The 121,896-nt window shown below is 41.8% G+C and overlaps 2 protein-coding genes across 2 annotated transcripts; both read right to left on the bottom strand.

Annotated features, from left to right (window-relative positions):
- Positions 1-24,799: 24,799 nt before the first annotated feature.
- Il22ra2 (interleukin 22 receptor, alpha 2) lies at positions 24,800-37,453 on the bottom strand. Its single transcript, NM_178258.5, has 5 exons — positions 37,384-37,453; positions 34,945-35,080; positions 32,674-32,852; positions 27,698-27,867; positions 24,800-26,712 (listed from the first exon to the last, which is right to left on the bottom strand). Exons 1-5 carry the CDS (start codon positions 37,439-37,441, stop codon positions 26,563-26,565), a joined length of 693 nt encoding a protein of 230 aa, NP_839989.2. The 5' UTR covers positions 37,442-37,453; the 3' UTR covers positions 24,800-26,562.
- Positions 37,454-49,251: 11,798 nt separating this feature from the next.
- Positions 49,252-67,532, bottom strand: Ifngr1 (interferon gamma receptor 1). The gene is made up of 7 exons (NM_010511.3): positions 67,284-67,532; positions 61,951-62,065; positions 57,998-58,161; positions 55,549-55,727; positions 53,061-53,247; positions 52,100-52,224; positions 49,252-50,344 (listed from the first exon to the last, which is right to left on the bottom strand). Exons 1-7 carry the CDS (start codon positions 67,393-67,395, stop codon positions 49,793-49,795), a joined length of 1,434 nt encoding a protein of 477 aa, NP_034641.1. The 5' UTR covers positions 67,396-67,532; the 3' UTR covers positions 49,252-49,792.
- Between the last annotated feature and the right edge of the window lie 54,364 nt (positions 67,533-121,896).

Here is a 121,896-nt window from a genome sequence, read left to right as displayed (position 1 = left end):
TCTGCCAGCATCTACAAAGTGCTGAAAAGCTCACTTGGACGCTTCCAAGTAGATTGAAGATCGCATCGTCTACAGTTCCTGACAACTCTTCTGTCCTTCGGTAAAGCACTGAAAAACACAAAGGCGGAAACCTTCAAATTTATAGATATTTAAAGTAAGAAAATTATGGAAGCTTTCTTAGGAGTGACTGTAAAATGCTACCGGATTCATAAACAGAGTCAGAAAAGAATATGTTAGCTGAACTTAAAAACTCAAGTAATATAAGGGTTTGAAGAGTTATAATTTTTACCAACCTAATTTTAGAATATCTTCACCTTCCTTTCAGTCAAGGAGCCCATAATATTTATATATACTATACTGAAGAAGTTTGAGGCTGAGATTTTGCTGCCATCTATCCTGGAAGGAAATTCTCTTCCTGTTTATGAGACAAATGTATTTGTACTTTGGTAGAAAACTGAACATCTTTGTCCAAAGAGCAACCTTTAAGTTACTTTGTCAGTGAAGCGCTTGTTTTGGAGACTCAGAGGATAAACAACAGCCTTCTGGTTTGCTCTCTGTTTATGCTTCGTGGTTTAGAACTGGGCACATTTGATATTTATTGATTTTGTATTAGAGGATCCTGATCGAATGCATTGAGGGACTGATTTCAGCCGTGGTCTAACTTTAGTTTTAGACAGGTTACTCTGGACGTATATGAAAATTAGAAGGAAGGAGGCAATAGCAGGCCTTGCATGAAACAGGAAGTCCGTGACACACCTTGATGGCAGCCAAGACCCTTTCCTACCTTCGCCAGGAAATAATTAGTCTAATCTGAGAACTACAGCTGGCTTAGACAGCAGAAGGCTGGAAGCCTGTGTGTGAGATTCCGTATACTCCCACGATGTGAGGACTCCATCACGAGTGGATGTGGTTTGTTCTTTCAAGCCATAAAGCAGGAGGAACATTTCACGACTAGATGCAATGCAACCACATCCTTTGGAACTTAGGAAAGCCAAATAAACCCCATCTTGATACTCACACCTTTCATTTTAAAAGGTAAACTAGCTGAGTGTGCATGACTGAGTAACTCTTTTTCTTTCCAGACCTGGATGGTTGTAGGACTGTATGCTACCAGTTGCCATAGGACAGCCTTTTTGGGCAGTTTTCCTGGCTGTAGCCCCTACCCCCGTCCCTTGTCAGAACATGCTCTGGGCCTGCACTTGGCTATGTGCCAAAAGTGCCATTCCTATTTTCAAATAAGCTCCTCTGTAGTATATTCCAGTTCTTTTCTGGTTGATAATTCTGTGGAATAAATGGACTGCAGGACATTTAGGATCCATAAGCAAGGGGGTTTCATTTTGAAAATGTGACCCATTCAGTCTCTTTCCCAGGCATATACTTTTTCCTCAATGTGTTCATGAGTAAGTGCCTACGCAGCAGGGATTGAGTCCTCTGTGGCTCTGATGGTTAATACTGTCAGCTTGTCAGAACCTTCAGTTACCTAGAGACAAAGCTCTGGGCAAGTCATGATAGAGTTTCCAGACTGGATTAACTGAGGTGAGAAAATCCACTCTAATTGTGGGCAACACCATTACGTAGGCTGAGGTCCTGACACGGAATAGAAAGGAGAGAGCAAGCTGGGCACACATATTCATCTCTCTCTGCATCATCATCTCTGCGTCCATGCCTCTACTCCTGCCTCCATCACTGCCCCACCTTGAAGGGCGCGATCTTCAGCCATTCTGTCACTGAAATGAGAAAAGCAATGCAGCATCGTTGACACGGTTGCTTGGGCTTCCTCTCCTGGGGACTGAGCAGTCTTGCGATTCTATCAGTCAATGGTTGTAGCAACGTGTAAACACACTGCATGTTGGCATGCGTTGGAAGGCACAGTAATTTGCCCTCAGGGGCATAGACACATCCATATTTGGTCATAGCTTATCATGCTTCTATGTGGCCAGGACTGTGGGCTTTTTCAATGTTTCATTTGCCTTCCTTCTTGTCTCAACATATAACACTGTTTCTTACAAAAGAACTTAAACTTGACCGACATCAGGTCTACTTGTTCCCATAATTAGAACATCAGAGTGTATATTGCCTGTCACTATAATAAGCTAACAGCTAAAGTTCTGGATTTGAATCTTCTAGTTGTACTTAATTCAGACCCACTGGGAAGGTAACCGGTAGGCATCCTAGGTGACATGCCTTACAAGTCATCAGGTATCAGACTTTGCAGGGAATGGAAACAAAGGAAAATGGGAGCTAATCACTGCAAGGTTTAATTGTAAACCCTCTGGTCAGGTGGTCAGCCTTGTCTCTGAGAGACAAGGTACTGGGGCTCCTCTCCTTGCAATCTCTTACCTTCTCCTTCATTACCATCTCTTTCTGTGCCACTGGGTTTGCATATTCCCAAGTCTACTGAGTAAGAACTATATATGAAAGATAGCAAATAGCCTGCTGCCATGTTATAGTCTACTGTTAGCATGGTGTTTTACCCTTAAACTTCTGTATGTAGGCATAATCCTTGTGTAACAGCAGGCAGTTTACGGAAACAGATTAGTAAAACCAAGGAAGTAAGAAGAAATCCTCTCTTCTATCTATCTTTCCCCAGCTACCTCCCACACAGGTAATTTTATGAGCTGTCCTAATCTCTTGGTAAATCTAAACAATTTTAATTGTATCTTGTGAAGGCAACAGTGTTTGGCAGATGAGACACTTTGTAGCATCCCTTTTCCTGTTAGCGTGCCTATGCTTCCTGTCAGCTATCTAAAACAATGAAGACCCTCACAGCTCTTTTCTGTACCCAGACCTTTAGTCGTACATCATGGTATGCTAGTCTTTTGACAAATTTCTCTTCTTTTTTGAATGGCAGGTGCCTTAAAATCACCTGAAAAAAATCTGAGGTTGTGTAGGAAGACAGCTCTCCTTGCTCAAGGGTTGCTCATTTCGGTGGAGGAGTCTTGTCAGGACCCCAGGAAGCCTATGTGCACCAGTTTGGGCCATGTTATCAGCTGCTCTATCAAGTCCTACCTGCCTCATCCTTCTGGATTTCTATTTTTGCTCTTTCCTGCTTGCGGGCTTGCCATGTCTTGTCTTTGTTCTTTAAAGGAAAAATTTCTACAAAATAGCAAGACAGCTGCTCTATCTCAGCATCCTCATGACTTTCAGTGGCTTCTACTGAGTAGCAGAAGGGGCCTGTGTGTTCTCACTTATTGCTGATGATGCTTTTACCAATGTGACAATAGGGTATAAGACCTGTAGTGTGAAATGCCTGGGTTTCCACCATCATTAACTTCTCATCATCCTGCTTTCATAACACCCTAATAATCAAATGAAGGGAAAGGGGCTTATTTCAGACACAAGTTCAGGTTGCAGAAGGAAGTCAAGATGGCAGAAACTGGAAGCAGCTGGTCCATCCGGTCAAGGGCAGAGAGAGAGAGAGAATGAATGCTCACATGCTTAGACTCAACTCACTTTCTCCTCTTTATGCTGTCCAGGACCTAAATCCAGGGAATGGCAGCACACTTTTAGGTTAGGTCTTTCCACATCAACTAACATAATCAAGGAACCCTGTCTCTTCCAATGTCCACAGGCCAACCTGGTCTAGACAATCTTTCATTAAGACTCTCTTCCTATCATCCCCACTGTACCTTTGCCACACTCTAGAGCATCAGTTCTCAACCTGTGGGTTGTGACCTCTTGAGAGGTCAAATGACCCTTTCACAGGGTTTGCCTAAAACTACTGGAAAATACAGATATTTATTCATATCATCAGCAGACTTACAGTTATGAAATAGTAACAAAAATGATTCTATGGTTGAGGGCCACCACAACATGAGGAACTGTATTAAAGGGTCGCAGCATTAGGAAGGCTGAGAGCCACTGCTCTAGGTTTTGGTTACAATGGTGCCACACTCCCTTTCTGTATTACTTAGGGCAGGTAGTGAGCTATCAAGGGGACACAAGGTCTCTGACTTAAGTCTGGCAGGTATTTATTTCTTAGCAGCACAGAACTAGTCAGTGGGTCCTATTCCATGAAATCATTCAGGACCCACAAGTCAAGACATCTTGATCAGACATTCCCATGGCTTTAGAAACAGAAAAAATCAGTAGTGATTCAAAAGCAACTCTTTCAGAGGATGAACTGGCAGGTATGTGTGCCAATTGCATCCACTCCTGTTTGGTGAGAGCTAAGTATGTAAGTTTGATTAGCTGCAAAGAAGGCTAAAAAATACCTTAGGCAGTCTAGCCTCATCCTGAAAAGGATGAGCATAAATTTTGGGGATGGGAAATAATCAATAATGTCTCACATCAGTATTTTCTAATTCCTGTGCAGTATGTGACAGTAAGTATACTATGATTTTTCAACGCTTTTTATTTTTACATTTTTGGTAGCTTCCAATCTATTGCTGCTTTAAGTCCTCTTTTACATGTGTATTATATATGCATTAAATATGATGTATTACATGCTATATATTATATATCTTATACACAGTAAGCAAGCATTTGTATCTTTTCACTTTATTTATAACTATGAGTATGTGTGTATGAGTGAGTGAGTGAGTGTGTGTGTGTGTGTGTGTGTGTGTGTGTGTGTGTGTGTGATGTATGTAGATATGAGTGCACATGCCTACAAAGGCCAGAGGTGTCATGTTGCAAGATACCTGACATGGGTGATAGGAACCAAGCTCAGGTTCTCTGTAAGAGTAGTACACAGGTAACTGCTGAGCCATCTCTCCAGTCCTTATACCCTATAATTTTATTGATTGCACCTAGCTTGACTTTTGAGGGTATCCTACGGACTAATTCCTCACTCTACACAGGGTGGTATGTGTGCCTGCTTTCTGTTTTCACACATGGAAACACATCTTAGCAAAGCTTTTAGATTTTGCTGAATTTTTCAAAACAAGACACTATCTCATTTGTACTTGGATTTTTCTGTGTTCAAAAACCTCACTTTTCCTTATAAATATTTTTACTTCTTCTTTTAACACTGCCTTGAGAAAGAACCTCTGGTTTTTTAAGTTTGTTAAATTCTGAGAAACATAACATAGTAGCACAATGCAAAGAGATGCAGCTTCTCACGCAGGTCCTTTTCACCTCTTCTGCATTTCTTCCCTCTTCCCCTCCACATCCAGACACCCCAAAACCAAAGCCTTGGGAGAAATATTCAGGGACTTTCCAAGAAAATGTGTCTGGTTATGTAGGCCCAGAAAATTCCTTAAGTGTTAACAGAACTTTATTATAGATAGTACCATCTTTTGAGACAGGTCTCATGTAGCCCAAGTTGCTTTCAAACTGTGGTCAAGGATGAGTTTGAACTCATGATCCTTCTGCTTCCGCATTCCAAGAACTCTAAGTATATACAAGGGTGGATTCATGTGATGCTAAGAATTGAACCCAGGTAAAATCTGTGCATTGTAGGTAAGCTAACTGAGTTACATTCCTCGCTATCCTAAGCCTGTAAGGGTCCCGGACAATGAGGTGTCAACTAGTAGGACAAGGGTGAGACAAAAGAAGACATAAAGAAGACAAGAGCAGTGGTTAGGACCAGAGGTCTTGCATAAGCTTATAACATACAGCAGGAGATTTATTAAGGAATATAGCATCATACTCTTTGCAGGAGTTTGGCAGAGATGACCAAAGTTAGCAGAAAGCTAAGTCAGACAAAGAACGGCAAATAGAACATGGGATACTTCAGACATAGCTGCCTAAGGATTGATAACCACAACTCAGGGGGAAGAGTTAGGTTTCTAGACTTTGTAGCCTTGACTTCTATGAGGCCCTGGTAAAAGCCCTAACTAGCCTTTCCAAGTCTACTCTAGGACAAGGACACAGAACTAAAGTTCCTTTTGTTCTTTTATCAAGGCCTCTGAGAAAGCCTTGGTTTGGTCGGGCTTCCTATACCTAATTGTAAAGAACAAAAATTTTTGATCAAGGGAAGAAACTAGGAAATCTTTTTTTCTGTTACATTGGTGATCTAGAATTTTCTTGTGCATGGATTATGATGGAAAATTACTCCATAACCTGTAAAAACAGAATGGAAGCATACAAGAAAACCAAATCAAACCAAACCAAACCAAACCAAACCAAACCAAACCAAACCCCATGTATAACCGTTCTGTCTTCTCAAGGTGGAAGTCTAGAACTGATGTTTTCTTTTAGGGTCAACGGTCTTAAAGGACTAAATTCCATTTAATAGGTGTATATATTAGGAATAGTGCTTCGCATTATGGAATTAACATATTTTCTAGAAATGTTATCATTATTCAGAAAAGGAAAACACACTCTTTAGATTTCTGAGTTCTGAGCACATAGACCATAGAAGGTGATGGCCTGGCCACTGCCCTTTTTGTCTGAATATCATGGGAACTACATACACAATGTCATTTCTAAAGAACCTTTGACTCATGTGAAGAGATAATTATTCAGGGTACAGCTTGTCTATACAATAGAATAGTTTTCTGCCCCTAAAAAAGAACGTTTGCTTTTAACATGGAGATGAACTTTGAAAACATTACACACACACACACACACACACACACAGAGCCAATCAAAGAAAGACAAATATTGACAAATTCTACTTAAAGTATCTGAATATCTCAAGTAGCTAAACTAAGAAATCTCAGTCATGGTTGCCAAAGTCTTGCCCAAAAGGAGTGAGAAAACTTAAAATTTCATATAGGACCACACACAATTCAGTTAGAGAAGGTGGGAATGATCAGGAGATGGGAAATGACAGAGCAATAGTAGTGTGTGTGTGTGTGTGTGTGTGTGTGTTATAAATAACACATTATATATAATAATGTTTTATATATATATATATATATATATAACATTATATATAATAATGGTTATTATTTTATGTATTTTACCACAATAACAAATTAAAATCTTCCAAATAAGGAATTACAACCACTGGAATCAAAATTTCTACCTACCTTATTTCCTACCCAAATCTGGACTGGACTGTTGGCATAAGCAACTACAGCAGGAAAGAGGTCTGGATTCTGGGCTTGGGATATAACTGGCAATGGAGAGTGCCTGAAAGCCTTGGCTTCCATCTCTAGCACTGTAGAGTTCAGGGCTTAGTGGTATCTGCCTGTAATCCCAGCACTCAGGAGGCAGTGGCAGGAGAGTCAGAAGCTCAGGGACATCCTAGGTTACATAGGGAGTGGGAGGTCATTCACCCTGCCTCAAAAAAGAAAGATACTAGAGAGATGATAGATGATAGATAGATAGATAGATGATAAAAGAAAAAGTCCCATGCTATTTTCTTTTCATTTTCTTTTCCCTCTACCTCCTAGATTTTCTTCTGTCCTTCTGAGCTTCTCTAGGCCAGGTCTTAGACCAGGTATACTGAAGATAAAAGCCTATTTTAGCTGACTTGGTGCTGTTTATACTCTTGTTCGCTGGCATTCTGGTGGGCATCCAAACACTTTGTAAGGCACAATTGATTTCTTTTTGAACTTCAGAAGTTTTCTAGCACACACAGTTCTTTGAGGCAAAGCATGCCTTCTTCAGTTGGTTATCAACATTTATTTACTTGTGTTTCTGAGGATGAAGAATTTAGAATGAATTAGCTCAGTGGTTTGGGACCACAAGCTCTCATGATGTTGAAGTCCAGCTGTTAGGTTACAATCCAGATATCTTAGGTCTTAACTGAGGTTAGAGTATTTAAATAGAAGCCTGGGGTTGATCAAGAAACTATTGAGGGGGTGGGACTCATTTTATTAGCATGTTGCTTTCTGCTTTTTGTGTGATGAGGTATGTTTATGGCATGTTCAGGATACGTGAAAAAGTGAAGGCTGACACGATGCTTTGCCTGTTATGCTAGATTCATTTTCTTCTAGTTCCCTCGGACACTTGGTGGAAGAAGAACTATAGTCCCTGTGAATTCTTGCAAGAAGCAAGTGCTGCCCTCAAAGAACAGATTTGAGAATGGTAACACAGAAAACAGAACTTTAAATATATACACTACCCCTTTATGATTTAGTCTCTATGTGACATACTCTTTCTTCTGCCAAATGATTAGATTTTGCAGTATATGGGCAGTGACTAGGAGAGTGTGGCTACATAGAAGCAAGGATTTGGAGAGAGAACCATCTGGGATCTGGCTAACACACCACAAGTGCCAGTCCATAGGTGATGACTCTGTCTGGAATTGTCTAGTTCCACTAGCCCCAATTTTCCTTCAAGATAGCTGGAACCCAGTCATACCATTGGCCTCATGAGAACACATTTACCCTTGCCATGCTGAATCTTAGAAATAGGGAATTTCCTAGTTCTTTTCACACCATTCTTGCTTCTACCATGGGGCATTTGGACTAGTTTCTGCTGTCATTAATTTTTCATGAGTATCTAGTCATCTGCACGTGTGAGTGCACATGTTCACAAATCCAAGGACAGTGACAATTTCTCACATGGATCTAGAATTCTAGACTCTTCCAAGAGCTCTCACAAGCTGCTTCTCTGTGGTGGTGTGATAGGCTGATGACTTCCAGCCGCTGGAGCAACCCCAGCAGGAAGTGGGACACCTGTGTCCTGCCACATGCATATTGGAATTCCCCTCAGTTAGCTTAGTGGAGGGAGAACTGTAGTGCCTGTGAATTCTTGTAATAAAAGTTTCTTATCTTCATAGAAACTGGCATAATGAGTGGGTGCTGGGATCAAAGGCCTGCCTGGCCCTCCACTTGCCAGGTATGGAGAGAGATGTCTGGCAGAACTTGGCTTCATTCTTTATCCTATAGCAACACTCAATCAACATAAGAGGATGAGAGGAGTCTCATTTCATTTCCTCTAGGGCATATGCTGGGGTGCAGGAGAGTGAGCATTGACATGGAGGATCTCTTGAGGATGCTCTTTGTCTGATGAGTAGACTTGTCAACAAGAAGTGATACAAGTGAACAAGCTAATGAGGCTCGTGTTTCATATGTATGAATGCTAAAAACCTGACAAGTTATTAAGCCAGATGTCTTATTCTGCAACCTTGACAAATGAACTCTTATAACCAAATTTTAAAACAATATAAACCATGCTTTTTATGTAACTTGAAAGTTGGCAGATTGTCACTGACAGAGAAGCATGTAGGATAACTGTAGATCTTAACTATCCCTCTTCTCCTCTGAATCCAACCCCCTGACTCATCTCTGCACTCACCCTCGCCTCTTGCCCCATCTCTAGTGCACCATACAGATCTTCTCCTCTCTTCTGTCTCCCAACTCCACTGCTTTACCCTAATCCCCAACTCCAGCAAGTACTTCCTGGTAACCCACAGTCAGGGAAGCAGGCAGGCCAGGAGATCTTTAGTTCTCTCTCCATTCCTCCAAGTCCAACCCCCCTGTCTCATTCTTGGCTCTGTAATAGACTACCTACTAAGGCCTTTTCTTACTCACTGCCTGAAATACCTAGAAGACTAATCAGATCCATGAGAAACACTTGCTTTACTCTCACCTGTGGACCCCCTTCATTCTCCCCTATTCATAAGTGTTAACTCCCAATACCTAGAAAACATTTTACCTGGAATTCCTAGAGGCCACACCTATCAGGATCAAGAAGAATTTCCTACCAGACAATACACAGACCCCACACTCTCCTAAGAAAAGAGAAGGGGACAAAAACCAAGGAACAAAATAGCCACCTTGAGGACAAGATACTGGCACCTCAAATTATAATTTTCCAAAATTCAGATGCCTCAAAACTAGCCTAAAAACACTACCAATAACAGCCAATATGTCTCCACTAAGCCCAGCAACCCTACCACAGTAGGCCCTGAGTTTTGCAAAATGTGTGATACCTAAGAAAAAAGACCTTAAAATAGCTGTTACAATTTTGAGAGAAGTCCTTAAAGAGGACATGAATAAATCCCTTAAAAATCTATAAAACTTAAACAAACTGTGAAAGAAAATAAAAGAGTTACAAGACCTGAAAGAGAAAATAGAATAAATAAAGAAAACCCAAAATGGAGGAAAATTTGAGAATGAAAAATTTAGGATCTTGAGCAGAAGTTTCAGTGGCAAGCTTCACCAATAGGATACAAGAAATGGAAGAGAGAATCTAAGGCATTGAATATAAAATAGAAAGAAATGGATACCACAGTCAAAGAAAATGTTAAATATTAAAAAAAATTGGTACAAATATTAAAAAAGGGACATTATGAAAAGATCAAATCTAAGAATAACAGAAATAAGAGAAAGAGGAGAATCCTGGGTCAAAGGCACAGAAAATATTTACATTAAAACCATAGAAGAAAACTTTCCTAATTTATGAAAGAGATAGCTATCAATATAAAAGAAGCAAGGTTTCCATCTGTGCCCAGAGCTGATCCTGTGCCCCAGCACTCCATACCCAAATACTGCCGGGAGAGAGCTGGTCTCTCAGGAGTGCCAACAAGCCTGTGAGCACAGGTAAGACCATCACTTCTGCTCAAATTCCTGGCCCAAGAGGGACCCTCCAAGAGCCATTAGGTCACAGGAACTGGGGAGCAGCCTGGAACAGGATCCTTCTGGTTTGCATCTGCACCCTGGAGCTGACCCTATGCTACATCTCTCCATACCCAAATACTGTCAAAAGAGAGATGGTCTCCCAGGAATACTGACACACAGGCTTGCAGGAGGGAGAAGCCACAGTCAGAGACAGCAAGACCAGCTAATACCACAGATAACCAGATGGTGAGAGTCAAGGGCAAGAACATTAGCAACAGAAACAAGGTTACTTGGCATCTTCAGAATCTAGTTCTCCCACTAGAACAAGCCCTAGATACCCTAGAACAAAGAAAAGTAAGACTCTGATTTAAAATCACATCTCATGATGATGATAGAGGACTTTAAGGACACAAATAACCCTTAAAGAAATACAGGAGAACACAGGTAAACAACTAGAAGCCCTTAAAGAAGAAACAACAACAACAAAAAAATCCCTTAAAGAATTACAGGAAAACACAACCAAACAGGTGAAAGATTGAACAAAACCATCCAGGATCTAAAAATGGAAATAGAAACAATAAAGAAACCACAAAGGGAGACAACCATGGAGATAGAAAACCTAGGAAAGAGATCAGGATTCATAGATGCAAGTATCACCAACAAAATACAAGAGATGGAAGAGAGAATCTCAGGTGCAAGAAGATACCATAGAAAACATTAACACAACAGTCAAAGAAAATGCAAAAAGCAAAAAGATCCTAACACAAAACATCCAAGAAATCCAGGACACAATGAGAAGACCAAACTTAAGGATAATAGGTATAAAAGAAAGTGAAGATTCCCAACTTAATGGGCCAGTAAATACCTTTAGCAAAATTATAGAAGAAAAGTTCCCTAAACTAAAGAAAGAGATGCCCATAAACATACAAGCAGCCTACAGAACTCCAAATAGACTGGACCAGAAAAGAAATTCCTCCCTTCACATAATAGTCAAAATACAAAATGCACAAAACAAAGAAAGAATATTTAAAGCAGCAAGGGAAAAATATCAAGTAACATGTAAAGGCAAACCTATCAGAGTTACACCAGACTTCTCACTATGAAAGCTAGAAGATCCTGGGCAGATGTCATTCAGACACTAAGAGAACACAAATGCCAGCCCAGCCTACTATACCCAGCAAAACTCTCAATTACCATAGACAAAGAAACCAAGATATTCCATGACAAAACCAAATTTACACAATATCTTTCCATAAATCCAGCCCTACAAAGGATAATAGATGGAAAACACCAACAAAAGGAGGGAAACTACACCCTAGAAAAAGCAAGAAAGTAATCTTTCAACAAAACCAAAAGAAGATAGTCACACAAACATAATTCCACCTCTAACAACAAAATAACAGGAAGTAACAATCAATTTTCCTTTATACCTCTTAACATCAATGGACTCAATTCACCAAAAAAGACATAGACTAACAGGCTGGATACTTAAACACGACCCAGCATTTTACTGCATATAGGAAACTTATCACAATGACAAAGACAGACACTACCTCAGAGTAAAAGGTTGGAAAACAATTTTTCAAGCAAATGGTCCCAAGAAACCAGCTGAAGTAGCCATTCTAATATCAAATAAAATCAACTTTCAACCCAAAGTTATCAAAAAAGATAAGGAAGGACACTTTATGCTGGTCAAAGGAAAAATCTACCAAGATGAACTCTCAATTTTTAACATCTATGCTTCAAATGCAAGGACATCCACATTCATAAAAGAAAGTTTATTAAAGCTCAAAGCATACATTGCACCCTACACAACAATAGTGGGAGACTTCAATACCCTACTCTCAGCATTGGACAGATCATGGAAACAGAAACTAAACGGAGAGACAGTGAAACTAACAGAAATTATGAACCAAGTTGATCTAACAGATATTCATAGAACATTTCACCCTAAAACAAAAGAATATACCTTCTTCTTAGCACCTCATGGTACCCTCTCCAAAATTGACCAAATAATTGGTCACAAAACAGGCTTCAACAGATACAAGAAGATGGAAATAATCCCATGCATCCAAATAGATCAACAGGGACTAAGGCTGGTCTTCAATAGCAACATAAATAACAGAAAGCCCACATACACATGGAAGCTGAACATGCCCTGCTCAATGATAACTTGGTCAAAGAACAAATAAAGAAATAAATTAAAATTTTTTTTAGAATTTAATGAAAACGAAGGCACAACATACCCAAACTTATGTGACATAATGAAAGCAGTGCTAAGAGAAAAGCTCATAGCTCTGAGTGTCTCCAAAAAGAAACTGGAGAGAGCTTACAATAGCAGCTCGACAGCACACCTGAAAGCTCTAGAACAAAAAGGAGCAAATATACCCAAAAGGAGTAGATAACAGGAAATAATCAAATCTCAGGCCTGAAATCAATCAAGTAGAAACAAAAAGATATACAAAGAATCAACCAAACCAGGAGATGGTTGTTTGAGAAAATCAACAAGATATATAAACCTTAGTCAGACTAAACAGAGGGCACAGAGACAGTATCCTAGTTAACAAAAGCAGAAATGAAAAGGGAGGCATAACAACAGAAATGGAGGGAATAAAAAAAATCATCAGATTCTGCTACAAAAGCCTATACTCAACAAAACTGGAAAATCTGGATGAAATGGACAATTTTGTAGACATATATCAAATACCAAAGTTAAATCAGGATCAGATAAACCATCTAAACAGCCCCATAACCCCTAAAGAAATAGAAGTAGTCATTAAAAGTCTCCCAATCAAAAAAAGCCCAGGATGAGATGGGTTTAGTGCAGAATTCTATCAGGCCTTTAAAGAAAGCCTAATACCAATACTCTTCAAACTATTCCACAAAATAGAAACAGAAGGAACACTACCCTATTCATTCTATGAAGTCACAGTTATGCTGCGTATTTTCCCTCAGAGATGTAACTGTTTCTGTCTACTCACAAACTTGTCACAATTTCCTTTCATATAGGACTTCATAAGATATTTTCTTCTACTTATATCATGATCTTAAAAACTGGTTGAGTCCATATTACCTTTAGCTTCAGAAGATAGCATGTGTACTGGCTAGTTTTGTGTCAACTTGACACAGCTGGAGTTATCACAGATAAAGGAGCTTCAGTTGAGGAAATGCCTCCATGAGATCCAACTGTAAGGCATTTTCTCAATTAGTGATCAAGGGGGAAAGGCCGCTTGTGGGTGGGACCATCTCTGGCTGGTAGTCTCGGTTCTATAAGAGAGCAAGCTGAGCAAGCCAGGGGAAGCAAGCCAGTAAAGAACATCCCTCCATGGCCTCTGCATCAGCTCCTGCTTCCTGACCTGCTTGAGTTCCAGTCCTGACTTCCTTGGTGATGAACAGCAGTATAGAAGTGTAAGCTGAATGAACCCTTTCCTCCCCAACTTGCTTCTTGGTCATGATGTTTGTGCAGGAATAGAAACCCTGACTAAGACAGCATGTATATTTAAGAGGCATTTATCTATTATAAATTATTTTGATGACTTAAAAAAGTCAATACTGAGTTTTTTATTTTAAAATAAATTGTAATAGTTTAATAAAAATAAAAAATAAAGAACATTTGTTCAAGCAGAGAGAGAGAGAGAGAGAGAGAGAGAGAGAGAGAGAGCGAGTGAGACAACATGCTGAGCTGGTTTCTTAGTGAGCACTCCCTGTATCAGGCAGTGTTTCTACTACACCTACACAGCACAGTTCCCCATCCAAAATTCACATTAAAAAGAAAGCTGAGGCGGGGGAAGATATATGTGGAGGAGTTAAAGGTCCAAGACAGGCACAAGAGAGAGTGAATTTAACTTAGCTGAAACAAATCATATGCTGATTTCCAGGAATGAAAGATGATAGGATAGAAGTAAGAAGGGAAGGAGGCAAGAAGAGGAGGAAGATGAGGAGGAAGAGTACTATGCTGGGAAGAATGCTTTCTGCTGGGATGAATGAATTGTCTGCTTACCTGCTTCACAAATGAAGCTCTGTGATTTGGAGAGGAGGCTGAGAAGTAAATGCATGCTGCATTCCAGGTGTGCCATGCCGGGTCTGGCACGGCTGGGTAAGGGGAAGTATGAAACAATTCCTGCCCCTGAGGCATTGTGGGAGGTAAAACCAGGCCCAGAAGTTTGGTAAGGTAGAGCAGACCAAGACCCAGAGACTCGGTGGGCACACACCTGAGGCTTAGGTGAGTCCCTGCCTAACTCTTGACTTGGAACATGTGCCATGCTTCTCACATAAAAGAGAGGTAACTTTTTGTCAGGTAGTCTCAAGACAGAGTTCTCCATGCTAATGAGGTACCTAGGCCTGGAGGGCTTAGCCAGTATGTTTCCCTTCCCAGACATTCCTCCCTGCAAAGGCATTTAATCTCAGGCCCACCTTGAAAAGCGGGGTATGGTTTTATGCATCCATTTTCCATCATGACAATAAACTGTTTGGAACCACAGACTATCTCTTTTCACCAAGATCCTCTGTGGGGAGCCATCAAGACCTTTGCTTACAGACACAGCTTAATCTCCCATAGAAGGCCTCTCTGTGCTCCCAGCTACAACTGCCACCAAGACAAACACCATCAAGCTAAGGACAATCATCCCTGCTGGGACAAGCCTGGGCTCACCACCCCCACCCCCAGCCCCAGAAACCAGGCTAGATGCTGTCCCAGCCTGTAGGTTCCCAACTCCATTCTCTAGACTCCTAGAAGCACCTGGGTGTCCAAGAGTTTGAGAACCTCACGGCCCCAGCCTTGCCTCAGCCCCGGGGCTCCTGGAACTAGCTCCAGCTTTCCCATATCTCAGACTGTGTTTTCCCACTCTCAGAGGGGTGCCTTGGCGCTTCCCTATGGCCCAGCACCTGCCCTCGTGGTGGTGGCAGTGGGTTAAGCACAGTCAAACTCCCTGCATTCTGCCTCCTCAAGCTGCTGTGCCCAGTGGCAGAGGAGACACAGGCCCTCAACCCAACAGAGCATCGCCCTGCTACACCTACCACGTGATCAATTCTACTGCACCTACACCGCACAGTTCCCCATCCAAAATTCACATTAAAAAGAAAGCTGTGGGGAGGTATATGTGGAGGAGTTAAAGGTCCAAGAAAGACACAAGGGAGAAGGCATTTAACTTAGCTGGAAAAAAAAAAAGCATAAACTGATTTCCAGGACTGAAAAAGGACAGGATAGAAGTAAGAGGAGGAGGGGAGAAGCTAACCATGCCACAGTAAATGGAACAGATGTGGTGTTCAGGAATGAGGAATGGAGGTGGTCATGAGGCTGTGGTAAGGATGAGGAACAGGCCTTTAGGGTCATGGGAAAGGATCTAGACCATAGAACCACAACGGCCATAAAAACCTACATGGTCCTTTTAGGAAATGGTTCATTGCCAGACTTGGCCTTGAATGATTTCGGAATCATTGGGAAGTACATGTACCCTCTGGTTCAATGACTGCTGCACTGATCAGCCAGAATGAATTCAGAGATATCGAGGACAGAGAGTTAGAGTGATCTCAGGAAGAAAGGGTATGGATAGAAAAAATAGGAATTGATATATAATTTAGGAATAAATAGTATTAGAATGAGAGTACGTGAGGCCATGGCATTGCTGCGGTAAGAAAATGAAGATTAGAGACTTAAAAGATGATGTAGATGCATATAAAAAGTTAGTGCTCTGTTATTCTAGCTGATTGATGAATTGAAGATATCAATGCCTGGAAAGACATTAGAGAGAGCTAACTGTTGTATTGTTTTACTGTATTACTTACATAAATTCAAAACTTGGTAAGGAATCAATTTCATTTTAGTTGTCTGTCATTTTTCTATTCTTACATGAAAGAAGTTACTAAAAGCTGCTGTCTGCTGTACCAAAAAACTGGAAGAGCTGTGCCCAGCTGCCTGTAAAGAATAGGCTGTGCAAACCTATAAGGAAATGTGGTTTTGCTTTGTGCTTGGTTCTGCTTTAAGGAAAGAGGGAGCTGGGACTATTGATCTGGGACTCATAGAGCTTATGCAAATCTAAGAATTCTTGATAATTATTAACAAGTATCAAAGTCTTGATAATGTAGCTTTAGTAAATAAAAGACTGGGTTCAGGCTCTTTGGCGGGAGAAAGGCAGTGGCATGAGAGGGGAAAGGAATTGAGCTGAAGCTGAAAAATAAAGAGTACCAAGACTCGTCAGGAAACAGAGAGAGTACCTGAACTAGCTGCTTGCATCCACTACTAACTCTGAGTCATTATTGAATCAGCGCCATTCCCATTCCCGCCTTTCTCAGGACCCTCCTCACACTGAGGCAGGACCTCAGCAGGGCCGCAGGCAGAGCAGACATTAACCTTATGGATATAGAAAACCAGGCTGTTTGTAACAGGCTTTTTTTACAGAATGGGGTAGATAGTTAACTGGACACTTAGTGAGAATACAAAGTGATGGGGGAAATTATGGTTGCCCATTTACTTCAAAAAAAGGTCTTAAGATGTATGTGCCTTCTCAAGATCTCACTACAGCTGCGATTACCTCCATAAAATCTGCACAAGTTCAATGCAAAAAGACCAGTCACAATTTTAGTAGGCAGCACTTGTTGAATTAGGAGGTTACAAAAAAAAAAATGTATGTGTGTGGGTGGGGGTGTGATGAGGTGGGAGGGTGACATGTTGAGAAATGTCTGGGGAAAATGGAAGATGGGTTGTGGGTATGGTCAACATATATTGTATATATGCATAAAATTGTCAGAGAATAAAAAAAAATAAAAAGATAATAGAAGCATACAGTCAGGTGATGGTGGCACATACCTTTAATTCCAGCATTTGGGAGGCAGGCAGGTCTCTATGAGTTCAAGGCTAGTCTGGTCTACAGAGCAAGTTCTAGGACAGCCAAGGCAACACAGAAAAACAAACCCTGTCTTGTAAAAACAAAACAAGGAGGAGGAAGAGGAGGAAGAGGAAGAAGAAAAGGAAGAGGCAGCATGAAAAATCAAAACAAGATACTGGGCCAGAAAATGAACTCCCCTTGGTATATAATAATTGAAACAGTAAACACACAGAACATAAAAAGAATGTTAAAAATTGCTATGAAAAAAGACAAAGTAACATAAAGGCAGACCTACTAAAAGAACACCCATCTTCTCATGGAGACTATCAAAACCAGAAGGGCATGGAAAGATCTTGTATAGCCTCTAAGGGACTACAATGCTAGTCCAGTCTGCTATACCCAGCAAAACGTTCAGTCACAATAAATGGAGAAAATAAGACTTTCTATGAAAAAAAAAAAACAAATTTAAGCAACATTCATCTACAAATCTAGCTTACAGACAGTGCTACAAGTAAAATTGCAATCTAAAAAAGTCAATCACAGCTAAGAAAGTGCAAGAAATAAATAATCCCAGACCTGGAATCAACAAATACTACTCATGGATAACTCCTAGCACCAGTGGGCTCAATTACCCAAAAAAAGACACATAATAATAGTATGCAAAACTTTTATATAAGCTGAAAATAACAGGATGTGAAGACAGGCTCTACCCTTCTCCTGTATTCATGAAACACACCTTCACATCAAGGGTAAAGGGATGGAAAAGATATTTCATGCAAATGGACCTAAGGACCAAATCAATGTAGCCGTTACAACATCTGACAAAATAGACTTCAAACTCAAACTAATCAGAAGAGATAGGGAAAGGCACCACATGCTGATGGAAGGAGAAACCCATCAAGAGGGCATTGCCAGTCTTCACACATATCCACCAAACACAGTCACCCAAGTCCATAAAGCAAACAGCTGAAAGCACATATGGACTCTCACACACTGACAGTGAGAGACTTCCATATCCAACAGACATGATAAACCAAATAGACCTAACAATATTTACAGAAATTTCTTCCAAACACAAAAGAATACACGTTTTTCTCAGAACCTCACAGAAATTTCTTCAAAACTGATCACACACTCAGACACAAAGCAAGTCTCAAAAGAGATAACACCCCACAACCTATCTCACCACCACGGATTAAAGCTGGATATCAATACCAGCAGAAAAAACAGAAAGTTTACAAACTCAAGGAAAATTAACAACTCTCTAAATAAGCCCAGACCTGGAACCAACAAATACTAAGAGAGTCAAGACAGAAATCACGAATTTAAAAACTTCCTAGAATTGAATGAAATTGAATATACAACATACCCAAACTCAGGGGGACATAATGAAGGCTGTTCTAAGATACGAGCTAGTGCCTTCATAAAAATTTTTTTCTAACAATCTCATACAAGTGACAGAATATCCGAAAGTTCTAGAGCAAAAAGAGAAAATTACAGCTAAAAGGAATAGGTAGGAGAAAATCATCAAACTTTGGGCTGAAATCAATCAAATACAAACAGACAATACAATACAAAAAAAATCAGTGAAACAAAGAACTGGTTCTTTAAGAAAAAACTGACAAACCCTTAACCAATTAACTAAAAGGCATAACGAGAGAAGATCCAAATGAACAAAGTAGCATAAGTGGGATTTGAGGTTTCAAAAGCTCAAGGTTTTCCCAGTTAACTCTTCCTCTGCCTCTAACTTGCAGATAAGATGTGAGCTCTCAGCTACTGCTCCATTACCATGCCTGCCTGCGGCCATGCTCCCACAATGATGGTCATAGACTCACCCTATAATACTCACCCTTAAGCAAGCCCCTAATTAAATGTTTTCTTTCATAAGTTGCCTTTGTCATGGTGTTTCTTTGCAGCAATAGAACAGTGACTAAGACATTTACTGTTCCCCTGGAAGTAGGAAGCTTATTAGGTCTGGCAAACTCAGTAGCAGAACCGATAATAATTCTATACAGATGTAAAAGTGAATGAGCGTATGTATGTGTTCTCTCTCTGTGTCTCTGTCTCTCTCTGTCTCTGTCTCTCTCCGAGTGTGTGTGTGTGTGTGTGTGTGTGTGTGTGTATTTGCATGCACATGTGGGAGCCATGGGTTGTTGTTAGATGCTTTTCTTTCCATCTTATTTTTTGATATAGAGTTTCCCTTTGACCTTACTGCTGTACCTGGCCTTTTCTATGTGTGCGGGGGGATATAAATTGAGGTCCCCATATTATGTGGCAGAAACTTTACTAACAGTGCTGCCACCCCCATCTTTACTCTACTTTATTTCCACACATTGTATAATATATGAAAGAAATGTTTCCCAAGAGCTGAATGGTCTTGGCCAAGAGATTAGATGTTCCAAGTATGGTTTACATGTGTCAACAATTGGAAATACTACACAAGATATGTTCCATATACCTTTAATGATTCATAATTAGGTCATTAGAATTGGAAATGAGCCTAGTGTTGCTAAGGCCAGGAAGCTCAGGGCAGGCAGTTCACAGATTTAAAGAAAAATGTTTAGGGATCTTTAGTATATAAAGAAAATATGTTTTTAATGGTTACTATTGGTTTGCTGTTCAATTAATAATTATTTTGGTAATAAAATGGTATTCTTTAAAAGGTAGCATTTCCCTAAATAATTACATATTGGCACAGATAATAAAAAAATTCTTATAAACTTAATCCATCTATGTTTTCAAGCATTTAACATTTATTAAAATCTAATAAAAAACACCTCTCAAAATGTAATTAATATAAAATCACAACTCATGAATGCTATAAATCCCATAAGACAAACATAAAATAGAAAATATTTTAAAGTTCACAAAACTAATTAAAGCTGTTAGACCAAAGGATTATAACAAAGATTAAACATTTCTCTTTATTCCTGGTCTTTACATTTCCAGAGTTTCATTTTCTACATCCCTGGGTGGTGCTGATAATCATTGGCTAATACTTGCTTAGGTTTTTTAGCACCATGACTAAACATACAGGAAAATGAAGCTCACCTTGGGCCAACTGGCTTTCCTGGTTCCTGGGTGGAAACCACCAGTCTATATTCCGCACTATCCAATGCACTTGGAACACCACTGTTGACCGCAGGTTTGGCCTGTTGTGTGAAACCAGTCTCACTTGCTTCATCACAGCACTCTCTGATTGCTTGTTTGATAAGGAGTCTTACTGTTTGTAATATGTCCGTCTGCATTAGTATAACCCGACTGTGCCCATTCTAAGTCATAACTGCTGTGATCACCTCTGGGTATTCCTGGTTTGTTTTCGTCAGAGTTTGCTAAAATTGTATTAAGAAATGAAAGCAATGGAGTCATATGTAAAGCTTCATAACTGGATCCTTGTGACATCAGATCCAGGGAGGGAGCTAAGGTCTTTGATATTAGCATGAAGCAAGACAAGTATGTTTTAACTTGGATTAAGTCACTTTTTTTTTCAACCATTATATATGCAGCCTTCTCCTTACACTAGGTGCAGGACTGTGCATGATCTTGCACTAGGTAAAGACCGTGTCTGTCTTAAATATTCATTCAGTAATACCTAGGGTAGATGTCAAATCTGAGAAAAACTCAATGAAAAATTCGAAACTTCTCCTAGAACAAGCAAGGAAATTTTTTTTTCTTCTGCAAATGTAAGCATTCATTCATTCCTTCAGAAAAGATACCCCTATAGGTTGTGGTTTTATTGTCTTGATGCCTTTAATCAAGTCTGAACTTTAATTAATGTTCTTTCTCTTAATGGTTATAGTTATATTATTTTTCTATACCCCTTTGATTGAACTCTGTACTTCTTCTGATTGTCTCTTCAATATATATACTTATATAAACATGTGCATATGGAATATAGAATTCCTACCAGGAATACCCAAATAAAAAGAAGTTAACAATGTTAAACACTTACAAAGATGAAGATTAATTTAATTCTGATACTGCTACTATATTGCTGGTGCAAACAGAAATTGAAACAATCACTTTAGAAGACTATTTGCTGGAACTCATTTAAACTAGCCAACTCAAACTCTATGCTCTATTCCCTGCTGTATAGCAAGCAGAAATCTGTAGTAGAAGTACAGAAAAGCAAATCTACTTATAATAGTTCCCAAATGGGAAACAACTAATTCTCACCTGTACATTACATGAATTCCATTGTAAGTACACAAAAGAAATCAATGCATTAACTTAAAAGTGAACTATTTGTTTGTAAGAAAATGTCAGTGGATTTTATAGACATGGCACTGGATGTAAGCCATCAAATGCTAAAGACTACATAGTGTCAGCAGCAGCAACTGCGATGTCTTTACAAAGAAGAAATTTGTATATTGGAGATATTCTACCTGACAATCTCTCCTCACTATAATTTCACTTTCCCAGCTCTCAATTGCTTGAAGTCGCTGCCCTTTACAAATATTGAATAAAAATCCTCAAATAAACACATTTAAAAATTTAAACTACAGTATGTGTTTTAGCATTTGATACCTTGTGTTGTCCCACTATGTGGGACATGAATTATCTGTCTAACCTCTGCATGGTACTTGTCATGAGGCAGATAAAGAACGAGATCACATTTACATAATTTTATTGTACTGTATCACTATATGCATGTGCTATTATATGTATGTACTATATATGTTTTACTATACACACTCTGAGTGCTCTGTTTTATGTTTATTTCTCATTGTGTCTAATTTATAAGTTAATCTTTATCCTAGATACATGTATGAAAACACATAGTACAATAACTCTGAGAATCAGCATTATTTGTGGTTTCAGGTATCAGTTTGGGCTATGGACAGATAGTGGCTAGTATGTGTTCATGTGAGCAGTGATCATACATGTATGTATTTACACATGTATAATTTAGAGACTTACATTCTTTATACATTTACATTTTCACATATGAGTAGCAAGAGATGTTGGGAAAGACAGCATAGCCCATGATGTTCAAACTGGGCAGATTCCTCAAGCACTGGTGTGAAACTTTGTGTAATACTGATGTTTATAAACAGCAGTAATCCAACAAGTGAGCCTATTCCTGCAGCATGCCCATGCTGCCCCAGCCGCTGTGTTGATGAAGGAAATCCTTGGGGATGATTTCTTACTAGGGTTTTGTTTCCTCATGCAGCTTGAGGAGAGGAAATGAACTTGTGCACATTTGTGGCAAGATTGGGTTCATATCTACTATTTTGTGAGTTATTTTCCATCTGAATCTATGAGGTTTACATACACACACACACACACACACACACACACACACACACACATATATATATATATAGTAAGAGGAATGACTTCTGTAGGGATGATTTTTGATGCTAAGGTCCTGTTCCCCAATTGGTTCCCGATCTGTCAGTCAAGAAAGCCATGGGCCCATTGCTGGGCGGAAGGTACAGAAGGGACTTCTGTGTCCCAGGAGGAAAAGAGAGATCCAAGGAAGGAGAGGAAGAGTTTTTCTGCCATGCTTTGTAGGGAAAAGAACCCAGCAGCCATGTGAGGTCTCAAGAGGAACTGTGGCCTATGGCCAATACTACAGGCGGGTGGTCAGGGATGTTTGACAGGGGCTAGGTGGGACTAGCCACTGAAGTTTAGGGTAGGTGGGAGGTAAGGAGCTAAGAGTATTGATATGGCGTGCTTTTCCAGGCAGGAGATAGTAGTGCCCAGCAATTGTGCCAGGAAGGCAAGTTTAAAATGAACAACTGTGTGTATGTCTTTTATCTGAGGATTCAAGGGAAGCCAGGTGGGGGCTGGTAGCATGGCCACTTCCCAGAGCAAAGGCAGTAGCACAAAACTACATGCAACAGACTTCAGCTATCATTGACTTGAAATATAGAGATTGGTAGCACAGGCCTGAGATCCCAGCTATTTGAAAGTTGAGACAGGAGGCACAAGTTCAAGGCCAATGCAGGATAAAGAGTGTATTAAAGGCTAGGCATCACCATGGCAAACATCTTTAACCCCAGCACTTGAGAAGCAGGGGCAGCAGATCCCAGCCTGGCCTACAGAGTGAGTTCTAGGACAGTCAGAACGACAAAGTGAGACTGTCTCTTAAAACAAAACAAAACAAAACAAAACAAAACAAAACAAAACAAAACAAAACAAAAGATAAAGAAAGGAGAAAAGTGTAACTTAAGAAAAAAACAGAGTTCAAAGTCAGTCTAGACAACTTTTTAAAACAAGAGGAGGAGGAAAATAAAAAATACTACTAATGGAGTCAGGTGCTGGCTTGTGGAGGTCATGGGGTTGATGGTTACGATCTTGCCTCCTCAATTCCCTTCTTACTATTGTTGCAAAATATCGATAACCTCCATTTGGGCCTTAATTTTTGGGAGCAAGAGAGGAAAATAATAGATCAATTTCATGCAAAATGTTGATGTTTATATTGGCCAGGCTTCATACACGAAAGAAAACTTATGCCCTGAGGCTATTATAGAAGTGATTCATAAAAGTTTGTTTACTAACACTGCCCTGGCCATTTCCAGTCTAAATTTGGATTATTGAGAAAAAATTCTTTGAGCTAGGCTTGTTTGCTGGTGCCTGCCATATCAGTCCTTGTGAGGCTGAGAAAGAGGATCATACATTTGAGGCTAAACCTATATAGCAAGACCTCTTGGTTTAAAATTAAAGATATTTTGCTCTTGAAGATTATATTTTTAGAGCTATTGGTCTTTGGTAGAGTATTTATGTAGCCTTTTGACCTCAGGAGAGTATCACACTGGGCCTCAACTGTTCTAATGAGTAGATATGAAATCCCCTTAGTTTTAGAGCCAAGAAAACTGAAAATTAGACCAACTGATATAGCCAAAATGAGAATTTTCTGAAAACACAAATACTTTATTGGAACCATCCCTGTAGAGCCCTGATCAGAATAAACACAAGCTCCTGCAGGGCCTTCCAATGTTTTGGCTATGGCATGAGACCCTTTCCAGCATGTTCTCCTGAAAACATAAAAGTTTAAAGAACAATAAACAAAGACTATTTTGGCTAATGTAGTACATAATCTATACCACACACATTTGTGTTGTCTCATTCAGAGATCTTCTGATTGAACGTGTCGTAAGTTAAGTCTAACTAAAGTAGGAAGAAAAGGCAATTTGTCATTGACTTAGAACCCAATGTGCTGCAATAGGGCTGGTTCTCAGCCCAGCTAGATTATGTTGTTGAAGATCCCTCTGAGAGAATGACTATCAGTAACAGCAAAAGTGAACTGGACTCTGAGGGTGTCATTCAGGAGTCCTGGGCTTCCTGCTAAGATGAGGGATGGGCGTAAAGAGAGGACCAATATCTGAATTAATTAAATAGAGTCAGTTCCAGGATTATCAGCCTTGGGTACAATCTGGTTTCTGATGCAGAACAGAGGACACATCTACTTCAGTTGCACACTGTAACTCTGGCAGGTCATGCTTCATGGGCACCTGGAGGCTTGCTTGTAGGTCTCCATTCTCGCTGTAACCCCCATGAGCCCAACATGACTAAGTAAGAGTCCATCAGACAGACACACATCAAATAACAGCTACTTCAGTGTGTAAAGTACAAAGTAAGATTTATTGAAGTACTTAGACAATATATTCTTAACATGATCCAGAATGTGAAAATCATAATATATTTCAAAGCATCTTATACTTGTGTGAGGGAAAACCCAAGCAAACAAAGTCAAAGCAAAACTCTGATTGCTGACAACACTCATAAACCAACAATTGCCTTTTGTATTATGAGGAATTAGACTACTGAGTCTTACAACCTAAATGCTGGGACCACACATGGTCCTGATTCCCAAAGAGGAGTTATCCTTCTCAAGTCTCACCCTTCCCAAAGTACAAAATAGAAAATAAACAAACAACGAACAAAAAACCCAAAGAATTCCCAAGCAGGTACTAAGCCACAAAAGAAATAAAAATTGAATAATTCAAAAATAAGAATGAAGGCCAGTGTTTTCTGAACACACAGGACAGCCAGGACAATGCTCTTGCTTTTCACATGTCTCTTATGTTCTTAATGGTCTGTGACCATTTACCATTAAAAAACGTAAGAAGACAGACGTACCGACTATACTTTTCAGAGTTATATTTTGGAGCATCTTTCATGAAGATCACAAATGTTCTCTCCTACATGTATTTTCAGTAGCTGATAGTCTAAGCTCAAGAGCTAGAGAAAGGCTTAGAAAAGCTGGTCACTTTTTGAGCCTTAGGCCACCTGATCATTGCTCAGGAGATGCAGTGTAGTCCACAGGGCTGTGAGTTTCCTTATAATCTCAGAAATAATTTAAGCATCCACTGTGTGCCTTTGGCTTCAAGTCAAGGTTCCTGTATGGACTCCAGTGTCTCCAGCCCAACTCTCATTCTGTGGACAGAGAGGCCACTTTGCCTGAATGGCTGAGTTATCACTGTGGCTTATATGTTTCTTCTGTCTTTGCTGCTGAAAAATATATGCTGCATTTAGACAACATAGGTTAAATTCTAAGGCACTATTAAAAGCAAAACCAGAAAGGGTATTCTTACTAAGATTATGTGTTAAGTGATGGGAAATTGCATTATGAAGATTTTCTTCGATATTTACATGCTATTATTGAAAATCTTATTCTAGAGATCAATTCAGAGCCACAAGTTTATTTTTAGAGAGATAGTTCACTAAGTAGAAATACCTTATAAGAAATAAAAAAGACATTAATATAAAATAGAAATGCACAGAAGTATACTCATTCACACAAAATATTAAATCAGTGTATCTCTGGCAAAGTAAAAGGCTTAATAGAGTATAAAATTATTGTTGCAGGATTTTCTATATATAATACTTTAAAACTTATTACAACATTTATTAAATGCCTACTATTAATTGATTCTTATTTGAGGGTTAAACCAGAAAAAAGATTATTGTTAGGGTTGATATATTCAGATAAGCTTCCATTTTTTATAGAACATTTCTATCTTAACATCTTATCATGTTGATGCATGGTCTCATTGTGTGGCCCTGGCTAGCCTGGAACTCTCTATGCAGACCAGGTTGGCCCAAAAGTCAGAGATCTGACTGATTCTGCCTTTCAATGCTGGGATTAAAGATGTGCCTTACCACAAGATCTTTATTCTTTACCTTCTCTTTAAATTCTATTTTTGAATCTGTTCAAATTTACTTTATAACTGAAATAAACAGAAAAGAAAGTACTGACAAAGAAATCCTTGAAAAGTGTGGGTAGACATTGCTCTAAGAAAATCAAAACAGAAGTTTAGTAAGCTGTTCTAGGCAGAAGACATCCCGTTCTCAATATGCTTCCGGTTTTAGCGCCTCAGACCAGTTCATGGAATGTGCACACATCTCTCCTTGCTTCTTGGGCTTCTTCTGTCAAACATGGGCTGGTACATTTCAGCCACTACGCAGTAGCTGGAATGAGGTATCAGACCTTCAATTTCAACAGCTCTCTGAGTTCCTTCATAGGCTTTTTGCTCCTACACAGAAGGAGAAATCAAATGATAAGCGGTTTCCAGTGGGTAATTAAAATCAGTAAGCTCTGTGTGGTAATGGTGAATCTTTAAGGAAACCCTCCTTCACCAAAGCCCCGGGTTGTAACTGGATGAAGCCACGTGTTGAGTGGTCATGCCACAGGATGTCTCCTGGAAGGCTAAGGATGGATGGAACAGTGACCAGAATCTCATTTTCTAGTATTTGAGCTCTGAGTAAGGAAATGCCATGGACTTGTAAGGTCAGTTACTCTGGAGGTGTGAACGTGGCCCCTGAGACACAGTGAAGACAGAGGAATTCTGCAGAACCCCAAGTCTGGCAGCACCTGTGTCCTGTTTCTAGATGTCATAGATGGCTTCTTGTTTCTTGTTGAACTAGCCCTCTTCTTTGTGTTTGAATGTTTGCTCTCATCCTTCCGACTAACGAACCCTGACTTAGATGGAAACATAAAAGGGACATTCTGTTCACCTAGATAAAGGTGTGGGCAATGGATTTTCCAGGATAAGCTACCAGAGCAAGTCTACCAGACAATGTGATTAAAAAGTGACTGAAATAAATAGAGAGAGTAAAGCTAGTATAAATAAGCATTAACGGCAGACAGATGGAATGAAACATTAACACTAGCTTCACGTGTTGAAGTCTAAAGGGAGCAGAGTGAGTACCGGAAAGGGTATGTATGTACTATACACACACACTACACACAGGGATAAAGGGTATGTATGTACTATACACACACACTACACACAGGGATAAAGGGTACATATGTACTATACACACCCAGTACACACAGGGATGCACGCACACATAGATTCTGATAGTGATACAGGCACTTGCTTATCAGTGAAGATGTAAGAACAAAAACCAGGGAAAGATCTGGAGACGTGACAGCAAACAGGCAGGCCAGTCATGTGATACAATTTAACTGTTAGTTAAGTAAACAAAGGAACCAGGAGTCCGTTCATCTGACCTCACCTTCTCTAGTGAATTGTTGATTGTGAAAACTCTGTATACTAAGCCGTAGTAAGTTTCCATGGATGCATTTTTTCCACTTTGGTTTCTATTTGGCAACTCTGGAGGACGGAGAAGCACCCGCAAAGATGCGTTAACTCGGGTTATAGTCACGACCGGAGGATCTAGTTTTGCTGGAGAAAGAATAGGGATTTTGATAAAACATTCAAACAACTAAAAACTATAAATAGACACTGTGCTTCTCCATAAATCACTGTAGTGTTCAGAAACGTGGCAAAAATCATTATGAAGACAGTTTTTCTTCTATTTTTAAAAGACTGATATGATTCTGTATATTTCAATATTGAGTGAGTCTCTACCAATCATTTTGTCAGCATGATGATTTTGTTATAAAATTAAGTATAAAAGTTATTTGAAGGGAGGACTTAGAACAAGGAAGATTTTATTTAGTTCCTTAAAGAAGTAAGATTTCAAAACAGCTTTAAAACCATTCAAAGACTTGTAGCTGTAAAGTTAATTCAAAAGGATTATGTTGTATATTATGGACATTGTCGGACTAAAAGAGAGTATTTGGTTCATGCATACTGTTGTCAATAGCCAGGTTATTATTAATAGAGTAACATTCTTGTTTTAATTGATTCCAGATTCACTAAATTTTCAGTGGAGAATTTTCTTGCTTAATATTCATTATAATTTTCATTTTATAGATTCACATCTTTTATAATTCTTGACATTTATTGTAGATACACATACACACACACATCCTATGCACATAGATACAGATCTCTGTAGGGTTTTTTCCTCCTGAAATTTTGATTCAGTATCTGGTAAACTTTTTTATTGTTTGTCATGTATTTTACTTTCTCTTATTTAAATTTTTTTCTTTATGATAAAATATTGATTTTTTTTCAGACCTGTTTTTTTTCTTTTAATCTATGAGATTAATCCTTTGATGTATCTGATCTGTGTTTGAATTCACAATTTTTACTCCAGAGATTTTATATTTTGTAAGTCCACCATATTTATCATGTTTTCTCTTCAAACTTCTGTTTGGAAGAGGCAACATTTTAATACAGCCCCCCTCCTACCCTGGTACATAATTTAGAACCAAAGTAAATTGGGTTTTCAAACATCTTGAATTTTTATCTGATTGCTTGAAAAAGGAATTTCCCTGTATTTATACTTCACCCCTCCAAGAGATTTGGGATTTAATCTCTGTTGTGCGCGTCATGCTCTAAGTTCTGCTGACCAGAGAGCTCTCTCACCCCCATGGAGAACAGCCCTATTTAGTTTTGTAAGGCATTGTAATATGTGTTTAAGTTTTTCTAGACAAAAAAATGTAACATTATTATCACATTTGACATCGCCACACACCCTTTCTTTTGTGTGACTCCTTGTTTACAGGATCCCATTGTAGACCTTCCTTACCAGAATATAATATTTACAGAGCATTTGCTCCTTGTGGCCCAGCAGTGATCACCGAAGGAGCTTCACAATCATGAGCATTCAGAGCCTGATTTTTAAAAAGTTTCAATTCATCATCTTGGATTTTTATTGTTTAGTGCTCTTCCTAATTTTAGACACCCATGTTTTGACCTTTTGTCAGAGGGTATATACTCAGAATTACCTATGGCATAGCTAAGCCAGCCACTCCCCATCCTCTCCCCTTTCATGTTTTTGCTGTGCAGAGACTTTTATGTTCTACATAGACTAGATCCCCAGACAAGACATCACTCCTGTCCTAGAAACATTGCCTCCCTGTGGTGTTAGTGAATTTAACAGGTTGTCAGTCTCTTCCTGTCTCTTCCTCTATTTGTTACAAATCTTCTAAAATTCTTGCTGCTCGGGTATCTTTTGGTGAAATAGCCTTAATGTCTAGTCTCATAAAATAGTACCTTTCACTCAATACACTCTTTCTATCCAAATTTATCAGTGTCCATGGTAGCATACGCAAACGATGCATAGATTCATGTCTTTAACCGAAGGCATCCTTAGCTCTGAGTACTGGATCTGTGCAGCCATTTTGTGTGGGTAGTTCCACACATCTTCAGTTCAACATAGTAGAAATTGAACTCATATTCTTGATTACCTAGCATGCCTCAAAACTTCTCTTTTCCCATGAAATACCATAAAAAAATTATCTCTGGTCTATGTAGCTGTGCCAGAGACAATGTAGAAACTATCTTTGCCATGTTCTTTTTCCCTTTCTAGTAAACCCAACCTGTCCCCATGTCCACCCAGGGGTACTTTTTCTACAGTGCTTTTGTTGGTCCTAATTGAAACCACAGCCTGTTTTCTGTAGCCTGCTACAGTAGTCCAACTTCCCTTTCCTTCCCCCTGTCACAAATCTGCTAATATAATCTCCTGTGAAGTCTGATGATATGGTCAAAATTTCAATTTATAAGGCTAGGACACTGCTTGGTGTTTTAGTACTTGCTCGTTATATATACACAGTATTGAGTTTAATTCTCAGAAACACACACACACACACACACACACACACACCACCACCACCACCACCACCACCACCACCACCGCTGCAGCCGCCGTCACCACCATCACCACCAGCCTCCACTTTAAAAAACACATTTCTTTTCCTGGAAGGAGTCGTAACTCCTGAGGAGGAAGAGGACACGGTCACAACTGGCTGCCTTTCGGTCTGCCCCACTGCATGCTCTGCTTCTCTCTATCAGCTGCGTTTCAGTCCAGAACACATGTTTTAATTCCTCTTGCAAGAGGGCCTTGGCAAATGCTGTTCCCTTTGCCTAGAATGTTCTTCCCTTCCTTCTGTCTGCTCATACACAATTTTCGTCATAAGAGATCTGCTCAAGTGTGCTTTCCCAGACTCTTTCCCTGAAACCACTGGCCAGGTCCCTCCGTGGTTACAGCCTCATGGAGCTCGCTGTGGTTTTGTAGAATCTATCACAGGTATCACTTTGTGGGCTTGTGGTCATCGTTAATGTGTGTCTTCCCTATTAAACAGAAAGCTCTGGGAAGAAAGAGGCTTGTCTGCTTGCTCTGCTTTCCATATTGGAAAGTATCCTGGACCAGACAAAATTGTAGTAAGTACCTTGGAAATATTTTCCATGTGACCAAAGGAAGTATTAGGCCCAAAGGAAACTCTATTTCTCCAAATTCCAAAAGGCAGAATGGACAAATGGCTTATCTGTGATGCCATTAGCACTCCAAGGTTCAGGCTGGCCTCAGGCTCCTCACGATCAAGTACCTGTTACACACTTTGAGGTTCTTGCTGGCATCCTAGCCCTCCTTGACTCTCTTACCCTAAACTTCTCCAGCTGGCGCTCTTTCTTTCCCCAAGCTACTCATCTATTCGTTCTTCTTTTATCTCTTCTAGTTTTTATATCCTCCGTCTCCCTCCTGCTTCTTCCAGTTTGCTGGCCATGTTCAGTCTACTTTCTCCCTACCTGGTCTGAACTCTTTCAGGTACCTCTGGACATTCTCTTTCTCATATTTGCAATAAAAGGCTTCCCTTAACCATGCCATAGAGTAGTCATGTCATCTGTTTAAGATAAGAGGCAAGTTGATTTTTTATATGACATAGCCTATGCACGAAGTCCATATATACATTTTAAACCCCCCCCCAAAAAAAGAAATCTGGTACATTGAAATCCTACTGCACACAGGATGACACTTCTACATAGAGATTTTTCCTTATCAGTACCTTTGTTTTCTAGATAGAAATCAGAAGTCAGAGCTTAGTGAACTATGACGTGGTGCATCTCAGAGCAGGTCTTGGGAGTGCCAGTGCATACAGGTGGCTCATTAGCTTTCACAGCAGGCCCTAGGAACATACTGTCCTCAGATCATAGAAACATGTTTTTCAAAACATGATGTTTGCGCAACCTCGGGAGCTGGAGAAAAGGGCCAAGTTGGATGGTAGAAATCAGAGTAGTGGGTGGGGCTCCTTCCAAGTGCTCTGAATAGTACCCCAACGTGGCTGTTTAGACACTCTTTTCATCCCTGTGAGGCTCTCCTCTCATACAGTATTGAAAGAACACTCCACAAGGTGTTTTCTTTTCCAGGAAGGGTAATATAGAAACAGCCTAAACTCATGTTAACAGCATTCCATTTAAGTAGGACAGCCAAGTCTCCACCACTCCTCTGAGACAGCGTTTTTGGCCGTTCTTGCCTGATGGGTCTAGTGGATCACACTTTGTTGAATATTTGAACTTAATCCCATTTCTAGGCTAAAATATAACAAATGACTCACAAATACCCTGATTGGTACTAATCAGCTTGGCCATGCAGGCTCCTTTACATCAGTTATAGAATTGTCTATGGAATGTCTTGGACTCAAGTTTCAAGTTGTTCCCAGGGGGTGAGGTGGGGTGAAGCTAGAGAACACAGATGGATTTTTAAATTCTTCTGCTCATTCCCTAACTTAAAAAGTACAAAACTAACTAACTAACTAACTAACTAACTAACTAACTAACCTTTCTTCTGAGTTCCACTGCATCTAGCATTTTGGATATAAGTCACAAAGTTTAAATCTAACTGAACATTGCATCTCTTAGATGAGATAGATGAGTCCCAAAACTCTTCAGACCATGGCAAGGTTTGATAAATGTCTGCTGGACATACAGTATTCGTACTTAGAACTAAGAAATTTTTTTCAAACTTTAGGAAAAAACTACTGTTTATAGTGAGTATAAATAAGAGGGAGAAGTTATGAGAAGTGAGAAAGCTTTTGGGGTAATCGTAGAAATAATTGTTTCTGAGTTTATTGGAGTTAACGGTTTGAAAAGGTTTCATGTAAGCTGGGCCCTGGAGCATTGGCTGAACCTCTGTCCTAGATTTCCAAGGTTGTCAAATAATAAAAGTGAGTTCCTGGTGTAGTCCTGAGGATAGCGTCAAGTAAGATGAGAGCAAGTGTCTCGGCACAGCACCTGACCTGGCCGACCATCCAGAGTTTGTTCAAAGGCAGAAGAGAAAAAGGCCAGGAACTCGCTGGAACTCACTTTCCCACCATGGAGTGAAGCGGGGTGTCCTGGTCCAGGCAGAGTGGCGTCCAGCACAGGCCGTCATCACCCTCCCGTAATACAGCTCGTATGGGTCTAAGGTTTCATTGGTCAGGTCACAGAAGAGCGCCGTGGTCCCCCAGCAGTCAACTTTATCTTCCCATTGGCTCTGTCCATACCTGAGGATGGGAAAACACACAAATATGAGTTTCTTCTCTACCATCTGAGGACTCATTTTTCCACTGAGCTAACTTTCTATAGATTGAAATTTTATGCTATCTACAAGAATATATAAAGTTCCTTCACGCTAACCACGCTGTTAGCTTGCTGGAGGGTGAGATTTACTTTGAAAACTTCTGGCTAACATAAAGGTTTATTTCCTTAATATGCAATAGTGTGTTTCTTCTGGTGTCTGGCCTAGCTTCCAATTCAGGTATTCGCCTTCTATATTCTTAACACTTCTGAGGCCTCAACTCTGTGATTCCCCGCCCTCTGTACTTTTTATCAGGTTGCTGTTGAGTTAGTTATAAGGCGGATTCTGAGAAGTTACTATCACATGCCATCTCAGGTGATGCTTACCGAATGAATATGTGTGGCTCAGCTCTTTCTTGGGAACGGAGTAGAAGTGCTACTGACAGCTCCTTAGGAAGCTCTGGTTTTAAGGACTGGGAGAGGAAACACTGAAAAAACTGGCGGGAAGCAAAAGGCCAACCTGAGCCCATGGGATGATATGACAGTCAACAGGAAGACACACCTTATTGTCCTATCCCTCACAAATCATGGGGCGTGGCAAGAAGAAGACTGGGGAGGAAGGTTCCCTGGTTGAAGGACTTACTTTGTAGCCATATAATGAGCCATATTGCTGGTTCCTGTACGCTAGAGTCTATATAGTAACAGCACCTTCATGGTGTTAGGATTAAAACAGAAGCCACATCAGAAATGCAGCACAAGTTGATAAGTCTGACTCCTTCATCCTTCATCAGTGTCTCATTGTCTCTGCTGGGAAAACACATCTTTTCTGGTGGACTTTCCTTTCCTCTAAGATTTTGTATTTGCTGTATTCAAAATGATGTGGATGGTAACTAACTATGAGCCATACAAACTGGGCACAAACATGTGAAAGTCCTCAAAAAGTTAGAGCTACTCTGAGGTCTGAATTGGAGACAGACTTGGGAACTCTCTTAAAGAATGACAGATTAAAGTTCTACAGAGTCTTCGAGCTTAATCTTAGCTTTGTTGTAGAACAGTTTCAATTCCACTTATTGCTTTGGCCGCAGACAGGCTCATTTTGGACCCATTTATATTGCCTGCAGGTAACAAATGAGTAGAGTACCAGGTTCCATTTCTACACACCACAAACTTCTCCAGCTAGATACCAACCGAGCTTGGAAACAGAGAAATAGCCACTGACAAGAATAATACGTTTTACAGAGGGGATTAAAGAAGAGCAAACTTCTGGGACAGTCTTTTCTAAATGAACTCACAGGGAAATCTGAGCAAGGATTTCCCTTCCCCCACCACATGACTGAAGGGACATAGATGGATTTATGGAGTAAGAGTGTTATTCCGGCTCAAAGCTGTAATCAATCGCTCTTGCTTTTTAGTTAGCCGAGTTCTCAAACTATTTAGTGGAAGAAGAATCTCAAAAACATTATGGGATGCATAAATAGAAAACCTGCCACTTTCCAATCAAGACTGACCATTTCCTGGCCTTGATAAAGGAATGAGTTCATGTCACCCGAGTTTTGGCATTGATCCAATAAAAGGAGTTTGCAGATCTTGTGAGAAGAACATGCAACAGCATGCTCTAATGTGTGTACGCACTTATAGAAGTCATTACTAATTATAAAGAATTTTCTATATAGTGAACCAACCCAAACTATAACTTACCAATTAAAAATATATTTTACATATGTCACTGTTTGCCTCAAGTTTAACCACCAGTGGCCTAGGCTTAGCTGAGTGTTTGCACTGGGCTAAGCAAGTGGCTGCCAGCACTCATTTGACATACTGAGGAGCCCTTGTGCAGTGGAAATGCAGGAAGCTGAAGGTCCCCTTTTTGAGCTCCCTAGACTGCATACAACATCATATCCTTGTGCCATGTCACAGGACAACCTTCTGTTCCCACCTCTGCTTCTCTCAACCCCCCAAAAAAACTTTTCAAACAAACAAACAAACAAAGCAAAATCCAAAGTGTTCAGCTCCTCACACTCCATTGCAACCCAGAACATATTACCCCATGGCCTTTCTCTGCCAACAGAGTCTACTTACATCTTGTACTGCACAAAGTAGATGCTGTTGTTGCTGGGGAGAGAGCTCCCTGCTTGCCAGTGCAAAATATTGTGGAAATTTCTGGACTGAAATCGGACCTTCTGGGGCGTCAGAGATACACGAGCTGGTTGTATTTCTAAGGCAGCAAGAACATCATTGGACATTACTGTGAGCATTGCTTTTTGGGGGGGTTTTGGCATGGTTTTCATGAAGTCTCTGCATTAGGAATCTCTGGGGAAGTCGCTCTAAGTGAAGGCAGTGGTGATAGGGTTAGAAGTCAATACTGTTGACTCTTCAATATGATTATTTTGATGCATGGTCAAAGTCCCCTCCCCTCTCTCCTTAGTTCTAGTGAATCAGCTCAGGGCAAGTTCTCTGACACTGAGCTATACCATAGTCTAAGGTAAAATCATAGAATGATGTGTGCTTCACACCAGGAAAAATTGGTAATGATGCCCGCCTTCAGCACACCCCAATGGGTAGAGGAACTAAAACTCATGGAAAGAATATAGTCTTTAGTTTATTCCCATATAAGAGTGGGGTGATGACTATGATGAAAGACCTGTCTCCTTGCTAAGAGTACCCAAGTGGAGTTATTCAGAGGCACTAACCTATCGCAGTGGGGAATTACCCAAGACCCGATGTGGGCTCTGGTAGGGGTGTGAAATCATAGACAGGTGAAGGAAAGACTTTTTTGGCAGGATTATTTGTGTTTTCTTCTTCAAATCATATGGTATGGGTGGCTTCGCTTTACCTGCACTTCATCTTATGGAGAAAAGAGACCTATAACATTTTATTTCAGAGTCCAAAGTTTCTGACAGGAGAGAAAAGAAGAGTTTCCTTGGGTATTTCTACTTACTGACTTAATGGTGGTGACAATTTTTTTGTATGTATTTTGAAGGCCTCCTACAAGGCATGGATGGTGGTATGGACTTGAGGTATGGACTTGAAAAGAGTCTATTTCCATGTACCCAAACCACACCTGCTTAATCCATCTTAGTACGTAAGTATTTTCAGAAGATGACAGGCACAATTTCTTGAAGATCCACCCAGAGTTGAACTGATAACCTGAAGATGGTTGGCACCTGCTGTCCTTGGGCTCTCCTTCGATTTTTCTGACATCTCCACTGTTACCACTGTCTCCAGCAATGGCCCACAGTGCACCAAGCACTGAGGGACTTTCCCCATCATCTGCTCATCGAATTTGCCCAGCTCCTCCATGATAAAGATTCTGCCACCATCTTCCTCTTATGGTCTAGAGACCAAGCCTTGGATAGGTGAAAGAACCTTCCCAGGAGAAACTGTTAATGCTGATTTTATGCTTAAGCCTACTCAACATCCTGCTTCTTACTACTGAAAGCTGAATCTGAAATCCTGGGTGAGAGGAGTCCAAGTGGAAAGGCATCGACATCATCATCATCATCCAATAACAGTTAGCTTCTGCCTCCTTCATCTATTTCTCTCTTGATATTTATTGATCAGATAGAAATATGTATCAGAAGCTATTATGCTCATTTCTTTTGATTTATCCCCAGACACCGACATAAGAGAGATATTTTTTATCACTGGATTTTCAGGTGTGAATACAGGTCATATCCAAGTTTACAGGAGTGGTAAGGTAAATTTTTGTGTACAAAAGCAGGTTCATTTTGCTAGCCCTTTAATTCCTGCTAAAGAAGTTCTTGTTACCAAGGACAAGAAGTATAGCTTACTCTAGTTCACATATTCCTGTCAGATAGAGGCTGGAGTTGCATTTATGTCGAGTTGTAGAACAACTCTAAAGTTTGGGCATTTACTTAAGCCACTTAAGTGAGAGGTCCCCATATATTGACTTGGGACTCCAGGAGCCTTTCTGAGATGTGAACTTTGATAAAATGTCCTTGAAGAATTTTCTGTAACCATCATTTGTTTATGGTATGTGTTCTGTGTGGGAGGCTGCTCTAAAGCACTCAGCATCTACACTAACTCAGTCCCACAATGACCTACAATCTTCAATCTACAGATGAGAAAATTCTCATATAGGATGTTACATAAAATGCTTGGTTTTCTGGATAGCAAATGGCAGGTGAAACCTAGGCTCTGACTATGTGCCTTAGGGCCTTGTGTCTTGTCCTTATAATCATTTGATGATATCAAGAGAAAGGCGGAAGGGGAGGAGGAAGGACGAGGGAGACTAGGGGGAGGAGAAGATAGATAGATAGATAGATAGATAGATAGATAGATAGATAGATAATATAAATTGTTTTCTGCCATGAAAGTGGCTCCTCGTCCTAAACACTCATTCATGGAACTATTCACTCAGGTTGCAGAGAGCAACTGGCCCCATGTCTGATTAGACCATTTAGTGACCTTACAAAGTCCAGTATGTCATCCAAGCCATTCTAACCCTGTCTTGATCAGACTCAAAACTGGCCAATGAAAAGGAAGTTAAGCACTTACCTGTTGCACTGCTCAAGAGTATGATGAGGAGACCTAGAAGGCAATGCTTAGGCATCATGGTTGCAAGTGTGCTTGTCTGGCAACCAGAGTTCCTTTCACTGAGGAGGCTGCTGAGAAGGGGAACTAAATCCACAAATGGACCGTCACTTCCGTTGGGCTCCACCAATGGCAAATGTTTCCTTAAATTTATCTTATTACATTATTTTACCATTAGAGAATATAGAGAGAGGGGGGAAAGAGAGAGGGGGAGAAAAAGAGAGAGAGGGGGAAGAGAGAGAGAGGGAGGGAGAGAGAGAGAGAGAGAGAGAGAGAGAGAGAGAGAGAGAGAGAGAGAGAGGTGTTTATCTGACAGTGATAGCAAAGCCTCAGGGCAGGGTAGGACAAGGATTATGCAAAGTGAGTGGGTGAATCTTGCTGGAATTTGGCTCTAAGAGGCAGGACTGCTTATGAGGACCTGGAGGACTGCAGAGTAGCATGCTTGACAGTTGGAGTTGCCCCAGCCACACCTGGCAGCTGTTCAAAGAGTTGTAGTCTTTCCAAGTAGTCTTTCTTGTTTGTGTGCCTTGGGCTCCTGAATCCTCCTGACTCCCCATAGAGCTCCCTGCTATGCTGTTGGGTTTTCCTTCTCCCTTCACATTTATTGGGAGGTCCTCTCAAGAAATGTCTCTTCTTTCCCACTTTTGCCCCCAATTTCAAGCAATTGACTCAAGGAAGTTCTTCGAAGTTGCCAAATCAAATGATGCCCGGAGACTGTGACTGGAAGACCTTCAGCCTGACCTGCATCAATTCTTTCATAGCTCCTATGAAACCAGACTAAACCAGCTCATCTGCTCTTTGTCAAAGATTCATTATATTGCTTTACCAAGGAATTTCTCCTGTGTTTTTAGAGGTACTAAAAATTACTCATATAAGCACAACAAAGTCAGAGGGTTTTTGTTTGTTTCTTTGTTTACCTTATTCACCTTACATCCTGATCACTGCCTCCCTCCTAGTCACCTCATCCCACAATCCTTCCCCCATGTTCTCTCTTCTTCTCTGAACTGGTGTGAGCCCCCTGGGTATCGCCCACCTTGGCACTTCAAGTGTCTGTGAGGCTAGGTACTTCCTCTCCACTGAGGCCAGACAAGGCAGCCCAGATAGTAGAACATATCTCGAATACAGGCAACAACTTTTTGGGATAGCCTCCCGACCCTCCATTAGTTCAGGACCCACATGAAGGTCAAAGTGCACATCTGCTACATATGAGCGAGGAGGCCTAGATACAGCCTGTGTATGCTCTTTGGTTGGTGGTTCAGACTCTGAGAACCCCAAGGATCCAGGTTAGTTGACTCTGTTGGTCTTTCTGTGGAGCTCTTATTCCCTTCCAGACCAAAACCCTTCCTCCTATTCTTCTGTATGAGTCCCCAAGCTCCACCCAGTGTTTGGACGTGGGTGTCTGCATCTGTCTGAGAGTCAGCTGCCGAGTGGAGCCTCTCAGTGGACAGTCATGGTAGGCTCTTGTCTGTAATCATAACAGAGTATCATTAGCAGTGTCAAATGGTGCTAGTCTAACTGGATGTCTACATGTAGAAGAATAAAAATAGGACCATATTTATCACCCTGCACAAAACTCAAGTCCAAGTGGATCAAGGACCTCAACATCAAACTGGATACACTAAATCTCATAGAAGAGAAATACCCTTGAACACATTGGTACAGGAGACAGTTTCCTGAACAGAATGGCTCAGGCTCTAAGATCAACAATTGACAAATGGGACCTCATGAAACTGCAAAGCTTCTGTAAGGCTCAGAGAACTGTCAACCGGATAAATTGGCAGCCGACAGATTGAGAAATTATCTTCAACAACTCTACATCTGACAGAGGGTTAATATCCAGAATTTACAAAGAACTCAAGAAGTTAGACACCAACAATCCAAATAACCCAATTGAAAAATGGAATACTGAGCTAAAAAACAAAACAAAACAAAACAAAACAAAAAACCAAAAAAACCAAAAAACAATTCTCAACAGAGGAATCTCAAATGGCTGAGAAGCACTCAAAGAAATGTTCAAAGTCCTTGGTCATCAGGGAAATGCAAATCAAAACAACTCTGAGGTTCCATCTTACACCGATCAGAATGATTAAGATCAAAAACACAAGAGAGAGCGCATGCTGGCGAGGACAAAGGCAGAGTTTTTTGTTTGTTTTGCTTTTCTCTGTTCTGAAGAGGTTCTTGAGGTTAAAAGAGGAAATACACTCCGACTTCTTCTTCACTGTACAGGCCTAATCATTCAAATTCTTAACAGTGCCCCATTGGTAATTGCTGCTGAATAGTGCTAATTAATTAACCCACTCATCCATGGATTCGTCCATTTGTTCTTTCATTTTTGTCAAATATGTATTCCCTACCATAGAGGAGGCATTGTTTTGAGCAGCAAATAAGTCAGAGCCTACCCTGAAGTTTCAGATGCTTAATTGTGGCGGGGTCAGGGATGTAGACAGAGCTGACCCAAGATCAGGTTGTGACTTTCTTCCCATGTCTCCTCTGTCTCTTTCTCTCTATCTTAAATGAGAAAGAAAGCGTTCCATAAGGCAGCTGAAAGGCGTCTTAAGGGTCTTGTCTTACCCTTTGCCACAGTGGATCAGCTAAGATGAGCTGTAGGAAGCCGGGGGAAACCCAACTACAGAACTGCAAGGGCAGCGTGCAGTGCTGATACACAGGACGGTTATTTAAAAACAGCTGTGCTGCACAGTTTATGAACTATGCATTTTACTTAGAATATTTACACCTATACAAGAGTGTATGGAAAATGTGTGATGATAGCTCCATGTTTTTCATCTCCCTGTGCTTGTCAGACTTCTGAATTCAGGCCCTCCCCTTCTCCAAGTGAAGCTGCCCTTAGATAGAACGTTGCCTGTCTGAAGAAGAGTCGCAGCAAATGCAATGTTTCCTTCCCATGATCTTGGTGACCCTTGTCTTCCAATCTTTCCAGCATCCCCCTTCACTTGTTACTGATGTGGCTCCCTGGATTTGAAACTTTGCACCAGCCCTGCTTTTTAAGTGGTAGGTGATCATCTGGATTTGAACACAGGTGATATTCAATATCTTCGACACTGATGAATCTACCTTTGAAGCAATTAAATTATTCCCAGTTCTAGTTCAAGGAGAAAGGGGAAATACTTGAGTTCAGGGTACTGAGCAGCAAAGAATGAGCTTGGGGTTTCTGTTCAGTTACTGACTTCGGGAAACAAATAAGTTAGGAGGTAGGGAAAGAGTTGAAATGTTTTAAGAACTGAATTCTGGCTGGGACTCTAGCTCAGTGCAGAGTATCGCCTATCTGGTTTCAATCCTTAATATCTAAAATGTAGAACAAAATGTATATAAGAACTACATTCTCTCAAGAACCAAAGCTTTGAGTACTTGCCATGTGTGTTCTTTTGGGTCTGGGTTACCTCACTCAGGATAATATTTTCTAGTTCCATTCATTTGCCTGTGAATTTCATGAAGTCATTGTTTTTAATAGCTGAGTAGTACTCCATTGTGTAAATGTACCACATTTTCCGTATCCATTCTTCTTTTGAAGGACATCGGGGTTGTTTCCAGCTTCTGGTTATTACAAATAAGGCTGCTATGAACATAGTGGAACATGTGTTCTTATTACATGTTGGAGCATCTTTTGGGTATATGCCCAGGAGTGGTATAGCTGGGTCCTCGGGTAGAATTATTTCCAATTTTCTGAGGAACCTCTAGATTGATTTTCAAAGTGGTTTTACCAGCTTGCAGTCTCATCAGCAATGGTGGAGTGTTCCTCTTTCTCCACATCCTCACCAGATGGCCTCATCTGACATTAATAGGAGGGGAGGGAGACTTGATACTCCAGTGTAGGGGGATGCTAGAGGGGTGGGGTGGGAGTGAGTGAATGGGTGGAGGAGCACCCTCATAGAGGCAAAGAGGAGGGGGCTAAGGGGGATGGAATGCGGGGTTTATTGAGGGGTAACCAGGAAGAGAAATATCATTTAAAATGTAAACAAACAAAATGATTAATAAAAAAAGAACCCAAGCTTTTATTATGTCACATTTCTAAAACCAAACCAGTACTGTCATCACAAATGAGCTCTTTCAGTAATACTACAACCTGTGTAAAGCCACCGTCTCTAGCAATTCAATGAGTAGACAAAAAGACAAATTACACCTATTTTCACAATAACGTGGCAGCCAAAGAACATGTACAGGGTTGTTGCAAATGAAATGTAAAGTCATCTTGTGTGAATAGAACATTAATCAGTTAGTGGGGGCGTTCTGCTCTCTTCGACTTAGGCAAGAAATGCTAGCTTCAGACACACACTCTGTCGTCTCCTCCCTACCTGCCACCCCTCAGAGGGAGAGCCAGCTTGACTATGACAACACAGCCCTGAGACTGGAGAACTTGCCCAAGCTGCTGACTTGGACAGACTTAAGTCTATTCTTCCTGCTGTAGCTCCCCGAAGACCAACAATTCTTCTAAGGAAAAAACCTTATTTTCCTATGTGACATGGGGTTTATTATTATCTTTGTTCCTTTTCAGAGGGATGTATTGAAGTATTACAGATTAAAATGGCATGATATCTGAGGTATGTTTCAAAATAGTGAGGGTCATGGAAAGGCAATAATAACACATTATAGTTGTTGTCTACTGTTAAGTATTTTCTTGGCATTGTTTTGTTTGAAACTCTCTCTTGGCCCAGGAAGTTGGTATTTTCATCTTGATATTTCACATGAAGAAACTGAGGCATGGAGAGGCTGAGAGAATTTGGTCAGAATTCTGTAGTAATCTGTCACCAAACGAGGAGGGTGTAAAATCAGATCTGGCTGGTTTCACAGTGTGAAGGCAATTATATGATTGCTGTTGTTTCAGTCTTCATTCGGAGTATTCATTCCACAAAGGGCTAGAAAGATGTCAAAGAATGGCCATTTGTCTCTAAGACGTCACTCAAAGAAATGCCTGTTGGGTGTAGGTACTGTCTAGCCATGAAGAAGCAAAAATGAACTAGATATTGGTCCCAGCAATAGTAGAGCCAACATAATTTTCTATATTAAGGCCCTGGAAGCAGACAGCCATGTGCATATGCAGTGTTCTCCCTCTGAGTGGTGGCTAAAGCTGAAGTTTGGGGTGACTCTGCTGGTGTGCATCCTAAGTGGGCCAGGTGGGGTTTGCTCCTTGTTTCTGCTCCGGAACTCCCCCTCCTTTCTGCCACCACTGTTGACAGACATCTGTTGTCTTCACATAAACACTAGACCTGTGGAGACCCACGTCCTATAGTGGCAGGACAGATACTTACTGCATTTTACTATCCATTAGACCCCCACAACTCCCCCAGGGGATGCCTATGACCTTCACACACCTCTGCATTCTGGAAAACTGCTTTGTAATTAAAATTGTTTTCAGAATAGAACTCAGCCAAGAAGGAACTTTGTTACTCTAATACAGGCAATAAATAGGTACAATGTCCAACCTAAGTTTAATTTTGGTCATTTGAATCTTAAAGAGTAAGACATTACAGGTTAGTCCTCCAAACTCTTCCAAAATTTTAAACTTTTGGAGCACTAAGATGATACCACATGTAGATCTTATGTGGTGGAAAGCAAAGGTAGAGGCATTAAAAACAGTCACAGCCCTGTGGGCTATGTATTCAAGTTGAGATACAAATGAAACATGAATGATGTATATGTGTAGACTCTGACTTTATCCCTGAGACATCTTTGCACATGAAAACATTCAAAAATGTAGAAATTTCCTAGAAGCTGAAATTTCCTAACCATTTCAGATGAAGGCCACTCAATTTGTATAACATTTGAAAATCTTCATTCGCAAAACTTAATAAGACTTCATGAAATTAACATTTCCTGCTCTTTCTGTATAATTTTGTTTTGCACAAGAGAGCCTACTGATTTTGTTTTGATCACTTTTTTTTTAAAAGCATGGTGTGCTGCGTGTATGCATATGTGAGTGGATGTGTGCGTGTGTGTGTGTGTGTGTGTGTGTGTGTGTATTAGTGTTCCTAAATACATAAATACAACCTGTTTGGTCTGTTTATTGTGTGTCTATGTTTTCAAAGCTGACTATTTGGTACTGAATAATGAAATTTATGTTCTGCCCATCTCAGCATTTCTCAGTGTTTGGCTAGGGTTGAGGCCTTCTGTACAACCCCTATCTGCATTAGCATGTTCATTGATATCCTTGTTTAGGGCTTGCTTATCCATGTTTCAGTCATGTGTAGGCAGGCTGTTTTGATTGTTCCTAATCAAGGTCATTCACTGATCTTGGAAACCCTATGTGGTCTCATCAAATATTAGATCCTTGCACAAGTAATTCAAGAGCTTGGTGTTGGCCCTGTTGACTGGAATCAGTCTTTCCTCCACCATGATCACGTGGGTCCCTGCTATCATGATGTCTTGGCATGGTAGTAACATGGCTACCTGACTGAACTTCTTGCAACTGCTACTAACCTGTGCATCAACTGGAGTATTCTTCTCAAACAAGAGATTAGAATATTACCCTCAGAATATGCCAGCCTTCCCACCTCATTCAGAATGAGAGCCAAAGTTTCCACAGTGGCTTATTGGACTTTATATACGCTGACTTCATTACTTCTAAATTAATCTCCGGCATATCCTCTTCTTTATCTACAGCTCACCACCTTCATGGCCTTTTTGACATTTTAAAAAAACCATGCCAGGCACAGTCTCTCCACTGTCTTGAATGCTGTTCCTGAGACATAGCCACTCACTGCCTCACCTCTGTCATGTTTGCTTTAAATTGTCTTAACAGTGGCTTCCTGTCTGCTCACCCCAAACACCAGTCCTCCCTAGCAGCTGCCTTTGTTATCCGAGTCACTTACCTTCATTGGATAGGGAATGCTCTACTTTAGTCCAACTATGTGAACTCTTCCCTGTTGGTTCACGCGTTTGACTATTTGGTCCCTGTCAGGTCTAAAGAAAACTCCCCCAAGTTCTGTCAGGTAGAGAAAAAGTCAGCTTTCCTCAGCAACTCCTGAAGCTGGTTCCCCTCCATCAAAGGGGCCATTTATCTCTGGCAGAAGGGGCAAAAGGCAAACTGTGCTGCCTATTAGCATATGGAGGCACATGGTGGCCTCCACGCTCTCCCACTGTCACAAGTACCTGTTGTAGAGTCTATGCTGGCATTCTGGCTCTTCTCAGTTCTTCTGGTTTACCCTGAATCCCAACCTTCTCCCAGCCCTGCACACTGCCAATCTCTCCTTATAATGCTGTTCAATCCTCTTCTCTCTCTTTCTCTTTCTCTTTCTCTCTCTCTCTCTCTCTCTCTCTCTCTCTCTCTCTCTCTCTCTCTCTCTCTCCCTCCCTCCCTCCCTCCCTCCCTCCGTCCCTCCCTCCCTCCCTCCCTCCCTGCTGTGGAGACACCTCTGGCTGTGTTCTCCCTCATGTCTACAATAAAAGCCTGCCCCTTAACCATACCTTGGCTCCATCATACTGAAAGTCCCTGCAGTTCCTGATGGTGTCACTTTGTTTGGGAAGTTGTATAATGTAGGAAGGTGGGGGTTGCTGGAGGAAGTGGGTCACTGGAGGTGGAACTTGAGGTTTTAAATTGCCCCTGACCCTTCTATTAACCTTCCTGCTTCCCAACTATCACTCAGTGTTTGCAGCTCTTCCCACTAAGCTTTCCGTGACGGGGATGTAACCTCTCAACCTGTAGGCCAAGCAAACACTCTCTCCCAAATCCGCTTCTGTCCAGGTACCCTGGTGGTTTGGGGCCAAGGTGTGATACTCAGAGATCATGCCACAGAATAGGCTGAAGGCAAGACATCTGCTGGGAGACAGAGGAGATTGAAAGGGTGTCTCAGAGTGGGGGCATGAACCAGCTAGTCAGACAGACAGACAGACAGACAGACAGACAGACAGACAGTCAGACAGTCAGTCAGATAGGCAGACAGACAGACAGGGAGACAGGCAGGGAGACAGGCAGACAGACAGACAGGAAGATAGGCAGACAGACAGACAGGGAGACAGGCAGGGAGACAGGCAGACAGACAGAAAGTCAGACAGTCAGTCAGACAGGCAGACAGACAGACAGACAGACAGACAGACAGACAGGGAGACAGACAGACAGGAAGATAGGCAGACAGACAGACAGGAAGATAGGCAGGCAGACAGACAGACAGGCAGACAGACAGGGAGACAGACAGGTAGACAGGGAGACAGACAGGGAGACAGACAGACAGACAGACAGACAGACAGACAAATAGGCAGACAGACAGATAGAAAACAGACAGGGAGATGGAGACAGAAACAGATACAGACAGAATGAATAAGCAAGATGCCCACAGAGATCTGGGGTGGCCAGCACACTTTAAAAGGTTCTCCTATTGCATGGTGGAAAGGCACAGCCCCTGACAGTGGTGAGTTACTTAAGTGGCTGTGGCTGAGTTGCCCAAAGTCAGGCTGGCAGAGCGCCTAATCTACAACACAAGTAATTCATGCTTGTCACTAAGTCGGTACTGAGAGTGGTGTTGTTATGAGGGTGTTGGTATGACTGTTATGGTCTTTAGAGCGTCTGTGAGAGGATTATGGAAGAGTTTGAGAATCCAGGCTGAAAACTCCCTTAGAAACTTGTAAACAGCTCAACAGCTGTGGTGGGAGTTTGGAAGACTAGGAGGAGAGACTGGAGGCTGTTGGGGGCTGGCTCATGAGGTTACAATGTGGCATAGAATCTGGCTTCCTCTTGCCCGTTTCCTGAGACCTTGAGACAGGCTGTTTTAAAGTAACAGACTCTGCTCAGTGAAGGAAATTTCAAGGCAAGATAGCAGCCGCTGTTTTGCCACTTTTATGCTGAGTTACCGTGAAAAGGAGCAAGGAGGGAGAGAGATGAAGTGCAGACTGAGTAGACAGGCGTATGGTTACAAGGCAAGGCTGGGTGAAGCAATGGCTTGGCTGTGCTCTGTACTGGAACCCCAGGGGAGCTGCCCTGAGGTAAGAGGACAGCACCCAGCAAAGGCTCTAACCTGTGAAAGCGCAAATACTCACTGGGGAAGCCAGTCAGAAACCATGAAAAGGCTTAGATGACTTGATGTGATAGTATTTCTGTTTAAACATGAAGCCATTCATAAACCTCAATATGAGAGAATATTCCATTTGTCAACACAAAACATAGAACAGCATGCTAAAAATAAACGTAGTAAGAAATACCCTGTGCTTAGGATGTCTAAAGCGAATAAGGGACATAAAAGACTTGTATTGAAGAGCATTTAACTATGGAAAATTAGTCATTATTAGTAAGCATTATAGTGATAGAATGCTGATTCAAATCCCCAAAGAACTTCAAATGGGGGAAGGGGTGGAATCTGGCAAAGAAAAAAAAGTCTGTAAGTCTATAGTTGACCTTAGAAAACAAACAAACAAACAAACAAACAAAGCCCCCCAAAACAGCTAGGGGCTAGAGAGATGGTTCAGTGGTTAAGAGCATTGACTGCTCTTCAGAGGTCCTAAGTTCAATTCCCAGCAGCCGCATGGTGGCTCACAATCATCTGTAATGGGATCTGATGCCCTTTTCTGGTATGTCTGAAAGATAGCCACAATGTACTTGTATACATAGATAATTAAAAAAAAAAACAAAACACAACAAAACAAAAAACAATTATTACAAAAAATCAGTAGAAAGATGCCTAGACTAGTGAAGCGCACTCCTCAGTAGCTGAGGGCTTTCCCACAGATGAACAGAGCCTGGGGCTCAGATCTAACGTCTTAAGCCACTGATGAGTTAGTCTATTGAGTAAACAACACTGGAACTGGAGCGTAGGGGCGACATTGGACGGCATGGGTGTGAACAGTCTATTTTTACTCTGGCCCATCCTGCTATTTTTCTGTTTCCTGGATGTCATGACGTGATTTTGGCATGTCCATTGGTCCTGATGTTTCTGTTTTACCACACACCTAAAAGCAACGGTGACTGCTGACCATGGTGTGAAACTTCCAAAGCCGTGAGCCCAAATACATCTCTTCTCCCATCAGTTGTTTCTCTCAGGCGTCTGTCACAATGCTGAGAGCTCTAATATACACTAGAAGAAAGCTTTAAAGATTAAAACTGTGATACACACACAGAACTGACTAATGAATGAACAGCCATTGTTCAGAGGGATGGCAATCCAACATGATAAATGTTCATGCCTTAGTAAACAGTATCAGAGTAGTTAGTCAGGAGTAAAATGCACTCAGTTGTGATTGCAAAAGGACATGTTCTGAATACTGGAAATAGCTCCTTGGTACAAGATTGCGTCTAGGGTTCCTGCAATCCACTAAGGTCCACTCAAGTCTCTTGTATAGAAGCATCTAATATTTGCACGGAGCCTGCACACTCTCCTGCCCTACCTTAAATCCTCTAGTCAAGGTGCACTCATAATTTGCCTTGGCTCATTTACTAAGTAAAAAACTGAATTAAAAATGTGGCTCATTAATTCATTGGAGCAGGTGAACATTTTAATATTAATGTTTGTTTTTAATGTTTTTGCATGGTATAATCATTCATGTACATGGATTTGCATGTGTGTGTGGGTACGAACACTGGTGCAATCCAGGGCTTAACTTCTGGTGTCTTCCTCAACCGTTCTCTGCTTACCTTAGTCTTCCCTGGACTTGATGCTCAGTTTTCAGCTCAGCGGTTCGGCTTGAGCTAGGAAGCCTCCTTTCTCGGGCTTCTTGGTTTGGGGTTGTAGGCAAGTGCAGCCACATGCAGCTTTTTGTGTGTGCTGAGGATCTAAACTCAGGTCCTCATGCGTGTGCTGCAGCGCACCTACGCAGCAATCTCCAGCCCAGATCTTACATTTCTACTATCTCAGTGATTTCAAGGCCTCCTGTAAAACAGAAACTGTTCCTTCTGGCTAAGCACTCTCTTTTTTTTCTTTTTAATGCATGTATGTATGAATATGAATGTATATATGTATGTTTCATGTATTTATGTAGGGTTTTTGCTTCTGTATCTGGCATATTTCAGATAGCATAATGACCTCAGTCTCTAAACTGATTGCCACAAATGAACAGGTTTCATATTTTCTGTGGTTGAATTATATTGGATTGAGTATATGCACCACATTTTCTTTATTCATTCACGAGTCAGTGGACAGATACTGTTCACTGCTTTGATTAATTACAATGAACATGGATGTGCAGATGTCCCTTTGTCATAGTGTATCTTACTTTTTTTTTGGTCGTGCAAACTTTATATGCCTCAGTACAGGGGAACGCCATGGCCAAGAAGTGGGAGTGGGTGGGTGGGGGAGGGTATGGGGGACTTTTGGGATAGCATTGGAAATGTAAATGAAATAAATACCTAATTAAAAAAAGCACTCTCTTTCTGTACAACACTCTTCTCAAGGCTTTCTCCCTCCGTCTGCAGGAAACGCCTAGACCCTCTACTGTCCAGGGAAATCTGCTTTTCCTTCTCAGCTACTCGGAGCAGGCTTTTATCCACCAGCTATTTATTCTGTACTGAAAAACAGACGTAAGTGCCCTGCCCTATAAGGATTTTGAGATTTTACACATATGAATGCTTCCCCTGTATGTATGTATACATATATATGTATGCCTGTCTAGATCATGGTTGTGAAGCACCATTCGGGTGCTGGAAATGAACCCCAGTCCTCAGAAAGATCAACAAGTGCTGTTAGCCACTGAGATGTCTCTCCACCCCGACCCATTTTAAAAGAGATTATTTTTAGAATTACTCTTAGTCCTAAAATTTAAATATATATATACACACATATATATGCTAAAAATAATCCTAAAGCATTAATATATATCATCAAATAATAGATGAAAATATGCCAAATAACTATGAAAGGTTGCCCGTGTGCTTCAATAAATGAATATCCAAGTGAGTTTTGGTTTCAAAACATTTTACTTAAAAAATCGTAAGTAATGCTCCATAAAAAAGTATGTACAAGCTCCCACCAATGTGTTCTATTGTACAAGCTTCCACCAACATGTTCCATCACATTCTACCATAGACTTACGGCTGGCTTTGAGTAGCTTTCAGTTCAAAGTGAAACATGTAAACATATTATATACATGAACTTACATATACAAAGGTGTGTGAAAAAAAAAAAAAACCCGGTCCACCCTGTCCTGTGAGATGATCAGGGTGGAGGAGCAGTGGCGGCTGTAGGAAGCAAGGCTAGCCGAGGCAAACTCACAGATGCTAGCCCACCTGGGAAGGAGCCAGAAGCGACAATACGTTCCTTTGATAGTCTTGGCATTTGCAGAGTGGACCCAGCAGTGCCCACAGGATCCTTATTCACGTATCTAAGTCTGATATTCTATGTGGTTAGTATTAGCTAATGTATAGCTTCTTTCATGAAATCAATGCAGAAAAACTGCCTAAAAGGTCAGTTTCTTTACCACCAGCAGGCCTCGGGAGACCTTAGGACAGCTCCTGGGCCTCTCCTGTGAGTCTATACCCCATGAGAGACTCCTTCCCCCCAACATCCACAAGCACGTCCACCAACATGTGCGGTTTGTCATAACCGGAGGCCATGGGGGCCTTTCTCACGGGTGGAGGGTCGTGCTCTGCCATCTTTGTTTCTGAGTTGTTGTTTGGGAGAGATTCCAAGTCCGATATGGAGCTGCCCGATCCCACGAGGCCACTGTCAGAGCCGTTTCGGGAGTGATAGGCGGTGAGGCTACAAGGGCCTGACTGGTTACTACTTAACAGGGAAAAGCTGCGTCTTTGTGTCGGAGTTGGAGGGCTGTCTGGGGTCATGGCAGACGTGCTTCCTCCAGCCTCCAGAGCCTTTGTTTCTTTTGAAAGTTCTTCCTGTTCTGCTGCTTCGGGGCTGTCTGGAGCTGTCACTGTGGACAGGGGCTCTTCACAGATCACCGTCTCACTCTCTAGGACAGCTGGCTGGTGCGGTGTGACAAGTGAATACTTCGATTCAGGTTTTGTCTCTAACGTGGCACTTTTTACCACAGAGAGCTAAATAGAATGAAAGTGAATAAAGAGAAAATTACTAAAATTAATGCCTGTCTAAAGTGTGCGGGGGAAAAATAATATATTTCAGAAAACATGATTAAAATAAGCTCATTACATTTCTTTTCTTAATGATTTTGATTTTTGCGGACAGGGTCTCATGTAGCCTAGGCTGGTCTTAAAGTTTCTATGTAGCATTAGAAGACCCTGAACTCCTTGGTGATGTGTGTGTGTGTGTGTGTGTGTGTGTATTTATCTATAGACAAAGTCTTACAATGTAGCTCTTATTGTGCCACCGTGTGTGTGTGTGTGTGTGTGTGTGTGTGTGTGTGTGTGTATTTATCTATAGACAAAGTCTTACAATGTAGCTCTTATTGGCCTGAAATTTGATATGTAAGGCAGGCCATCTCAAACTCAGAGACCTGCCTGTCTGTTTTCTGAGTGCTGGGATTAAAGTTGTGAGCTACCACACCCAGCTTGTCCTTTTTTTAAAAAATAGAATTTATTTAAGGTTAAAAATATAAAGTCGCTGGGCAGTGGTGTTGCATGCCTTTAATCCCAGCACTTGGGAGGCAGAGGCAGGCGGATTTCTGAGTTCAAGGCCAGTCTGGTATACAGAGTGAGTTTCAGGACAGCCAGGGCTACGCAGAGAAACTCTGTCTCAAAAAACCAAAAAAATAAAATTAAAAAAAATAAAGTCATTAACTATCTCATAACTGCACACCACCTTCTGTACCCCATCTTCTAGCTGCCTGTGGAGATGCCACAGCAGTGTAAATTTCTTGTCAGCGAGTGTGCCTTCCTTTACAGTAATGTTTTCTTTAATAGACAAAGAAAACATTGAGGCTTTCACACATTTTTATTTGTGGAATTATCTCCTCAGGATCAGTGTTTGGAAGGGTGATTAAAAGCTGTGCTGTGCCTGCATTTCCTGGCAAGGTGCATACAGTTACATCTGTCTGGCCACTGCTGTGGGTCGGGTCCACACGCCTGCTATAATGGGGATGGGATGGACGGCGTATTACAAGGTAGCCTCCTCCTAGTGAGAAGGGTCACACATGGACTGTCCACTTGCTGTTGATTGTTCATAGCCACCTCAGAGGCAGTTCTGTCACAGCAAATGCCACTGCACCCCTTGAGCATCTTAGACACCATTCTTGTTACGTATGCATCAATGTGTCATCTTTACACTACCTATAAGCATTCTTTAGATCATTTCAAGAGACTGGACTGTGACTACACTTAAATATCAAATGTGACAGTTTCCTTCAGGGCCATCTTTTCTTCCAAACTCCAACTGCAACGACCTATTTGTGCATTGGAAGCTTTGGGGCCATGGGCTGGCTCTCCCTGGCTCTCCCGCATGCTGCTCCTAGGACCAGAGCTTCACTGTGGCCTCCTGGAGAGTCATAGCTAACCCCACGCTTCAGAGTGCAGCAAGGTCTCTGCCGCTGGCTCTGAACCTATTTCTCACACACTTACACTGACTGAGCCATTGTCATCTCTTCCCTGGAGACCGTTAGCTCCTTACTAAACTTGTCAGTTTTCACCCTGAAAATTATACAAAGGTACCCGGTGCACAGCAAGATATGAGGCTTGGGGCGCATGGTGGGTTTTAGCGAAGAGAACTACAATAAAGTTAAATAGAGTGCTATTCGCCAGGGTACATTTCCAATGATACTGAGTGGTGAGGGGACTTGTCAACAAAGGTTGAATTGATACGTTAGCATCTATAATTAAATAAATAGTTAAGTGCATTACCAAGGACTTAGGTAACATTATGCTTTTTCTCTTGAATGAATTCTTCTTAGTATACCAATACGCAAATACCAGGATAACTACTGTAAAGACGGTAAGAGGAGCAACCACCAGAATCCAAATTGAATCTAAAAAGAAAAGGAACAGCCACAAGTTACAAGTCAAGGACACTGCTTTGCACATCAGAAGTCTTACTGCCGCTCTTCAGCAAGTGATCACAGCAAGATCATCAGAACCGCGGTACAAACTGGGCAGTGTGCGTGAGAACTCAGCGTGCCTCGTAGCTAGGTCAGACTCTTCCCAGTGCTGCAGGCCTCCAGAAAGAAAACCCATCAGCAGTCCTGCCAACCATGACATATATGAAACACGGCAGGAACCAGCCAGGTGAGACAGCCACAAAGCTGAAGCCATGGTATTGATATCCTGGGGGTAACTAACAGCTGCTGAACTGGTATGGAACACAGGCTGACAGGAGGGAAGCCACGCCTGGCACTGGAAATCTGGCCAACCACCCGCATCTGATGAGGCCCTGAGAGCCAGAGGGGACCCTGGGACTGCCACTTTCCCAGTGGGACTTCAAACTATTCTAAATGCTCATGCTTCCTACACCCACAGACATTTCCATGGTCCTCTTCTGACTCTTCTCAAGTTAACATATTTCCAAATTATGACTTGGAATAGATATATTTATGTAGATAATTGTATCTATTTGTTGTGTATCTTTTCTTCTTGCGGTCAAGATGCTACCAGCCATCTAGGCGCTTTGTAAGTTGGCTGCTATAGAACACAGTATATGTCAATGCTTGAGAAACCATCTTGTTTTAATTTTGAGCTTCTCCGAGGAAAGGGACTACTAGATATTCTTTTAAAGAAAAGTCACGTGCTTAAGTTATAAATCAACTTTCTTATTTTCAAGTTGCCCCACCTCAGCACTGTCTTCAGTTGGGGAAAGGCAAGAACTTACCCTTTCTGTCATCATGGAAAGGAGGGATACAGACGTCTTTCGATTTTTCTGTTCTAACTTGCCAGAAAGATGAGATTCCGTCTACTGAAATACAATATCTGGAATCCAGTGTGGATACTGAGATGTTTAACTCACACAGAGTCTCATTACACTCTTCTTTTTCGACCGTATGTTTCGTATGTAGGATCTAAATGGGAAAACAACAATATGAAAGTGTATGGCTTCTTTAACCCCAGGGGGGTGGAAACCGTTGCATCTGTCCTAGTTAAACACTGCAGGAAGACATGTAGAGAGTGAATATGAAATTAAAATCAGCTTTGATAGCATATAATCAGTCAACCTGTGACTTCAACACAGTCTGAGAAAGTACATCAGCTGGAAAGCGACGTGTATGGGAACAGGATTGCTTAAAACTTGAAGAATGCAAGTTTTAGCTGGCTGTGGATGAGCCCGTACTTGGTTCTCGTTCCTAGAGTCCTAGAAGCCGCTGAGGAGATCGGAGAAGCATCTCACAGGAAGCAGATGAAGGCAGCTGTGAAGGCCACAGGCTTTCTGTGCAGTAAACACATAACCATGGCTGGTGTAGTACCTTGTACAGTCAGAGCTCAGTCCTGTGCTGGGGCCCGGACACACAAAGACAGTGTTGTAGCTTGGCTAGGTCGCAGGGAAGGGCAGTGTATTAAAGGGCTGGTGTCTGAGGGTGCACCTGGCTGAGGTCTTTAAGAGACAGTCCCTCAGTGGGAAGTTAAGCTTTGAGTGTAAAATGTCCCTTACGGGTCTTCAGTTGGTAGTAATATTTTAGGAGGTTTCAATCTGGTCTAAGTCACTTGAAGTTTACCCCTTGAGGGTGTCTTGTCCTGGCCTCGCCTGCCTCATTCTCTCATTTCCTTTGCCACACACTGCTGCCGCCATGGTGTCCTGCCCAAGGATATGTAGCAAGGTGACCATGGACTGGGCCCTAAGAAACTCAAAGTCAAAATAAATCTTTACTCCGTTATGGTGTTTGTCAGATCTGTGGTCACAGGGATGTGTCAATCATGAACAAGTCCCTTAGGTCATGTGCTTGGATGTATTGAGACCCCTCCCCCACCCCACAAGGATACCTCTCCTGTTTCTGCTCTGGTTTGAGGTGAAATCTCTTGTGAAAAATGGTGTATAATTTGGTGTGCATGCCTTGGCTGCCAGCAGAAGAATGGGAGAAAAAGCAGCCGTGGTTTGTACAAGTCCTGCTGGCTATGATGCCCTGTCTGCTGTCTCCAGAGCTGAGCAGATGCAAACAGCACACTTTGTGTCTCTAAAACTGAGCTAAATAAACGTCCCCTCGTTGTCACCTTGAGTGTTCAGGTGAATTAAGGATGACCGACACCTGTACTCCAGCGTCCATTTAATTTAGTGTCTAACAATCTAGCGCAGACAAGAGGTAAGAAACAGCGTAACAGAAAGTGAGGAGTACTGCACGGGGAATCCTAGGAAAACCAACTGGACCACAGGAAATGAAGTAACCTGCCCAGTGTGGAAAGACTACGAAGAGGAGGTGACAACCCCTGACCCGAAGAACAGACGGAAAACGGTAAAGGGCATTCTGGGGAAGCGCAGGTTGCTTCCAGTGAGTCACGGGCGGGCGAGCAGCACTTCCGGGCGAGCAGCACTTCCGGAGAGAAGAACACTAGTGAAGCTCCCCAATGCCTGCTCTGCCTCCCTCTGCCCCGGCACCTCTCTCCCCAAACCCCTGGCCCTGTGCTGCTGTCCCCTGTATGCCAACTGCACCTCTGTCTTTCCTCGGTCCTAGGCTTCAAATGATGCCCCTCGACATAGCTGCAGGGATCAGCCTCCAACCCTAGCAGGGACCCCGGTTCCCAGCTTTCCTGGAGGGTTCCCATCCCCATAGGCTGCGGCACTGGGATTTTCCCCAGTCTGTCTGTACTGTTCACTTCCGTAGTTCTAGGTACTTAGAAGGCCCATAGTATGGACTTAATAAATACTATACTTACAAAAAGCAATGCACAGAATGGAGGGAGCACAGTTTGAATCAAAGTGTGGACTCCATATTGCTGCCAGAATAATATAGTCGTGGCACTGTAGATGTACTGTCAGCTTATCTTTCAAAAATAACTGAAATCACAGTTGTATATTATTTTACATTCTGCATATTAATTATAAGTAAGGGAAAGGAAAAACCCTAAGATGATATTCATCTTACCAGAAAAGAAATGGGTATACAGAGAGAGTAATGTTCTAGAGAGGGCCCTGAGACCAAACAGGCAAAGAAAAACCGTAAGTGCATTCATCTGGCCAGTGTTGGCAATTAAGTCCATTTTGGGTCACTTCAATAGTACTTATGTTGGTTTTTTTCTTATCAGAATCTATGACACATGAGTCTTATCTGCATCCACATGAATGGCCTGCTTTCACTACAACTTATGAGACTAGCTTGCACAAGCAATAGACCAATTCCTACTTTTAAGGAAGATGGCAGAGACGCACTCACCTCCCCACTCCGGTTATGCTCCACATACACAGTATAGTCGAATGTGTAACAGGTGCTCCCGTCACCAAACATGGTTCCCTGGCTCTCTCCATTCACAACGACTTCAGGGTGAAATACGAGGACGGAGAGCTGTTCTTCCTTCTTCCTCCTGATCTCCAGGCCAGGGGGCCCGACCTTTCCTGGAGAGAAAGGGAGAGTGTAACTCCTCCCAGCACAGCTACAAAGTCTACCCAAATCAATGGGTACATTTAAACAACTGCAAAGATCTCCAAGACATTCTAAGAATACAAAGCTTAGTAAATCTCAGACAAGAAGCTCTTTACCTACACTCTGCCTCGGTGATTGAACTTCACCTCTGACTTTGTCTTTAGGAAAGTATGATTAGTGATAAATGTTGCTTTTTCGAAGATGAAAGGCAGGACTGGTTGTCCAGGATAGAGTAGAAGAGCAGCTGAAAACGGTTCGAAAGCAGCCTAGGCAAATTAGTGTCAGGATCAAAACAGCAGATGGAGATGTTGCTCAATGGTAGAGCACTTGCCAAGTAACGTAAGGTCCAAGATTCATTCCGCAGGACCTGACTACCACATAAACATACAAAATAGACACCCAAGGAAATACCTTCTCCTTTATTTTTGTAGCTTAAGAAACCTGTTTTCTAAAAACTGTTTCTGAAAAGGCCCTCTTCTATCTATCTATCTATCTATCTATCTATCTATCTATGTATCTATCTATCTATGTGTAAGAGTATTTTGCCTTCATGTGTATCTACACACCATGCACGTGCCTGGTGCCTGTGGAGGTCAGAAGAAAGTTTTGGGTTCCCTGGACCTGAAGTTACAGATGGCTGTGAGCTGCCATATAGGTGCTGCTGGGATTTGAACCAGGTCCTCTGGAAGAACAGCCAATGGTCTTAACCACTGAGCCATCTGTACAACTCCTAGAACGATCCTTGGTTATTTTTCTCACTGAAACCCAACGTCTTTAACATCCATGGATGTCTGGTGGGATGGTTCTATAAAAGATTGCTAATGGTTCACTTCTTTGCTCTGAAAACCAGAACTGCAGACTCAAGTAGTCTGGACATATTCTGGGTCTCTGGTGTGTTTGGTTGTTTGGTGAACACTGGTATATGCTTCTCAGATGCACTGCGCACATACACTCTTCCACTCAGGTCTGGTGTTGACGCTTCAGTGTATCCCTAGCATACTCTCCGAGACACAGTAGGTCCTTGATAAATCTGTGGTGGGCAACTCTGACATGATGATGGCACATATCAGATGGATCCAGAGAATAAAAAATACCTAAATTAAGTAAAGGAAGGGCCCACGGAAAAGCCCGGGGTACCCCAAAAGCTGGGGTAGAACCAAGGCAGTGGACCCTACAGGCACGAAACATGGAAGAAGTGAGAGTCATAGAGGGTGAACTAGGAAGGGAAGCTGGAAGGGATGCCATGAGGGCCAGCAGGCTAGGGCATAGCCTGAGCTGGGATGTCCCACCACAGCAGAGATCTGAGACTCAGTATTCTGCAGTTGGAAGTGAGAGCTGAGACCAGTAAATTATAGGGTAGGCTGCTGGGAGTGCAAAGAGCTGAAAGCCTTGGACTCAGACATAAAGAACTCTACACATCTGTTTCTCCTTAGACAGGCTGGCTTCAAACACTTCACAAACTCCTAATGGTCCCCACCTGAGCCTCCTGCCTGCTCCCTTACACAAGTATGGACCACCACAGTCTGCTTAAACTCTAAAAGTGTTCATGTAGTATGTTGGTATTTTTGCTTCCAAGGTCTCCAAGGATTTAAGGAAGGTAGAAGGAATGAGCCCAGTGGCCAAGTCCTCAGTGAAGTAACGTTGAAATGAATTTCACAGTAGATAGGGAGAGAAAGGCAGATGTCCTCCAGCACTGAGCAGCGCTGGTCAGGACCTGAATGAACTGGCTGATAAGCAGTTTTAAAGTGGCAAACTGAAGGCCAGTTCAGTGATGTTTTCTAAGGCCTGGAAGAAAGACATTGGCTCCTTAAATTGTCATATGCTGTTAGACACTTGTTACAACTACCAATAAAAGCAAGCATACAGGGAAGTGTAAGTACTTCAAAATTAAAATGTATCCATGTAGGAGCTAGAGAGAAGGCTTAGTGGTTAAGAGCAATGGCTGCATTTCCAGAGGACCCAGGTTTGGTTAACAGCATCCATATGTCTGTTGGTAACTACCAGTAATGGCAGTGACAGGATTTGGCGCCCTCTTCTGGCCTCTGAAGGTACTGCATGAATGTGGTACACACATGTGGACAAAGCACCAATACACACACACACACACACACACACACACAAGTACTGCATGAATGTGGTACACACATGTGGACAAAGCACCAATACACACACACACACACACACACACACACACACACACACACACTCACTGAAAAGTTACTTATGTGTACAATCTACTTACCCTTTAGGCACATAAGGAACTCTTTTGACCGTGCATAGTCAGATTCTTTTTGTCCAACCTTAGCTTTAACTCTGGCCCAGGCAGATACATCAGGATACATAATTTGTTCATAGATATTACAACAATGATCAGAAATGTTGGTGCAGGAATCAGTCCAGGAACCCCTAAAACAAAAGGGAAGAGATGCATGCTGTCCCATATTATCACACAGACTTTGGCTATCCACCCATGTCTTGATTTCCATCCAGTTAGCTTCTTTGAAGGGCTGGATTAAAACAGGACAAAGACGCCAGATGAAAGGAAGAGACCTTATTCTTCAATTAGAGGTACATTTCCAGCCTCTGAAATTCAAATGGCTCTAAAATCCATGCCTTTTGACCATGTATCTGATGTCACAGGAAATGCTACATCATGAAAAGTTGTTTGTTTCCTGTATGAAATTCGTTATTCAAAATATCACATAGGCTAGGGAAGTAGCTGGATGGTAAATTATGTGGGTCATGTACAAAGCCCTGGGTTTACTGTTTACAAAAAATTCAATTTAAAGAATGGATCAAACAACATAAAAATTACAAGTTACTTTCAGGCTATATGTAGGTACAGTATATATAACCCAACTCCCACTTCTAATATAATATATATATGTGTATATATATATGGGGTGTGGTGTGGGTGTGAGAGAGAGCTTTTCAAGATCTGAAAAAGCCAAGAAATATGAAATATTCCTGTCTTAAGCATTTGAGATAAGGTGTACTTAACCCTTGCTGTAAATTCCTTATAAGAGACAGGATTAATACAGTATATTTCATATTTAAATTTTGAACTCTGCTTAAAAAGCCATGATGGATTCTATTAATAAAGATGTGATTCAATTACAAAATCAAATACATTACAAAGATCACTGTGGTCAGTTTTTGTTTTGTTTTCTTTTTTAAATTATCTTCCTAGTAAATGTTACAGGTATTACAGGAAGACGATAGCTGGGGTGGCAGCTTCGCTTGCCACAGTTAATGCTTTAGAAGTTCCCTGTCCACACAAGAACTTTTCATTATCCCAACTTCATTGTTAATTAATGAAAATATAGATATGGGTTTCTTTCTTATTATTATGTTCTTATTGATATTGCTGCTTACGCTGTCCCATCCTTTGGCCAATACGAGCCTACTTCAAGATGCCTATTGGATCTCTTCAACATGTCCCCAGCATCTGTCAGCCACTTGGGAAACTTTCTAATTAACTTTCTGTCTTTGCAGGCGGGGGCTGTTGCTTGGACACAGAATGCCTATTTATTTGAACAAGTTGGACCTCAGCCCAAAAAAGACAGAACAAAAATCTTTCAAACCAAACAGACCAAATTCTCTGAAATCTCCATTAAAAAAAAATCTTGATTTTGTTCCTTGGCTTAACCCTGAAATCAGGATTTCTCAAAAGAAAACAAGATGTTCTTCCTATCAGTTCCCACAACATTGTTACCCATTTCTTTAGGAAGCTGATCTCATGTGCTGGCTTCGGGGTTTTCATTTCCTGTGCTGTTTACACACTCAGACAACACCAACAGCTCATCTCATTCATTTCTTCCCCAAAGGAATACACTGCATGTGCCTTATGTCTTACAGAACTTAATTTTTACTTCAATTTACAACAAAGCCTGGAAATCACTACATCTAGCTCCCTAGAACACCCCTTCATAGTTTACAAAGCTACTGCGTTAATCCCTTTCTGTAGCAGCTGTGTGCTCACTCTCCTATTCAGTCTCAAGTTGTGTATCTTTCCGGTAAGCTCCTAATATGGAATCAACAGATCCAAAGGCAAACACTGGCTGGAGAGACAGTTCAGCCAATCAAGTGCTTGCTATGGAGAGCATGAGGGCCTGAGTTCAAGCCCCAGAGCCCATGTAAAACAAAAGAACAAAACAAAACCACGCCCCCCTCCAGGTTTGGCATGCTCACAGGGTCCCAGCGCTAATAAAGCAAAGACAGACAGATGCCTGGGGCTTGCTGGACAGCCCACCTAGCCTGTTTGGCAATCTCTGGGGCAAATGGTGCCTCAGGAATCCATTTGAGGTCGTTCCCACCTTCCACATGTATGTGCATACACATACATACACTCCTGCATACATATGAACATACATTCATGCATACAACAAACACAAATGCGACGTGGGAGCTGGGGGTGTGACGCAGAAGTAGACAGCTTGCCTAGTACCTATCAAGCCTTGGGTTTGATATTCAGCACCACAAAAATGTGCCAAGGCAAGCAGATTAAGTTCTGTCAGATACATATTCTTTCCCCATGCAAGGATCTATTTTGCATTCACATTAATTATGTATGAGGGTCTCTGCCTACCTCAGTGTTCAGAGTTTTAATGTTTTCTTAATTCGAGATTGATGGGGGAGGGCCCAGTCCACTGTGGGTGGTGTCATCACTGGGGTGGTCTTGAAGTCTCTAAGAAAGCAGACCGTGAGGAGCAAGGCAGTAAACTGTACCCTCCATGGTCTCTGCATCAGCTCCTGCTTCCTGGTTCCTGCCCTGTTTAAGCTCGTGTCTTGACCTATTCCTCTGATAAACAGTGATTTAGAAGTGTTAAGTCGAACAAACCCTTTCCTTCCCATGATGCTTTGGTCATGATGCTTCATTGCAGCAAGGGTAACTCTGACAGAGCTATAATAACTCTTGAAATATCTGTGGACTTGTGTAGGAACAGGGTATTCACGACCTCATGGAGTTCTGTCCACAGATTATTTACTTAGAAGAAAACGCAATGGACAGATTTGAATGCTAACACCTTTGTCACATGACCAGGCTGCATGACACCAAATCTGGGACAGTCATTGACCATGATCTATATGATAGATATAAAGACTGCCTTTTAGCAACCTCAATTAAATCATGAGAAGACAAATCCACACTGAAGTCTTGTTTTCCATCTGAGTCCACTTGAGCTGTAAGTATTTATTTCTAGTGTTATGGGGTCTGCTTGGGTCTAACACAACTCAAACGCCAGGTCAATGCAGAATAGAAAAGTGTGTTGTGATCAAGGTGCTACTGATCGATCAGGGATGCAGCGCAGACTCGGGAGCTGAACTGAGATCTCGAGAATGCCAGAATGTTTGAGCTTTTAAGCTTGCAAACCACAAACATCTGCACAAGTCAGTCACATATTTTCCACCAGTAAGGATTTAATGATAGGGCACTTTCTCAGAACATTTCTCTGCGGTATGCTTCTCCTCGTCTCATTGGTTGGTTTATTCAACAGTGGCGGGGTGACTTGCCTAACATTCGTGTCTCAACCAGGATGTCAGTTATTCATTTACAGATCTCTCCCTGCCGAGCAGGCGTCAGTTACCCAGGGAGGTCTCAGACACTTAAACTTTATTTGACCCCTATTCAAAATGGAAGCTTTATTCAAAAATGGCTTCAGGTTGGTTCCTTCTTACACAAGACACTGCTAAACTACTGTCAAGTGGTGTCTGCCCTCACTGCCATCACCCGATATACCTATTCCTTGGTAATAAATCTTAGTTCCTTGGGCTGGTGAGATGGCTCAGTGGGTAAGAGCACCCGACTGCTCTTCCAAAGGTCTGGAGTTCAAATCCCAGCAACCACATGATGGCTCACAACCATCTGTAACAAGATCTGACGCCCTCTTCTGGAGTGTCTGAAGACAGCTACAGTGTACTTACATATAATAAAAAAAAAATCTTAGTTCCTTAATAAATCCTAGTTTACTAAGAGACTAGAGAGAAACCTTGGAAGTTAGTCGTGTTTCTCCACTTCACTATTAAACAAACAAACTCCACTTCACTATTAACAGCATCCTTAGCATCTTTGTGACATCTACAGACAGCTGACAAGTTCAGCGAGTGGGAGGAGCGGTCACAGAAGGAAGGATGACGGAATGTGCAAGGATTCAGATGAAAACAGAAGAGAAATAATAAATGAATGATACTTACGAATACACCTTTACCTGTACAGTAAAAATAGGAGTCTGTGACATGTTCTGGTATTCCCAGCATACGACAGGGTTCAAGTTATAAGACTTAATTAGAACATTCGTCGGTACAGGCACTGTAAGAGATTCAGAAACAAAATGGACCACAGTAAGAAACCAACATCAATAACAGAAAACCTGATCAGATGACGTTAGAAAGACAGACATGCGCATAAAAGAGGAAGTCAGTTGCAGCAGGTGATGAATTATTTCAATCAAAGCAAACGTATAGGATGTGTTTTTATGGAAAATGGACAGGAGAGTTCTGATTCTCTTTGGATTATGCAAATGTAGTCATGATATGAGCTGTTAGTTAATCTCTACTGTCCTCTAATATATTTAGAGTCACCCAGGAAAGGCACCTCTGCATGTGTCTGCGAGGGCGCTTTCTGGGACAGTTTATCTGAGGAGGGAAGACCCACCCTGGATGTAGGAGGTGTCACTCCAAGTCAGCAGTTCTCTACCCCTGGGTCGTGACGCCTGTGGTAACCCTCAGTCTCCAAAAATAGTTACACTGTGACTTATAACACTAGCAAAATTACAGTTATGAAGTAGCAAAGAAAACACTCTTATGGCTAGGATCACCACAACATGAGGAACTGTACTACAGGGTTGTAGTGTTAGGAAGATTGAGAGCCACTGCCTTAAGGGGTCCCAGAGTGAACTAAATGAGAAAGGGGAAGAAGGAAGACTGAGCATTCTCCCTGTCTCATGGATCTGACTGTGAGCTCACTGTGGCAACCCGACTCCCACTCTCTGCTGCCATACCCTCTTTACTGTGATAGATTGCACCCCTGAGATTGTGAGACAAAACACGTCTTCCTTGCTTCAGTATTCCTGCTGAGGAGAGCTATCAGAGAGTGGAAACAGCCCAAGAAAGAGAGGTGTGTTACAGCCAACAAAGCTGAGAGGAATTGGAGATGTGAAGAGCACTTTGACGTCAGACATGGAGATGCTGGGTGTGGAGTTCAGCCTGCTGGTTTTCAGTCTCGCTTTGGCCCAGTATTTCCCGCTATGCTCTCTTTTCTCCCATTCGGAATGGGATGCCTCTCCTGTGCCACTGTATGTTGGAGGTATGTGATCTGCTTTTTCAGTCTTATTCACAGGGGATCACAGTTAAGAGACTGCCGACAATATCAGAAGTCTTTGAGCTTTTACACAGGGTTGAGACTGTTACAGACTAGTGGGGACCTCTCAAGTTGGATTGAATGCATTTCTGCATTATGGGGCTCAGGAAGTGAAATGTGGTGGTCAGAATAGGAATGGTCTCCATAGAGGCTTGGGTTTGCATGCTTGCCCCATAAGGAATGACACTATTAGGAGGAGTGGTCTTGTTAGAATAGGTGTGACCTTGATGGAGGAAGTGTGTCACTGTGGGGACAGGTTCTGAGGTTTCAGATACTCAAGCTAGGCCTAATGTGGCATTCACTTCTGCTACCTGTGGATCAAGATGTAGAACTCTCAGCTTCTTCTCCAGCACCATGTCTGCCTGCACATTGTTATGTTTCCCACCATGAAGATAATAGGCTAAACCTCTGACCCTGTAAGCCAGCCCCAGTTTAAGACAAGACAAAACAAGAAAAAAAACCATGTGACTTGTAGAAAAATGAGTGTTTGCTCTTGAATGAATTTTACATTTCTTATATTGATCTAGATAATTTTTCAAAAAGCCAATGCACATCTTCATACATAACTAAAATATTCTAATATTTAAAACTATTTGTTGAAGTAATGATGTGCGTTAAGTGACAGTAATTCATACATAGCAAGCTCCACAGAGCACATCTCAGATGACACCCACATTGAGCACATCCTGGGAATGACATATAGTTACGGGACATATTTTATCAAGGAGAAAACAAAGCTTTAGGGAAGGGAGGTAAAGATGACAGTGTGCAACGTTTTGTTCATTTTAATTAAACAGCATCGCAACTGTTTAATAAAATGAGGGATGTAAGCTCAACATATAAAGTACAAGTGGAAATAACTGTTTTCTGATAATTTCACAAACATCTATCTCATGCAATAATGCTAGATTTTAAGGCTCCATCACAACTGTATACAGTACAAAAACAGAATAATAAATTACAGTAAGAAACATCTGTAACTTGGACAGGAAAAAATGGATACTGTGCATTTTGATTATGAATCCCTGGGACAGCTAAAGTAAAATTCCCCTTTCACAAGAAAATTGCACACAGACTAACTCCTTGCTCTCAAGCAGTTACTTTGTTCTGACCAAAATCTCATTCTCATTATTCGAACAATTATGACAAAGCCATTTATTGCTCATCTAGTTTGTAAAAATTTACACTGTTGCCGTGTGTTGCTAAGTTTTGGATATCAGTTTTTAAAAACTTTTATGTGCTTTCAATCTCTAAGAGGTTTTGTTGATGTTGTTTGTTTTAGAATCAAAATGTCATCTTTCAAAATCTGTAGAGACTGTGAATCAGAAGTTTACACTTTAATCTTCACTTTAAGCAAAAGGAATTGGTGTTCTGGCCTGGGGCTATAATAATCCCAGCACTCAGGGAGCTGCACCAGGGAGCTCAGCTTGAAGCAAGTTTGGGCTACATATGAGATTCCACTTCAAGACAGAATACACAAACAAATAAAAACAGCAGAGGGAACACGACAAAAATCTAAGGAAATGCATTATAAAGTGCTGGGGTACAACACAGAAGGGCATAGGTGTTACCATAGCGGGTGCAAACTATGAGGTCACACAGAGGAGGATCTAAAGTAGAGGGAAGTACCTGGCACTAGGTTTAAGGCTCTGCCCTGGGCCAGGCAGCTGTGTTCCTCTCTCCACCCACACCCAGTCAGAGTCCAACTGACCCCACCTCCTCAATATTCCTGCAAGCTTTCCCCTCTCCTCCATTACACAGCCACTCCTCATGGCATCTCCTGACACTTGAGCTCCCTAATGGACTCTCTCCCTTAAACTACTCAATATGATGATGCCTGGCACTTCTAACTAGCATTCTCTAACCTTGCACACCACTCAGCGACACCAACCATGCTGGGCACATTAGATTCCTGGCTTGGGCCCTGAACTTTGTTCAGGAACAGTGTGCTTCTCCTTCTGAGAATTCCTCCACACCACACCTTTCAACAATGTCCTTCCCACTTGGTTGGCACCCAACCAAGCTAGGGAAATGAGCCTTCCTCTGGGGTTTTTGTTGTGACAGAAGAAGTTGCAAGATTTTAAAACCCAAAGGCTACCAGCACACACCATTCCTGCCAAATAGGGAATCTGTCAATAACCAGGACAACTAGAAATAAAAAATGGTACATGGTAGCTGCTGCCTCCTCTTCCTCCTCCTCTTCCTTCTCTCCTCCTCTTCCTCTTCCTCCTTCCTCCTCCTTTCTTCTTCAGTTTTGTTTGTTTGTTTGAGATGGGGTTTCCCTGTGAAGCCCTGGCTGTCCTGGGACTCACTCTGTAGGCCAGGCTGGCCTCGAACTCAGAGATCCACCACCCCTGCCTCCTAAGTGCTGGTATTAAAGGTGTGCACAACCACTGCTCATCAGTGGTAGCTTTCTTGTGTTCCAACTTCCCGAAGCCAAGCTGGTATCTCATTCTCTGAACCAATAACCTTCTGTTTTGGGTTAAGCCAATTAAAGCCCCATTTCCATTCCTTGATATTAATACACAACAAGAATTCCAGTGGTTTCCTATTTCTCTCCTGCCACACAGTCTGTTAAAACTCTCCCACTAGTTGAACATACCACTTCATATCCCTGCAAGCACATTCTCTCTAAGCCTCTGGTTCTAAGCTACATCTCTCTGAAAAAGTCTTCCCAGAGTCCCCTGAATGAGGTTAGGTACCCAGTCTTGATTTCCAGCAGCCTGAAAGTAAATTCAATCTCTGATCACAGTGTACTTCAATGGACAACAGGGACAGGCGACTCCCCCTGGTAATTGCTGGCAGTGGGATGGTTAAGAATTTGTACTCTACCACCTAGTAAGTGGCTCCTACCACTTGGGCAGCCCCGTGTGCCTCACCATGGATGCAGATACCGGTGGCACTTTTAGTAGAGGTGACTGTAGAAATAGATCTGTTATGTGAAAATAGACAGTGCCCAGCATTCAGTAAGTCATAACTATAATTCATCTACCTAGCCCTTGGTACCATGTCTATCCTAAGGGATGTCTAAGGATTTGTTTGCTTAATTTTTTTCCATACATGCATCCTATATTTAATTTAAAATTTTAAATTATGAAAGCACAAGATTTTAATAAGACATTTTCATACATATTGCATACATACCATTATTGCTTCTGATTCATTCCTTAGTTGCTCCTGGCTCTCTGTTTCTGGTCACCTGCCTCCCCCAAGAGTCCTCTCTTCTACATTAATGTCCCATGAGTTTTATTACCCTGCTTTTGCTTGTTTTAAACTCTTCTTCCTCAAGATCTCTTCCTCCCCTCTCATGATTTCCTACACACACTTCTCTGGGGTTGATTTATCATAAGAAAACATGGTAATTGTCTTTTTTAATCTGGCTGTGTAACACAACTAACACTTTTTCTGATTCCACTGTTCTGCAATTATGATTTCATTTTTCTCTATAGCTCAGTGGAACTTCAGTTTGAACATGCACCTCATTTCCTTCATCTGACATCTAGGTGGTTACATCCTAGCTACTGTGAAAATCAGGTCAAGGCAGGATTGGAATCTGCACGCCTAACTGAAGCTCCTGGAAACCATAGGAGGGGTTCAGAGCTGGAACTCGCCTGAGAGTTAAAGAGGTCTCCCCATGCCTTCCAGCAGCTGGAGATTGGGAACTTCTCAGATACTTACGATTAGGGACTGGAAGGGCATGAAAAGTTTTATTGCTGTCTCTAGAGCTCTAATCATAAAGAGGAACTATTCCCAGCATATATGTCCTGGGAATATATAATCATTTGAAATCAAAGGCTCTGAGGATTTAAGCTACGAGAAGAACCCTTGCATCTCAACACTTAAACGCCAGACTAACAAACAAATCAGAATCTCTTAGTATCCGTTGGCACCCCTTTTCCTTCAGAGGATTCCGACTACAGATTGAAAATAAAGTCTGTAAGTCATACACACAATGCCAAACGCTGCCGTGGAAACTAACTGTAAAACAGACCACAGATTTGTGTTGTGTCGGCAAAGAAGAGGCGAAAGCGGCGTGTAAACCGCGGAGCCCCCGGGGCCCCTTGGGGCTGCCTTGCCCAGGGCGGCGCAGCAGGAACGCAGGGACTTCCCAGCCCGGCGCCTCCGGCCTGGCCTCCCGCCCCAGCCCGCAGCGGCTCGGAGAGATTACCCGAGGGAGGCTCAGGATCCTCAGTGCTCGTCAAAGCTCCACTCCCGACCTTCGCAGACAGCATCAGGACCACCAGCAGAATCATCCTGCCAGCTGCCGCCTGCGGGCCCATTCCTGCGCGAGGGACACCTCTGACAGGGGACCCGCGCTGCCCGTGGCCTGGCCTTGGCGTCACGTCCGCCGCAGACTAGTCGCCAAGTCCGCAAGCGGCCTGCCGGGGAGCTGGGTGGGGCCAAAACCAAAGCTTGAGAGACCAGCCTGGGACTGAGGGGCGTGGCTTAAGTGGGAGGCGGAGCCTCACGGGGCAAAGGGTTAAAAGGCAGCTCTTCAGGGGCGGACTCAGGGCGGGGGTCTAGCCAGAGAGGCGGGACCAATACGCAATCTCTTAGAGTTGATTGGAGGTTGGGAGTAGAGGTGGGATGTGAGGCGGGGTCTATACAAGGAGGCGTGTCTTGGCGGGTCTAAAGTGGACTAGGACATGGTTATAGGCGAGGTCTGGACTGGGGAGCCAGGCAGTGCGCTGCGTGGGCGGAGAAGTTTCACTAAGTTGGAGAAGGGGTGGACTAGCCTGAGGTTTGAAACTGTGGGCTCTTCTCTGTATTCAGGACCTGGACTGTGGATACGTTTGAAACTCTGACCGGAACCTTACCTTCTTCAGCCTGACACTACCTTCCTCAGTTCCTCATTCTGGTTATGTAGTAACCTGGGGTTGGAGATTTTTGCCTCAGTCCACAACCAGACACCATGCTTATCTCATCCCTCAGCATGAGGCGTGTTGGAGCCTGAGGTGTTAGAGAAGTTACAAAAATCCTTCTCCAGTTCCCACCAGTTTTGTCCGCGGAACTTAAACTTCTGGTTTTCAAGACAGTTTGTTCAGACTCCCACAACGCAAATCCAATGTGCTTGGCTAGCACTTTATTCTTAGCAAAAACAAACTACCACCACAAAAAGCACATGCCCATTTTAATGATGAAATGTCAAAGGGCGGATCACTAAGTAGTCTTTCATCAAGAGATCGTCCCTCTTGCCTCTCTGACCGCACCGGTTAGTTTAAATCTCTCTCATTCCCCTAAATTCACTTTAGTGACCTTGCACTTACTATAGACAACACTCTTGTGCTGCCTCACTCGCCTCAGCTCTCTTTTATCACCATGTCTGCAAGGAATTTGAATGCAACCCACTCTCCCCTTCTCTTTACTCCACTTTATTTTTAATAACACATTTGCACCCCCTCCTACAATATGCATATTGATTTGATTTTCTCTGCTTCCTAGAATGCAAGCTCTATACCGTAGAGAGAGATACTGGCATGACATTCTCTGAGTCTTCCAAGCAAAATGTTATGAAGACATTCTGCAGACTTGGAGTTACCAGCTAAGGCTTGTTATTTGTCTTGATTAATTAACGAATTAATTATGCTAATAGCCCAGCATTTCTCAGACTTTGACGTCAGGATAAATCTTGGTGACCTTGTGCAGGTTCAGATTCAGTACATATGATTCAGGTTAGACTTCAGTTTTCTGCATTTCTGAAAAAGGTACACAGCAAATGTCTCACCCTTGGTGCTACAGATGTGAGTACTTGGAATAAGAGTTTGGGTGTGCATCTGATATGCACCTCAAGAAAGGCATTTCTGGTCATTGTATGGCACAAGGATAAATTACTGTACTTTGCTGTTTAGGAATATAGAGTAGGAGAGACCGCACCATGCGGCTTGCAGATTTTGTTGTAGTTGAGACTCCATGTGCCCCAGGCTGGCTTACCAGGAAGCAGATTATGAAGTGATGGAAACAGTCCTTGAGAAGTGCTGCTGGGATAAACCTCTGGGATAAACCTCTGGGATAAAAGAGAGGTAGCTAGATCTGATTGTGAAGACATGTCAACCTCACACATTGCTCCAAAGTGGGGATGGCTTTGTAGAGTGTCCTCCATGGGTATAGGAAGTGAAGCGGCAACTTCCCAGCACTGAATACAAGCCAGAACAGGACATGATTTGTGGCTTCCATGCCTTTAGCATCTCCCACTAGAAGACTGGCAGCTGAGGCTGATTACTAGCTGCGCTCCTGCTGGCTGGGAGGGAATGGCACTGAACCTTCCATTTCTGAGGAAGGATCTGGACAAAGCTTCAGATATCACCTGCAGAGCATCCTTCCTTCCAAGGCACTGCCATAGTCCTCTGGAGGCAGAGGATGCTTGGGAGTTAAGTGTTTCCGAGTGCTTCTGTGGATACCCAAGATATAGCTATGCAGTAAAATATTGCCCCGAGGGAGGCAGACACAGCACCTGCCCCCATGGACCTTGTATCCACTGAGGAAGAGGCACTGTAAGGGCAGTATCGATGTTGTGCCAGTTCTCAAGATGAACAATGAGATTACAGTATCAGACGTGCGTGCGTGCATGCGTGTGCGTGTGGGGGGTGGGGCAGGATTGGCTTAGTCTAGATTTTAATGGAGGAATAAACGGCGTTCGTTCGGTGGTTTTATTTGTTGAGTTAGGAGCTCTTGTATGCCAGTCTGTCTGGCTTCACACTCACTATATAGCCAGGGATGACCTTGAGCTTTGGCTAGTCTTGTCTCCACCCCCAAATGCTAAGATTACAGGCATGCTTGCGGCACCAGGTTCCTCAGTGTTGGGGAGCAATCCCAGAGCTGTGCGCATGCTTCCTAAGTACTTTACCAACCAGGCTATATCTGCAGTCCAAGAGATCTACAATATTGTAGCCTGCTAATCAGACTAATTAGGAGATTAAGGGGGAAGGAATAGGTTCTATAGGCTAATAAAATTAGAAGGAAAATAAATAAAATCTATATATTTTAAAAATCCAATGATAGAAATTTTGTAAAGCCAATACAGAAGAGAATGAATGATCAGTGCTTTGTCTTCTAAAGCCAGACCAGTGGAGATTCTCCAAGTATGTGCTTGTGCCCACTGTACTCTCAGGATGGATTTTAAATTAAAGAAAAAAAAATCTGGGATGAGGGTGGAAAATATAAAGCTAAAATATATGTGGAGTTGCTGCTCAGGATTAGAGATACAGTCTGAAGGCCACACTCAACATGGCTTAGAGGAAATCAATACGGCTAAATAAAAAAAATTACAAGCTTAGAAACAGAGCATGAAAAAAAATAAGAAAGAAAGAAAGAAGAAAGAAAGAAAGAAAGAAAGAAAGAAAGAAAGAAAGAAAGAAAGGAAGGAAGAAAGAGCGAGTGAGCGAGCGAGCATGGCCGAGCTACAACAATGAGTAGCACACACTGTATTTAGGCATTTCCTTCCCCTGTAAAGCAGACGCTTGAGCGTCTGTAGCTACAGCACAGAGTTCTGTATTCTCCCCATCAATCTATAGATTATAGACAATACCCTTTACCCCACATGACTCTCCAGGCCTCTGTCTCCACACAGACCCATATCTAACTTTTTTCTTTGCCATAGTGTTTATCTAGAGAGCTCACTATAAATTATATATACTCAAGGCACATGTTTTATATATACATTATGTTTTTTTGCAAAATGTATATTTATAAGGGGACATGATCTCCACAGATAATTATTGAAATTGTGATTGTAATTACCAAAGAATGCAGCAGGGTTGTAGGAGCACAAAAGGGGACTTAATATGAGATTTAAGAAGTTCATATGTGAATAAATGTGTAACACACACATTCTTTCAGTTGTCTAATTTTACTCCTGGAAGAACAACTGTTTCCCTCACTGGCACATCTCCTACCCCATAGACAAGTGTCTAGCAACCCATTAGTCTTTAGCAAATAAACAAAAGAAGAAAAAAACCCAAGCTTATAGAGAGATATAGGTGAAAGAATATAAAATTTAATTTATGGTTGGCTATAATATAACCAGGTCATCGAAGGGGATTCCGAGTGTTTACATATCAGACTGACACTAAGAAACGCATTATTTGTTTTTGCCTTGCATACCCCTCTCATCTGCCATGCTGATGTGTGATTGTGTCACATTAGCCCCCACCTCACAGTCAGTTATCTGTGAGACAGGAAAGCCACACTGAATGAAAAACCAGGACATGATGGCTCCTGTGTATAACAGGAGAAGGGTTTTAGTGTAGACATGAGGAAGAGATCAGCAAGAGGCACCTGGCAGGGTCTAGACTGAATCAGGCCATGAGAGAAGAGACGGGCAAAGTGAGAGCAGAGGAGAAGAGGGAGAGGAGAGGGCAAGCAGATGAAGAGAGGAGACCCAGAACAAGAGATCAAGAATCCAAAAGGCCAAGAGGGAAGCTAGCCAGGAGCCAAGAGGCCAAGCGAGAGAGAAGAGCCAAGAGAAGACCAAGAGAGCACATGGCCAACATGGCTGTTTTATATAGAAAAGAGAAGCTGGGGAGAGGGAAGTGAAGTCCAGCGTTTGGGCTAGAGAGGTTTAGGTCAGGGGTGGGGTTAGAAGTACTGGGTACTGTGTGTGGCTTGTCCTGGGTTTCTTGGAGACTAGACACCTAACCTACAATTTCTTTTAGAGGACTACGGGGAGAGTTGCTGAGTGCCTCCTGGCATATGTGAGGCATGCCCCCATTAATTCACTTTAAAGAGTTTCTTCCCAATCTCCTATCTCACAGATTTCTTGCTATTGCATCTGTAAAAACTCAATACTGCTTTTCCAACCTTAGGTGTAACTAAGCATAGTAATATGACCTTGTTTTGGCCAAAATTTGCATGTGCACAGCTAGAGAGCTGTCTAAAAGAGCAGATGCAACAAGAAAGCGTGCCTGTCTGCACCCTTTTCTAACTTCCTGCTTTGAATGTGCAGACAGTGATGTCTACGAGGCAGTAGAAAGATGAAATCCCAACACAACGAAATCTCACAGGTTTGAGAAGAAAAAAAAATCAACAGCTAAGAATGGAAGTTCATGCAACTGGGGACCTAGTTCCAGCTTCACAAACATGAAGGCTGGATTCAGATCTGCAGAATTCACATAAAAAGCCAGGTGCAGCAAGGCAACTCTTGAGCACCAGCGCTGGGGTGGGCTGGGGAAGGAGAAAGGCAGATCTTTGAAGCTCTTTGGCTAGTCCGTTTAGCCAAACCCATGAGCTCAAGGTTCAGTGTGAGGCTGTCTCAAAAAACATAGTGGAGAATGACTGCGGAAGTTACTTAAAGTCTACCTCTGGCTTTCCTATGCTAGGGAGCAAGCATGCATGTTCACTTGCATACCTAAATGAGCACATACATACATGCCTATATTCACACACACACTCTTAGGAGAATTTTAATCCAGCAACATAGCTATCTGGCAAGAGATCAGATCTGGCTGGGATGCAGACATACCTTTAATACACACCTTTAATCCCAAACAATGTAGGTAAAGTTAGTTTGTAGAAGGAAACAGCCATGTTTGAAAGTGAGCTCTACTTGAGGGGCAGACAAAGTGATGAATCAGAGAACGATTTGACAGAATGAGTCATAGATAGAATATGCCCAACTCACATGAGAAAAGATAGGAAAGGGAGGTGACTTAAAAGAGCAGTGGAGAGGGAGAGAGAGAGAGAGAGAGAGAGAGAGAGAGAGAGAGAGAGATTACAGTTTTACAGAGACAGGTTGCAGAGAGAATAAACTAGACACAAGTGAAGACAGAATGAGATAGGGAACCAGAAGGAGCCTGATGATTAGAACCAATTGCTGGAATTCGTTGGAGGCCAAGCAGAGCGATTCAGTCAGAAGCTGAGAAGTCAGTTTAAATCAGTCAGCTTGGAGAGGAGTTTTGAGATAGAACAGCTGAGTTGAACTGGACAACCAGAGTTCAGAAAGGACTAGAAGGATGAGCGTATTCACCAGTAAGTCTGAGATGACAATTACATCTAGAAAATAAAAATAACATGTACACACACACACACACACACACACACACCACACAACTGGAAGATTGTGGTACTGCAATCCCAAGTCATGACTGTCAGTACTGAGCTATTGAGCTAGTGAACCAATGTCTACGACTATTTACCTCCGTGTGTTTCCCATGGAGAGAAAAATGGATGCGTATTGGTTGAAACCATTGTCAAGTTGGTTTTCTGTTCATTGTGCTGAATTTTTATCACTCAGTGTCAGGCCATCCTAAGTAAGTTCTCTTTCAGAGAAAGAGTTGGTGTATAAACCACAGCACTGAAGAAAACACAGAAGAAGAGACTATCTCCTAAGCACAGAGGGTAAAATGTTAGCTCAGTGGCATAGATACAGCTAATGCAAACAGTGGCAAGTCATGAGGCGCACCAGCTCCACAAAGACCCTGCAAAACTGACCCACATGATGCAATTGCCATAGTGCCACCTCTTCCTTTTGGTATTGATCTGCACGTGCTGCATACTTAAAACAACTTTCAATATTTGTACAACTCAGGGATATTGAACGATGGGAAATTTCTAATGAATCATTTATTCTGTCTCCCAGGAGTACTGCTTCTAAGCCTCCTGACAAAAGTTTTGAGTCCCTCTTTGAGGGAGTTATCCTTATCTGGCCCTACTTAAAGGTATCCTTACTCCCTGGAGGTTAAGACTTAAAAAAAAAAAATGCCAGAGATTTCCTTATAAGGCTGACTCCAAGATACTTTTGGAACATCTTCCCCATACTTACCCGGGAACAAGATAGACAGAACAAAGTCAACCTAACAGGTAAACAAGATTCAGCTGGCTATTGGACTAGGCAGCAGATTAGATTGAAAGCTTCTTCTAAGCACAGGATCAGGTGATTTAGTGCCATACAAGATTGGGGGCAACATAGGGTATGCCCCTCAAGGAAAAGATACAGCAACAAAGTTAGATTGGTTGTAGTTAATCCCACACTATACAGGGACTTCAGTAGAAGTAGATGGGAAAAGAATGTGTGGAAAAATAATAAGAGAATTAAATATTAAGATCTCCCCTTTATTAGAAAAGTTAGCCCATTCAGGGACAGTGTGCTGTTGTATGACCAAGGAACAAAAGAATACCGAGATTAGAGACATAAATAAATTCTACAAAAATATATAAAATATAAACATTGTATTATGCCAGAAATTGAATAATGACTGCAGCAGCTTTGGACTGAAGACTTTCCTTAGGCCTAACGACAATTAGCACTTTGACCACCAAAAGTTGATAATGCACTGCTTGGGACATGGCAATGGCCCAGGCTGGCCTGAAGATTATCTTTCTGTGCAGTGTGCCCTTGAAACTGCCATAACTGCCAGCCTGATTATGGGTTGTCATATTTTGTCAAAATACACCTCTCAGTTCTTAAAAATTGGGTTATGGGGTTGGTGAGGAAAACAATTGTAAAAGATAACTCTGTTTTGTCATGGTTTATCAATATTGACTAAATTTATGACCAAGAGGAAGTTAATACATGGAGATAAAAATGATATAATTTATGTTTGGAACAACATGAATCTATCCCTGTTTACTGAGTTCTGTATAAATAAAGAAGGACTCTGACTGCCAGTCAGTGAGGATTCAAAACCCCACCCCCACCCCCACCTCCTCACCTTCCCACACACATCCTCCCTACTCCCATCCCACACACCCCACACAACACATTCACTCCTTGACCCACTCCTCATTTCTGCCTCTGTGGGACCTGCTCCCAACAAGCCAAGAAGGTCCCTGGGACTAGCTCACTGGTTACTTTTCTCCTCTGACTTTCTCATATCATCTTTACAATATCTCATGTGGCCTGGAGTATCTGATTTTTGCAGTTACAGGAGCCCACTGTGCATAATTTCCAGCTCTGTATGATGGCCAGTCTTCAAAAAGGACTGCTACCAGGCAAACTGAGAAGTCGGTTCTCAGCATCACTCAAAATACTGGGTTGAAAAGCACAATGTTTCTAAAAAGAACTGAGGGCCCCAAGGAAGCACAGCCTGCCCCCAGGCCCCACTACTTCCTGTTTCAGTGCCTACCCCTCCACCCCCCATTCCAGGCTCCACAGCAGAAAGGGAACTCAGCACTCTTGTGCCCAGTCAGTCCCCTCTCAATGCTGTGAGACAGCCAGCCAGCCTCCTCTTTAGCTAGAGCTGCAAAAGAGTCTTTGAACTGCTCCCAAGTCATGATGGCGCAGTTTTTCAAAAGTGGGGCATACCTTTTCTTAGTTATGTTAGCAGCTTGGTGATTGGTTCAAATGAGAGACATGTTTTGTTTGGTCAAACAGAGTAGGAAGGCATGCATTCTTGCTTAGTTTTTAGTATCTATATTAATACTTACCATTTTATTATCTCTTTTGCTACTATTGTATTGAATGCCAGGTGGTTTTAAAAGGACGTATTTTTTATTTGTAGCAAATAAAAGGCTTTCTTTTGTCCTTTGTTTGTTTGTTAGTTATTGAGACAAAGCCTGCCATAAAATTGGACTAGCCCCAAACTCTTAATCCTCCTTCCTCAGCCTACTAGTGGATACAAATGTGTGCTGCTATTCCCGGCTCATCTTGTCTAAATCATTACCCCAGGTGTCACCCTGAACTTACCGGTACCTGCGGCAGGCCAGAGCACGTTCCAAGGACAGCCTGAGTGTTTATACCTAAGAGGTACCCACTTTCTTTGGGACATTAAGAAAAATCTTCTCTTCCTTAGTATAAACAAATTCTCCTTGGAAATGTGCAGAAAGAAAAGCCTAGCTGCTTAGAGTCAGGAGTCTAAATAAATTCTTCACAAAGACCAGAGCCTCGAGCTTCATATCTATCAGTTTTCTCTGTGGTCCTGAGGGTTCATGCTCATCGACCCTTAACAAAAAATGTAAAACCCTTTGGAGAAGAGGCCAACGGCTCTGAAATTCTAGTCACTCTTATTTTTGAGCCTCACGTCACACATTTCAGAAAACTTTTTCAAAAGTTTTGATTGTGTAGAAATATAAGAACACTTCTCTGTGGCCTGCAATTCTTCAGGGGAGTTCCAGGGTCACCTCGCAGGCATTTCACACACCTCTTGATTTATCTTCCTTCCTTGGTTTTTATTTTAGGCATTTTCCACCGACTGGGTTCAGGACAGGGCCAGTGTGGGCTTCTGGCATTTGAGAAAAGAGGAAACAATAAACAGCAAGTATACTGACTTCCTGCTCTTCTCTTTTGGTGTAGACCATGAGAAATTTCTCTGGCCTGGTGAAGCCACAAGACTCTTCATTCTTAGACTCGAATAGAAGCAGATTTTTGCTGTCTGTTGGAAAAGTCTATCCTCTAATCTGCAGACACATGTACAATGGGCAGAATTTGAACAAACAGACATTGCAAAGACCCTTCTAGTTTATTACTGTTAGAACACACCCTTGTTATCTATACCAGGCTCTCTCTAACCACCCGTATTGCCACCGGACAGCATAAGAACACACAGACTTCAGTTTGCATGGCTTTTACTTTCCTCATAACTTCCTACAGGATCGAAGACTCTACATGCATCAACACATAGACCTCTAAGGCAGCACCACTACATTGAGTTTGTGTGAACATATGATTTCTAATATAACTGTTGACTTGAAATCAGAGGGCAAAAAAGGGGCAGTTGTTGCTAGTCTAAAGTATGCTGAAAGCAGTTTTGTCTGTGTGGACACTTATTATCTGGGAAAACACATTAATATTGTCCTGGCAATTCTGGCTGGAGAAAGAGAGAGAGAGAGAGAGAGAGAGAGAGAGAGAGAGAGAGAGAGAGACAGATTTATAAAGTGGAAGGTTTGCTGCAGCTTTATGAATTACAGGAGAAGCTGGCCACACCTCTGGTAATCGCTACAGTAAACATCACTTCTAACCCAGCAGGCCGGAGTGCTCAGGAAATCCTTTGCACTAGGAAGGAACCTTTGAGCTTAATCTAGAAACCAGTTTCTCCTCTCACCTTGGGTGCCTAGCAACTGCCAAATAGTGTTAGAAAAGAGGCGACTTTAAAACGAAGTGTTTCCTTTAGAGTCAGAAGATAAGCAGGGCGTGGTGGTGCACGCCTTTAATCCCAGCACTCGGGAGGCAGAGGCAGGTGAATTTCTGAGTTCGAGGCCAGCCTGGTCTACAAAGTGAGTTCCAGGACAGCCAGGGCTACACAGAGAAACCCTGTCTCAAAAAAAAAAAAAAAAAAAAAAAAACAAACAACAACAACAAGAAAACAAAAAATAAAAAACAAAACAAAACAAAAAAAGAAGAAATGGGTATTTGAAAGGCTGGCTTACTGTTTAGCATTTCAGCCACTACTTGTGACAAGGAGCTGTCAGGTTACACTTTCTGCTTGTGTCTTTTTCAACCTTTGTATTGCCTATGAACAGAGAACCACCCCTCCACCTAATTTCTCAGAAATTCTATTTAGATTGAAATGCATTCACAGTTTGGTAGACGACTATAAAAATAGTTTAAAAACCAAAATATAAGGAGCCAGGTGTATAGATGCCTACCTGCAGTTTAGCTGTTCAGGAGGCGGAGATAGGAAGACTAGTTTGAGTCCACAATTTCATACTCAGCCCAAACAGCCAAACAAAACCCCTTGTCAAAACAAAACAAAACAAAACAAAACAAAACAAAACAAAACAAAACATGGAGGCTTTTTAAAGCCAAAAACAAAACAAAAAACAAAACCCAACAACAACAAAACCAAACCAAACAACTGATCTAAAGAGCGTGATCCAGGTTAACCAAGACTACACAGAGAAATCTTGTCTAGAAAAAGATAAATAGAGAAAAGAAACAATAACAAATATAACCCTACATGAGAAGAGAAGGATAGGAATGAGTAGGATTTTTTTTAAGTACAAAAATGTAGCATTTGGGGAGGCAAAATTGCCCAGAGTGTCTCTAAAAATGTCTAAGATAAAGTATGCCATTTCCTAATGAAGTATTTCTGCAGTCTCTGCCACAGAATACAAAGATTAACTAATAGTGAGGAAAACATTGTCTGGGTTCCAGTCGAAGCCCCATTTGGTAGCTGTGTAGCCTTGGCTCCACTGTTAACCCTCTGTGGGCCTCATGCTCACCCACTGAGCTCACCTTAGTAGAAAGATATGCGAGTCTGCATAGTGTTCGTGACAACTGTGGAGCCTGGGAGAAAGTTCTCGATAAATCATGGTAACTATATTTGCTGGTTAGAGTTCCTTTTCTGCATGCCTAACTTGAACATTCATTATTTAAGGTAAGGATCTTACTAGTGCTACTGGGCAAAACCATTTGCTTCAGAAAGGAACCTTTGTGATAGTCCAAGATCACCAGCCTGGTAATAGATCACTTCCTACATTTCATAAAAAGATCATGAGATTTAAATAGGCTCTGAGTCATATTAAATCTTCAAATAATCAGCTCTGACTGAACTTGGGACCCAGGAACACAGGGCAGAAACGTGTGTGAGTTACGGCAGGGAGGAGTGAATATCCTCTGAGATCCTCCACATAATCATGGGGGAGCTCACAGTGAGACCAAAGTCTGCAGGGTCACCTACCTGGGTTGAAAAACGGAACTGCCTGTTGTTGAGAGTGAGTGGTTCTGTTTCTGTAGGAAATGGAAACTGCTGATGGCTCTCTGGTAGTCTGCTAACTCAAGGAAGGAAGGAAGGAAGGAAGGAAGGAAGGAAGGAAGGAAGGAAGGAAGGAAGGAAGGAAGGAAGGAGGGAAGGAAGGAAGGGAAAGGAGGGAGGGAAGGAAAGACAGAAGAAAGGAAGGAAGGAAGGAAGGAAGGAAGGAAGGAAGGAAGGAAGGAGGGAGGGAGGGAGGGAGGGAGGGAGGGAAGGGAGGAAGGAAGGAAGGAAGGAAGGAAGGAAGGAAGGAAGGAGGTAAGGGAGGAAGGAAGGAAGGAAGGAAGGAAGGAAGGAAGGAAGGAAGGAAAGAAGGGAAAGGAGGGAGGGAAGGAAAGAGGAAGGAAGGACAGAAGAAAGGAAGGAAGGAAGGACAGAAGGAAGGAAGGACAGAAGGAAGGAAGGAACGAAGGAAGGAACGAAGGAAGGAAGGGGGAAGAAGGAAGGGGAAAAGAGGGGGGAAGGGTGCAGAGGAGCTGGCACAGGTTGGTTGCCGTTTTGCTGTTGCAGTTAGTGGTTCAGATGAGGAAATCTCCATCATTTCTTCTTTCTTCAGTAGGTTACCATCACTCTTTCCCCAAATGTCCTTTTAGCTTTAATCCCTCACAGCCCTGTATCTTAGCACCCAAAATATTGAACTAACAAAGCTGGCTTTAGATGCAGGTAAGAAAACTACAGGTGGTGGGAAAATTACCATTGTCCAAGCCAGTGCTATCTCCATTCTAGTATGCACCTTCCATGTTATCTGTTAGATGTCAGTACAAGGTTAGGTAGGGGTTGAAGGGTATAAGTGGAGGGAGTCTGCTGTCTTTTGTTTGTTTGTTCATTCGTTTGTTTGTTTGTTTGTTTGTTTTGACAGGGCTGGCCACCCTGCTAAGTGCCATTGTATCAGGCAGTGCTGTATTTCTGGAGAGAAAGGAGATGGTGAATGAGCTTGGGCAGACTAAGGTTGCGGGATCAGGAACATTTGCTGCAGAGAAAGAATTCTGTAAAACAGCAGTGCTGAAGTGCCAGGCAGAAGCCACACTGAGGAGAGCCTGTGTTCAGACACCTAACTCCTTGGCATGAGCTTATGACATCAGATGAGCTCTGGTCCAGGGATTTGATATAAGGACTAAGGACTTCCTGGTTCACAGAAATAGATGTCCTTTTTCCATGTCTCTCTTTCCTTGTCTTAAGGCACACTTTCCCCATGGTCACAAGGTAGATTGCAGAATTGTAGATGACTCATGAGATTCCTCCAACCTGCTGACATCGGAATAGATACCCCTATATCCACAGTTCAAACACTATTTTACTGGAGATACAAACTGAGGAAGAGTAGCAACTTAAAAGTGAACTATCATCATTGTTCTGTAATTATGAAAGTTGTAACCTCATGTGCACAACACAGTAAGGGAGGCTAACCAACCTGCTCAGAATGGATTTTTGAGGCTTAGCGAAATATAAATAGTAGCTAAGTCCATTAAATTGCCAAATAAATTTGTCATATATTAAGCATAGTTATATAAATCAGGGGCCTCCAGAGAAGCAGAACCAGTGGGATATATGTATAAATATATGTGGAGAGAAGAGTGGGGGGTGCAGCTCAAGGTTATAGCACTTGCTCAGTGTGTGGGGAGCGGGGAACGGGAGAAAGGGGAAGGGGAGCAGAAAGGAGAACAGAGAAAGGGAGGGGAGGGGAGGGGAGGAGAGGAGAGGAGAGGAGAGGAGAGGAGAGGAGAGGAGAGGAGACTTTATGTAATTAGCTGACATGACCATAGTCTCTAGCAATGCCGAACTCTGCAGGAATTAACAGCAGACTGGAGAACCTGGAGAAGAACGGCACTTCAGTTCAAAACTAAAAGTGTGTAGGCTAGAGACTGTAGGTGAGCTGAGGATATAGATTCAGCCTAGAAGCTGCCTGCTCCAAAATCCTCCTGCTGCAGCATCCTGTTGCAGTTCTGAAGGATCGTGTCTGAGTGAGCTAAGGAAGGCACTGGCACCCAGCCAGGTTTCCAGAGCAGGCTTGGTAGCACGTGTCATACAATCCAGTTACATGGCTCCTGTTGATGATCTTTGGGAGGTAAAATATCATGAAAAGGGTAAATTGGCAGGAAATCTATGTGTAGTGTGTGGCTTTGACATATGTTCTAGGCATATTGCTGCACAAAGATGGGCAGTCTAAGAGGCAAGCCGTGGATTGTTGAAGCTGAGAAAAGGAAAGAAAGTGTGTCGTAGGACATGGGCACCATGTCCGACTGCAAGGAAAAATGTAAATCTGAGCTCTGCAGCCAGTGTTGTCTGTTTACGAAATGATTGTGGTGGTGACGATGGCTACATCAAATTTGAGTTATGAAAATAACGTTTTATTTTAATGTTTTCTCCCTGTCAAACTTTACGGAGGGTTTGAATGCAAGTCTAGAAGTTTAAATACCAACATCAAAGAGTTTCCTTCTTAGAAGGTGTTAAGTTCTAATCATTACTCTTTATTACTTAAAAGGATATGTTTTTCGTCTCTGTGGTTTGAAATGTGTGCGTCAATTTGTCGGGAGGGGGTTAGTGAGCTAAAATTGTGGTTTCCTTGGCACAAACACACACTGTAAATATTGCCTTAGATCAAATTTACAGGAACAGACTCTTCTCTCAGTGCAATATTTTACAACAAAAAGTAGATTGGACGTAGTGACTGTTAGTTTTAATGTCTGCCTGACACCTTCTAGAACTACTTGGGAGGAAAGTCTCCCTGAAGGGTCATCTAGATCAGGTTTGACAGTGGCTGTGTTTGTACATGCAAGGATTAAATGAATCAGTCATGAGCTCTGAGTTAAGCTCAACTGAATATCACAGCTGTGCGTTAGCTTAGGTTCTAAAAGTTGATTAAATGGGAAATCCAAGTCAAGTACAGTTAATGACTATGTTGTCCTCTTAAAACAGTGGTTCTCACCTTCCTGGTGCTGTGACCCTTTATCACAGTTCATCATGTTGTGGTGACCCCAAACCATACAAGTATTCCGTTGCTACTTCGTAGCTGTAATGTTGCTAGTTATAATGTTGCTAGTTATGAGTCATATGTAAGTATATGCTATGCAGGATATCTGATATGTGACCACTGTGAAAGAATCAGCCATCCCCCAAAGGGTTGCAAACTGCTGTCTTAAAAGAAGGTTAAATAAACAGGCTGACTATGCAGTAGGGTAGTAGTCTTAAATCGTCAGTGACCTCAAGGTGTGTTATTAACTCGAGCTAGAGGTCCAGCAAAAGTTACAGACTCTTAGAACATAAGAAATATTTTCATAATATTGTATCACCATAGTTCACTGTGAGTTATACTGATTGCATTAATTGACATGGGAAAAAATCCACTCAGAGTGGGTGGTGTCAGTTCCTCCTTAGGTGTTCCTGAACTGTGTGAGAGTGAGAAAGAATGGACTGAGCAGGTGAGCTTCTTCATTACTTTGTTGCCTTCTGCTCTTGACTGTGGATTTAATGTGGCTAATTCTTTCAAGCTCCTGCTACTATGGTTTCCCTGCTATGATGGACTATAACCTGTAATTAAGAGCTAAAATAAACCCTTTCTTCTTAAGTTGCTTTTATTGAGGTGGCATTTTTCTTTTCACTAGGGCTAACATATTTATCTATTTATTTTTAAATTTTATTATATAATTATATTTATTTTATTATATCTTCATTTATTTTTTTATTCGAGACAAGGTTTCTCTGTATAGCCCTGGCTGTCCCGGAACTCACTCTGTAGACCAGGCTGGCCTCGAACTCAGAAATCTGCCTGCCTCTGCCTTCCGAGTGCTGGGATTAAAGGCGTGCATCACCATGCCTGGCCTTATATATTCATTATTTAAAACAAAATTTAAATTTAAATATATTGATCATATTTATCCTCTCCCCCAAGTGTTCCAGATACACTCCTTCCCCTCACCCAATCAACTTTATACTCTTCCTCAAAACAAAACAAAACAAAACAAAAAAGGAAACAAAACAATAACTAAAACTACCACTGAATTGTAACCAAATAAAAGCACACACACAAAACTGTGGAGTCCATTGTTGCTAATTCTGATCTCCTGGGAGGGGCTGCAAACCAGGAATAAGTCACATACTCACGTGACTTCTTGTGAACAGTCCTCTAATGAATAAAGGAGCTAATCACTGGGCGAGTAGGCGGGGACTTCTGGGTTGGATAGGGAAAGAGAGGAAACAGGAGGGAGGGAGGCCCTTTTTGGATGAGGATAGTGTGAGGACAAGATGTAGCTACTAGTGTCTCCCGGTTTCAATGGTGGATCCGTCAGGTTCCAGAGAGATAGGTATGGGTGCAAAGCATGGGCTTGCCTGAGGTGCACCACAAAGGCTGTGGGAGATTTGAAGCGTAGGGCTGGCATAGTAACGAACCACCAGTGGGAACTTAGCGAGCTGGGTGGAGAGATTTTGGAGCTCTGAGTTAGAGAATCTCCATGAGATAAGAACTGGCCAGTGAGACTGCCCGGGCTGGAGTAGCTGGGTGGAGCGGGAACTTGCTGTTTGTTTTTTAGTATTTCCCACAACACTGGTCAACTGCAGAATATAAGTCTTACCCTGAGGTGTTGGACATACCTCATGTCACTCACTCCATTGGGAAAACTGATTTTCCCTCTTCAAGCATGTATAACAGGAGTTCAGTTGTCAGCTTTTACCCTAGTGGCTAGGTATTCATTCATTCATTCATTCATTCATTCATTCATTCATTCAAAGAAAAATAACAAAATAAAATAAGATAAACAAAACCATGACATCGAAGTTGGACAAGACAAACTTAGCAGAAGGAAAGGAGCCCTAAGAGAAGGCACAAGAACAAGAGATTCATTCACTCACACACTGAAGACTCCCATAAAAACTAGAAACTCTAATGCATGTGCAGAGGACCTGGTGCAGACCCGTGTAGGCTCTGTTGTGTTGCTTCAGTTTCTATGATTCCTATGAGCTTTGATCCTGTTTGCTTAGGTGGTCTTGTTTCCTTGGGGCCCTCTGGCTCTTACACTCTTTCTGCCTCCTCGTATATGGGGTCCTCTGAACTCTGAGGGGACAGATTTGATGGAGACATCCCATTTAGGGCTGAATATTCCAAGGTCTCTGTGTCTGCACATTGTCTGGCTGTGGGTCTCTGTACTTGTTTCTATCTGCTGCAAGAGGAAGTTTTTCTGATGACAGCCAAGCAAGGCACTGATCTATGAGTACAGCAGAATGCCATTAGAAGTTATTTCATCACTCTCTCTATTTTTTCTCTTTTCAGACCAGTTTTGGTTTTACCATAGGTCCCTGAGCTATCTAGTCTCAGGTTCTCGGCTATGCAAAAAGTGTTGGGTGTGGGTTCCATCTTGTAGAGTGGGCCTTAAGTCAAACAAGTTATTAGTTGGTTACTACCACAGCTTTATGCCACCATTACTTCTAGCATATTTTGTAGGAAGTACACCATTGTAGATAAAGGGTGGCTGTTTTATTGAGAAAATTTTACCATAGAAACAGGGAACAAACTTAAAGCAGGAGTTGGCACTGAGAAGTGAGGCCATTGTTTTAAAAAGGACTGCTTGGCTTTAAGGGTTTTTGAACTGGGAGGAACATGGAAGAGATTGCAACTTTGGGCTAGAAAAGCTGTTGGATGCTGAGATCAGAGGATAGTGGGTTATTTTAGTGGGAGCTTTGAAGTCAGTAATGCTGAGAGAAACGTGAACAGTACAGGCCTACCCCATGAGGTTTCAGAGGGGAACAAGGATTTTGTCAGGAGCCAGAATAGGGGCTGTTCATATGGGAGTTGGACCAAGAATCTGCCTTCATTCTGCCAGTGTCCTGTGAAATTTGAGGATAATGGACTAATTAATGGGAGGGGGCAGTCTTGTGCTGAAGAAGTGGCTATAATTGATAAAGAGATTGGTACACCACAGGGAAGTATCCTGTAAAGTATTGCTCTCGGGTCAGTACACAGAAATTGACACAGCTGTCGTCCAAGAAGATCTAGGGTACATCTGACTCTGGCAGCAGAACTGGATACTTTGGAAGTGTTATGCAAATGATACTGGATTTGAAAGCCATATGAGATACAAAATTGGTCACGAACAGTCACAAAGGCCTGGGTTGGCTCTGTAAAGCAAGGTAGGAGTCACAGCAGAGAGGGTCCTGAGAGGCTATTCCATAAATCCATGGAGGTGTTGAATCAGTTGAAGTGGGGACTCCAGGACATTAGAGGACTTTGAGATGTCCACCAAGCCAAGCTGCAGACTAATGGAGAATCTGTGTGTACTGGGGTGGCAGAACTGGACAGGTGAGGCTACCTAAGGCCTTTGAAGCTTAGGTAATCTCATCACAAACACCAGATGATGCACATGTAACCATGGCATTTAGTATTTTCCCAGATGGATTTTTTTTCCTGGGCTTATTTCTTGTTACTGATTCTTCCCTTTGGGTCTAAATAGATATATTCTTGCCATTACATGTTGGAATTATTTAACTTGATTTTGATTTTATAGGAGTTCATAGTTAAGAAATTTGGCCTTATAAAATATTGAAAAATTGAAAGAGTGTGGAGACATGTAAAGTACATCTGAGTTTTACATCATGAGATAAACATGAAACTTTGGAGACACAGTATGGGAGGCTATGGATTAAAGTAATGCACTTGTAGACATTTCACAGTCTAAAGTTACCTGGAAAAGGCATCTCACTAAGGTATAATCTAGACCGGGATTTTCTGTTGTCTTGTCTGTGGATGATTATCTTGATTATATTAATCTAGATGGGAAGTCTCACTCACTGTGGGCGGCATCATCCCCTAGGCAGAGAACCATATAAGAATGGAGAGAGTGAGCTGGGGACAAGAAGACATGCAGTTATTTATTATCTATCGCTCTCCACTCTTGACTACACGTATAAGTGGCCAGTTCTTTCCAGTTTCTGCCACTGTGACTCCCTTGCCACGATCGTCAGTAACCCGGAATTGTGAGCTCAATGAAGCCCTTCCTTTCCCAAGTTTCTTTTGCCAAGATATTTTTATCAAAGCAACTGGAAAATGAAACTAATACATAGATGCAATCTACTTTTAAAAGTCAAAGATTTGGGTTTGAAAACTAATATGTTTTACCAGGCCCATAGCTCAGAATGTAAAAGATGTAATAGTCTAAATTTTCACTTTCTAATATGGTAACTACTCATTACCTAATACCACTGAACAGCATGGCTAACCAAATAGTCATGTGCTATGAATATGAAGGATGTATCTGTATCTATATCACTTTGTACCAAAGAAGAAGGCAAAACCTTTCCATGGTGTTGTGAAATTACATTTCTCTCTGTTTATTTCAATGAAATAGGAGATCAAAATTAACTTCAATTATTTCTTTATTCCTTTTTTATTTATTTTATGTGGCTAATAGAAACTTCCGAAGTGGCCAGATGGTTCAGTCTGTAAAGGCACCTGCTGCCAAACCTGATATCTGAGCCCAAGCCCCTGGACCCATGTGCTATGGTAGAAAATCAACTCCCACAAGTTATCCTCTGACTTCCACAAGTGGGCCATGGCACCTGTGTGTGCATCGGAACACACACATACAGTCACACACACAATAAGCAAATAAATATGCAATATCAATTTTAAAAGAAAATTCAAAATCAATACATAAGTCTCAAATGATGCTATTTGGGCTACAAAATGGTGCCCTCTGTTTCTGCTCTTTTCTCTATGTGTCTGTGGCCATTCTGTTGGTCACAGACTCTCCTGTTGATCACTGGAGGCAGCCTGCCATCTAATACTGTGGCTTTTTGTTTTTGTTTTCTACCTCTAGTCCTTCCTCTGCTCTTCCCAGGAATAACTTCCTTAATCAACCCGTCACTGCTGTGGAAGGGTTAAAATATGGTATTCTAATAGCTTAACTATTATGGTGAAAGACCCTTGCAAAGCAACAGGTGCATAGAAGATTGCTTTGTACTTCTTGATGTTTCTTTTTCCTTTCTCTTTCTTTCCTCCTCCCCCTTCCCCCCTTCCCCCCCTCCCCCGCCTTGGTAGGATCTCGTTCCAGTACCAGTTGACTTCACACCCACGATGATTCTTCTGCCTCATCTTCTGAGTCGGAATTACAGGTGAAAGCCACCTCACCCTGCTCATTTTTTTCCTTATAGGTATAAATGAGTTTCTCACCTCAAAGACACCTTCCCTACACTGGAAAATGGATATCCCATCTTTAAGGACAAGAAGTCATCATGTGGGTGTGGGGGGTCTGAACAGCCTTTGATGAAATAACTTACCTTTTAATTCTCCATATGGTTTGTTGCTTGTTCACAGAGTTCTTTGTTCTGTTTAGCAGACATGTGAGGTGGGAGTGGCTCTAACAACCTGGCATCCTTAGGTGCTCTCGAGAGCTTCTATGTCAGGCATATCTGACAAATGAATGTGTGTGGTTTTTCTTCTGTTAATCTATCCTCATCTCAGTTTATTCTTGGATGAAGTATTTTCTGCCTCTATGCTGTGCTTAGCATTGGCAGTGGCTCTTCTTTGTAAGCATTAAATCCAAACCTCTGCCTGGCTTTTGTCTATGAGGTTTCGAGATTACAATTTTACTTAGTTTTGAATATGGAAGTTATTGGGAGGCTATGGGGCCAATTCAGGGGCTCCTAAGACTGAGCAGAGATGACCTGTAGTGGCTTGTGTTTTCATGCTAATTGTGTTACCCTAAAAATATGTTTGCAGTGTCCCGCACAGAGGCGCACAGAGGCTAAAGGAAGCCTGACTCCAGTTGACTCTGATTGGGAAATAAAGTTGCCAATGACCAATGGCTGGGCAGGGAGACAGAGGCAGGAGTTTTAGATTTCCAGGACAAGGAATGTAGGGAAGAAGGGAGTCACCATGAGAGGGCCTAACACAGACACCACCATGAAGGAGCAGGAGAGTGAAGCGGCCAAAATGTAGGTGCAAGGGGAAAGTGGCCCCATGGGAGGGCTGCCCAGAAGAAAGCAGGGCAGCAAAGATAAATTTATATTTAGAAAATTATTAACTCAGGAATACCGGAGGAGATTGTGTGTTAGCCATGGGGAGGTTTGGAAGTGCCCAGTCATTGAGCTAGTAAGGCATATTAAATATAAAGGTAGCATGTGCTGTGTCTTTCATTCATGAATCCAGAGCTCTTGGGTGGGTGCAGAGCCATGCGCACACCCACTGGGAGCATAGAGCAACTTTTTAATATTTACCATAACAATGACCAACGCTGTGGACTACTAAGGAAAGAAAGTTATCCCACTGTTTGTCTGTTTGCATCCACATAGTTAAAGGGTGTGTATATGGCTTTTATTTGTGTTTATGCTTCATAAGAAAGGTACCTTTCCCAAGCATATTAAACCTAGAAATGTACTCAGCATGAGGCTTTGGTCCAGGACCCATTTCTAATACTGCTGTTGAGTCTGGCCTCGGGCAGCCCTCAAAAGCCACGCTCAGCTACAGCATCACAATAAGCCAATTGAAGAAACAAAGTAAAAAACAGAGAAAACAGATCGATCCATTGTGGCCAAATTGGGAATGAGGAAAAAGAGGTCCTGTGATTCCCCAAATTCATCTTCAGGGTCCTGACATGAGGTTTGGTCCAAACAGGACAAGAGATATAAACAGCTAAGCAGTTCTGGTCTGTATCCCACCCAACATAGTTTCAACTCCAGTCTTCCCTGTAAGGTGGTCTGATAAGAAGTCAGAACTGTCTGTCAACATCTCTTTTAGGGAAACAAGTTCCTCCTCTGGCTGCCAAAAAACCCCTTCCTTCTCCTAATGAGATTTCCTAAGGACACTGACATTTCCGTTTCTTTGGGTGCACTATTTTCAACAGTTTAACAGCAAAGGGAGGGTCACACTTTAGAACAAGACAGTTGCATTTCTCATAATGTTTTGTCCTGCAGCTGCCCTGAGGCTTGGGCCATGTCTGTGTTTGTTTCTGATGTAGCAAGAGTTAAGAGTGTGTATTACAATTTGCTTAGCTGTGTGGGAAGCTCCTACAAGCAGTTTATAGTTCCTACAATGTTAAACTGTAGTTTGCACCAATGTGGATTGTCATTTAGGAGTGCTGGCTTAGACAAGCTGGCCAACTCAAAGAGGGTCCTTCCCACACTCCCAACCAGGTGTCCTGTCCTAGCTGGTTCACGATTGGCCACATGTGACTCAGACATTTCTTGTTCTCACATACTTCCGGCTCATTTTCACCAGATAAAAATTCCCTGGGCTTAGACCCCTGAGCCAAAGCTTGTCTTTTAAAGTCTCTGGTCCATCGTAGAAGCGCTTGCATTGTGGGAAGAGGAAAGTGGCCAGCTATGAAGAATAGATGAGTCACTGCTTCAAGATTGAGGAAGCAAATATTTTTGTCTGGGGACTTTCAGGAGGAGGTGGTTTCTTGACTGCAAAAACAAAGTGAAGGAGAAGGGAAAACAGACACAAGCTTCTCTGTGCTCCCTTTAGACACATTCTACCTACTCTGCATTTCCATTTCTCATGTTTCTTCTATTGTAACGATTTCCATTAAAGATGAGTATGACAGTTACCTAGAGTTGATCACTACTCAGCATACACATGAACCAAGCATCACATTGGGGCCTGGACTAGTCCGTTAATTGCTTGCTGCACAAACATGAGGAGCTGAGTTTGGATTCCCAGGTAGAAAGCCTGCGATGCTGTGGAGCCCGAGGCAAGATTCCTGAGGCTCATTGGTCAGCTCCTCTAGCTGATTTCTGAGCTCCGTGTTCAGAGAGAGGCTCTGTCCAAAAATAAGGTGAGGAAGCAACTGAGAGAAACAGCTGACATTGCCCTCTCACCTCTGCACATGTGCACACATATGATCTCTTCCTTACACACACACACACACACACACACACACACACACACACACACACACACACATGACCTCTTGCCGCCACACAATACAATAAAACATCATATCGTACCTCATAAGTATAATAAAATTCATTGTAATACTTTTGTCTCTTTGCTTCTCAACATTATAGTTTGCTTTATTTACTACGGTCTTCATTCAGCGACTGCTTCTGCCTGGAGCTAGTCTCAGGCCTCGAATTTGTGTTTTGGGGAATCCTTTCCAGTGGACACCCAGGACAGGATTGAACTGGACAAACCCATCATCCTTCCCACCTTTTCTGCTTGCTCATTTTCATTTCCCCTTCTCCACCTCCACCCACTTCGAGGAAGAGTTGTAAGAGGTGTCCTCACCTCTCACAGGAGGAAAAGCCGCTCCTCTTCTCAGCAGTGGGAACACCTAGATGAGTCAGGGCTGTATCTTAATTCTTTTTTGGGCACAGGTTCACTAAGCATTTTGCAGCCAGCCATTCGATGATCAACACTATTGTCCTGCATGAGATTCTGGGAAGCTAGCTTGTATTAAATAGTGAACTTTTATTTATTTTCTTGCTCTATTTTAATTAAGTGGCCTGCGGTGATAGAACAAATTAAGCCCTTTACTAAAAAAAAAAAAAAAAAAAAAAAAAGGTAATTAAATACTGTTGTATCTCTTCAAAAAATATCTAATTTGGCCCCCTTTTTTCTTGGAAAGAAGACTGGAATGCTTGACTTCAAGCAAATTTTAGTTAGTTATGAAATATAGAAACATGTTTTTGTCATAAGTGAACGTAATTATTCATTTTTAAAAGATGAATAATCCTGACTGACCACTCCCCATCTTCCTCACACTCCCTGTTCCCCTCTCTCCTCACGTCTAACAGAGTTTGATTTTGACTTGGCTTTGCACCTTGTGTTATAAGTGGGGTTGAACCCATGTGCTTCTTCTTCTTTTCCCCACATGCTGGCCATTGAACCCAAGGCTGTATTCCTACTACGCTTGCATTTTGCAACTTAGCTATATTCTAGCACATGCTAATGTGTATTATTTTGCAGATTCTTTTGCTAATCAATAGTCTTTAAATGTGACCTATGATATTGTTTTCAATGTATCCCCATGTAAAAAAGAGAGTTATTTAACTAAAGAAAAGCAAAACCCCAGGGAGCCAATAAGCATGCTCGTGTCACTCACAGAGAGCGATTCCTACAGTTTTTGTTTAATTTTTTTCAATCTTTAGAAATATTTTATTATTTTATATATATGAGTGCCTACCTGCATGGAAGTCTGTACACTGTGTTGTCTGGTGCCTGTGGAGGCCAGGAGATGGGGTCAGATCCCCTGAAAATGGAGCTGGAGAGAGTTATAAACAACCACACGGGTGCTGGGAGTTAAACCCCAACCCTCTGGAATTGCAGCTCTTAATTATCTGAACTACTATCCCATCTCTCCAGGCCTCCCAGTCTTTTAAGTGAATTGCTTTGGAATATTTTGTAGTTAAGATATGCCAAGTGCTTGACTTTGAGCCCTGACTTAGTGTTATGTTCTAGTAATTTCTTCTGTATAAATGGTTTTTAAAAAAATATCACTTGAAAATGTTATATATTGTGATTTTACACGTGAATCATGTGCTTGCTTTTGATGCGTTTAAAATGTTTCTCATTCTTTACAAAAAAAAAACACACACACACACACACAGTTCATGACATTGTGCTACCGATTTTCCTATATTCCTAATTAATTACTGGGTGACCATTTGAGTTCACAATGACTTGTCAAATATATGAACATTACAAACAAGCAAGCCAGTGCTGGGAGCCTCCTGGTTTGGAGCGGGTTGAACTGAGACACAGAGTTGGACTCCAGTGTAGCTTTTTTTTTTTTTTTTTTTTTTTTTTTTTGGTTTTTCGAGACAGGGTTTCTCTGTATAGCCCTGGCTGTCCTGGAGCTCACTTTGTAGACCAGGCTGGCCTCAAACTTAGAAATCCGCCTGCCTCTGCCTCCCGAGTGCTGGGATTAAAGGCGTGCGCCACCACGCCCGGTTCCAGTGTAGCTTTTAAGACTGATGATCTCTGGATGTTCTAGCTCTCTAACTATACTGAATCCTGATGATAGCTTCTAAAAGCTTTCTTGCTCATTCTTAGGGTTAAAAGCTGCTGGCTTAGTGATTGACACCTCTAGCCTAACAGCAGGAGATTAAGTTCTGTAGCCTTTGTTCCATCTCTGCAGGAACTGCTGCAGCTCCAACTTTCAGCCTGCTAGTTGAGGTCACAGGAAGAAAAAGGGACACTTTGAAAAGTGAATTTGGGGTTGGTGCAATGGCTCAGCAGTTAAGAGGGCTGACTGCTCTTCTGAAGGTCCTGAGTTCAAATCCTAGCAACCACATGGTAGCTCACAGATCATCTGTAACGAAATCTCTTCTGGAGTGTCTGAAGACAGCTACAGTGTACTTACATATAATAAATAAATCTTTTTTAAAAAGTGAATTTAGTGTTTATTTCATATGAAAATTCTCTAAGACAAAGGGGAAAAGAGGAATGGTCTCTACATCTTCTCTACATCTTCAGCACTTATACATCTTTCAGAATGCATGATCACATGGTAGAAAGTTCATCACAAGTTTACACATAAATTCAAATCTTAAATAGAATTAGTAGTTTACAACAGAGAATGTTTACCTGCATATCCATTAGGAGCATTTATGTATGTGCTTAAATGTTTATCACCTGTCACAGCTCCACAGGCTCATGGAGAATTGAAAACCATAGCTAAGTTATTAGTGAGGTTTTGTATAGATAAACCCTGTCAATATTTTATCTTCTGTCCTGGCACCTATAATAAGTCGTTAGTCCCCTTTTCATGATCTTTGGACAATGGTTTACAACCTGTTGGAATGTGCTCTGAGTGGTAGATGCCTTCTTGCTACCTCAGAAGCAATTAACTCATGACACTAAAGACTGGCAAAGTTCTCATTGCAGTTCTGACTATCAGAAAGGATTTAATAGCAGTGTTATTAAAAGAGCTTAATAATTACTATAGATTTAGGAATTCTTATCCGATCATCAGTAAGGATTAAGAAATCATCTTATGTATATAGCATCACAAGACAGTACATCTTTTAGTCCAAGGTGGACCATCTCAGGAAGATCAGTCACCTGCTAGTTATTAGCTTGTTGGCTCTTGAAAAGCCAGGTAAATAACTCCAAAAATGTTTGCAGTAACAGTTTACACTCCCAACGGTGACATGTGAAGTACTTTGAGTACTCTTACTTGCACTAGGGATTCCTATATCCCAACAAAGCTTGGTGTTGACCGTGACCACTCACATTTCAAATGAGTTTGAATATCTTCATACCTACTTGCTTTTTGTACTCTTGTTTCCTGGTTATATTGTATAGTCATTAGACATGGTTTATATATCGACATTCGTTATTACTGCTTTTTCTCAAAAAGATGGGGTCTGTCTGTGTTTCCACCCAGAGATTAAAAGGGAGGCCTTGCACAAATAAGTAACCTTTGGGGAATGAAGGTGGCTTGATTTAATAGTGACAGACTTGTTGTTGACTTTGCAAGGCTGATAATGACAAGGTATTGGGGGCCTCTTTAGCTTCAGAGACTCCATCTTCTATTTAGTCTCCATTTTGTACTACTCTAAATTCTAAGAAACAACTGAATTCCCAGAAAAGGCTTCTGACTCCATGTACCCCATATGAACTTAGACCACAGCATCCTACCCTATGCTTTGTTGGTTAGCACCCAGTTGGAACTGAAATCCTGTAGCTGCTCTGATTGGCTGGCCTCAATCTAGGCCAAGTTATTAAGATAGCCATCTGAGGTAGTTGATGGGTAGTAACCCACTTAAGATGCCAGGTGTTAAAAATGTTTGGAAACATACAACATGCATACACCTAATTGGTTGCCTCTACTCCACTTAACTTGTGTGGTTTTTTTTTTCTTTTTTAAAGATTGCTTGTCCTCCCCTCACCCCCATGCTGACACAGTTTGAATACTGAAACCAGCTGTCTCCCTGATCAATTTCTGAATAAAGATACTTGTGCTGACTTGAACTTGGTTTTCATAGTGGATTATTCCCCTAATTCCCAGACCCTAAAAGAGTAAGTCTAAAATCAGGCATTTAGAAACCTCAACTGTCCCAGCATTTCATGGAATTTGATTGATATTTTTCATTTTCTTTAAACATTTTGTGTTTGATGAAAGGTTTCCTCTACAAGGATAGCCCTCCCTGGTCTTAGGAGACTCCAATGCTACTTTTGTTTGTTGATAATGTAGAATGCTGAGCTGCTAGCATCTTTGTTTTCAAGCATTTTTTCCTCTCATTAAGTCAGTTGTTCTTGGTTGCAGTTATTATTATTTTTTTTTAAAGTGCACTACTAACTGATGTGTCCTCCATTCATTGTGCTCTGGGACTGAACAGGTCTGAGTTCTCACTTTAACCATGTAGCAGAAGTTTGGCACAAAACACACCAGCAATTTAGAAGAAATTCTCCTTAATATTTAAATTCTTGCTGTTTGAACTCACTAGTGTTCACTTAGCCAGCTCTATATTAAGAGATTTGAATATGCATTTGAGAAGCTCGTTTTAACTTCTAGCTTACATTATTTTGATATGTAAAAGTATGCTTTTCCTATGTCTCCTATGCTTACTCCATACTCCAGATTATAAAAATTAAATCCAAAAGTACAATATTTTATACATTTCAAGTCAAGTGCTTAATAAGCAAATTCTGAAGCTTATATATAGGATGAGCTATAGTCTAGTTCCAGAATTTATCTATTTAAGAATCTTAAAATTTGTCAAACCAGAATTCACAATTAGAATTTTCTTTCTTCTTCCTTTCCTCTCTTTATTTCCCTCTTTCCTTCCCTTTCTTCTTTTACTTTGCTCTTCCCTATCTTTCTTCTTATTAATGATTTTATAATTTTTATTTATAGTTATAGATACTACGAACAAGTCAGTAAATAAAGCATTGCCCTCATAGGACTTCATTTCTAAAATCAGATTCATGAGAATATTGATAAGCAGCCAAATGCACGTCTCCTGTGTGTTGTGACTTTGGCAGTTGATTTAGTCATGGAGTCACCGTGACTATCATTGCAGTGTCCTTTCCATCCTGCTGGAGAGCTCCCTCATTTTCCTTTGTAGTCCTAGACTCCACCCTCCACCAGCCCCTGGCAAGCTCTTGTGTGTGTGTTCTGTCTATGTATGTCAATCTTTTCCTAAGTGCTAGGCAAAGGGAACCATTGGACTTTGTGGCCTTTTATACCCAGCTGCTTTTACTCAGAATGTTGTTTTAAGATTCTACATGTTGCCTATATGCTTGGGCTCAGTTCTTCTTTTTATTTAAGAGGAGAATTCTAGTTACCTCTTCACCATTTCATGGTTGTTTGGATTGCTCCCAGTTTCGGAGATTATGAACAATGCTATTGCTATTATAGACATTTATTTGTAGTTGATTTGTGTATCGGGTTGGGTGGGGAAGTATGTTTGAATCCTGTTGTAGTAAACACTTAAGAGTTAGATCACTGGGTTCTGTGTGAAATGGTTGTTTATAAAAGAAACTGCTCCACAGCTTCCCAAGCCTTCAAGAGCAAATGAGAGTTCCAGTAGCTGGGTGCCCTTGCTAGTATCTGGTAATGTCAGATTTAAAAACTCACTTAACTCTAACCATTTGAGTAACTTATATTTTCTTAGAAAACATCAGTTCTTCTATCTACTTAGTCAGCCCTATTGTGTTTCACTATCTTGAATTTCCTTTTCAATTAACAGAGATTGAGCCCAAATGAGAATGGGGGGTGGGGGGGGGACTCCTGACTCACTCTCTCCTGTGGTTGTACCAGAGGACTCTTCTCTGTGGAATTAAAGAGAATAGTTAGTCCTGGGAAAGAAACAGGGACATGTAGCATGTCAGAAGGACATGGGTGTGCAAGGTAGATCTATTAGTGGCATTTCTTGTGGCTATGAGAGTGTACCTGACAGAAACTTGATGGAAGAATGATCTAATTTGCCTCATGGGTGAGGAAATACAATCCACACCTGCAGGGAATTCATGAAAGAGTGAGCAGCCTGCAGCTGTCTCTGTGGGGGCAGAAGGCACTGACTATATTGCTGCTGCAGTCAGGAAGCAGAGAGATGGCCCTGTCCTGTGACCCAGTCTGCTGGCTGCAGTCTGGGTCCAAAATGTTCTACAACCTCTGCAAATGGCTTTACCAGCTGGAGACCAATTGTTCAAACACATCATCTTGTGTTGGGGACTTTTCCTTTCACAAAAATTAACAGTGAGGAAATGGCTAAGAGAAAATTCTCAGCATGCTGGGAGGAAAGCCAGAGAATCTGGGACCTCTTAAAAAAAATCTTTGTTCCAGAATGACTAATCAGGATGGGTTGTTGGTAGGAACAAACAAGGGAATCTTCGAGCTTACTCAATAACCCAGCCCTAGGGAAACAGAGGCCTGAACTTGGTTATAGTGTTAGTAAGAATGGAGATGGTAAAAAAATTTAAAAGATGAAAGGTTATTTATGTTAATATTTGAATATCAATGAGAAAGTTTACAAAGTCTTGACACAGTTAAATTTCATATTTTGATGAGAAGGACCCCAATATCGCAGTGAAGGATTTTTATTTTATTTATTTATTTATTTATTTATTTATTTATTTATTTATTTATAATGATTTATTTCATTACTTTACTCATATGAACATTTTGTTGGCACATATGTCTGTGTACTGTATGCATGCAGTGCCTGTGGAGGTCAGAAGAAGGCAATGGACTCCCTTGCAAAGGGAGTTGGAGGTGGCTCTGAGGAACCATCTAGGTTCTGGGACTTGAACCCTGGTCATCCTGGTCGTAACCACGGAGCCACATCTCCAGTGCCACAGAAAGGCGTTTTGAAAAATCCCCATCTTACTAAAGTCAGTGGCCAGGCAATTTTCCAGCTGTATTTGACTCCTCCTTGGAAGTGTTGGCATTTGACACACATGGTCACTTGGCACAAACAGAACACCTCTTTTCTTAACCCCAGGCTACCACTTGTAATTTTCTTTCTGCTTCTTACCACTTCCTTTGGTTTCCCTTCTGCTTCCCTTGCATGTCCTCATCTCTAACTGTATTTCTCTAGCCTGAACCCATCCTCAGACTGGCATATCCACTTACTCAACGTTAACGGCTCCACAGACTCTTGGTCTCTGGGTCCCACGCTCACATTTTCTGTGGTTCCACTATTCCAAGTGCTAAGGTCCCAAACCAAAAATAAAGCCTTCCTAGACTTTCCTCTATATCTTACATGTTAGTTCCCATCTGTCACCTGTGTTGTAGTGCCAGGAAGTATAGTGACTACCCCCCAAAACCAGACAGGTGCCAATCTAATGCAACCCACAAGAGGGTCTTTATGCTATTTGAGCTAGCTCAGGTCTCTCCAACCCACCACTGTCACACAGGACGGTTTTGGTGTAGAGGAGCCCCCAAATATCTATTGGGGAAAGGCTTTATAGTAACCAGCAAGCAGGGATGGATATGCGTGCTTCTAATTGGGAAGTTAACATAATTGACTTTAACATAATTGGCTGGTGCTGGGAGTCATATCAAAGCTTAATTTCTGCTCCCCTCTGCATTGGTGGTTGTTAGGCAGGGGGTGAGCTTGTAACTTGGGGGTGCAGGTTTGTTGGGGGAATAACATGGAGATACTGGTCTTGTTGGAGATTCGTCTAGAGACGGGAGCTAGGCTCCAGTTTTGTTGGGGGGACAACTTGGAAACTAATGTTAGGTACGAGTCTTAGTTTACCTGAGTTCAAACGTAGGTCAGGTTCTCTAAAGTAGAGTCTGGACTTAGAAGATGTGGCCTCTCAGTGTCTGTGCATTTGGCTCAGTTCGGACATACTTTTGGCATGCTCTCCTGCTGTCTTATTTGCTTAAGTTGCATGGCTTTCTTTGGGTTTCTTAAATATGCCAAGCACATACTAACCTCACGTTTTGCTTTCTCTACTCTGTTCACTCTTCCTTACAGATCAGCACCATCCATTTCCGTGTTAGCTTCAGGTCTGTGCTGAAATATTCACGGCTGGCACAGGGACTCTGGGAAGGAGCTGAGATATGTCAATGCGGTTCAGTCCCAATGCCAGTTTGGATTTTAGGGATCTAATAAAGGTATTTATGTTCACAATTTCTAAGATAATAGACTTTAGATTCTTCCCCAAACTTGTATAGCTCTTGGTTAGGAGTTGAATATGTGGCATTCAAAACAGAAAACACTCTTACATGGTAAGGGCATGCACAGGAATAGGGTGAGATATATCAGAACTTACCAGTTTGTAATTCTTACAGAAAAAGAGGTGACCTGATTCTAAGACACTCACTGAAGGAATGCTTCTAAGCACAACAATTAATTGAGGGAATCGAGAAGGAGAAGAACAAAAGCCTAGGCCTTTACCACATAGAAATGTTCATGTTTATGGGGATAAAGAAATAAATAATGTAAAATAAAATAAAATAAAATAAAATAAAATAAAATAAAATAAAATAGCATCAATTCTGGTCAGAGGGATGCAGTATTGAATCTTGCCTTGCTAACATATTTCCTATGCATCTGATTCTCTAGGATTTACTTACCTCTCCAGTAAATGGGGAGAACAATGACAACTTTTTTGTGGGATTTTTGTGACCAATAGACAATACCCCAGATAAAGCAACAGGGCTTATTGAGCACAGTGTTAAGTGGGTGCTATTTAGAACTTTTCAGATTTATTTATTTTTGATCTGTGTATTTGTTCTGCTTTTACGTGTGTATGTGTACCACATGGACGCCTGATGTCTGAGGAGCCAGAAGAGGGCAGCAGATCTCTTGGAGCTGGAGGTTGGAAGTCACCACATGGGTGCTGGGAAATGAACCTGGGTCCTCTGCAAGATCAGCAATTGCTCTTAACTGCTGAGCCATCTCATTGGCCCAAATTTTTGTTCAAAGTTTTTATAGCTAAGGGATATTACTTACCAGAAGATAGATACTTAAAGACGACATAAAACAAACAAACAAACAAACAAACAAACACAAATATGTTCTTTTAGGTAGAACGAGTATAAGACACAGGGGTGTGTGTTAGAGAAGAGCAAACAAACAAGGCCCTCTAACTAAACAGGATTGATGCAGATATGAACTCACAGAGACTGGGGTAGCATGCACAGGGCCTGTGTGGGTTTGCACCAGTTGGGGTCCTCATCCCTAACCCAGAAGCTATCTCCAATTGATAACCATCTGCAAATGAAAGTTTAGTTCTCTCCAAAGGAATATCCCTGGGGAAACCATTCACTCTTAAAGGTAGGCCGCACTCCCAGCAGCAGATGTCAACAGAAAACCAACTAAATGACGTGTTTGGAGGTTTCTTGTCTCACAGTGTCATGTCAGGGATTTTCCTTTTTTAAAATTATATTGTTTTTTGGCTTTATTTTATTGATATTTTTTTTCTTTTCCCTTTTCATTCTACAGACACTTTGAATACATATTATGGCTTCCAGTTTGGTGTTTTTGTGGATTTCTGACTCTGTTTCTTGTGTTTTCTCTTTGGGTTCTTTTCCTCTGTTTGTTTGTCTTGTCCTATGCTGATGTGCTAGTTTTTGTCTTATTATATTATATTTTATCTTGTTGATATTCATTAGAAGACTGTAGATTTCTAATGAGAGACAGAGAGGGATGGATCTGGATGGGAGGTGAGGTGAGATGAGGAGGAAGTGGGGATGCAGAGGGAGGAGAATCATAATCAAGATATACGATGTGAGAAAACTGTTTTCAATAGAAGGGAAGACATTTAATGTCCTCTTTATTCATGGCCCCGAGTTTGTATACAATATCCCCAATCACTCGTGGGCTTATTGGGAGGATACAGCTGTTTACGCTATAATTGCCTGTGGTTTCGCTGAGGGGAAGTTACACAACGCAGTTGTTTTATGCTGATCTTTTAAGAAATTTCTCTGTTGTTACAAAGCTACTAAAATTTATGAATGACCTAAGATATCACTTAAAAACTGGATTTTCCTGGTGATTGAGGTAACACGAGTTTCTGAAGTATTTTCTGTCCTTTGTATATATGAAGGAATGGAAGTACTTTGGATTGGCAGCTGTCCAGACTTTAGGACCAGACTGAGAAGGCAGTGTCTTTTCCTCTTGACTTTAATCCAAAAAGTGGCCATGCCTTTGTATAAAACAGGAAGATGACTATTCTCTATTATTTGGTATGGGGATATATTTAGGGAGGAATCTATTTTAAAATATTCATATTTATTAAGAGATAAAGGCTGCAAATGTCCTATCCCAACTCCCTCAGCTTTATCGTGACAGAAGACATGAGGTTTAGATTTTGAGTTGGTCCCATATAATTTGTATGTCTCCACCAAGAAGTCCTTACATACTGTCCCTAAGATGTTGGTTTCTATTCATGAATTTTTACAATAGAGAAAGAATGTTTTTTAATCCAGCTTTCCTCTTGGAATTTTTTCTGGATTATTAAAAGTGTCTAAGAAACATCTGTGTCATAAGCTATGGCAGCTGACAAAGCTGTGGATCTAGCTGTAGATGACTGTCTACCCATCAAGCACCCACTGTACATTAGCCAAAGATTTGAAAGCCTAAGATGGAGAATTATTATGGCTTCCTGGAAGTTCTTTTGTTCATGAGATCTGACTGGCTATGGCAGTTAGTGCCACGCCGTGTTGCAAGATTTACAAGCAATCTTAAGAATATTTTCAGATTAAAAAGACAAGGAGTCAGGATCGATTATGCCTTAGTTCAAAATCCAAAGTACACATCACACTGGCCACTACCAAAACTGAGGTTCAGATGAGAGCTCTGCCATTTTCCAATGTGTTTGTGAGAGAATAAAGCTTAAAGTGCGAGTATTGTTGTTGGTCACTAGGATTGAAAAGTATGATTTAGACAACAAGAAAATAATATTGTTGGTTATTTTCATTAGCAATGGTTAGTTAATATAGCCGTTGTCATTAATAGCTTAATTAGTTGTTTAATAAGTTAATTGTCATTGATTGCCTATTTCACAAATACTGCTTCTCCATTTTTCATTTCATCACTAAAAAAATAAAACCTTACTCTTTTAAATCTCAGTAATTTCATGTCCTCAGTTATCCACAGACTGGTCATATTGACAATTGATACAACTCATGGGGAAAAAATATCTAATTTTCCAACTGCTGGTTGTTAAAACCGCTGCATTTTTTCCAGGTACCCCTCAAGGCTTGAGTCTAAGGTGGTTCTTGGAGGTCCTTGTTCCCTTTTATTCTTCTGGAAGTAAAGGTGACATGTTTGGCTGTAAAAGGCTTTATAGTTGCCTGGGTAGCAGAATGAATATGGTTCAACTTACTGGGAAACACTTCCTTCTTTACCTAAGCTCTAACTACATTCTTACCTAATATATTAGCATATACAATGGGCCCTTCGCAATCATCAGTCTTAGAAGAGAGAACTAGGAAGCACAGCTGTGACAACTCTTTTATTTGCTATAATTATTAATGTTTATATGTGTAGTGGTGAAGGTGGACACACATGTGCCAAACATGTGACCTGCATATTTAACCACAACAACTGCATATTTAACAACATTTAAACACAATGATACACATATCATCACATACACATACACATATATACATACATATGTATGTTTATATCAGAACAATATATACATATATACACATACATACACACATACACACACATATATCAGTAGATATGGAGCAAAGGGAGAGACATGAGGCACATTGTCTAAAAAAATAAGAAAGATTCTGTATCCAAGCATATAAATGTATACATGGAGAGAAGTTATAGGTAGAAAAAATTAAGAATTTTATGGTCTTGACCTAAGAAAAATAAAGTACATGATTTCCCATGATGAAGACAACAAAAATCCAGCTGTAACTAGAAATATGAAAAGATGTCATCTGGATTTCATTTTCCGTTGGCTTCTAGATTTTTGGTTTAAAAATCTGCAGATGAGACCCAGATGGGATAAGGATACTTCTGAGCAGTTTTGGAAGGACAAGGAGAGACTGAGAGTGAAAAATTATCCCATGGTGTGAACTCCACCGGCCCAGTTGAGGATGACATGAGCTAAGACAGAAAAGTCTGTGAACCTCTGTAGCAGGCGACTCATGACCGTTAGAAATGAGCTGTCAAAGCAGACAACCCTGCTTTTAAACAACCCCAGCCTTATGAGTTACCTCCCCACTGTGGACTTCCTAGAGACCCCATGATCATGGATCTAGTTGTCTAGCACCACATTTAGAACAAGGCAGTTATGGTACCCTCTGTTTTGTTCAGTGCTCTGTACGCCCAAACCTGACCAAACCTGCTTAGCTGCTTTGTCTATTCCCCCCCCCCCCCTTAGCTTGATCCAAATCTGTCTGGCTCTGAAAGAACAGGAGTAGTGAAGGAAATAAATGGAGTCTCAACAGCCAGAGAGGAAAGGGAGGGGATTAAATTTAGTGCCATTTAGAAGCAACCATGTCACATACACACAGAAAAACAACCTAAGAAGGAAAGGCTTTGTGCGTATCCCCCATGTCTTGTTCCTTTCCAAGAGAGGGAACTTTAAAGAGGAGGGGGAAGATGACATTTCTTTTTTCCAGGAAGGCAGAGTACCAAAGCCAAGAGTACAGAAAGGCAAAGTCTAGAGAATTAATCCTCCTAAAGGAATCTTAGCCCAAAGGTGCTTATTCGAGCCAAGTGACAGACCATGGCAGCAGAGGAACACCTTGAATGATAACCCCTGTGAGATGCCAAATGTGTCACTTCTAAATAGGATTCCATTTTATTGATCCTTAGTATTATTAGTAAAAGAATTTAAAAAATAAGCTCAGAAGGGAACTTGAGGATTGATTTATAAGAGTTTGAGGGAAGACAACTGTTACCTCATTAACTACTAGGAATGGAATAAGAAGAGAGATAGCCATGTCTTTTGAGGTAGGTCCAAGAAAGCAAGCATGTTCAGGAATGGAGATGGGCAAAGCAGCTACACAGCAGAAGGGGGTGGGGGTCACTCTAAAGAAAGAGAATGCTCACAGTGTTGGCTAAAGCATGCTTAGGGTTTTGGCTGGTACGAAAACAAGAGACAGACCAAGAGAAAGGGAACGTTACACGTGTTTCGTTAGAACTCAGAAAAGAGGACATCTTAGCAGGCTCAGATGAGCTGCAGTAAATACACTCTGGGAAGAGAATCTGAGGACGATGAATTCATCATCTCACTACAGGGAGATTTCTGAGGGAAGGCCTCATAGCAAATTGATTGACAGGCCTGTTTGGATTAACTCTTAAGGGGGAAGTCAATCGTATTTCTTTAAAATTTTTGTGTCATGTCTCCACCTAGGGCCAGAAGTAGAACTCAGATCCCATTGTTTTGAGCAGGAGGAGGCAACTTTTCCTCCCTTACTGGGCTTCAGCAGAGTTGTGATACTTTGCACAAGGTATTTTAAATATTAAGAAGGAGACCCGGAGTTGCTTCACTTGCTAGTGTTATCCCAGAAAGAAGAGGTGGGGTCCAAGGCCACTGGCACATCCTCAGTGGCCTCTAAGTCTGTGACTGACTGTCTAGCTACCTGGCTATATCCAGTGCTTTTGTTTATACATTCCACGCATAGCGGACTCCGGAGCTGCCTCCAGCCCAGGATACTGTAATTAGTAACAGAGGGTAAATTCTTATGCAGCCCCTGAAGTATACGTTTGGATATTCTTCCAGGAAGTCTTTCTGGATATCACATATCACATGGATCTATTAAAATCATTGTTTTAATTGTGATATTTTGTATGTGGGGGTTGCTATAATATTTTCTCAATTCATGCTTATTGCTTCTTAACTCCTTTTATTTACTCATTAGGACTCACCTAATCCCTCCCTTTTAAAAGTGGAAATATTTTATCTTTTGATAGTTGGTTGTCTTAGTTAGGGTTTTACTGCTGGTGAACAGACACCATGACCAAGGCAAGTCTTATAAAAAACAACATTTAATTGGGGCTGGCTTACAGGTTCAGAGGTTCAGTTCATTATCATCAAGGTGGGAGCATGGCAGTATCCAGGCAGGCATGGCACAGGAGGAGCTGAGAGTTCTATGTCTTCATCCAAAGGCTGCTAGTGGAAGACTGACTTCCAGGCAACTAGGGTGAGGATCTTATACCCACACCCACAGTGACACACCCATTCCAACCAGGTCACACCTATTCCAACAAGGCCACACCTTCAGATGGTGCCACTCCCTGGTCCAAGGATATACAAACCATCACATTGGCTTTAATCTGTTTGCATTTGTGGTAGTTACTGTGTTGTTAGAGCCCATTCTCATGATGGTTAGGAAGACAATCTAGCTTTGCTATGTAATGTTAAATATATGTACAATCTGTACCATGGCCTTTCATTTTCTAGCTAAATACACACGAGACTTTCAGCTCCCACATCGATAAACACTCACAAATACATTAAAATGAAGTTAGTTTATGATGACAAAACATCTATAAACAAGCTAAGTGATCATCAGCCAGCTGACAGGTAGGCAGTCAGATAGAACATTTCCCCAGTCGATGATATTTTACATGGGACATGACTACATGCAACATGAATGTATTCTAGGAATAAATGTTGAGTGAATATGTAAAAACCAAGAAGACAATACAAGTTTTCTCCATCAATCTAGTCAGAAGAATGGTGAAATAGCGTAGGTGTTTGCCCTTGTACAGTTATAGTTTATATACACCTATATGAGCCAGAAAAGAAGGAAACCGTGGACATGAAGTTCAGGAAACCTAGTCCTTCCAAGAGAAAATGAAATTAGGGCCTCAGGAAGCAGCAAGCAAGTAGACAGAAAATTTGTCACTCTACTAATTGATGGGCTTGCAGATGTTCATTGCGGATGTTCATATTGATGTGTGTGTATATATATATATATATAAATCTGTACATATATGTTTGTTTAATTAATTGGGCAACTAATATTTTACTATTAATTACATATTATATTTTATCTATCGAGCTTTTATATATAAATTATAGAAAGTACAATTGATCTGGAATGTTGAGACTGTTAAGTGTGCCTAAAAATGTTCTTACAGGGAAATAATAGAGAGGCATTCCTCTCCCAGAGAAGCACTGCTTGCAACCCTGAGTGGAAATGCTCAATATGCCTGTGTGAGAGCCAGCAGGATAAGGGATGTGTATAAAACTAGGGGATGTCAGTGCGTGGCTGGAGGAGGCGGGGAATCCTGGCAGGCCTGAGCATGCATCCAGGGACATTTACCAAAGCTCAGCTATACAAGCCTCATTCTGGGCCTTTGTGATCTTTACAGTGATCACTGTGTTGGGGTCTTTCAGTGAGGGCAAGAGAGCAAGCACAACTCTGAGTCCACATTGGCAAGTGGGAATTTATTTTCAAATAGCAGGATGGGAGTGAGTGGTAGAAATGATGAAGAACCAAGCTGTCTTTATCACAAAGAACCTGGCCTGGGGAAAACAAAATGAGGAAAATAAAGATAAATATTCTCTTTATTTAATAAGAATACTCATTATGTCACAAAAGCTGTGTGAACTTCAACACAGGAAACTTAAGCTATCCAGTAAAAATAAAGAGCATGGCCAATGGGAAGCATAAAACACAGAAAAGAAAGCTGTTACACCATGATAAACATAACAGACTTAAAAGCTCAAACTTACTGATTAAAAAAACCCACACAATTTACTACTAAGACGGAATACAGACCTGCATTCTAGCTGCTTCTTTGAGTTGCAGTTCCATGTGAACACCCTGCTGTTGTTGGGGTACCTCCTCAAAACTCATGTGGAAATTCACGTGCAACTTTGCTGGTTTAAGGAAATGAACCTTAAGAAATATAAAGAAGTCCTCACCCTTAGCAATGCACTTATGCTGCTATTCTGAAAGTGGACTAGTTATTTCTGGAGTTTATTACTCTATAACTTCTGATGAATTTTGTCCTTTCTAGTCCCTTGCCAGACACATGTCATATTCTTGAACTTCTCAGTTTCCAGAAGAATAAGTCAATCAAAACAAACAAACAAACAAACAAACAACCTTCATGATTCTTTTAGTCTGTGGTACTCTGTAACAGCAGTAGAAAATAGATTCAGAGATCTGGGGAGACTTGTAACATGTCAGTTGCATGCCCATGAGGCTCTGATTTGGTCTACAGAATCCACATAAAAAGATGAGCAACACTGGCATATGCTCGCAACCTCAGCAATGGTGGTGGGATGAGCAGGTGCAGGGTCCTTAGCATTCATTAGCCAGTCAGAGAATCAGCAAGTCTCAGATCCCAGTGAGAGAGCCTAGCTCAAGAAGCAAGGTGACATTGGAGCAATGAGAGGAGCTTAGGGTCATTTATGGGTCTTTCAGAGCATACGAGTTTGATTCTTAGAGCTCACATTGGGTGGGTCACAACTGTCATTAACTTCACCTCTAAGAGACCTGGCCCTTCTAAGGATCTAAGGCCCCTCTGACCTCTAATGACACCTACACATAGCATATTTATACATAAATGAGAATAATAAAAATGAATCCCCAGAAAGAAAGCAAGGTGGATGGCTACCTTCAGGAACAACGTCTATCATTGACCTCTGGCTTCCACATGCACAAATGTACACACCCTTGCACACATGAACTTTCCCCCCAACACTCCCCACACCACACATCAGACATACCAGACAAAATGGATTAAGAAATTATGAAGTTTGTTCTCTCCACTCGGCTAATCTTTTGTTTGTTTGTTTGTTTTTATCTATTTAACTTACAAGTTGTTCTCAGCAATGAATCAAAGAGGATGTAGCCAAGACTTTATTTACAACACACAGGAAAAAGGACATTGATCAGGAAAAAGGACATTGATCTAGAGGACACATGAGTGGGTGGCCAGAATATACTTCTCTCATATGAAGTATAGTTGGGTAAGGGCAAGCAAAAGGTAGCATGTTGCAGAAATCTCTGCCTAAAATTAGATATAGATTCACAAAGACAGTCTTCCGTGGGTACCAAGGGAGCCTATATCTACATGTTCTGCTAACCAGCCTTTATATACCATTCAATGCTTGCTTCAACCACTGTGCTGCCCACAGAGACCCAAAGTCCTTTTCCTTTGCCCTGCCACTTCTGTAAAAGTTTCTTGTACTTTGTCAAAGGTGCTATGACAACTGGAATTTAAAGCTGCCTCTTTGAGGGTTACTTATTTCCTGCATTTCATATGTACTTGAAATGTGCACATTAATAAACTTCTGTACTTATTTCCTGCATTTCATGTATATTTGAAATATACATATTAATACAATTCTGTTTATATTTCTCTCCTTACTCTGTCTTTTGTAGTAGGCACCCATTGCAACTACAAACCCAGGACAGTTATTAACGTTCCCCATGCACGTACTTGCTTCAATCCATTCAGTGCTAAGGTTCACAGGGCAACAACGGATGAGCTCAGAAGCACATGAATCAGACTGGTCCTTCTTGTTAACTGTCTAGGCAGCAGGCTTGTTTCCACCAGCTGACTGTGTACTGTGAGACAAAAGCTTAGTGTAGACCTAGTATGTTTATGGAGTGAAGAAGGACTAGTTTCTTAATTGTTGCCAGTACTTATATGAAGTAATGTCTGTTTATTGTGCCTTTAGCTCTGCCTCTCAGAGGTTCTCCTGGGTCAGCTATCTAGCATTGTTCTTTCCCAAAATCTGCTATCCTGGATTGACGCCTTCTGGACCCAAGGGGTGATTTTTAGATAGAACTGGGGAAATAATGATTGGAGGCTGCCAGGCATTACCTGTTGCTACTCTGCATCATGGATGTCCAGTGTTGTTCTATCTCATCTGACATGTGCTCTGGACTCTATGTTATTGGTCCAGCCAATGCACATGAGGTAAGAAGAGTCACCTGGAGGAAGGCTTATACAGTTGTTCCCCTTCTGTGCAGACTCTGGGATGCAGCTCTAGTTATCTTACCTAAGGTTTTTCTGAGTCCTGACTGTCATCCATTTCCTTTCACTGTGACATTTCTAGACTCGGTGATGACCTTGGATATTTCTTTACCACCTTCTGAGAAGTTAGAGCTCCATCTTCCTCTTATGCTCTACGATGCTTAGGCTGTCTGTGAACTAACCCGACTGACTCACTCTCAAGTTCTTTATGAGGAAGCAGGGTGTTCTACTATGAAAAACACTTACATCTGTAAAATGTAAATATAAAAATATAATGTGCCAGGATAAATAAGTATAGTTAATACACAATAAGTACTTAGTCCCTGTCCAGGAAATAAAAAGTCATTGGGTAACCAGTGAGGTTAGGTTATACGACTCTTTTATAGCATTATTTCTTAGTACTACAGATTTAATGTTCCTTTTTTTTTCGAGTCAAGATTTCTCTGTATAGCCCTGGCTGTCCTGGAACTCACTTTGTAGACCAGGCTGGCCTCAAACTCAGAAATCTGCCTGCCTCTGCCTCCCGAGTGCTGGGATTAATTACTGTTCCTTTTCAAAGGAAGAGAAGATTACTGGAGGTCAGTTGTGACCAAATCTTTTAATACGTTTCATTGTTGCTTGAGATTTCTCACTTAAATATTTTAATGTCTTAATTTGGACCAACTGTTTGTGAGTTTTGTAAAGTTGATTGGTTGCAGAAGTTTTGGTTGCGTGACAGAACTTTCTTACCCTGTTTTAACAGAAATTGGTGAGCCTCAGCCAGTGAGGTGACTCAGAGGGTAAGAGTACGTGCTGCCAAGCCCAAAGGCTGGAGTTCAATCCCTAGCATTCACATTTTGGAAACAGAAAACAGACTCCTACAAGCTATCCTACGAACTGCCCCAGACACACGGCAAATGTAAAACGTTCCTTTAGAAAGCATTTCATCCTTTATGTGGATATTCTAGGCAGAAAGGGTGACGGTCTATCTGCAGATAACTCCTGTTTTCCCTCCTTAGAAGGACAGAATACATTTCCTTCAAGCTGGCAAACAACATCTACTGCACGATTTGCAAAGGATAAATAAGCAAGCTTTGTTATATGGGCATTTGGGGCTGCATCCCAGAGTCTGCACAGAAGGGGAACAACTGTATAAGCCTTCCTCCAGGTGACTGTCAGATGAGATAGAACAACACTGGACATCCATGATACAGAGTAGCAACAGGTAATGCCTGGCAGCCTCCAATCATTATTTCCCCAGTTCTATCTAAAAGTGTGTAGTGTCTGTCAACAATAGGGAATATTTGTATTCTGTGAACTCACCAAAAAAGCTAAGTACTTATGGTTTTTTTTTTGTTTGTTTTTGTTTTTGTTTTAAGTTTAAGTAACATACTATCCAAACACTTTTAGTAAGGTTTTGAGCTTTAGCCTTAAAAATCACCAGGCATTAAACAATGTGGTGATAATTAGTGTAATTCTAAAGTTTTCATTACAGAGATCATGAAACAGGTTGTGTAATGGGGCTTTGGTTATTTCTTCTGTAAGATGAGGATTATAATAACATCTCCTTCTAAGGATGGTGTGTTGCTTAGGTCCCCATTACTATGGTAATATACCATGACCAAAAAGAAAGTAAGGGAGACAGAGTTTATTTTGGCTTATGATTCTAAAGGGATTAAGCACCCATCGGGGCAGGACAGCTTGGCATGGCTTTGCTTAGGAGTTCAAGACCACAAGTCCTACAGACTTGATTCAGAGTATAACTAGACAATTTATTAAGGGACAGTTAAAAACCTAATCCTTCTTCACTCCATTTGGTTGAGAAAACCTGATGGGCTGGGAGATGACTCAATGGGTGAAACACACAAGGATGAAGAGAAGCTCCGATCTTGTCATCCACCTTCAACCTGGGTATAGACATGCTTATCTGTAAGCCTGGTTCTGGGGGAGGTGGTAGACAGATGAGGCAGAGAAATGTAGATGCTTGGAGTTACTGGCCAGCTAGTCTAGCTAAATTGGTGAGGTTTTGGTTAAATGATAGAATCTTTATTAAAAAGTTTGATAGAATATGATAGAGGAAGGCACTAGATGCACGCACACAAATGGACACACATATACACATACACAGAGAGACAGACAGATGGACAGATAGACACAAGCACACACGCACACACACACACACACACTGAGGTGGGGGGAGGGAATTTCTTACACTGTGCTTTGGCATTGGGGAAGCAAAGGATACTATCTCCAGCCAGTTTTGCTTTTTGTCTTCAAGTTAAATTGGGCATTTCCCACTTTTTTTGCATAGTGTGGCTCCCTTTTATTATGGCATCAATTTGAAGGTTCCATCTGCTTCCTTTATTGACTTAACCAACCCCACGAAGGGCTGTCCTTTTACCTCTCAAAGAGGCATATGCCAATGTAAACTTTGTGTTAATGATTCCTTATTTTTTCCCCCCGCAGAAAGTCATCTCCCCATAAATGGTTGTTAACTGTATGTGTGTCAAAGTGTACATTCTTTAATCCATCTTTTGACACTTATGAATTTAGAATCTCCCATTCTTCACTTCATGTTTCACTTCCTTGCTTGTTGCTGGTTTGGAAATTTCTCTGTATTTACTAGTTATTTTAGAAGTCTTAGTGTGAAAATTTCAATGAATGAGTCTCAAAGTAAATCAATCATTTACTTTCTCTTTGAACAGAGAACTTTTAGACTGCTTCATCCTGATGGCCTCTTTTCCAATTTAATGCTATTTTTAGCCAACATTTTAGTTCTGTCTTATTTTTATACTGATAGAAAATGGTCATTGTTGGATTTTGATATTTCATGTGATCAGGGTCTTCTTTGGTTTAGCTGCAAGCTTATAGATTTTTTTCTTTCATTTAACATTCCTCTTTCGGGTTTCAGATATTACCTTGGAGACATCTTCCTTCTAGAAGAAAGCACTCTAGTCATTTTTGTGATGTAAATTTTGTTAGTTAGCTTGATTTGATTGGGACATGCCCAGTAGATTAGTAGAGCACACTTCTTGGGTGCATCTTTAAGTTTGGGGCGGCGGTAGTTGGCTAAAGGTGAAAATGAACCCTGAATGTAGACAACACTCTCCAGGAAGTTTGGAGCCTGGATGGAACAGAAAGAGAGAAGGGAGGGGAACCAGCTAACATAAAGTACTGTTTACTGGCTGCCATGAGGCAAGCAACTGCTCCAACACACTCACGCTATTTCCTTCACCAGAGCCTGGGCAAGTAGTGCCTTTCCTTCTTGGAAATTGTGCAAACCTTTGTCACAGTGACAAAAATTCCAAGAGAGGTTTTAAAGCCAACATGTTGCTAGTTGATTCTGATTTTTCTTGCAACGTCTCTATTTTATACCCTGGTTTTACTAAACTTCTTTTTGTACTTTTCTGATACAAGGCCAGTCTTTTGACTTCTCCTCTTGCTTCAGAGAGAGCAGTTGATGGTCTTTAGGGGCGTTTATCTATTTCATTTTTAGACTAATTTTGGATGTTCTGTTTTTGATGCTTTTGTTTGTTTTAATATATTATCTATAGGTATATTTTTCCTTTTTATTTACCTTTATGTAAACTAAAGACTTGACTGTTTCAAGGTATGGTTAAGGGGAAGGTTCTTACTGCAGATTTGAGAGAGAGTACAGCCAGGGGCAACTGGAAGAGTCCAGAGCAGAGAAAGGAAGTAGTAGACTGGACCTGGTCAGCAGATTGGGCGTGGTCATGAGAGGAGAGAGTTCAGGGAAGAGCTAGAGAGGAAGAGAAAGAGAGAAGAGGACCAAGTGAGAGGGGCAAGGAGGGAACATAGCCAAACTATCAGCATTAGAAGGACAATGAGAAACTGGGTGTAGGGAGCCCAGGAGCTGGAGAAGTTTAGGGTAAGGGGCAGGGTGAGAAAAGCCAGGATGCTAGCATGGACTCTGAAATGTGTAACACATAGCTGTGATACTGAGAGAGCATGGAGGCCAGCATGAGCTCTGATATACTAATATTCACCACAGAGAGCTGTTTGTCCCTTCTGCCCCTCAGGTGGATGGGAACCAGCTTCAGGGGTTCCTGAGGAATGCTAGCGGTAGCCTAACCACCAGAGTTTGAGGAAGTGAGGTTTCCTTTGGCCCTGACTATCTTACCTTATATTCCTTGGATTCACTCAAACTGACAGCTGATGTCTTCTGCCAATTTCAAAAATCTCCCAGCCAATTATCTCTAAAACAAAACAAAACAAGACAAAACAAACAAACAAACAAACAAACAAACAAAATCTCGCTGGCTAGAAAGGTAGTTCAGTGGTAGAATGCATACCTGGCATACATGAGACCCTTTGTCCAACCAACCAACCAACCAACCAACCAACCAACCAACCAACCAACCATTCTCATTTCATGTCTCAAAAATTCAACCTATCTTTTCTAATTTTGCCTCATGACCCTTCAGTGTTCATTTAATCTTCCTTTAAAAAAGAAAAAAACAAAAGGATTTGTTTTATGTATATATCTCTATTTTATGTATGCCTGAATGTTTGTCCATGAACCATATGCATATAGCACCCTCAGGGTCCAGAAGAGGAAGTTGGCGCCCCTCAACTGGAGGGTTGTAAGCTACCATATGGATGCTTGGAATTGAACCTGAGTCTTCTAGAAAACTACCCAGTGCTCTTAACCACTGAGTCATATGCAAAATCTAATCTCACCAACCAGCCAAGAGCATGCACAGAATTCTGTTTCTATTATATTTATACTGAAAACTTCTGAAGAGTATTTTTATGAGTGGGTTCTCAGGTTTGTTAAACGGAGAGAAGAATTATTATTCTAATAGAGTTTTTCTAACCCACACTGAACTCACAGTGAAATCCTCATCATGTGATGGGTTCAGTTCCTACATTTTGTTCCTTAAATCTTTGTGACAGTGACTCTTAGAGTGAAAGTCAAAACAAACAAAACACATTAGGTTGTAGATGTTAGTTCCTCATGGAGAGTAATTCTCTTCTCTATGCTAACACCTTACTTCTTTTTTTTTCTTTTTCTTTTATTAGATATTTTATTAATTTACATTTCAAATGCTATCCCAAAAGTTCCCAATACCCTCTCCCTCCCCTGCTCCCCTACCCACTCACTCCCATTTCTTGGCCCTGGCTTTCCCCTGTACTGGGGCATATAAAGTTTGCTAGACCAAGGGGCCTCTCTTCTCAATGACGGCCGACTAGGCCATCTTCTACTACATATGCAGCTAGAGACATGATATCTGGGGGGTACTGATTAGTTCATATTGTTGTTCCACCTATAGGGTTGCAGACCCCTTCAGCTCTTGGGTACTTTCTCTAGCTTCTACATTGGGGGCCCTGTGTTCCATCCTATAGATGACTGTGAGCACCCACTTTTTTATTTGCCAGGCACTGGCAAAGCCTCACAGGAGACAGCTATATCAGGGTCCTTTCAGCAAAATCTCGCTGGCATATGCAATAGTGACTGTGTTTGGTGGCTGATTATAGAATGGATCCCTGGGTGGGGCAGTCTCTGGATGGTCCATCCTTTCATCTTAGCTTCAAACTTTGTCTCTGCAAATCCTTCCATGGATATTTTATTCCCTATTCTAGGGAGGAATGAAGTATCCAGGCATTGTTCTTCCTTCTTGATTTACTTGTGTTTTGGAAGTTGTATCTTGGGTCTTCTAGGTTTCTGGGCTAATATCCGCTTATCAGTGAGTGCATATCAAGTGACTTCTTTTGTGATTGGGTTACGTAACTCAGGATGATATCCTCCAGATACATCCACTTGCCCAAGAATTTCATAAATTCATTGTTTTTAATAGCTGAGTAGTACTCCATTATGTAAATATATCACATTTTCTGTATCCATTCTTCTGTTGAGGGACATCTGAGTTCTTTCCAGCTTCTGGCTATTATAAATAGGGCTGCTATGAACATAGTAGAGCATGTGTGTTGGGAGCCGCGCCCACATTCGCCGTTACAAGATGGCGCTGACAGCTGTGTTCTAAGTGGTAAACAAATAATCTGCGCATATGCCGAGGGTGGTTCTCTACTCCATGTGCTCTGCCTTCCCCGTGACGTCAACTCGGCCGATGGGCTGCAGCCAATCAGGGAGTGACACGTCCTAGGCGAAGGAGAATTCTCCTTAATAGGGACGGGGTTTCGTTTTCTCGCTCTCTCTTGCTTCTTACACTCTTGCTCCTGAAGATGTAAGCAATAAAGTTTTGCCGCAGAAGATTCTGGTTTGTTGCGTCTTTCCTGGCCGGTCGTGAGAACGCGTTTAATAACAATTGGTGCCGAAACCCGGGACGAGAAAAAACTCGGGACTGGCGCAAGGAAGATCCCTCATTCCAGAACCAGAACTGCGGGTCGCGGTAATAAAGGTTCCCGTAAAGCAGACTGTTAAGAAGGATTCAACTGTATGAATTCAGAACTTTTCAGCTGGGGAACGAGAGTACCAGTGAGTACAGCTTTACGAGGTAAGTCTGATCTTGAACTTTCTAAGGAAATTCAAGACAGTCTATCAGAAGTAAAGTGGAATATGTTTGGCCTTGAATTTTTTCTGGTGTTAGGAGCCCTTTTGTTCCTTTTCACATGTTATCAAGTGATTAAGATAGGGCTGAAAATTCTAGAGGAAATTCAGGACAAGCTATCAGAAGTAAAGCGGGGAGAGAGAGTAGGAGCAAAGAGAAAATATGGTACACAAAATAAGTATACAGGCCTTTCCAAGGGTCTTGAACCCGAGGAAAAGTTAAGGTTAGGTAGGAATACCTGGAGAGAGATTAGAAGAAAAAGAGGAAAAAGGGAAAAGAAGAAAGATCAATTAGCGGAGGTCTCTAGGAAAAGGAGCCTGTGCTCATCGCTGGATGGGCTCGGGGAGCCAGCTCTTAGTAGCTCTGAAGCAGATGAAAAATTCTCCTCTGAGGAAACAGACTGGGAGGAAGAAGCAGCTCATTATGAGAAAAAAGGGTACCAGCCAGGTAAAGTGCTAGCTAATCAGTTAAGGAAGCCAAAAGCGGCTGGCGAAGGCCAGTTTGCTGATTGGCCTCAGGGCAGTCGGTTTCAAGGTCCGCCCTATGCGGAGCCCCCGCCCTGCGTAGTGCGTCAGCAATGCGCAGAGAGATGCGCAGAGAGGCAGTGCGCAGAGAGGCAGTGCGCAGACTCATTCATTCCCAGAGAGGAACAAAGGAAAATACAACAGGCATTTCCGGTCTTTGAAGGAGCCGAGGGTGGGCGTGTCCACGCTCCGGTAGAATACTTACAAATTAAAGAAATTGCCGAGTCGGTCCGTAAATACGGAACCAATGCTAATTTTACCTTGGTGCAGTTAGACAGGCTCGCCGGCATGGCACTAACTCCTGCTGACTGGCAAACGGTTGTAAAAGCCGCTCTCCCTAGTATGGGCAAATATATGGAATGGAGAGCTCTTTGGCATGAAGCTGCACAAGCGCAGGCCCGAGCAAACGCAGCTGCTTTGACTCCAGAGCAGAGAGATTGGACTTTTGACTTGTTAACGGGTCAGGGAGCTTATTCTGCTGATCAAACAAACTACCATTGGGGAGCTTATGCCCAAGTTTCCTCCACGGCTATTAGGGCCTGGAAGGCGCTCTCTCGAGCAGGTGAAACCACTGGGCAGTTAACAAAGATAATCCAGGGACCTCAGGAATCCTTCTCAGATTTTGTGGCCAGAATGACAGAGGCAGCAGAGCGTATTTTTGGAGAGTCAGAGCAAGCTGCGCCTCTGATAGAACAGCTAATCTATGAGCAAGCCACAAAGGAGTGCCGAGCGGCCATAGCCCCAAGAAAGAACAAAGGCTTACAAGACTGGCTCAGGGTCTGTCGAGAGCTTGGGGGACCTCTCACCAATGCAGGCTTAGCGGCCGCCATCCTCCAATCTCAGAACCGCTCCATGAGCAGAAATGATCAGAGGACATGTTTTAATTGCGGAAAGCCTGGGCATTTTAAGAAAGATTGCAGAGCTCCAGATAAACAGGGAGGGACTCTCACTCTTTGCTCTAAGTGTGGCAAGGGTTATCATAGAGCTGACCAGTGTCGCTCTGTGAGGGATATAAAGGGCAGAGTCCTTCCCCCACCTGATAGTCAATCAACTGATGTGCCAAAAAACGGGTCATCGGGCCCTCGGTCCCAGGGCCCTCAAAGATATGGGAACCGGTTTGTCAGGACCCAGGAAGCAGTCAGAGAGGCGACCCAGGAAGACCCACAAGGGTGGACCTGCGTGCCGCCTCCGACTTCCTATTAATGCCTCAAATGAGTATTCAGCCGGTGCCGGTGGAGCCTATACCATCCTTGCCCCTGGGAACCATGGGCCTTATTCTCGGCCGGGGTTCACTCACCTTGCAGGGCTTAGTAGTCCACCCTGGAGTTATGGATTGTCAACATTCCCCTGAAATACAGGTCCTGTGCTCAAGCCCTAAAGGCGTTTTTTCTATTAGTAAAGGAGATAGGATAGCTCAGCTGCTGCTCCTCCCTGATAATACCAGGGAAAAATCTGCAGGACCTGAGATAAAGAAAATGGGCTCCTCAGGAAATGATTCTGCCTATTTGGTTGTATCTTTAAATGATAGACCTAAGCTCCGCCTTAAGATTAATGGAAAAGAGTTTGAAGGCATCCTTGATACCGGAGCAGATAAAAGTATAATCTCTACACATTGGTGGCCCAAAGCATGGCCCACCACAGAGTCATCTCATTCATTACAGGGCCTAGGATATCAATCATGTCCCACTATAAGCTCCATTGCCTTGACGTGGGAATCCTCTGAAGGACAGCAAGGGAAATTCATACCTTATGTGCTCCCACTCCCGGTTAACCTCTGGGGAAGGGATATTATGCAGCATTTGGGCCTTATTTTGTCCAATGAAAACGCCCCATCGGGAGGGTATTCAACTAAAGCAAAAAATATCATGGCAAAGATGGGTTATAAAGAAGGAAAAGGGTTAGGACATCAAGAACAGGGAAGGATAGAGCCCATCTCACCTAATGGAAACCAAGACAGACAGGGTCTGGGTTTTCCTTAGCGGCCATTGGGGCAGCACGACCCATACCATGGAAAACAGGGGACCCAGTGTGGGTTCCTCAATGGCACCTATCCTCTGAAAAACTAGAAGCTGTGATTCAACTGGTAGAGGAACAATTAAAATTAGGCCATATTGAACCCTCTACCTCACCTTGGAATACTCCAATTTTTGTAATTAAGAAAAAGTCAGGAAAGTGGAGACTGCTCCATGACCTCAGAGCCATTAATGAGCAAATGAACTTATTTGGCCCAGTACAGAGGGGTCTCCCTGTACTTTCCGCCTTACCACGTGGCTGGAATTTAATTATTATAGATATTAAAGATTGTTTCTTTTCTATACCTTTGTGTCCAAGAGATAGGCCCAGATTTGCCTTTACCATCCCCTCTATTAATCACATGGAACCTGATAAGAGGTATCAATGGAAGGTCTTACCACAGGGAATGTCCAATAGTCCTACAATGTGCCAACTTTATGTGCAAGAAGCTCTTTTGCCAGTGAGGGAACAATTCCCCTCTTTAATTTTGCTCCTTTACATGGATGACATCCTCCTGTGCCATAAAGACCTTACCATGCTACAAAAGGCATATCCTTTTCTACTTAAAACTTTAAGTCAGTGGGGTTTACAGATAGCCACAGAAAAGGTCCAAATTTCTGATACAGGACAATTCTTGGGCTCTGTGGTGTCCCCAGATAAGATTGTGCCCCAAAAGGTAGAGATAAGAAGAGATCACCTCCATACCTTAAATGATTTTCAAAAGCTGTTGGGAGATATTAATTGGCTTAGACCTTTTTTAAAGATTCCTTCCGCTGAGTTAAGGCCTTTGTTTAGTATTTTAGAAGGAGATCCTCATATCTCCTCCCCTAGGACTCTTACTCTAGCTGCTAACCAGGCCTTACAAAAAGTGGAAAAGGCCTTACAGAATGCACAATTACAACGTATTGAGGATTCGCAACCTTTCAGTTTGTGTGTCTTTAAGACAGCACAATTGCCAACTGCAATTTTGTGGCAGAATGGGCCATTGTTGTGGATCCATCCAAACGTATCCCCAGCTAAAATAATAGATTGATATCCTGATGCAATTGCACAGCTTGCCCTTAAAGGCCTAAAAGCAGCAATCACCCACTTTGGGCAAAGTCCATATCTTTTAATTGTACCTTATACCGCTGCACAGGTTCAAACCTTGGCAGCCACATCTAATGATTGGGCAGTTTTAGTTACCTCCTTTTCAGGAAAAATAGATAACCATTATCCAAAACATCCAATCTTACAGTTTGCCCAAAATCAATCTGTTGTTTTTCCACAAATAACAGTAAGAAACCCACTTAAAAATGGGATTGTGGTATATACTGATGGATCAAAAACTGGCATAGGTGCCTATGTGGCTAATGGTAAAGTGGTATCCAAACAATATAATGAAAATTCACCTCAAGTGGTAGAATGTTTAGTGGTCTTAGAAGTTTTAAAAACCTTTTTAGAACCCCTTAATATTGTGTCAGATTCCTGTTATGTGGTTAATGCAGTAAATCTTTTAAAAGTGGCTGGAGTGATTAAGCCTTCCAGTAGAGTTGCCAATATTTTTCAGCAGATACAATTAGTTTTGTTATCTAGAAGATCTCCTGTTTATATTACTCATGTTAGAGCCCATTCAGGCCTACCTGGCCCCATGGCTCTGGGAAATGATTTGACAGATAAGGCCACTAAAGTGGTGGCTGCTGCCCTATCATCCCCGGTAGAGGCTGCAAGAAATTTTCATAACAATTTTCATGTGACGGCTGAAACATTACGCAGTCGTTTCTCCCTGACAAGAAAAGAAGCCCGTGACATTGTTACTCAATGTCAAAGCTGCTGTGAGTTCTTGCCAGTTCCTCATGTGGGAATTAACCCACGCGGTATTCGACCTCTACAGGTCTGGCAAATGGATGTTACACATGTTTCTTCCTTTGGAAAACTTCAATATCTCCATGTGTCCATTGACACATGTTCTGGCATCATGTTTGCTTCTCCGTTAACCGGAGAAAAAGCCTCACATGTGATTCAACATTGCCTTGAGGCATGGAGTGCTTGGGGGAAACCCAAACTCCTTAAGACTGATAATGGACCAGCTTATACGTCTCAAAAATTCCAGCAGTTCTGCCGTCAGATGGACGTGACCCACCTGACTGGACTTCCATACAACCCTCAAGGACAGGGTATTGTTGAGCGTGCGCATCGCACCCTCAAAGCCTATCTTATAAAACAGAAGAGGGGAACTTTTGAGGAGACTGTACCCCGAGCACCAAGAGTGTCTGTGTCTATGGCACTCTTTACACTCAATTTTTTAAATATTGATGCTCATGGCCATACTGCGGCTGAACGTCATTGTTCAGAGCCAGATAGGCCCAATGAGATGGTTAAATGGAAAAATGTCCTTGATAATAAATGGTATGGCCCGGATCCTATTTTGATAAGATCCAGGGGAGCTATCTGTGTTTTCCCACAGAATGAAGACAACCCATTTTGGATACCAGAAAGACTCACCCGAAAAATCCAGACTGACCAAGGGAATACTGATGTCCCTCGTCTTGGTGATGTCCAGGGCGTCAATAATAAAGAGAGAGCAGCGTTGGGGGATAATGTCGATATTTCCACTCCCAATGACGGTGATGTATAATGCTCAAGTATTCTCCTGCTTTTTTACCACTAACTGGGAACTGGGTTTGGCCTTAATTCAGACAGCCTTGGCTCTGTCTGGACAGGTCCAGACGACTGACACCATTAACACTTTGTCAGCCTCAGTGACTACAGTCATAGATGAACAGGCCTCAGCTAATGTCAAGATACAGGGAGGTCTCATGCTGGTTAATCAACTCATAGATCTTGTCCAGATACAACTAGATGTATTATGACAAATAACTCAGCAGGGTTGTGAACAAAAGTTTCCGGGATTGTGTGTTATTTCCATTCAGTATGTTAAATTTACTAGGGCAGCTAAATTGTCAAAAAGTCTTTTTCAGTATATGTTACAGAATTGGATGGCTGAATTTGAACAGATCCTTCGGGAATTGAGACTTCAGGTCAACTCCACGCGCTTGGCCCTGTCCCTGACCAAAGGATTACCCAATTGGATCTCCTCAGCATTTTCTTTCTTTAAAAAATGGGTGGGATTAATATTATTTGGAGATACACTTTGCTGTGGATTAGTGTTGCTTCTTTGATTGGTCTGTAAGCTTAAGGCCCAAACTAGGAGAGACAAGGTGGTTATTGCCCAGGCGCTTGCAGGACTAGAACATGGAGCTCCCCCTGATATATGGTTATCTATGCTTAGGCAATAGGTCGCTGGCCACTCAGCTCTTACATCTCACGAGGCTAGACTCATTGCACGGGATAGAGTGAGTGTGCTTCAGCAGCCCGAGAGAGTTGCACGGCTAAGCACTGCAATGGAAAGGCTCTGCGGCATATATGAGCCTATTCTAGGGAGACATGTCATCTTTCATGAAGGTTCAGTGTCCTAGTTCCCTTCCCCCAGGCAAAACGACACGGGAGCAGGTCAGGGTTGCTCTGGGTAAAAGCCTGTGAGCCTAAGAGCTAATCCTGTACATGGCTCCTTTACCTACACACTGGGGATTTGACCTCTATCTCCACTCTCATTAATATGGGTGGCCTATTTGCTCTTATTAAAAGGAAAGGGGGAGATGTTGGGAGCCGCGCCCACATTCGCCGTTACAAGATGGCGCTGACAGCTGTGTTCTAAGTGGTAAACAAATAATCTGCGCATATGCCGAGGGTGGTTCTCTACTCCATGTGCTCTGCCTTCCCCGTGACGTCAACTCGGCCGATGGGCTGCAGCCAATCAGGGAGTGACACGTCCTAGGCGAAGGAGAATTCTCCTTAATAGGGACGGGGTTTCGTTTTCTCGCTCTCTCTTGCTTCTTACACTCTTGCTCCTGAAGATGTAAGCAATAAAGTTTTGCCGCAGAAGATTCTGGTTTGTTGCGTCTTTCCTGGCCGGTCGTGAGAACGCGTTTAATAACACATGTGTCCTTATTGTCAGTTGGAACATCTTCTGGGTATATGCCCAGGAGAGGTATTGCTGGATCTACCGATAGTACTATGTCCAGTTTTCTGAGGAACCGCCAGACTGATTTCCAGAGTGGTTGTACAAGGTAGCAATCCCACCAGCAATGGAGGAGTGTTCCTCTTTCTCCACATCCACGCCAGCATCTTCTGTCACCTGAATTTTTGTTCCTAGCCATTCTGACTGGTGTGAGGCGGAATCTCAGGGTTGTTTTGATTAGCACTTCCCTGGTGATTAAGGATGTTGAACATTTTTTCAAGTGCTTTTCAGCCCTTTGGTATTCCTCAATTGAGAATTCGTTGTTTACCTCTGTACGCCAATTTTTATCGGGGTTATTTGAATTTCTGGAATTCAGCTTCTTGAGCTCTTTGTATATATTGGATATTAGTCCCCTATCAGATTTAGGATTGGTAAAAATTCTTTCCCAATCTGTTGGTGGCCTTTTTGTCTTATTGACAGTATCTTTTCTCCTACAGAAGCTTTGCAATTTTATGAGGTCCCATTTGTCGATTCTTGATCTTACAGCACAGGCCATTGCTGTTCTGTTTAGGAATTTTTCCCTGTGCCCATATCTTTGAGGCTTTTCCCCACTTTCTCCTCTTTAAATTTCAGTGTCTCTGGTTTTATGTGGAGTTCTTTGATCCACTTAGACTTGAGCTTTGTACAAGGAGATAAGAATGGATCAATTTGCATTCTTCTACATGATAACCGCCAGTTGTGCCAGCACCATTTGTTGAAAATGCTGTCTTTTTTCCACTGGATGGTTTTAGCTCCTTTGTCAAAGATCAGGTGATCATAGGTGTGTGGGTTCATTTCTGGGTCTTCAATTCTATTCCATTGATCTACCTACCTGTCTGTCATTGTACCAGTACCATGCAGTTTTTATCACAATTGCTCTGTAGTACAGCTTGAGGTCAGGCATGGCGATTCCCGAGAGGTTCTTTTATTCTTGAGAATAGTTTTTGCTATCCTAGGTTTTTTGTTATTTCAGATGAATTTGCAAATTGCCCTTCCTAACTCAGTGAAGAATTGAGTTGGAATTTTGATGGGGATTGCATTGAATCTGTAGATTGCTTTCAGCAGGATAGCCATTTTTAGTATATTAATCCTGCCAATCCATGAACATGGGAGATGTTTCCATCTTCTATGATTTTCTTCAATTTCTTTCTTCAGAGACTTGAAGTTCTTGTCATACAGATCTTTCACTTCCTTAGTTAGAGTCATGCCAATGCATTTTATATTATTTGTGACTATTGTGAAGGGTGTTGTTTCCCTAATTTCT

Source organism: Mus musculus, chromosome 10 (genome assembly GCF_000001635.26).
Source record: "Mus musculus strain C57BL/6J chromosome 10, GRCm38.p6 C57BL/6J".
NCBI classification, from domain to species: domain Eukaryota; kingdom Metazoa; phylum Chordata; class Mammalia; order Rodentia; family Muridae; genus Mus; species Mus musculus.
This window is presented reverse-complemented; position numbering and strand designations above follow the sequence as displayed.

Coding starts and splice junctions, on each gene's coding strand:
- Il22ra2 (NM_178258.5), bottom strand. CDS start 37,441: ATGATGCCTAAGCATTGCCTTCTAGGTCTCCTCATCATACTCTTGAGC. Junction 35,081..37,383: donor ACTCTTGAGCAGTGCAACAG/GTAAGTGCTTAA, acceptor TTGCTGCCTTAG/AAATACAACCAGCTCGTGTA. Junction 32,853..34,944: donor TACTTTGTGCAGTACAAGAT/GTAAGTAGACTC, acceptor TCCCATCCTCAG/GTATGGACAGAGCCAATGGG.
- Ifngr1 (NM_010511.3), bottom strand. CDS start 67,395: ATGGGCCCGCAGGCGGCAGCTGGCAGGATGATTCTGCTGGTGGTCCTG. Junction 58,162..61,950: donor GTACAGGTAAAGGTGTATTC/GTAAGTATCATT, acceptor CTTTTGTTTTAG/GGGTTCCTGGACTGATTCCT. Junction 50,345..52,099: donor TAATGTTACCTAAGTCCTTG/GTAATGCACTTA, acceptor CATTCTATTTAG/CTCTCTGTGGTAAAAAGTGC.